The 144,179-nt window shown below is 34.6% G+C and overlaps 9 protein-coding genes across 11 annotated transcripts in view; 7 read left to right on the top strand and 2 right to left on the bottom strand.

The window, feature by feature from the left end:
- LOC132553182 (collagen alpha-1(IX) chain-like) overlaps positions 1–19,560 on the bottom strand; it is a 158,098-nt gene extending 138,538 nt beyond the window's left edge. For 2 of the 3 annotated variants that reach the window (XM_060217408.1, XM_060217411.1), the window contains exon 1: positions 3,986–4,250. The gene's annotated coding sequence lies outside the window, so the exon portion shown is untranslated. Of the gene's footprint in view, positions 1–3,985; positions 4,251–19,480 lie in introns of those variants that run through there. The other variant, XM_060217409.1, reaches the window with a different exon arrangement.
- A 34,108-nt stretch (positions 19,561–53,668) lies between these two features.
- Positions 53,669–59,138, top strand: LOC132553190 (glycoprotein 3-alpha-L-fucosyltransferase A-like). Its single transcript, XM_060217419.1, has 2 exons — positions 53,669–54,780; positions 58,817–59,138. Exons 1-2 carry the CDS (start codon positions 53,669–53,671, stop codon positions 59,136–59,138), a joined length of 1,434 nt encoding a protein of 477 aa, XP_060073402.1.
- Positions 59,139–59,559: 421 nt separating this feature from the next.
- On the top strand, positions 59,560–61,837 carry LOC132553189 (glycoprotein 3-alpha-L-fucosyltransferase A-like). The gene is made up of 2 exons (XM_060217418.1): positions 59,560–60,827; positions 61,489–61,837. Exons 1-2 carry the CDS (start codon positions 59,560–59,562, stop codon positions 61,835–61,837), a joined length of 1,617 nt encoding a protein of 538 aa, XP_060073401.1.
- A 6,957-nt stretch (positions 61,838–68,794) lies between these two features.
- On the top strand, positions 68,795–75,188 carry LOC132553186 (COP9 signalosome complex subunit 5). The gene is made up of 8 exons (XM_060217415.1): positions 68,795–68,937; positions 69,925–70,159; positions 70,641–70,769; positions 71,417–71,482; positions 71,838–71,923; positions 73,121–73,232; positions 74,015–74,163; positions 74,314–75,188. The coding sequence occupies exons 1-8, from the start codon at positions 68,795–68,797 to the stop codon at positions 74,399–74,401; spliced, it is 1,008 nt and encodes a 335-aa protein (XP_060073398.1). The 3' UTR covers positions 74,402–75,188.
- A 441-nt stretch (positions 75,189–75,629) lies between these two features.
- LOC132553188 (swi5-dependent recombination DNA repair protein 1 homolog) lies at positions 75,630–77,965 on the top strand. The gene is made up of 5 exons (XM_060217417.1): positions 75,630–75,720; positions 76,673–76,864; positions 76,914–77,297; positions 77,347–77,595; positions 77,790–77,965. The coding sequence occupies exons 1-5, from the start codon at positions 75,630–75,632 to the stop codon at positions 77,963–77,965; spliced, it is 1,092 nt and encodes a 363-aa protein (XP_060073400.1).
- A 5,100-nt stretch (positions 77,966–83,065) lies between these two features.
- Positions 83,066–93,397, top strand: LOC132553187 (brefeldin A-inhibited guanine nucleotide-exchange protein 1-like). Its single transcript, XM_060217416.1, has 9 exons — positions 83,066–83,189; positions 86,291–86,321; positions 86,748–86,886; positions 87,966–88,112; positions 88,609–88,788; positions 89,377–89,472; positions 89,743–89,803; positions 90,745–90,831; positions 93,186–93,397. Exons 1-9 carry the CDS (start codon positions 83,066–83,068, stop codon positions 93,395–93,397), a joined length of 1,077 nt encoding a protein of 358 aa, XP_060073399.1.
- Positions 91,769–123,046, top strand: LOC132553185 (brefeldin A-inhibited guanine nucleotide-exchange protein 1-like). Its single transcript, XM_060217414.1, has 30 exons — positions 91,769–91,785; positions 94,946–95,114; positions 96,088–96,322; positions 96,811–96,910; positions 97,283–97,405; positions 97,823–97,948; positions 98,242–98,428; positions 98,987–99,098; positions 99,342–99,376; positions 99,992–100,162; positions 100,668–100,752; positions 101,606–101,771; positions 102,233–102,387; positions 102,791–102,919; positions 103,409–103,567; positions 103,993–104,128; positions 104,907–105,044; positions 105,593–105,762; positions 106,171–106,322; positions 106,495–106,667; positions 107,114–107,274; positions 107,831–107,961; positions 108,397–108,526; positions 114,303–114,577; positions 114,962–115,073; positions 115,362–115,479; positions 115,740–115,882; positions 117,194–117,501; positions 117,901–118,018; positions 118,952–123,046. The coding sequence occupies exons 2-30, from the start codon at positions 95,005–95,007 to the stop codon at positions 119,084–119,086; spliced, it is 4,293 nt and encodes a 1,430-aa protein (XP_060073397.1). The 5' UTR covers positions 91,769–91,785; positions 94,946–95,004; the 3' UTR covers positions 119,087–123,046.
- Positions 123,047–124,197: 1,151 nt separating this feature from the next.
- Positions 124,198–127,142, bottom strand: LOC132553184 (uncharacterized). The gene is made up of 2 exons (XM_060217412.1): positions 127,071–127,142; positions 124,198–126,833 (listed from the first exon to the last, which is right to left on the bottom strand). The coding sequence occupies exon 2, from the start codon at positions 126,827–126,829 to the stop codon at positions 124,793–124,795; it is 2,037 nt and encodes a 678-aa protein (XP_060073395.1). The 5' UTR covers positions 126,830–126,833; positions 127,071–127,142; the 3' UTR covers positions 124,198–124,792.
- Positions 127,143–128,229: 1,087 nt separating this feature from the next.
- Positions 128,230–133,029, top strand: LOC132553194 (uncharacterized). The gene is made up of 6 exons (XM_060217422.1): positions 128,230–128,322; positions 130,158–130,253; positions 130,855–131,011; positions 131,454–131,536; positions 132,287–132,376; positions 132,823–133,029. Exons 1-6 carry the CDS (start codon positions 128,230–128,232, stop codon positions 133,027–133,029), a joined length of 726 nt encoding a protein of 241 aa, XP_060073405.1.
- Positions 133,030–144,179: the final 11,150 nt, after the last annotated feature.

Genomic DNA, 144,179 nt, shown 5'->3' with positions numbered 1-144,179 from the left:
ACGTACTACAGCGCGTACAAGATAACATATGTTACTATCAGATAATCAAGTATATAAAAAACAAACACGGGTTACGGGGCACAGATTTCTAAAAAAAAGTGAACAAAGTTATCAATCTCTTTCAGGTAAAACACCGGGGCGGCTTCCCGCACCGCGGATCGATAGGCTTTACCTATATCATAGTTTTCAACAAAGGAAACTGCTAGGAAACAGGACCCAGATATGATGACAATGACATAATGATAAATCCCTCTAATTATTAGTAGACCTTGATCGATGTGTCATGCCACCATGTGTTTTTTACATACGAGAAAAAAACGAAGAACGAGATAGTTCGCTTCATCATAAAAGTATTATAACCTAAAATACGATACAATTGTAACGTTCTGTCTAATGTCAGAACCACAACCCTCCTCCCTTCATGCATCGGAACGTTAACTAGTTTGTGTGACTTGTGACCTGGGTGATCGTGTTCGATCTTTCTGTGACCTTCTGTATTTCTGTGTGATCTTTCCCATTTTAGCTACTCTTAATGGACTTTCGTGTGATTTTATGGCCATATTTGACATTTGTGTGATCTTGATCGATGTTTGACCTTTGCATGACACTTGTGTCCTTGTTTGACCTTTGAATTAACATATTTGATTTCTGTTTGTCCATGTATAGTTCCTGCATGACTTTGGATGTTGTTGCTTCACCCAAGTACCCTCATGGATTGCAAGGTTCTGTTTGACATTTTGTATTCATACTTTAGAAAAAGTTGCTCTGTTAGAATATCCCAAGTACATAGAAATAGTGTTATCTTATTAAGCATCGTTACCAATATGGAAAATTGAATAATAGAACAACAAAAAAACATTCTCACGTAATCTGATATTCAGAGTGACATTTAACAATAACATGCCATTCCGTTCGACGCCTGCCGTTAGTAATTCTTGCGATGTGCCATTATACTTGTCACCTCCCTCTCATGACCCCATCCATCCTAATGCATGAGTCGCGCCTCCCGAACTATAGCATTAAGTTTGGGTGTCGGCTAACCTTTTTACTTATACAAACAATCAGGCAGATCTCTTCGGTAGCCAACCTATATCATTGGTAACCCCATGCAAGTGCTTACATACAAAAATAACGGAATGTGCTCGGATATACCAGATGTTACACGATGGTATCTTTATACTTTTGGATCAAACGAGTACCCAAAAAGAAACTATATGTCCGGTTAATCGGAATAGTCTTCAAGTTTTGCATTTATTTAGAAATCAGCAAAATAGCATCATATTCATTTCTAATCAATATTTTGAAACTTGAACACAAAAAAAAAAAATTTCAAATTATTTATAAGTGTTCTTAATTATAGGTTATATATGTCAAATTAGAGAAATAAGCAATTACGTTCCTTGTTTATAGAAATACTTGTTAGATGTTTGATGTTTTGACAATCATTCTAAACTACTTTCAAATATATATATATAACTTTTGTAAGTGATATATATGTATGTTAGAGTAGCTGTTAGGCGACTTTGGGAATGATTTTCTATACAACACAATATATGTACAGTGTACAAATGTCGTCATAGCGTTTCAGATTTTATATCCATGTATGGTATAACACATTCTCATAAGACACGTGTCTTTCAAATGTTTAGAGCCGGGTTTTAAGGTCAGAGGAAAGTCATGCCGGAGGTAGAGTGACGCTCACCCATAAAACGTAAAATTAGAAAAATCAACATATGTTTTCCTTTATCACTGTGTGTATGAATACGTCTGTAGGAGTTATTGGTAGTGTTCTGGTTCGCTGAGACAGAAGGAAAGCCTACAAAGATGTACTCTAGTGATCAGTTTCCAAAGCAAACGGGCTGTTCATCTCTATGAAATACGAAAATATAAATATTTTGACTGCCGAGACATGACTTACAACACAACTGTATATAAATCAAGCCTAGAAATCGTAACATCGGTCCCCTACTGCCAGTCCTTACCCCCAATAGTACACATGCGTATTTAGTTCAACATGTCTGGGCAAGAATTATGTCTTAAGTTCATAGAAAATGTCAATTTGGTACTTATTCTTTAATGTTGAATTTGTGAAGAGATGATATTCGGACAGCCCACCAGCAGCATGATAAACGAACCTTTGTCAGTAAGTTTCATTTTTTTGCATGCTATTCGCTCATTTACATCTAGTGACATTTTAAAGCGGAATTCTCCTGGTGTCTACTTCGCTGAACAACAGACGGGAGGTACACCACATCCTATCCACAGCAATCGGGGTAAAGTATCCTCTTAAAGGGTAAAACGTTCGGGACGGCGTGCTTCACAGCTTCCAAATAAACACAAGCAGCCCCTGGTAGGGATAGCATCACATACCTCGAGCCTTCACCACAGATTGCATCCACCGGTACACCACCGACGAAGCTTCCACTGTGTCTACTTACTGTACATGTACATCATACGGAGTAAAACGTGAGTTTAATTTGAAGAATTTTATCATCGCTGTAATGGTGACAATCTTTTGTCCATGTAGCACATTAAATATTTCAGCATAGAAAACATACATTATAGATCCACGTGAAGTGGATAAGTAAAGAAATAAAAAGAAACTAACATCTGATTTCAGCATAATTGTATCTATGTTAAATTTCAATTCAATGCTTTGTAGGGTTATATAAAGTACGGCAGTAGACATATGGTTAAGCAGAAAAAATCTTTTAAGACTGCCATAAATTACGATAACGATAAGCGATTTATAGATTGTTTTTGGTGGGGCTTTTTGTGACATATGAAAAAAATCACGCAGGGCATATTAGCGTGACCGGGGACAGACAGGGAGGCTCTGTCATAATCGCATGGTTTGTTAGTTGTGCAGCATGTCGCTGGAATGTGTGGCCTCCAGTCGCAACCACGGCGTGGAATAGGCAACATTTATTTTTCCAAGTTACAAAAAAAGTTCTATATTCCAAAATTGTTGATTTTTGCTTTTTCCTATTAAATATCGAACCAGCAAACAAAGAGGTTTAGTTTTTTTCAGAAAATAAAATGAAGACATAGTATTTAAAATGGGAAGTTGGTATATTCCATGTGTGAAAATCAGAAGAATTACAGTTTAATGGTACAAGTTTGAAATAAAGATCTACAAACTGAAGCTGTGCTTTAATACAAAACATTTTATACAGCGAAATGGTCATGATTTCAGTTTGATTGCAAAATAAAGTTTTATATTCCACTTCGATGTAATTGAATGTACGAGAATATCTCTTTATCTAAAGAATATATATGTATAAGAAAATCAGGAAATACACATCATGATATGAAATTTGAATTAAACAAAAATATTAAACCACAACTGAGAATATGAAATAGTTGTCCTATAACTAGCGGTTTCATTGTAGCGTGTGCAATAGACTTTGTAACGAACAACAGGCAAAACGAAATGTACAATACGTTAAAGTTGTGTTTTAATGACTAACAGTTGAGATGTTTATATCACGTTAACTAGATATTTATACAAACAAAAATATCACAATATTCTTGTTTGACGTCACAAGTTTAACAAACTGTTTACTTCTGATTATTCGTGTTTCCTGTTCTCTATAATCCAACTTGACATATACTTGATTGATATGGAAATGAAACCATGGAAGCATTGTTAATCTTATCGAGGTTGTGATCGATCACTTTGAAACTACCGCTTCATACAGACATATACTAGGAATGTTTTAATATTCAAACATGCTTAACTCATTCTGAGGAAAAAGATACATTTGTTCAACTCTGTTTCCATGAACACAATATTAAAAAATGTTGATAGTCAAGTATCTGGACAAATAAATGCAAATATTTTTCAAAATACATTTAGAAAAACCGAAATATTTTGGTGAAATTTACACAGATTTATAAATATTAGTATGACTCAAGAACTTTCTAACAGAAAGCAAAACTGACAAACACCAATCTCATTTCAGTAATGTGTAGTTTTACTTACCAGTTCCAAAGACAATCTAAGTGAATAGTAAAAACCATCCTACGTCCCAAAGAAAACAGAATCACAGACGAAAGTCGGAGAAATTTCAATAATCCACACACATAGATTTAACGGAAAGTTGTTTCGTACTTAATCCACGATGTGTATAAACTCCATGAGGACTATTACCGGGGAGAGTTGAGAGGAGGTGTAACAAAGGAGGAGTCTCAACTATTGGCCTACTTCACATGTTACCCTCCGTGATCGTATCTGATATTCTATAACTGTGTCGGTACCGTTAACTCTCGCGTATTTCATACATACACAACGAGATCATAAACAAACATACACACGGCTCTCAATGGGGCCGATACCTATTGCTCGTAGCATGTCGAGAGATTCTCCACTAGAACTCGGAAAACAGTATTAATTATTATATAATTAGGTGATAGATGCGGCTAGAGCTGTGGGATAATTCTTATGTAATTCTGGTGTCTACTTTTTATGTGCCATAGAACAAAGGTAACGAGAGAACATTAACTTTGGCTTCTAGTAACATCATTATCATCAGTAATTACTAATTGAGATATCTCTGTAATTATACCTACATTTTTTCCAAGTGATTATTAATTTGGAAAAAAAAAACATTATTGGCAAATATTTCATTTTATTCATTAAATATCCAGGTGTGTATACCATTATGATTTTACCGTTTCGCCTCTCATACAGTGTACTTATAAGGGTTACTTTTGCGGAGGAGTCAACAAAATCGTTCAATGATAAAATTACATGAGCCAATATCACCACACTCGTTTTGCGGTTAAAGTGTGAAAAATCAATGTGGTTGAGAAAACTACCAAACAAAAACCAACAAACCCAGGCTCACTGGAGCTTTCTGTATAAGAATGTGAAAAGGGGTTTAGATTTTAGTGTAACAATCGAATGTGATAATGAAAAAAATATTCTGTCATGTTTACTTGTTCGCGAAATTGTCTTCAGGAAGTAAAAATATACATTTTGTACATTGCACTGAATTCATTCAAGGTTATTGCAAGACACTAAACGAAGGGGAAACTGTCTTTGGTCTCTTGTAGTATGACAACACATTTTTCACCGTACATACACTGACTTCGATTGACCAGACGTAGATCTGTTGTCGTTAGAAAACCATAAACCTATGATAGGTAATTGACCTTGTTCATGTAAATCATTTCCTACACGGAAAATCAGCCGGCAGGTGGGGATTCCTAACATCTAGCCTCAATTCACTGCGTGTTGGACATTCTCAGCTCCCATCGGCTGGTATGCTTATCGCTATACCGAATGTAACTAAGGGCAGTAACTCTGGGAAATCAGAATTCGTGTTGGAATGCGGTCAAAACAGTATTTACGTGTTGACCATATCCACGCTTTCTGAACTAATATTTCAGCCGCGTTAAATACGATCCCGTTAGAAGCTCAATTGGTTAACTACAAGCGCGTAAATCATAAAGATAACGGGGTTCTTAAGTTAGAGACAAACAAGTTCCCTGCGAACGCGGTAAACAAGTAGAAAACAAATGCGTTAACGCGAATGAGTTATAGTGGCAGCTCAACGCGTTAATCTTCTTCTACAAAGGCATATCAGAATATATCTAATGGGGTAAACGTAATCGCGTTAAAGGCGTGCAATGCGCCTGTGCTGAGCATTGTTAATTAACAATTACAAGGTAAATTACAAACCTACAGCTGCAGGTAAAATGCGGGAAAACAATAGTCCGATCACAATGGGTTATCGTTAAAACGTTGGTTGCGTAAAACATAACATCATCTCACGACATAAATGATTTCCTAAGTAAACCCTGTAGGAAAGGTCATGTACATAGATAGATAGGGACACAAACGTCAGTAGGTTTTACTGTCACACCTGGTAATGGAGAGAATCACCTGTAATTTAGAGAGTTTAGTATCGTGTTGTTAGGTATAAAATAAATAGAAACACGTGCAGCATATTAACGTCGGCAGAACGTTCGTCGGGGAAACAACGCCTAGCGAAAGAAAACCCAATCAATTAGCCAACACATTACACCCATGGGGCGGGGAGGGGGGCGTGACGGAAGATATTGAACCGGAACTCATCCTGTTCCGGATACGGATTACAGAGATATCGGATTACTGCATGTAATACACATTAAAAAATCATCACACTCCGGAATATCCCTTTAGAGATAGGGATAGGAAACATATTATATCCCAGGCATTATCGTAAGGATGTTGACAGAATCAGAATTCAGTGTTAAATTTTCGTTTAATTGGTATTGATTGCTGTAAATAATTACCAGCCTATTCTAGAGCAGCAGAGATGGTATTATGAAATTACACCAGATTTGTTAGATAAGATGGATGATGTAAAAATCTAGTAGAATATTTAGAAGATGACAAAACGATACACACAATTAAGTCTCTAGGTAAACGATTTTACAGTATCGATAGTTTGGAGATATTAATTATCCAGACATATTACGAGGAGGTTGTTTAATTCAGGACGTCCAACTTGTTTTCATAACAAAAATCACAACTGTATAAGTTCACACTATCTAGAGGCGTGTAACTTTATCCTTGTATACTTACACTTTGGTGACTTCCGCCAGTCTCCTGAATAATGGACACAGACCTCTAGGAAACGATGAATGTATTCCCAAAGTTTAACAAACAACGTCACAATCGACAAAATTAGACGGACACAAGGAGCCAGCGTCAGCCCGTTGCCGATCAATGCATTATTGAAAATAAACAAACGAGTAAGCTTCAAATGTTTGTTTTGGTATCTATTATGTATTGTTACACAGAAATCCGTATCTTTTGATGAGGTGTATTTCGTCGCAACATCTTGTTCGGTTTCAGGTACTCTGCAATACCGTTAATAAATCTGACATAGCCAGACACATTTTAGTATTGACTGCCCAATCAAATTTGGCGAATCAAATAGAATCAAAATGTCGCCAAGTTTTGATTCAGTTTCCGATGGGTGGAGTTTCTGGCAATACCTAACCATAAATAAGCACGTGCATATGAATGACGTCACAAACGAGAGCCCGGCTAATATATCTCGGAATAATATCCTGAATAATTACTTCTACAAAAGTCATTTCTTATTCCTTATACTCCCTTTCCAATTTCTAAATGATCAAACATTGCAAAAATATTTTGTTTGAAATAAACACTCCCTGTAAATTAGTTCGAGGTGTTTATGGCTAGACACTGGCATCAATATACATATTTACATCAAAAACATCGGAAGAACTTCAGGTCTTAGCCAAATTATGATCATAATACTATGTAGCAAGAATTTTTCTCTTTGTGAAAAGGAACACCCAGCCAAATAAACAATAATTCTGTGCACATGCGTTGTACAGTAACAAAGGTACACCTTAAATGGCATGTTCATTTCTCCCCTTTATATGATAAGTTAAGAAATACGATATCTACAACAGAAATTTGTCCTCAAGGAAAAATTTCGAATTTTGATATTTTCCAAACGAGGCCATGCGTGTACAAGAAGCCCCAAGTCGTGTTCTTCTACCCCCCAGCAGGTTCCACTGACTGACTGTGTGGAGCATACCATGAGGCGCTCGCTTCAGACGTGAAAGGATGGTGTGACATTTTGTTATGTCTGGATTCTGATGTCACTGATATTGTGACGTTAGTAGCATTCAATGGAATCTATTTTCGCTAATTTCGTGTGTACATTTTATTGCACGCTTTCATGTCCAGTATTCAATTAACTCTTACAAATTGGTCATAGGGTCCGTGTTGGGTTTTCTTTTTCTAAAATACCACGAATTTTCAGCGCCCCACAAAAATATGTATGATGTTACATTATATTACTGAATACTGATATTATCAAACTGTTAATGGCACTCGAAACCTAACAAATTTCTAAGCATCACTTGTATCAACGCATTGCATAAATCATTCCATATTTCAGAATTCTTACATACTTTTTAATGCAAAACAAAGACAAATTTTACTCCTGTGTTGACCTGGCATTCAGCTCAAGGTTAACGGCACCATATATCGACTAGTTTGCAGGAAAAAAAATTAAGCCACGACTGTGGCTTCCTCAAATAAAGTTGTACTGACGTTAAAGTGTTGAACATTCTTATCGCCGTACTATCGTCAGGCGCGACGTGTTAACTTTGTCTACAGATCATTCACATTGGTGAAACTATCTTATTATGCTTTATACATTTGCACTTGCAGGAAATGTGTTGGTTGAACGAGACAGATTTGTTATAAAAGAAATACCATATTTCTTCCTGAGAATGAGTGGTAATCTGGCACATGTTTGTTAAATCAGCTATATCATCTTCTTAACCCTTCCGAGCCGATGTAAATCAGCAAAGAGCACGTCTCGCCAGACACATTTTTATTAACAAAAACGAAAATCTGGTGATACGACAAAAAGCAGGTTTAAAGTTTAAATCTGTACCGCTTTCGTTTTTGATAATGCCCCTGTATCACACTTTGTAGTACTCTTATCACACATAAACCTCCATACAGACATTTTTTATATATCGCGGAGTTATTTCAAAAGGTGAAGGCCGTTCAGTAGACATGCCTTAGAAAAGGATTTATATTCCATGTGCTCGTTTTAGTAACAAGACATGTTCACAAAAATGTGCATGTCTGTGCTGTATTTGGCCTGAAGTGGTATTTGCAATATGTGTACTCAAGCTTACTTCTCTATACCCCATTAACATCACATAACGTCACGTGCAGAATACATTTTGCTGTGCTTAATACCTTTCACACAAGTATGAGCAATTCACTTATCAACCTCCTCCTTCACGTCGTTGTTGTTTGTCTATCCCTCCTCCCTTCCTTTATCTCCTGATCTTCCTTATATTTGTTGCCGTCTTTTGTCGGTATCACCCCTCTTTCCCCTCCTCCTCGTCGTTGTCCTCATCCCTCCTCTTCATCTTCGTCGTATATGCAATCGGTATCCCCTTCCCAGCTTGTTAATCCTTATTGTTGAAGTCGTTGGTCTCCACATCCTTCCTCCTCCTCTTCCTCGTCGTCGTTTCCGTCAGTACCTCCCTCCCCTCCTCCCCCTCCTCACCCTCCTCCTCACAGTTGTCGTAGTCGTCGATCTCATCATCATCGTCGTCGCGTCGTCATTGTTGACGCCAACGTCGTCGGTATCCCCTCCCATCCTTCCTGTCCTCATCGTTATTGTTGTTGTCGTCGTTGGCTTTCCTCTCCTCCTTCTCTTCCTTGTCGTTATCGTCGTCGGCGGCGGCAGTCTTTTCACACACACACATATATATAACGTATACACTGTAGTTTGAAATATCTCTAAAGGCAAAAGAAATCAATAAGACATTAGATTATGTGTATACAAAATCAAATGGTTTTCGAGTTGTACACCAATAGTGAATTAAAAATGGACGCATGAGAGGAGTTAATTTTGATATTTTCCACAAACCGCGGAAGTTGTCGAGACGCCATGTTTTGATATGAAATAATGAAATGTAGGTTTAATCGTGTTTGCATGAGTGGCATGAGATAATTTACAGGTAAAGAAAACGGAATAATATGAATATCTTTAGTATTTAAAAACATGATGTGAAAACTGATTAAATCTCCTCACAAACACCTTTAAGTTGTCGAGACAAATGCTTTCCTTTTGATCATTCAACAAATACTTGAAAAGGTATACACCTGTATGCAGCTCCTTTTTGATACAAACCGACATTTTTATTGATGCAGAAAGTCGATCTTTTCATAAGATAATTGGTGACACACACTTTTCTAGTCAGCTATTTCAGACCACACTTGTGGTTAAATCGCTAGTATTATATATACCTATTGGTCTACAATTATTGTCATCAAAAGCCATTATTTGTAATCGTGAGACAAAAACCTCGGAATGAAGAGGGTATAAAGTATATACAATAGCCTGACATTATTGATTTGGCATGTCCTGTCCTTATTTCGGGAACATACTACCGTGAAATGATAATTACATACAAAGCATGATAATAGAGCATTATCTACATTTGATTTCAAAGTTTCTGTCACATTCTGAAGAAGATATCAATATTCGCAAGCTGACATTTTTTGAGTATGTGTGTTTCAAACACCAAAGTTTCAAAAATTATAAATGAAATACATAACATTTACGTCAATCAAAGTAAAATGCTTATCTTTTAAAATAAGTTAGTTCTATAAATAAGTTCATCAAACAAACAAAAAACAGAGTATAAGACTTGTGAGTTGTCAAACTTGTATTGGAAAAAATACTATATAGTATATACTTACAAATGTACATAACTAGATATCGAAATCGGTGTTAAGATATATATATGTACCACTGCCTCAACAAAATGTAAGCTTTACACTCAATAAAGGACGAAATTATAGCACAGCATCATCATAAAAATAGCAAATTAATCACTTACAAGTAACACATCTCAAAACGACATACGAACTATATATATATACATATATATATATATATATATAACAAGAATGTGTCAATACGAAGAAAACGCACTTATGAACGGTTGAGCGATCACGTGACTGGTGACAGATGCGACTTATTGAACGTCTTGTCAAATCTGTACAGGCAAAACCTAATCAAGAAAATATCCTGATGTCAACCACGATGTTACAGTTATAGGGATGTGTACGAAATGTGATCGGACTTATACAGGGGTAAGTACACGGTGATATACAGAGAAAGTCACGTGAGAGGCACAACTGAATCACTAGGTCCTGTCCTGTTAATATATTAGTCGATAGGTGACACGTAATGATAAATCTAGACATACATACGAATCATACATATATGTAGAGAAAGGTTTTCAAATAACGGGCAAGAGACGATGATAGGAGGGAGGATGGCGATGATAAGATGGAAAATGGTTGTGATAGGAGTTTAATTGACGATGATAGGAGAGGGAAAGATGGCGATGATAGGTAAATTGGCGATGATAGGAGGAAGATGGCGATGATGGGTGGGGGGAGGGGGGGGAGATGGTAATTATAGGAGGAAGATGGCGGTGATAGGTAAATTGGCGATGATAACAGGGGGAAGATTGGTGATGATGAGATGGAAAATGGTTGTGATAGGAGGTTAATTGACGATGATAGGAGAGGGGAAGATGGCTATGATAGGTAAATTGGCGATGATAGGAGGAAGATGGCGATGATGGGGGGGGGGGGAGATGGTAATTATAGGAGGAAGATGGCGATGATAGGAGGAAGATGGCGATGATAGGTGGAAGATGGCGATGATTTGAAGGTAATTGGCGATGAAAGGAGGGAAGATGGCGATGATAGGAGGAAAGTGGTGATGATAGAATGGAAGATGGTGATGATAGGAGGAAGATGGTGATGATAGGAGTGAAGATGGTATGATAGGAGGGAAGATGGAGATGATAGGAGGAAGATGGTGATAATAGGGGGTAAATTGACGATGATAGCAGGGGGAGGAGATGGCGATGATAGGAGGTAAATTGGCGATGATAGGATGGAAGATGGCGATGACAGGAGGTAAATTGACAATGATAGCAGGGGGGAAGATGGCGATGATAGGAGGTAAATTGAAGATGGTGATGATAGGAGGTAAACTGACAATGATAGCACGGGGAAGATAGCGATGATTGAAGGAAGATGATGATTATAGAAGGTAAATTGACGATGATAGGATGGAAGATGGTGATGATAGGAAGAAGATGGTGATGATAGGAGAGAAGATGGCATGATAGGAGGAAAGATGGAGATGATAGGAGGAAGATGACGATGATAGGAGGTAAATTGACGATGATAGCAGGGGGAGGAGATGGCGATGATAGGATGTAAATTGGCGATGATAGGATGGAAGATGGTGATGATAGGAGGTAAATTGACAATGATAGCACGAGGAAGATAGCGATGATTGAAGGAAGATGATGATTATAGAAGGTAAATTGACGATGATAGCAGGGGGAAAGATGATGATGACAAGAGGTAAATCGACGATGATAATAGGGGGGAAGATGGCGATGATAGCAGAGGGGAAGATTGTGATGATAGGAGGAAGAGGGCGATGATAGGAGGAAGAGGGCGATGATAGGAGGAAGAGGGCGATGATAGGAGGAAGATGGTCATGATAGGGGGAAGAGGGCGATGATAGGAGGAAGATGGTGATGATAGGAAGAAGATGGTGATGATAGGAAGAAGATGGCGATGATAGGAAGAAGATGGCGATTATAGAAAGAAGATGGTGATGATATGAGGAAAACTGACGATGAAAGGAAGGGGGAAGATGAAAGGAAGTGGAGAAATGGCGATGATAAGAAGGGATGTTTCTTTTTAAACCTCTCTATTGATTTTATGTACGACTTAAGATCCGATGTGGTTATTTCAAGGGAAAATTTTGATAACACATGTATTAGACGGCGAGTGAGAGGGGAGCTGTGTCTAGTGACTGATTTAAAGGATTAATTCATTTTGCCCAATTTTATGGGGTATTAAAACCGCAATAGTGTCGTTCATGATAGACTTGTCACAGGATCAACCTCATTCATCGTCGCATGAGATTAAAAATGATAAGATATAATCTGAATGTTTCAATTACGCCCACTTGTAATGCTTATAACAGATTGGATGTTTACAAGTCTATTATTCATCACTGTCGCACCTTGTGCAAGTCTATAAAAAAGCCAATGGTGAAATTACTTAACTGTAAGTTTGTCACTTCGCCTGACAGTCGCCATCTATCCACGTCTCATCACTTTTGAAATAAGATATTTTGTAAATGTTTTTGTGGGTCAGAGTAAATTAGTTTTTTCCTAACGGTTGGCACTTGTAAGTGAAATGACCTTGATTATTTAAGTGACAATCATCCTGAATTTACGCCATATAATCCCTATCGTGATGGACTGTACTCTCTGACCCATAATTGACCTGTCACAAAAGGGTCAGTCATCACTTTTATCTTCGGTAATGTGTTTTTTCAATATTCAACATTAAAGTCAAACATTGTTTACATTTTTTCAGCCTGTTCTAAATTTTCACACGACTATAATACGACAGTGTATGATTATGATATTAACAGCAAAGTCTTATATCTTTTCCCCTTCAATTAATCTTTTTTGTATTATAAATCCTTCTTTATGAGAAAATAGCTAATTTCAAAAAAATTGTAGAAATTTGTTGAACGCAGAAAAAGATAACCATATCATTCAGAACGTGACTCTACAATTTATTTAAAAATCTATTGTAATGATTTCAAGGAAATGTATCCTAATTGCTTTTAAAAGCTGGATGTATACGCTTAATTCATAGGCCCATATCGTTAAAAATCATCTGTTTTTACATATCATAAAAGCACTACTTTTTACAATACGAGCTCTTGTTTAAAATCTATCTCAGCTTCTAAAATAAAGGTTCAACGAGTGTATTCCCAGACTGATTCCACAATATCTACGTAGTTATTTGCGAAATTAGAATTCCCCCTTTAACTTTTTGCGGGAGATCAGAAAAACCGCAATATTGTTTTTAACGCACCTGTGTCTGTCGAACGCTAGATCGTGATCCGAAGAAATCTTGATTCGCTTTGCCCTTTGGCTTCCCTCCTAAACGCCTTCAGAACACTAAAGATGATCGGATTTTTTGTAATTACAGAAATCCCTTTATACTGTAAGGGTAGATAAATCGCTTTAGCTTTTGCCAATTTTATAGAAGAGTACTTCTCTTGATATTATGAAGTTTTTATACATTGGATGAAAGATAATTTTTTCAACGCCCATATTTTTGGAAATAGTTCTTTCATCATATCTTAATGTACCGATTTTGGAATGTCTTCAAAAATGGCGAAAATTCGTGTTCAGCTTTAAATCAGACACAGACTTTTCATCTCAACAGACAAAAAATATTATACGAGTAAAGTGCAAATGAAAAATGTGGTTTTATACGGGAATAGAATTAAAAAGTTACCTCCCTTCTTTCTGCTTGTTTCATGACTTATATATCGGAAAGGATTCTCTTTATTTCCAAGTATATTTTCATATCCCAAATCATGAACAGAACCGGTGTTACTAACAATTTTGTACACCAATGCGACAAAAAACACGTACTATAAAATTATATCCAAGCTACAAAAGTTAGACTTCCACATCAAGAAGCTCACAGCGAATTCTCCTTGAACTTTACAATTTGATTATACTATTAAGGTATGGCATGTATTTCACTGATCAATATCCAAAACCCTTGTATTACGTTTTAAACAACTGCACACTTAGTAAATACTAGTCAAAAATCAAATCAATTATAATATCTACATTTTTTTTTAAAATTTACAAATCGATTAATTCTTAATTTCTACTCATGAATTCGGATGTTGGACAGTGTATAAGATAAAACCTGGAAATTTATAATTTGGACACTATGATTGTGAAAGGACGGTAAGTTGTTCACATTTTATAGACAAATTTATGGGGGTGGCCTACTTTTAAAATCAGTTTAACTTGCACACTCCAAATAAACTTTTTTCATACGTTTTTGGGGATACGGCCTGTAGTCTGTTTACTGATATTGGTGTGGTCATCAATGGCCAGTGTCAGGGTCATGATAGGTTATCGGTCTACATAGCTCCAGACAGTGACCACTTGGTTTCACATACTGACTCTTTGACCCTGGATTAAATCAACATGAAGCAGTTAAAACTACATGTACAGCATATAACTACATGTACAACATGTGTCTATTTCAGTAGGATACAACATATAAAAAGATTTGTCAGCTTAACGGAAACATGACCGATCGAAATAAAATTAACTTTCCTGAAGGAATATCTGAAAATCATGTTTAGGAAATCAGAAATGTTCATCCAAAAATTTTCAAATCATGATTGAATTTACTAGTTGTTGTTCCAACGAACATTGCGTGAAACTACATAGTCTTACTAAGCCCTGAAAACAAGGATGTTACAATGTTATTGAGATGTCGAGAGGGTTAATGACAAGGAATAGAAAGACAGACTTAATTCAAATGGGACGAATAGTCTACAGGATAAAGAGATACGTTAACAGTTCTGTGACCGAATTTTAGTTTTGTACGGCAGCCGTGTAGTGTCATTTACGGTACGAAAACATTCTGAAAAAGGGTATGGTAGCTTCACTTTGTCGTCATTTCAACCTAGCAATGTCTTTATAAGTATTCTGGTTGGAAATGGTTAAAGATTATTGTTGTTTCTTTACCTTTATGTTCTCTTACACGGATCATATTAAAAACTGTGCGTGAGGTGGAACTCATGCTTCGCCGTCGAACAATTATCATTACTTCGTAACAACAGAATTATGTGTGTAAATCATAAACGTCTTACAACCCGAAGAAGGCCCCATAATCCGGAAGTCCATTACTCCGACATTGTCTAGTCAGGAAATCTTAATTTTCTATGAAAACGTTATCGTAACTGATTTCTTCCGCAACTATGCCAGGCCTATCAGTCTTAATTCTTTTGTGATGTGTGTTACCTTTGTCACCATGACTGCCATGAAAAAAGAAGCTTTCGAACAGCGATAATCGACAACGTAATATTCTCCAATCAAACATTTCTTAAGATAAAATTTTAACACTTTTTAGTTCGCTATTAGTATAAGGACCACAAAACAACAAAACTACATTCCTTCTGATGTAATATATTTATATATATGTAGCATTTTACATTTTCGTGTATTTTTACACACAGTATTTATATCAAAATTGATATTACAATATTAGTATAGAAATAAGTGTATCTGTGTGAACTTTTTATTGTTTAAGTGCGTTGTTATATAGATACAAAGATACATTTAAATCTATTACAAAGGTAATTTTTCTATGACACAATTGTTTAAAGAGTGTCAGTAGGGAAAAACAAAAACAGAAACTTATACCTGAATGAAAGTTGAAGATTTTAGATATTGTTGACACGAAGTAATTAATGATTTGAGTAATTACTCGTAAATTTAAAATATAAATGTGACATTTACCTGTGCAGGTGATACATGTGTAGGATAAGTTGTGTCAAATATCGACATACAAATATACGTATATTATGTCGAAAATCAATATGAAGTACACTACCGAGTACACTACCGAGTATCGCATACACGCTATCAGACATGAGCATATCGACTGCAAGATATCGTTGTTTTGTACTATAGATTAAATCAAACATCTGGTACGTGAATTATCGAATATCATATACAGGTTATATAACTGTTTACATATTGATTTTATATGTTAGAATTTCGGGCTTTGTGGAATATAGATCACCTAATACGGGTTATATTGAATATCAATTAAAGTGCTGACAAAGTATTTACTACCACAGAATTTCATTCTTAATCAAGTATAACATGGAACATTGCTATACTTGATCAAGTAATTGAATTAGCTTATAAAACAACTTGTATGAAAACATACAATTCTTAGTGGTGCCTTGTAGGTAAAAGGCGTTTGCCACACATGCAATTGACTCTGTTGTCCTTGGCGACGTGACCTGTGTGATAGGTCATCCGCGGATGTACAACCACGTGATGATTTGTGTGCTGTCCCATCACCATTTAGCAGGGGCGGTCCCGACAGATTCTAACCCTGGTCGACCTGCACTGGCAGTTATCCATTTATTAAGGTTTTAAACGATGTTGTATGTAACTTGTTTTGCCGACAGGTAGATCTGTGTTCACAATCTTCCGTCTTAATTTTACATTAGTTGAATTAAAATGAGATTTTTTCTTCCGTTTACAGTTAAGATTGCAAAATTAAATCAATGTTATTTTAAAGCACGGTCGTTTAGTATTTAAATGTTTTAAGTCTGGACATCGTCTTATTTCCTTGTCAGCACAATGGACATTTCTGATAATCAAACAAAGCTTAATTGTTTGAAGCATTCGGGTTTTCGACTTTTTAGCTGACATCTTCTACAATGTCATATATATGACGACACATTTCGTATACCGATATAAACAAACCATCAGGTGAAACCTTGTAAACAATGGCGAGAGTGGGCTGTTACGATTCTGCAGAATATAATTTATCACTTTTTTAAATACATAAAATAAATACATACTAAAAGAAATGAAAAAGTAAGTGAAAGAAAAAAAAAGAAGTAAAATTATGGTTCCAACTGAATGCGGTTCTAGTTTCTCTAACATTCACAAGGACTCAGAAGAAAAAACAGACTCAAATTAGTTGAAATACATAGTACAGTATAATTTGAAGATACTGGTTTATGACGTAGATCCAAACAAAGAAGACATGATACCATATATTTAATCTAGACTACCATAATGACTATATAAAACCTGAAAATAGATATAGACCGCAGACAGGTGTGTTTTTGGTCATAGCTATGTCTGCGGTTTAATTCTTCAATAGGTCTAGAATTGGACCATGTGTATACCCGTGACAGTCTCAGTGTGGACATGTTACATTGACAGGTAAAAATGCAGGTGGTTTAACAATGATTTAGTGAAATGTTACCTGTCAGCGTTGTCAACGACAACCGTAGGGACTTGTGAATTTTTCCTTGTCACTAGTAAAGTTACCAAGGTTAAGCAAGTACATGGTGAGAGTTTAGATAGAGAGCGGAGAAAACAGGGATGGGAGAGAGCGGACGAGAAGAGTGGCGAAGGGGGTGTACAGTAAATTATATTCAACTTTCACCAAGATCACTGAAATTGCATTCAAAGGACTGTAATTACTTAATTTTTTCCAAGCTGTCCCGCCACAATTTAGAAATGTAATACGTAAAACCCTCACAGTATTTTTCATATTAGTTTTCTGTTTAAGTATTCTAGTGGAGTCTTTCAGCTCTAAGCGGTCGTGGCAACTTAAACACCAGAAAAGCGGCGAAATTACACGTCTGGCATAACAAAACACACCCTTCTGACCTGTAATAGCGCGGAAAATTACACTGTGCATAATAACACATCAACTCCTTTCGAATGTATTTACCGACAATTGCATTTTCCCCTTTTTCAGGTCGAAAGCTTCAACCATGTCCAATGACTACAATAGTTCAACCGGAAGTAACGTGAAGTGTAGATGTTTCCAGTGTTTCACGGACCCCGGAGACCTCCTGACTTTCATTGCGTCTCTCTTTATGGTTTTAGGTCTCGCCTTTATGACAATCGGATATGTTATCCCACGAGATTACGATTTTGATCCATATGAACCTGCCAGAGATATGGAAGCGATAGAAATTTATTTCGCGAAGCTTTCACGCGAATTAGATGTCTTGATCACTGTCGGAATGGGGTTTGTTGCCTTCGGTGGAATCATTATGACGTCACTTGTGACATATAACATGTATCTCAAAATTACGGAGGATGATAACGATGATGACAATGTCAGCTATGTACGATTAAAATCGTTCAAAACGCCGGCGTCTTACGGAACAGCGGGGGTCACAAGACAAGGTTCAATAAACTCTCGTCCCCACGAAACGTCTCCGAGACAGAGTCAGTGAACTCTCGCGCCCCTTTGATCGAAGTTACAGCCAAACAGTACTATAGATTGAACGTTTTTCAGTTTTTATCGATTTACTTGTCGCTGTATGCTTTACAGGTTATATATATTATACTGTTATGCTTAATCAAAGGAATTTTTTTTTAAAAATGTGATATAGCATGTTGTATGCATTTTATATATTAAAAAATAACCGCGGAAAGTAACGAAAATCTGTAAGAGAATATTTTTAGTCAGATGCACATGTAGCGATTATTGTAATGTAAATCAATCGATTCTGGAACCATTGTTTGGGAATAAATGATGAGCACGTGAAACGCCCATGGAGATATGTATATATGTTATGAGATATGTGGGTTAAGGTTAAGGGGGGGTGGGGGACTAATTTATCTGACGGTGAAATGATCAGGACAGCGGTGTAACTATCAGTGGCATGACCACCACCTAGGTGTATGTACATTTATCTTGATTTGCTAATCAATAACAAGTTATATTTATCCACAATTCACAATATTGGTATTAGATTAACGAAAAAACTGAAAACTATATTTGCAGTATTAGTCTAAAAGAATATAAAGGGATGCAAACCTTCTAAAATGAAACCATAGATGTGTTATGTATTTGTGTCGTTTCTTCGAATGGTACTTGAGCGAAATGTAGAACAATCGTAAGTTATAAATATATTTCCCCCTTAAAGCTGAAGTCTTAAGCTACAATCCTACGATAAGTCTGTTACGAGAGTTACTATTACATAACAGCATCACACGTGTGTCCTTATACATTGTGTACACCACACGACCTCGAAATTTTTGAACATGGTAATGTCTAATTGTCCTTCCTCCGCAGATTAATGCGTATGAAACATCAACATTTGACATAAAACCATATATTAACTTAAATGTTAGTTGCTGACACTTAAACATCAACACCGTAACAACAGAGTATAGAATTACAAATCCTTTATCCTTTTGTGTAAAAGATAAACAGGTTCTATTAAAATCATCAAGTTGAATGAGAAGTTTTTAATCTTACCTCAATACATCAGAATCCTGTTTCATAAAGTTGTAGAATCATCCAGTTTATATAATCTATCCAAATTGTTTCTGTGGAAATGGTTCTTTTATAAACAGTTCCCAACCTGAGCAGACGACACAAACTCGCGCTCTTTCACACTGCAGTACACTTTACCTCTCACACTCCAGTGGCAGATTCTGTGGCTATATAATCAAATCGTGCATGAAACCTATTGTTGTCAACACAGCAATTAGTTCCTTTTTCAGGCTCCTAAGAGCAGACGTTCGTTACATTACACGATAAGGTTGTCACGACCCGTGCTTGTCTACAATAATGTGAACTCCATCATTACCTTACAGTATGAAGCCACTTTCCATAAAATTATTACATCAAATTGTGTTTTGTTTACATATCTACGGAAGCCGGTTAGTGCCACTTTTTTCATGAGTTAATTTTTTTTTAAGTCGTAATTACGACTTAGGTATCTCGTAATTACGACTTAGCATCTCGTAGTTACGACTAAACATCTCGTAATTACGACATAGCTATCTCGTAATTACAACTCAGTTATCTCGATATTACGACATAATTATCTAGTTTTGCGGCAATGTTTACTTCCGTCGACTTACACACGTGTTTTTGACAGATGGAATCGGGAGGTTCCCCAGCCCTGAAGGAAAAAGAAAAAGTATACATGTTTGCATAAACTTACCATTTGACGGAAGTAAACATTGCCGCAAAACAGTTCGGTCTTTGTCGTAATATCACAAGATGACTAAGTTGTAATAACGAGATAACAAAGTCGTAATTACGAGATAACGTAATCGGAATTACGAGAGAGTATGTCGTAAATACGAGATAACTAAGTCGTAATTACTAGATAATTATGTCGTAATATCGAGATAACTAAGTTGTAATTACGAGATAGCTATGTCGTAATTACGAGATGTTTAGTCGTAATTTAACTCATGAAAAAATTGGCACTAACCGGCTTCCGTACATATCGCTGCCTGTAGGGATTTGAGGCGACGCTTTTACATTTGAAAAAGTACAAGCGGACATGATGCGATTAGGGACAAGCAAACCACAGCTCTTAATCTAATGGTCACTGAAGTCCATGCATTGTGTAATAGTGTTGATGTAGTGGAAGAATTGAGAAATAGTTCAAACAACTACAGTAGACTAAGTGCACTGTTGTTTTTATTCAAAACTTTTCCTTTAACGGTATAAAAATAACAAAGGTGGCAAATAACCAAATCACTTTATTAACTTCCTTAACACGAGATTAATTTTAAAATGTGTTTAAAATAATACCTACACTGTCAGTATCATCGTAAGATTATTCACTGCAACTTAATGTCATGAATCTCAAAATGGTAATTTGAAAATTAACAGTTTTTTGACAGCTCAAGTCCTTGAACATTTCCTTTGAAAGTATTTCATTAAACTGCACACTGATATCTGAAAATTAAATTCGTGATTGTTTTTTCCAAGATGGAAGCCATCCTAGGTATCGGACAGGCTCAAGAAATAATGACACTTCGTTTCAAATATCTCAGTCTCATTTCTGGTAGTTTGTAAACGAATGCATTCGAATCACGATTTCGCAAACTTTTTACAAAATAGCTGCCGAAAATTAACAACTCATTATGATATTCCCTTCAAGATTCAGCTCAGAAAAAAACATATCTTTCAAGGGAGTGGCCAGCTTAGATTTCGAAAGGAAAAACCCTGAAAAATAAAAAAAAATTGACTTTGACTATCTAAAGATACTTTAGACAAGTAACAGCTAAAAATAACACCGAAGGAACAAACAAATTATTGCAACGTAACATGATTACATTAGGACATCCTGATGCAAAGAGTTAGAGAGGCTAACGAGGCAATATCAAAGACAACGACTGAGGCGCTCCCCAACATGAAATAAATTGGTGAATTTAAGGGATCGTTTCGTTCAACAAGTTTTACTTCGCTTCAGCTTTGTTTTTGCTGATCAGAGAAAACAAGCATTGAAATTGCCAAATTTTCCTCTATTATAACTCGTCCTGTTTACCGTGGTTATTCTGTTCACTGCTGATTAACGTCAAGTCGTCTGTATTTGTTTATAGAATGTGACTGTACACAATTAATCATGTAGATTTTGTAAATCAGAAACATTTATTTTCAAATAAATGTCCTAGTTACTTTCTGTTAGATGTTTCAGTGCTGCCAAAGACTTGAATCGTAAATATCACTTATGTTTGATAAGAATGTAAATTCTCAAAGTAATCATAACTTTACAGGGGTACAGTTTAAGGCGTGTACAATATCATTTCCTTTATTAATTATCTCGAGGGTTCGACATGCTATTTCGAGCGATCGACTTGTTATGTATTATTACATAACAACAAATACATTAAGCGATGCCCTTGCTGCTTCCTTGAAGAATTAACATGTTTGTTAATATGTCGAGGGCTCGAGACAATAAGTCGAGCGCTCGAGATAATATGCCGAGCCCTCAAAATAACATGTCGAGCGCTCGAGATAACATGTCGAGCGATCAATATAATTAATATATAGATAATATTGTGCTCAATATACCACCGTATGAATTATATTTAACACAAGTGTTTTATTTCCCGTGTCGATGTGACTATACTGAATGTTGGGACGGTAACAGGCAGGTTGATGGTAACAGGTATAACTGTGTATTTTCTACACCGTGGTGAGAAGCTTGTATCTTGTGCACCATTATAACACGTTAATGAAGATGCATTTCTTCATACGTCCATATATATCGAACTATAGAACCAACAACTCAAGCTGGCACTAAAACGAAAATTAAGATATCTTGCATTTACTTTTCTGAATTTCTCTTCCCTTCCCAGACAATGTCATTGTCCCATGCACAAGGTTGATGTAATTAATCTGGGTTACAATAGTGAATATCTACGTTGCGTTAAGCACTTCCAACAGTCTACTAGTATTGCCATACCCATGGGAACAAACTTTGTCCCTTTCTTGTCTTACCTGTTTCTATTTTATTCTGTTTTCCCAGCCTCTTCCTTGTTTAAATGTTAAAACAGTGTTGATATTCAAATATCTGTTTCCGTGACTATTTTTCGTGACTTTCTGCTTTCTAGAGAGCAGGTCCATTTTCCCGTTGGTTTCCCGAAAGCACCCCTATTGTCCCGGTGATTTCTCGATAGAAGATTTATTTTCACGGTGATTTCTTAAGGGCAAATCTATTTTTCTTTTGGTTTCCCAGGAACATATCAATTGTCCAGATGGTTTCTCCAGGCAGACTTATTTTTCCCGATGGTTCCTCGAGAGCCTATTTTTTACCTTTCGGTTTCTCGAAAGCAGATCTATTTTGGTTTCTCCAGGGCAGACGTATTTTCCCGGTGGTTTCAGATATACATTTGATTTCAAGTCCTTAAAACACCTGTGGTCGGGAGGACTTGGTATGCAATTAATTTAACCAATACTTTTATAATAAGTATATAAAAATGGAGGTATATCAAAAATTGTGATTATAAAAATTCAGCTGAATATACTTGCTTTGTGTATAGCTGGTTGCTGACGCAAGTATTTGAAATATGCCCCACAGCTTACAGAACATATTTGTTCGGCTAACGTAGCGGAGTTTTGATTATTACGCCGAAGATCTGATTATTGTAAGCGAATTGTACTTTGTTTCGAGCGATCGTTTCAATATATATATATGGTTAATATTTACGGAAACAGAGAGATTCTTAGCTATCAGCGATGTCGTTCTTGGATCATGCTTAAATGAAATTTTTGCTTCTCACTTGATATTCCCAAGTAATACGAGGATGGAGAGTTAAAATGATGTTGATTCAACGGCATTCACAGAGCTATTATTGAACTTCCTAAGACAGTATCCATTTGTTAGGTTAGCGTGCGTTTTGAAACGTACTGATCGTTTGGCTTAATTTGCAGATATTGTAAATTAAGAAGACATGAAACAAATTTATTGCGTATTATTGAAAGAAGAGATGTGAGCTGCACCCAACAAATGATCGACAGCAAGCGATAAACGGACAATTTACTCAGAGCAGTGCACGGACACATCCTCACGAAGTTTGGTTCGCACAGACATTACAAAGCGCGAACCTGTATCACTAAGTCAAATCCGATTACTAAACGTCAGTGTGTTTGGGACGAAGCATTTGATTACAAAAAAATAAAACTATTTGAAAACTCGATATTGTTACAAACGAAATACACATACTTTAGCTGTATCGGTTGTAGAAATATCCCGATTAAACAAAATTCTAGTTTGAAAATAAAAATGGAATATGCCTTAATTTGTTTCCAGAAACATCACTTAAAATGTTTACTATATTTGTTAAATTACCTGTATAATTATTTTTGCATTTCAACAGTACAGAAAACACGTCACGAAACGTTGGGTCTCGAATACTTCGCCGATTGTTCAAGCCTTATGTCATGATCTATGATCTTATAAAATTTAATTCCATCTGCTAATTGATGACATAACTCCAAATATGGATATATGTATTTATTTCGTTTTTGTTGATTTGTTTATTCTTCTCTTAGTCGTCCCTTGTCATGCTCGTTACTAAAATTCTTAGTTATATTAGCGATCACATACACGAAAACCTGAAAAATGTATAAAATTTCTGTTTACACGTACCAGAACATAGCAAATATGTAAACTATTTAGGTATTTGAATGGGACTACAATACATATGATAACGTCCCCCCTCCCCCTTACCTGCCGTCACCCTTTCCTAACCCCATATCCACGTCCAAACCTAGACCCTCCATTGTAGGTGGCCTGGGTTAGGACCCCTTGTCATGACAGCTGTCCTTGTCATGAATGTTGAAGACATAAAAAATTTAAAGGTTAGATGCACAAATTGTTTTAACAACACTGGTTTATAATACAGGTGGAAAATTCTTAAAAGAACATGTCTAAAATTCGAGTCGGATTCCGGATCCCCTCGATCGTATCGCTAACCTGACGGGAGTGTTATAGCCATGACTGTCAGTTTAGGAAGCGTCAGTTATGACAGTATAACAAAGAGGTGATCTCCCCACGACTCATTACATATCGTGTAATCAGTTCAACCGTCCATTCAGAAATTATTATTTACGACCAACGAACAGCTACAGGTGTCTTAATGACTTAAAATCAAATGTATATCTGAAAACGACCTCCATTCATTAACACGTTATGTGAGTCCGAAAACAATTGTCTCGTGAATCGACCCCATTGCATGTTGGGTCATCGACTACATCAAATGCTTGAATGCGCATGTCACTCAATATTTAAAATTATATTAATCTTCCTTCATGAGATGTTGAATATGTCCAAAATATCTTCACGTGTATGTAACCGTCACTAATAAGGATATAGTCAACTGTCATCGCATATTTATGTATGTGTAGGTAACATGTGATCTGTAACGTTTAGACCCTTCATTGTCATGGTATACTTATATCTATACAGGTGTATGTAGGTAATGGGTCACAATTTACCTGTATCCATCACAATCAAAATATAAATGGAAATAGCACACGGCATATCGAAGGCTTGTAATCCGGTTCAGCCAAAGAGCTCAAATACTGGATACGCCTAGTCAGACACACCCGCGATGGGCTTGTTTTAATCTTAAACCGACAGTTGAGGTGTTACCCGGCGAAAAGTTGTAGTCTCTGTTCAGTACTCTGCTGAGAATTTCAGCTTACTTCAGTGTTTACGGGGTCTGGGGGATTCTCTTTCTCTACATTTTCGAGGATAATACAATTCGCGAAAATAGATAATTTTGAAATAGAGCTTACGATGAAAACCGTTATCAGCAAAATAATACATCCTTTTCGACTTAATATTTTGATAAAACCAAGAAAGGCTTGAATCATTGGCGAAATCAGCTATTAGTATCCAGCTGTTGTGAAATGATGGCAGACAAATGCGCAAGGGTATATGTACTCGAAAAGTTCAATGTAACAACAGAAATATTTTGTTACATGATGGATGTATGAGTTATTGGCATATAATTGTGTACAAGTATAAACTTAAGTAGCATTAATTGAAGTTGTGTGTGAAACAGTATTGTTAACATAGCGTTACGGAACCCGTAGGGAATGTGCAATGCAGAATTAGATATAACGAAGTCACCGTGTCATTCTGGGTCTTAGAGACCGTTCTGTAAACTTTCCGTTTTAAAATCATATACAATTTCAAAACGGATATTCAATAAGCTTTTAAAACCGATTTCTATTTTAGGAAGAAAATCTTACAGCTAAATAAGTAAAGTCATTAAATTTACTTCATTAACGATACAACAAATTGGTCGATTAGATTTGAAATTCTTATCGGAAAGTCACAGCAGGAACGCGATATTAACGAAAAGAAGTTGTTCTTAATCTCACTTGTGCATCAATTTAACACCCCGGAGCTGATAACAAACAATCCGACATTATGTAATGGACGGTATGATTCAAAGTCTTATCGACGATACAACATTTATACACGTTTGAGTGCGAATGATAATGAACAGTGTTAATAGCTTTGACCCAAGCCGAATATACACGTAATTCTGTTTCCACCCTGGCAAGACAAACCACAATGACGTTCGAGCAATGTTGAAATGTATATCTAAAAATGTCAAAGCAGTTATTTATTTAAATTGTTGTCGATAGTTAAAGACCTACTTTAAAATTCGAACACTTCATTTGCCGTTGGTTAAAAAAAACCACTCGGTGTGGCATAGAGTCATATCATTACTTGGTAGTCATATAACCATGAATGTCATAACGCAGTAATACAGAAATAGGCCTAATTGTCTTTTTGTATTCATCCGGGGTTGAAAAAAAACATTGGCTGTTGTATTTATCATAAATATACATTTTTTGTGCTGTGCACGTCTTTACCTTATTGTTAGAACGTAACCAATCTAGTGTATGCGTCAGTAATGTCTGGTGGTGTGTGTTATTAAGTGGATGTTGACGTGGTGGACATTGGGGGTCTTGATGTCTGGCCGTCTTTATCTACCTCTGGGTTGCGGGTACGAGACCTTCATGGGGAAGTCGCCAGGTACTGGCCGTAGGTGGTTCTTCTCTCAGAACTCCAGCTTTCCTTCACCACCCTAACATGGCACGTCCTGCGATGCCCTGGCTGTTTATAGGTATACTCGGTTCTCATCTGAGAAACTTGACTCACGCGGATTTACCAAACATGACGGGTTTTCCCAGATGAAAAAGACGCTTACACTTTGTGAACACGACATTGTTACTTTTTCTTGGGCTTTTATATAAATCATTCATAATCTATTCACTTTGCATCGATTAAATTTGAATTAGGATATTGTAAACAAACTGATGTCTCTCTTATTGTTCTTGCCTCTAGTGGAACATTTCTTTTTTCAATTGTCATTTTCCACGATCTGCTTTAGAGATCAAATGTTGTACTTTCAGTGGAATGTCCAAAGATGTTGTGATACTTGGTTTCCAAAAGGTTTCAATCACTTTTATGTTACCTGTGGATCATTTACGAACTAGCTAAATCACTATAAATTGTGCAGGTCCGTTCTAATGATAATTTGTGTTGCTCTTCTGAGTACTACTTTCTTGGTTTCTAGTAATTGGTGTCCAATTGGTTCCATATGATCTTATTTGTATAAAAGACACGTATGTATTTACAAGGACTGTATATTATATTTCATAAAGCCATTCAAAATATAAAAAGGTAACATTCATAATTTAAAGTTAAAAACTGTGACATAGTGGTAATATTTGCTGAAATTGATTACAATTTTTTTATTATCTGGTTTTTATAATTGAGAAAGACACTTTACTCAAATTGCTAAGGGTGATATGAAATGAGCCTCCCGTATTGTGTTCAGTGATATAGCCACCAGATATCACAAGGAAGCCCCGCCATAAAATGGCCCTGCCTGTTGAATAGACGAGAAACTCATAACAAAGCAAACAAACCTCACTTCGTTACCGAAACAGCAGAGTCTTATCGTGTCTATATGTCATGCTTTTAACCAGTCGAGATGCTTTGTTTCCTTTTAAATACCATCGCTGTTTAAGCAGAATTTGCCACAATTTACATCAACGGCCTTGTGCATAAATACATCAAAACCTTGGAAACTGAAGATGATTATATCTCGTTTTAAACTTATCTAATTACATGTACAAGATTCTGATAAAAGTAAAAAGTTGATTGATTGTGTACTAGTATACAAACCGCTCGCCTCAGTCACATATCGCTAGTGATTCCCATTGCACAAAACTTAACGAAATTCTTTTATCTTAGTTTTTTTTTATCCGAAAAAAAATATTCAAAGGAAATTATATCTCGGCCCGAGGAAAATTCATTTCCCGCCATATTTTTTTATTTCTTTAATTCGTCGTGCAACCTGTTCGTTCTTGTGAGGTATGCTGACCCTGTCGATTAAGAGTTAACTAAATCTACTGCCCTCGTACAAATTAGTCACATCAAAAACATATTACAGAAACAGCACAAAGACACACATGGGAGGCCACGTTACGTAACAGAAGTAATATAGAGGATAGGAATTAAATTAGGTTTACTATAATAATGAAGATGTGGGCGTCACAAGAAAGAGGTGGTTTGTAGATGAATAAACATCGAGTTTTATGATATTTGTTTTCTACAAAACAAAAAGAATTCCTTTTGGAAAGAGCATACTCCAGTATACATTTTCCTGAACATGTACATATCTTTCTAGGTGTTTAAATGTTTCAAATAGTTGGTAGTGACTGGGTAATTCTCAAGGTGGGGGGTATTTGTGATCTGAAGTAAATGTTTTTAACACTTGTAGTGGTTACTTCATCATTTATCGTCAATCTCGAACATCAGAAAAAATTGTCTTTATCAAAATTAAACTCGATGAAGAAAGAGCTGTAAACAAAAAAGAATTCTGAAGTGGACCTTAAAATTTACACACGTTGTTAACGTACCTAAAGATATCTTAGTGTAAGCATGGCTCACTTTTTCTCAACGGCATTTCATTTTAAAAGATACAATTTCCTATAAAAACTGTCAATTGTTGAAGTTTGATAGTATTACAATGCTGTACATGTCACTACAGGAAACCGTAATTAAATGTATTCACCGAGAGGTCCTTAAACCACCATAATCGACAATTGGATATTAATACACTGAAGTCATTATCTAAAAAATCACAAGAAAAAATGACTTCATGTCAATTGAAGCACGGCATCTTACAAATGTCCAGTTACCTTGTCCTCTTCAACAACACTGGAATGTCCATGGAGACACAGTTAAACAATTACTGCACTGTCAGCAGACAGTACGTGGAAATGAATGCTGAGAACATATCTTGATGGTGCATTTAACTGTGAGGTTTAAAAGTCTCTGAAACTTCTGCACTGACTCTATTTAACTAGAAAATATTATGATAGAGTTTGTCGTGACGAACAGACAAATAACTGAAAGCGTTAAAAAGTGTGTTTTTACTCTTTTACTTTGTGATCGTTTTCACCACACTGAAATCCAGAGAATCTAGATTATTACAGAGGTCATAGACACTTCATCTGGTGGATGACGGAGAGTTGATTTGGTTCACAATCATTTGTGGATAGGTACGAACCTATTAAAAAGTCTTATATAAATCAATTTGGTTATGTTAGATCGATTCGATATGTCAACAAGTAAGATTGCAGTCATTTTGCAATATGATTGTAGTTTGATTGGTGAAAAAACTTGAGTTTAGGATATTGCTAAATACACAATCAAACGAAAAAAATCGCCAACTTTTTATGATTACACCTGTAGCTTTTACACGTGATCCCTTTGATATCTGCATGTGTTGATTAAAATTTTTTAAAGTTTTTAAGACAGTGTTAGCAGGCTTACATGTAACTCGTGAAAAGGAATGCAGACTCACGTTAGAAAGATATTCGGAAACATTATTTAATTACAATTATATCTTAACTTTGAAATGAACTTTTAAACTAATTTATTATTAGATACAAGAATTACACACAATATGTCTTGCGTGTCCTCACCTTATCCATATCATCAACCTGTTCCATTAATTATACGTATATGAATAATTAAGAAAGTGCAAATAACGATATAAACAGGAAACTTATTTAATTAACAGTTAAATATAATTGAAATCCAGAACCTGAAATGCGTGCTAGAACGGCAACGCATATTGAAAAATATATTGCAGGTTTGATTTTGACAGCACATGTATTCAACCAATTAACGGAAACAATGTCCTGATCTGATCTTGTTTTTGCGATAACAACAGTTAAAATTATTGTACAATTCCGAGTTTAGTACAAATGCTGACCATGTCACTGCCGCCGCTGCTAAGTAACCCCTTATTGTACAATTCTGAGTTTAGTACCAATGCTGACCATGTCACTGCCGCCGCTGATAAGTAACACCTAAGTCTCACTCCTTAACTCTGTTGCACGGGAGATATGATACGACGATTTGTAAACAGACCTTACTGAAATGGCATGTGATCGAACTTTTACTAATATTTTTGGCGTTTAAATCAGTGAGTAGAACAAATCTGCTGGAGTTGTCTCCCTTCTATTACACAATCCAACCAATGCTTTTGTCAATTACAGCCTTCGTTCAGTTTTATTGTCAATATTTTGCTTTACCAACAACATATATGTTTTGCAATTTGGTAAACGTTAAGTTTGGCGCATGGGAAGCTGGAGAATACTGTACAATTGCGGGATTAGTGTGAATCCGCTATTGCTTTTGTTCGCTGAATATTTTAATTCATTTTTATCTCCCTTTGTATATAAACTAGAAAACTCAATGCAATATATGAATGATATGTAAATATTTTAAATATCTCACAAAAATGTAATAAAAATATGACGTTATTGTGGAACTATTTTCCAGCTGAAAAACGTTCCCGCGTAATTGGATTAGCTGTTTTGCTGTTAAGTCAGTGCGTATAACTTACAATGAATGATTTTTTACAGGAGTGAACATAAAAGATGCTTTCAAACTGTATATATAAGAAACATTTTTTTTTAAATTTTACTGATGTTTAAACTGTTTTTAACAGATATTTTAACATGACGCGCATATGCCAGTCCTTTAAAAAGGACCCGCAAAAATTCAGTTTACAAGCCAGCAAATCACAAAAATGAAAAGTTGTTTCTTGATTTTGCTCTGTTTGGTGGGTTTATCATCCCGAGAACACCTTTTTTTTGTGTCCGGGTCCCCTATAGGTGGCTTTATCACAGAACATAATACGAGAGCTGTGACCAGAGCAATTAGGGTAAAGTGTTTTTGCCCCTGGACACAGCAATTTCAACACATACCGACCCGTTTCTGTGCTTCCCATCATGTCACGGGTAGGAAACATCGAGACTGTACCTCGGATTTTCACATGAGGTTTAATGTATGCTAACGTTCTATCACGGTAGCCGTGGCGCTTTGCTCCTGGTGTGCCAAACAATAACGAGATTTATTTACCCCTCGATTTGGAGGTATTTGATTTTGCCCCGATCATGGACAATCGAGGCAAATTAAGGTCATCCAACTTGAATACTGTGTAACTGTGCTGATGATATATGTTTGTGAGAAGCCGTTCTTCTACACAATAAAACCCAAGCATTTATCCGCAATATATTCGTTTTATCATCTAAAAATTGTCGAAATACATCTCCGTGTGTTTCACATGCAGGGAGAAATTGTACCTTTCCGATTCAAGGGAGGCTACTCGATATTCCCTGGCTTGCCTTAGAGCCATCTGAACAAAACAAGACAAAAAACAAAACAAAAACAAACGAAAAATGTTTATTTGAATGATCACAAACGATGAATAAAACGAATTTTAGACCTTTGTATTTTTGTATTTGGTGAGTTAATGACGAACTATTTTACAACAACTGTAAGTTCCATGGGTTTTTGAATTTTGAAATGCTACTCTTCACACATGTTAGTACGGATTGAAAAATACAAGGGGTCATATAATGTGGGAGGAACTCCCATTGTCGGACAGGAGATCCCTTACTCTTGCATAGGCGTGTGTGTTACCACTGCACCACCAACCATTAATCTCAAATGAAATGAAAATAAATGTTAGATTATGTTTTATTACTAAACTGGGATATTTTTTTTGTAAAACAAAACTATTTTAATTAAGAAAAACTGTAAGTATAGAGATTAATTCTCAATTTTGTTAGGTTATTTGGGGAAAACTAGATTTGGGAAAAAATTAATAACTGTTTTACCCTCGTTTGATAAGTTATCCCCGAAATCCTAAATAATATACGAAAATAACCTTTATACTTACAGTTTTCCTGCATTAAAATGCAGTTTCATGTTTATCCATTCCAAAGTTTACAGACAAAAAAATAACGAAAATGTTCAGTTTGCCGGATTGAAATAAACTGCCTACACGGATCACCCTATTGTTTCAGTCTTTCAGATACTACAGCGACAAAGCGACCAGATTTATAAAAAAAATTCACATATATTCATGTACCGTTTTTACCTATATAATTCCTATCTTTATTCTGTAGAGATTCTGAAAAACTAAATTTGTTGATTTGTCAAATGATCGTTTTCTATCATAATACTGAACTAACAACACAAAATTGTTAAAATTATCTTACGACGTTATAAGGAGTGTTACGAGACAAAATATCACTGACGCATCATAGAGTTACCTCCCGTTGGGGAAAAAATCTCATCATTTAGATAATTATTTTCTATACAAATGAGTGTACGTAATAATCGTGACACAAGATATGCCATCTATACCTGTTTTATCTTACAGTCTCTTGTCATTAATTAATGAATGAATCACTATTTGTAATAATGTTTACACATTTTGTGTACGGAAGTTACTGCTGTCTTATAAAAATCATCTCTATCAGATGGATCAAGTTCGAAAGAAATATCTCCACCCATAAGAATATGAAAAAGCTTGTAATCTGACATTGGATGTAAGTGTACACTAAACATTATATCTTTGATATTAATTATATCACACCATAATTTGTCTCTTAATTCCCCTGTATATTCACATTTTAAGATTATATGTATAGCGACATCGTTATACATTAAACCACACTTGTGACACAACTTCTTCTCGTCTTCACAATCTCTTATAGTAACAATTAATTTCATAACATAATATATTGGTTCTCTTATAGCGGGATATCTAATTGCCAGTTTCCAAAATACATGAGTTACTAAGTTACTGTGGACAAGAGAAAATCTCGAAAAATCACTATCGGCTGATATTCTTTCCCGCCACGTCGATTCTTCAACTGAACGGACAGCATTTCTAACAATGAGACTCCACATACATTTAGGCGGAAAAGTGCACCTATCTAAAGACTCGGTAAAAAGGTCATACAACATATATTTTCTCAATATTCTGATTATTTCAAAACCGAAGTTATGTTTTTCTACACTAAACTTATATTCCATATCAACATTAAAGGATATTGTAAAAAATATTCTAGATGATATTGTTTTCATTTCTAGTCTACATAGCCGTCCCAAAAATAATAGTTTTTTAGTGTCTATATACGCTTCAATGCTGGTCCATCCAAGAAGGCTTGTGCACATGTCTGTACGCTGGACTCGATAACTTTTTTTTCAAATTTATTTTGGGTTTATATAATGAATTTAAATATGACGTGACTTAGATGGCGATGGCACGATACTGTGTCACTGGGGAGCGTGTGAAATTTTCGAGGAATTATGTCATGATCATCTCAAATTAATAGAAGGGATGTAACTCGTGTTTATTCTATCTGTATATAGGGTCATGTCTGTTGGAATGCTGGAAATATTGAACATCGTGATAAAGGATTGGGTCAGATTTATCTACACGTAAAATAATTTACTGGGATTGTAAGTAAACTATCTAGATCTAATATGATATAACATGAGATTCCTCTGGGTCTATACCAGGCGTTAGATATTTTTGGAATAGTTGCCTAATGTTGCTATTACTACATATTCTGTCTGTCATTATGTCTAATGTCTGATGTCAAATGTAACGATCACAGGAGACTACCAATTTCTATACAAAGTGAACCTGATGTAAAGTGCAGCCGATTGTGTAATTAGTTTACTATACATTATATATCAGCACCGTAATTGACTTACCACCTTCCAGTAACAGGTATGGTTGTTTAACACAAAACTACACATAATCTTAAAGCCTTTGTAGCTATAGGTTTCCGAGTGTAATTAATACAAGATATATCATATCTACACAAGTAGGCATAGATGTATTCATCCTCACATAAATAAACAGTGACATTAGTAGTGAAAGTTAGTACAGACCATCGTTTACAGTACATCTCTTTTGTGTTTGATATACGGAGGGATGGTGATAGAGCTAATGAAGTGCACTCTACGATGTTTATCTCTAGTTTCAATATTCACCTATCGTTCATCCAACTCCCTTCCCGTTCAAAGTTTTGATATGCATCGTGTAGGTTTTGAAAAGCATTTGAATGTTGTTTTTTCCATTGGGATGCATTCATACATATTCAACTGGCGGGTCAAAATATGGATTAAGCATAGATAGGCTCTCCTCTTATTTCAGAAATTTTACAAAAAACTGTTTTGAAGCACCATATACACTTTCCTTGTTTAACAATCCTTTAAAGCGACCCGTTTCGTTTCACCAGCCTCCTGTCTTCTCATTCTCAGTAGATATATTTTCATTTTGTCACTTTATATGGTTCATGAGGTTGTTTTTTCTGTTAAAGGTATGGTCAGGTTCTGTGTCGCCGTAGAATGAATAAATTTTACTAGCAATATATCTGTTTCTTTATTCGGCTGAATAGTGAGAAGGGATATATGACGCAAAATTAACTCTCGTATCTGTGTTTGTGGAAAACCCGTTCGGCACCGCTCATTTGTGTAATTCGAGTACAGTTTTTATGGAATGCATACATTTGTATAATGTTTATGTGTCTCCTATTACTGAGACAGGTTGGCCAGGAAAGATAAACAGCGTTTATATACTAAATAATACATTATGTCATCTGCTATTTTTCACTAAAGACCAGATGCTCGACTGCTTTTCTCTATTTTCACAAATAATACAGTAATTATAAATCTCTGCAAACAGTAAAAAACACCATTTTGTTCTCAAACTAGAAACGATGCAGTCTGTTTAACTTGGTTCAAACATATTTTATTGATTAAAATACGAGCAAAGGGATTGGGCACAAGTTCTGACAACTTACTAGGTCCTCTCTTGACAACATAAGACATAAGTAAAGATATAATGGGATGGCAAAAAGATTCAAAACATATACAAACTACAATTTACCAAATAACATGAAAAAGTAAGAAGAGAAAGGAAAAGAGTGGATGGAGATGAAAGAAGGGGCCATGAGAATGTGGGTGGGAGTTCTGGTTGCGGTAGCAGTCCACTTGTTAGTATCACACCGCTTACTTGATTTTATAAATGATTGTACCACAAGTACTATGTTACTATTTGTTTCATAAGGAAGGTCAACATCTCCCCATATGAAAATATCAAGTTGGGGACTGGGTAGATACCAATGATTGACAGAACATCAAACAGTCTTATTCAAGGGTTAAAAAAATGAGCAAACAAAAAATAATGGTACGCATCTTCATAACCATCACCACACTGACATTCAGGTGAAACACAAATACCTACACGGAATAAATCGCTTTTTAAGACAAACACATTTTTATCTAATTCGTGCTAAAAGAACAGAGAGGTGTCCGTTACCAACATTAAGGTAAAACACGTGGTACTGCTGATATTTTGGTGTTGAATGTAGAAGTTGATGAGGTACTTTTCATAGAATCATCAAGACTATTCCATAAAATAATTGCAGAAGGGATAAATTAAGAATATCTAATCTACTGCGTGGTATCTGATAGTTATCGGGATTACAAAAATCACCATGAACATCACTTCTTATAAAAGGGAGCAAATTATAAAGATACTCTGGAACTAATCGATTATACATCTTGTAAAATTAGAAAGTTTACACTGTTCTCTTCTAGATGTTAAAGTAACCCAAACAAAGTAAAGTACCTAACAAGAGGCAACAGAGGATAGGCCAGGTACAATTCTGGCTGCAACAGAGCAACCATACCAAACACAAGATGCAACAGAGGATAGGCCAGGTACAACTCTGGCTGCAACAGAGCAACCATACCAAACACAAGATGCAACAGAGGATAGGCCAGGTACAACTCTGGCTGCAACAGTGCAACCATACCAAACACAGGAGGCAACAGAGGATAGGCCAGGTACAATTCTGGCTGCAACAGAGCAACCATACCAAACACAAGAGGCAACAGAGGTAGGCCTGGTACAACTCTGGCTGCAACAGTGCAACCATACCAAACACAAGAGGCAACAGAGGATAGGCCAGGTACAACTCTGGCTGCAAAAGAGCAACCATACCAAACACAAGAGGCAACAGAGGATAGGCCAGGTACAACTCTGGCTGCAACAGAGCAACCATACCAAACACAAGAGGCAACAGAGGATAGGCCAGGTACAACTCTGGCTGCAACAGAGCAACCATACCAAACACAAGATGCAACAGAGGATAGGCCAGGTACAACTCTGGCTGCAACAGAGCAACCATACCAAACACAAGAGGCAACAGAGGATAGGCCAGGTACAACTCTGGCTGCAACAGAGCAACCATACCAAACACAAGAGGCAACAGAGGATAGGCCAGGTACAACTCTGGCTGCAAAAGAGCAACCATACCAAACACAAGAGGCAACAGAGGATAGGCCAGGTACAACTCTGGCTGCAACAGAGCAACCATACCAAACACAAGAGGCAACAGAGGATAGGCCAGGTACAACTCTGGCTGCAACAGAGCAACCATACCAAACACAAGAGGCAACAGAGGATAGGCCAGGTACAACTCTGGCTGCAACAGAGCAACCATACCAAACACAAGATGCAACAGAGGATAGGCCAGGTACAACTCTGGCTGCAACAGAGCAACCATACCAAACACAAGATGCATATTCGAGAGTTGGTCTAATGAAACATGTAAATAAGGTATTTAGTGTGTCCTTACTTACTTTATATTTCAATTGTTAAACACAGATAGATCAGGGACGTATGATACAGCACCGCCTAATCAAGACCAGATGGCGATCTGCACGGCGTGGCCCTGATCGGCTCCGCCTTGAAAAAACTGTTTAATACAATTCTGTGTGTCATAGACGGTGCGTACAAGTGTCACTTTTAACCAACGTGATAGCTGTCAATAATATGTTATGTTAACTTCATTTAAGCCCACCCACGAAGAGATATTCACATTATTATCATCCGACTCACCACAGCCCTTTGTCTGACACCTTCGGCCATATTTGTTTGTACATGTATGTCTTCGCATAACTTGTGTTCATAGATTCTGTGTTTTTATTATTATGCTGTTTTTTTTCTTTGGTTCTTATCACATGACTGTACAATGTCGGATCTAAGTACCCCGTCAGGCCCTGCTGAAAGGAAGTCTCCGGACACTGTTTCCCCTAGTGTCTCAGACCACCCAACTCACAGAAGGAGAAATTCATTCTCCGCCTTAACGTCTATGGAGGAAAGTCAGACTCTCCAGCTGGATATAGGTAAAGGCAAGATAATTGACCTCCCCTGTATCATACATTCCATTTTATCAAGTCCTTCCGAATATTCCATCAGCTTTGGCTCAGGCATGTATACTGCATCTCCGTGAAACATTCCAGTCTATAATTCGTGATACAATGGTGGACATGCTTTTACCACTGCAACAGACGGTACATGACCATGCTGTGGAAATCACTCAAGTCAGTAAATAATCCTCTATCGTCCAAATGTTCCGTACTGGAGAAACAGGTCGATTCTCCAGCATCCCAAATTGAAGAGCTCGAATGGTAGGAGAAACACTCTCTGTTTTCATAATGTCCAGTTAGACAGTGAACAGAAAAACTTTACCGATCCGACCATTATTGGTATCTGTAAATCCAAGCTTAATGTTGGCCTCAGCTCTGGAGATATCTATAAATCTCATGTTATCGGGAAGCCTAACACTGAAAGGAAGCATCAGATCATTTGTCGGTTCAGTAGTTGGAACATCAAGAATTCCGCGTTCACAGACGAAAAACGTCTGAATATAATCCACCAAAACTCATCATTACTGAAGATTTGACCAGACAAGCTGTTGTAAAGGATTTAGGTCGAACTAAGTGGGCCAAGGCCATTGACTCTTATTGGACCAGCGATTGGCGTATTTTCTTAAAAAAAATCCAGAGACTCCGAAAAAGTCCTTACCAAAAACGTCCATCATCTCCATCACATCATTCTATCTCTTCGTACCGACTCATTCTTCACATCAGCAGTATTGCAATACATTCAGCACCTGCTCATCACGCTACAACATAAGCAACTTCCGTGACTTTTGAACTTTCTTCACTAAATCTTCACTCGACTAAACATTACCAATGCTCACTATCTTCAACCTACGTGTTGAAGGAGTATTATATATTTAGTCAACCTGGTGTTTATTGTTTAATACTTATTTAAAATTTACTGTATGTTGTTTAAAATCTGTCAATTCTGCATCATATCAATAACAGTAACAGTTATTGCTTGATGTCCGAAACAAAGTAATATTTGTAATGTTGTATACAAAAGATACAACATACAATGTTTGGTATACAAAACAAGTTATTATTTTTTAGTGATATCCAAAGTAAGTATCAACCATTGTTTTGACCTAGTAAGAGTAGCATTTTGTATTATCTCAAAACAAAACCAATGTGTTGTTTTTAAATTCAAATATCAATTGTATGGTATCCAAAATAAGAAACACTTAATGGCTAGTACCAACACAAGTAACATTTATTGTGTTATATCCAAACAAGTAACATTTATTATGTGGTATCTATAACAAGTATTTAATTCATTGAGCGATATTTAAAATCAGGTAACATTTATTGGATAGTATCAATAAAAATAACTTAAATTGGGTGATCTTCACAGCAAGTAACCTAAACAAGTAACATTGTGTTGCATCCACATCAAGTAACTTCTATTGTATAGTATCAAAATCAAGTAACATTTATGGTGTGGAATTTACAGTAACATTTATTGTGAATCATTTATTGGGTGATATCCAAACCAGTAATATCTACTATGTGATATACAAACCAGTAACATCTACTATATGATATACAAATAAGTAACATTTATGATGTGGCATTAGAGCAAGTAACATTATCTTATTGTGTGGTATCCTCAGCAAGTAACGTTAATTGTGTAGTATCCTCAGCAAGTAACGATAATTGTGTGGTATCCTCAGCAAGTAAAATTAATTGTGTAGTATCCTCAGCAAGTAACATTAATTGTGTAGTATCCTCAGCAAGTAACATTAATTGTGTGGTATCTAAAACAAGTAACATTAATTGTGTGGTATCCTCAGCAAGAAACATTAATTGTGTGGTATCTAAAACAAGTAACATTAATTGTTTGCTATCCTCAGCAAGAAACATTAATTGTGTAGTATCTAAAACAAGTAACATTAATTGTGTGGTATCTAAAACAAGTAACATTAATTGTGTAGTATCCTCAGCAAGAAACATTTTTTGTGTGGTATCTAAAACAAATAACATTTATTGCGTTATATCCAAACAAGTAACATTTTTGTGTGGTATCCATAGCAAGTAACATTTATTGTGTGGTATTCTCAGCAAGTAACATTAATTGTGTGGTATCCTCAGCAAATAACATTAAATGTGTGGCATCCTCAGCGAGTAACATCATTGGTAGGTATTGTTTATTATGTCCTAAACAAGAAATATGGACAGTTTGATTTTTAAAAAAATTGATGGTGAGATATCCAAAACTTGTGATACCCTTCTGAACTACAATTTTTCTTGACTTAAATTTCAAAAAAATAATCCTCAAGACCCAGATATAGTAGAATCAATTACTCCTCATGAATGAAAGCATCTTAAGGTACTTTAATTACCAAAATGAATCTCACATTTCTTCCTGGGGAGAAATATTTTTTAGACTTTACTGTAATTTTCATAGAAAAATTGTATAGCACTGCTACTGAAAAATAACTTTATAAGAATCATCAGTATGGGATGACAGTTTTGATGGAATGCATCTATTGACACGCTATATTCAGTGTCACAATTTCTGTTTCATGACACTTGATAATATCCTTTAACCTTTATATTCAATATTGCTTATCTCAGGTGATTATATAGAATTAGATACAATACACGATAGTTTAGTACACAATTTAAATAATGTGGTTAATTATAATGTTGAAACTGTCAGTATTGATCGGAAAAATATGGATAAAGAGGTAAACACATTTGGTCGTAAGCTTATTGACCTGTGCAAGTCATCAGGTTTGTGTATAGTCAATGGGCGGCACCCAGATGACGCTATTGGTACGTATACATTTTATAATAATAACGGTAAAAGTACGATTGATTGTTTGTTAGTAGAAAATGAGAAAATAGACAATATAATGAAGTTTGATTCTGGTAATTTTAATATTTTTTCTGATCACTGTCCAGTTGCGTTTAGTATATATATCGGCACAGTTTTAAATACCCAAAATGTAAATGAGTTGTTTGACGGCAATGCCATGTACTGCAGAGTAACTTGTAAGTCTGTTAAATGGAAAGGTGAGAATACTATGTTAATTTTAGATAAATTAAGTGAGAACTGTGAGCTAATTGATGCACAGTTGAATGTTGATTTAAATAATCAAGATGCAGTTAATGAATGTGTAAATAACATAAATCGAATACTAAATGAGTGTACATTACCTTATTGTGAGTGTAGAGATACCCCTTGGAGAAACTCCCGCGAATTTTACGCTAAAACCAGTTTTACTCAAAACAAACCGTGGATAACTCCACTATGCAAAGATCTGTATACCGAATATAGAAATTCGCTGGTTAATTTTAACCGGGATAAATCGAATCAAAATCACAAGATATTAAGAACCACCAAACGTAATCACAAAAATTTGGTGCATAAACTTAAAAGAGAATACAAACGACATGAAGGCGACATGCTGGTCCTTTTGAAAAGAACTGATCCTAGCCAATTTTATAGTATTTTTAATAATCGGCAATCGAACAGAGCTATCAATACACTCACAACAGATGATTTCTATAAACACTTTAAAGATCTTGCGCAAAATATTTGTGATAATGTTGCACAACATTTAACTGAGGTTGATATAGAGTCAATATATGAAGATCTTGATTCTAACATTACAACAGAAGAAATTGTTAAAGCCATTGAAATCAAACAAAAGTTGCAGTGAAGATTTGAAGTTTTTGTCCGAGGAAAGCATTTCTCAGTGCCATATTTTACATTGTGCCCGTATTTAAGAAAGGTTGTATTAACGACACTAATAATTATTGTGGTATATCTCTAGTAAGCTGTTTTGGTAAATTATTTACTTCAATCTTGAATAATAGAATCACGAAATGGGAAAAAGAAAACTGTATAATAACAGATGCTCAGTTTGGTTTCAGAAAAAGCAGTTCAACCATTGAAGACATATTTGTTTTGTAACCCTTAATTAACAAGAAATTGCGGAAAAGGGAAGACTTTACTCCTGCTTCATTGATTTTAAAAAGGCATTTGATTTTGTAAATAGAGGGAAATTGTGGAGTAAATTAACACAACAAGGTATTCGTGGAAGACTTTTTAAAAATTGTATTTTCTTTATATGAAAATGTCAAATCCTGTGTAAAATTTGAGAGCCAATTAAGTTATTGTTTCCCTAATTATACCGGTCTCTTACAAGGTGCTGTTTTCTTTGTACGTAAATGATCTTGAAATTAACTTCATTAATGACAATTGTCCAAGTATTGATATACAGATGCTGAACCTTTTTCTGCTAATGTATGCCGATGATATGGTTTTATTTGCTGATAGCCCAGAGGCATTACAAAACCTGTTAGATTCTTTTTAAAGTTATTCTAGAAAATGGGATTTGGAGGTCAATGTCGATAAAACAAAAATCAAGGTGTTTAGAAATGGCGGAAATATAAGAAATAATGAAGTGTGGAAATATAATAATGAGAACTTAGAAGTTGTTGACTATTTCAAATATTTGGGAATGTATTTTAATTACAATGGAAAATTCTATAAAACTTAAAAGCATTTAGCAGATCAAGGAAGAAAGACCTTATTTTCATTGTCATCGTCATCAAGGAATTATTGTTTGAATGTAGAAACTCAGTGCTCTGTTTTCGATATTTATGTAAACAGTGTTTTAAGTTATGGTGCAGAAATATGGGGATTTCATAAAGCCCCCAACGTAGAGAGAGTCCATCTAAATTTCTGCAAAAAAGTCCTTAAAGTCTGTAAATCTACGTCCAATGATTTAGTTTATTGTGAATTGGGTAGGTTACCATTAATTGTTACAAGAAAGCTAAGAGTATTCAAAATATTGGTTGAAGTTGAAGAAATCGGATAATTTGATATCAAAAACTTTTTTATGATGAGTGTGTTAACGAGAACGATCCGTGAATATGTAATATTAAGAATGAATTAATAGTCCTAGGCTTAGGTTATATTTTCGAAGCGAATCTACCAGTTTTAAACGCTTTTAGAATTATTGAACAGAGGCTGAGCGATATTACTAAGCAAAATATGATGGCAAAGATATCAATATCTTATAGATAGTCACTGTATTCAATTTTATCTCCTTAAATCTATCGAGTCTAAATACAAATGTATGCTAACTAAGTTTAGAATATCGTCTCATAAATTAAATATCGAAATAGGTAGACACAATGACATCATGCGAAGAAATTTTTGTATGTCCTTTTTATAATGATTTGAGGTCAAAATATATAAAGAAGTATTATTATAAGAGTCCATCTGTTTACAATCTTGTCCAACTATTATCTGTTAATAACGTTAAATAGTTGTCAAATTTAGGAAAATATTTATATCTAGCCACTAAGAGGCGTAATTGATTAGTTAGTTATTTATGATTTTGTGTATTCGTAATATGCTCAGTGTTTATAGTTTGCACTCGTATGCTTTAGACACTCTCCCATAACATATATACCTGTATATGAATAGCTTGTACCTATAAGTCGTAAGACATTTGGCGAAATAAAGAACTTGTTTACCTTTCCTGTTTTATATCCTCACTTTGTGCACTTTACCTTGAGACCGTCTGCACTGTTGATGTATCACGTGCGTGTAGTGTTTGCTGAAAGCTACCGAGCTGTGACCGACTTTGATAATGGGTAGTGATTATCTTTAACTTCTACATGCGTACACATTGTAACTATTTCAGTAGTTTCTCAAACGCTAGAATCAATTTGCATTTCATTTGAACTATTTGAACTCCTTCTCTCGATTAAGACCTCGAGTTACAGTCTTATCTTTTATGTTGTTCAAAGCTATTTCAGCAATACTAATTTTATCCTTATCATTTATCTGTTACTATTTATTTGCATTGACATACACGAAAATCCCGGGTCTGTTGTATCTTCCGATGACTTAACAATTTTGCATTTAAACATACGTAGTTTAAGAAATAATTGACTCACCATGAGAATATCGTAGTCGAATTTCCTGTAGTGTGCATTACCTAATCCCACTTAGACAACAGTATCCCTGATGTAGAAATTACAATTCCTTGTTACAGTAATACTCCCTTCCGCAAAGACCGCGAACATGCACGTGGTTGAGGTATCGTAGTCTATATTATTCATATTCTTTCTGCCAAACGTCGCTTTGATTTAGAATTTCAATCAGGTGAGGCCATCTGGATTGAATTTTTTTCAATAACTCCTGGTATATTCTATGTACAGTATATAAACCAAATGACTGTGTAAATCCATTCTGTGTCTTTTCCTTTATTTCTTAACTTCAGAAAGTCTCTTGATCAATGAATATATCCTAATTCCCGGAAAAAAGCACTGGTCTTGCCCACTTTCAAGAATGGCGATAAACGATGTCCCAGTAATTATATACCTATAGCCTTATTAAGCACGGAAGGAAAGGTATTTGAAAAGTTATCATAATATTTCTACATAATTATTTAATAGACACTTCATTAATATATAAATACCAATCTGGATTCCAGCAAGGTCATTCAACATTATATCAACTAATTAAAATTTATCATAATGTATGTAAAAAGTTTTTTAAAAAAAACGTAAACATACCTATCTTGTTTTTTGTGACATCTCAAAAGCTTTTGATCGTGTTTGGCATGCAGGACTTGTACGTAAATTAGAAAGCTATGGAATCACTGGAAATCTTTAAAACTGGCTATCGGATCACGTTCAAAATCGTTACCAACAAGTCTTTATTCAGAATGTTACTTCTCGTATTAAAACAACAAATGCTGTTGTACCCCAGGGTTCTGTCTTAGGTCCACTTCTTTTCCTTTTGTATATACATTTTAAATGATATTACGAATAATCTTGACTGCCCTTCCTGTCTTTTCTCACTCCCCAATCGAACTGGAAACTACTACTTTCTTAGATCTTGAAATAATTTCAAACTAGACATATGCATATGTATTTGTGAGAATGTTTACCTGGTATGTTTACAACTTTAATTAAGTATTATTTTTTAGTCATATAACCTGTTCCAAGTTACATTGTTGGACTGTTTAAAACTTTTTATCCTGTTCCAGGGTTTTAGTCTCATAACCTGTTCCAGGTTACAATGTTTAATTATTTTGTACCCTGTTTCAGGGTTTAGTCACTTACATTTGATCCAGGTCACATTATTGTTTGAAATTTTATCCTGTTCCAGGGTTTTAGTCACATAACTTATTCCAGGTTAAATTGTAGATTAAGTTTTTACCCTGTTCTTGGGTTTTTTAGTCCGATAACCTGCTCCAGGTTACATTGTTAAGTTTTACCCTGTTCCTGGGTTTTTTAGTCCGATAACCTGTTCCAGGTTACATTGTAAATTAAGATTTTACCCTGGTCCAGGGTCTTGTACCATAACCTGTTCCAGGTTACATTGTAAATTAAGATTTTACCCTGTTCCAGGGTTTAGTCCCATAACCTGTTCCAGGTTAAATTGTTGATTAAGATTTTACCCTGTTCCAGGGTTTAGTCCCATAACCTGTCCCAGGTTACACTGTTGATTAAGATTTTACCCTGTTCCAGGGTCTTGTACCATAACCTGTTCCAGGTTATATTGTTCAGGCTAGTAGAATTCCAGGAAATTCTTTTCCCCATTCCGATAGTAACTATCTTTTACATGTTCATTCCGATAATAACTATTTTTGCATGTTATCATTTAAGTATCGGATCAGGTAAAGTTAATAAGAAGTTAAGGATATATTTGAATGTTTTTATAAGGTATACAGATGGTGAGTAGCCCACAAGAAGAGCCAAATGTATTTCTTTTATAATGAATCTTGTTGTGTAGTGTTTTAAATAATAAATAGTATGTAAACCTTATCTATGGCGTTTCTTAAGTTGTGTATAAACTAGAAAAACTACAGCTTGAAGCGGCGCGTATTGTCACTGGTTTGCCTTCATCTGCTAGCAGAACATCTCCTTTTTCGCAACTGGTTGGGAAGTCATATCTAAACGACGCATTCGCTGCAAACTTTTCTATAAAATTCACAACAATATGACTCCCCCATACTTGACATACCTTCTTCCCCTATTACTATCTTTCTCAACTCAATACAACTTGAAAAATTCTGAAAATTATTCCATTTCTAATTTTCGTTTACAATCTACACTTAATTCTTGTATACCTTCTACGTTAAGGTTGTGGAATGACCTAGATGATAATACTAAAACTGCGCCCTCTTTTAAGATCTTCAAAGACCTGCTTTTCTCAACAAAATGAAACATTTAATGTACCTGATTTCTACTTAGTTGGAGATCTTAAGCTAAATATGTTATTAACCAAACTCCGCCATAGATGCAGATCTTTTCAACTTTCAACGTTAACCTAATCGACTCTCCTTCTTGTGCATTTGGATATCCTTATGAAAATGCTCATCATTTCTTCTTTGCATGGGGTAGCTATAACAACCAACGTCTTGCCATGTTCAGAAACTTTCATAGACATTTGCCGTTAAGTTTAGATAAATTATTATTTGGCCATGAAGACTACTCAAGTGATGATAATAAGGATTTATTTATATATGTCCAACAGTACATATTGAGTACTCGCCGGTTTAGACAGGTCACGTTCCATTTCCTTGTGCCTTTCTATGAAATCGCACAATTATTTATTTCCAATTAGTTTAATTTGGTGTCTGAATTTTCATGGCTTGCGAGCATGCTTTTGTTGTGTGATAGCATGATTCGGTTGATGCGGTTAAATGTATAATATATTGTAAGATATATTTAAGATGTATTTTGAAATAACGTTTTTATTTAGCCATAAATTCTAGTAAATCTCTCTCTCTCTCTCTCTCTCTCTCTCTCTCTCTCTCTCTCTCTCTCTCTCTCTCTCTCTCTCTCTCTCTCTCTCTCTCTCTGAACTAAAAATATATATATATGTAATTATTTTAAGCTATAAATGCAGTCCTTTAAATGAAGATCTTTTCAACATTAATCTAATCGACTCTCCTTCTTGTGCATGTGGATATCCTTATGAAAATGCTCATCATTTCTTCTTTGCATGTGGTAGATTTAACTACCAACGTCTGGCCTGTTCAGAACCTTCATAAATATAATTTGGTGTCTGAATTTTCATGGCTTGCGAGCATGATTGTGTTGTGTGAGAACATGATTCGGTTGGTGCGGTTAAATGTAAAATATAGTGTAAGATATATTTCAGATGTATTTTGTAAGAATATATTTATTTAGCCATGAATTTGAGTAAATAAATCTCTCTCTCTCTCTCTCTCTCTCTCTCTCTCTCTCTCTCTCTCTCTCTCTCTCTCTCTCTCTCTCTCTCTCTCTCTCTCTCTCTCTCTCTCTCTCTCTCTCTCTCTCTCTCTGAAATGAAAATAATATGCTTATATTGATTTTGAGCCATCTTGAAATGTGTATATGTAATTGTTTTTCTTCTTAAGGAACGGGCGTTAAAATGTTATTGCAACTTGTGTCCAATCCTTTTGCTTAACGGCAATAAATTATGTTTAAACCAAACTAAACTGAGTCAGTATTGTGCTATCATATACAAATCAATGTGTTAACTCTCGAGCTGATACATTACGGGTTGATAACTGCTAATTCTTCTGTCGCATTTTCATGTGGCTCGAGTGTACAGAAAAATCAGCTCATATTTCAGACCCCTGAGATATATAACACGGTCATATCAGTTTGTTTTGATATTCAAATTTTATTGAAAAAATATTGCAGGTATTGGAAAACTGTAAATGTGAAATAAATATTAATATTTGATATCTTATGATATTCAATATCGTAATCTAAATGTAACATATGGTTATTAACATCGGAATATTTATGAACATGTATCGTAATCTGTATAATTTGTTATTGATAAGCGACATGGAATATTACGTTTATGTCCATTCTAACAACCAAACAAGGCGAGTGTTTTGTGAAGAAAGAACCGAGGGGAGGTATGAAATTCGACAGGCTCCCTCATAAAATTCATCATATGATTAATGAAGTAATAACGACAGTACGGACAAGTGAATTGTCAAATTTTCGAGCTTTCATCAAGACACAAAATAGGACACAAATACCACATAAATATCATTTATGTAATATTGCAACTTAATAATTGATAGTATGTTTGAATGTTTTTCACTCTTTTTTAATCGCGCGTGTTATGCTTATTTCTTGCTTCGCTCGCCGCTCCTGCCGGGTCGCTAGAGCTACGCTGGTTAATATCTATCACGATTATATCCTTCATATCGTCTGTTTGCTTGAAAAACAACAGCCTTTAACTCAACTATTGCTTAGATTGAATTGAAACTTGGTGTGAATTTATTTGGAGCATTTTTTAAAACCCAAGACAGCCGACGAAGGAAGTGAAATTCAAATGTCAGATTTTGATGAATAATAACACATAGGTGTGGTCTAATATAAGGAACACAACGAGACAGGTTTTTTTTATTGAATAATAAATATGGCCACTAAAACTATCATAATGTTGAAATATTGTCAAATATTTGTCCAGTGTCGTCTGCAAGAGTCTGTCGGCTGGCCACAAGTTTACCGGACTCATCCACAACTGCCTTTGTGATATATACACCGGAGGTCAGGTATACTGTTGGGTAGAATAATTTTCTACTTCAATTATGATTACTTAGCGATAGCAGGGGTAGTTTGATAAATTTATGTAACGGTCTCCGCTTCGGTAATGAATAGGCATATTATAAGCATTTCATATTGCGTAATAAACATAATGTTTATATAGTTTATCTCATTAAAAAATTCTTTGTGTTGGCTTTTAGGCATTCTCTTGTGGAGGTCATGTTATACAGAAAATAGTTATTTGAGTATTATATATTTATATATAATTTTAGGCCCAGGTGTACTTTATATAGAGTTTCAAGTATATAATATCCCTGGGTGTCCTTGAGGCTTCCCGTCCTAGGTACGTGTCCATTAACAGCAAAGTAGGCAATATGTAATTAACACTCAACCCCTCAAAGTCATATATCTTCCAGATATCAGATATTGGCATAAGGCTTTCTTAATGTCGATTTGTATTCTACTCGTATCACTACCTATGGAATGATTAACAATTGAACAATTCACGATTTAAGTCGGGTGTAGACGAACATCAAAGTTCTATACACTTAATTAACTATAACTATGTACTACAAACAACTGCTATGACCATAACCTACCTGTATAGATAAATATTGTTCTACTAGATTACGAGAATAAAGTGAAATGAATTTCGACAAGTAGTAAATACCAGCCATTTTTCTAGACGCATTGAGCGTTGATCTTCTTACTTAAACAATGGTTGGTATATGTTAGCAGAGAAGTAGCTGTATTGTCCCTGAACAAAGAATGGATAATACCATTGATGTTGGTAATTATAAAGGCATTACTCTTGTCAGATGTATAGGCAAACTTTTTATTGCAGTTTTAAACAGAAGACTTGTCCAGTGGGATGAGGACAATTCTATTATTACTGATGTCCAGTTTGGTTTTAAAGCTGATCACTCAATCGAAGATGATATTTTTGTACGTCGTCCCAGTAATGTAAACAATTTGTGTAATCTTGATAAGTACATAAAAATTTAAGAAGCGCTCCCATTCACTTTAGAAATATCGCTTTCTTGTGTTTGTTTGTGAACGATATGATTACATATACCAACTATAGTCACTCTCCTGTACATCATTAATCTGTTTAACATGTTAATGTGTATCAATAATGTGTATTGTATCTTATAGGTCATATGACTTAAAGAATAAACTAATTGAATTGAACTAAAGTACCAATAATTATCAGAAAACGTAAGACAATGATACCCGTTTCAGTTTTTTAGACACTACTTCGCACACCAGATGACGATATTTTGAAAGGGAAATGAACTATTAAAGATGGTTAGTACAACATCCTCAGCTTTACATACAATGCACTGGTATTATGGCATATTACTTGTCTAACCTTGTTGTAGTACTTGACAGTATTAAACACCTAAAGCACACTATAGATTCGTTTACCTATATATTTACTCTTTTATTGTTTACATGGGTTTTTTAAATTCTAATTTTGTCCATTTTGGATCATTGGTTTTGAAATATTCATTTTCCGGGTTTCAGTTCCGATGTATTTTTAATTTTTTTTTCGTTTATGTTTATACGTTCGATATTTACAATATGACCTGTATGATAGAATTGCAGAATATAAGAGTACAAGAAGATAGAGTCAAACCTTATTTAAGTGTACATTCTTGTAGTCCAAATGTTAGCTCACTTTTTTATTCATCATCCTTGTATCTATTTACGATGTTCTTTCGCTAACAACCACTGAAATCACATGGTCAATATATACCAAAATGTATGTTGGGTCTCTCAAAGATTTCAAGCTACACCTCTTATTACTCTCTCGAAATTTAAGGTTGAAATATAGGAAAATTTGGGATATTATCTCGAAAATTCATATTAATATGTCGAAACTTTGTGATTCTCTCTCGAAATTTCGGATGGCTATGTAGAAATTCGGGTTATTTCGTGTTGCCATTTGAATTTTCAACATATCTCGAAATTTTGCATAACTATCTCAAAATTTAGACGAACTATTTCGAAATTTTGTAATATTAATTTGAAATCTCGACATATATGTAATGTCTCGAAATTTTGACTTAAAAACGGAATCCGCTTCCGTTCATCCGTATATTATAATTCAGTTAAAACATATATTATTGGTGTATCAGATATATATTGTATTTACAATCAAACTCGGGTACGCGTGGTTGTGTCCTTGGGCAAGTCACTTTTTTCAAATTGCTTTCGATGGACTACGAAGGACTGTTTTCCAGTAATGTAGCAACCGGCACCATAAATAGATGCAAGAAGACTTTGCCTCGTCTTTACTGTGCGATAAAACCCCAAAACAAGCAAATCTCTGTCCTAGAATAAAGACAGGGAATTATCCCTTTATTGAAACATATACGTACAATTGCGGATGTTTCTGTAGCTGCATAGCAATAAACAATCGCCTGGTATATAATTATGTAATTAAAATGAACAGTAAAAGTATATTCACAGTAAAGATGAACTCAAGTACGTAATGTGGGCCTTCAGTACTTGAAAATGCGCAACACTTGTTCGATTTATCCCGATAGGACAAGATTACACTTGCTTCTTCAGTTATTATGGCACCAATTAGACTATTATTAACTACTTAATATATATCACCCAATCAACATGTCTTAATAGAATTTAATTGGAAATTACTAGAAATGTATATTCTGATCTGGAAACAAACATTGAAATGCACCAAAAGAGGGATTTTTTGCCTTCTTCACCTGGTATTGCATCATTCCAATAAGCAGCTATTTATTTGTGAATACCCGCACAATTGTATTGTCTTATTCATCAATAGAAATACCGTGAACTTTAGAAAAGAAATTCAAGAATCGGGATTTCGTTTTAATTTAAGGAAGATCGTATAAAAGAATTATAGATGAATAACACCTTTTAATACAAATTTAGCATTGGATACTGTAGACACAATTATTATTTATTGTATCATACAGTTGTTTCGTCCTTATAGGACCAGTCGGTGATGCTAAGGGCCTAAACTTTTATTTGAAATTCATTATTTAGATGGAGGAGATGCACTGACCCAATGATTAGATAAATTTCGAAATATTCATGTATCCGATATTTTCAAAACAATGTCAGAAACATATTCTCCTCTCAGTACATATTCTTTAGTGCGAAAAATGTCAGGTCTTTATTTAACAAAGGAAGACTGAAGACCGGGATATTTTCACACAGGTTATTTTCGCTTTTGTCTTGTACCATTATACAAGTGTTTGCCTTACGTTCATTTCGTCTCTGTCGTTTATATAAAATGGTTAGCAAATTTTCGCCTCCATCTTGAATTCTTGAATTTTTGTTAATTTCCTAGGTACTCGTTTTCAACGAATTTACGAACTGTTGAAATTAGCGTAAACAGATTGAGTAATATTAATCTACAAAACCAAGTGTTCACAGAAAAGTTGTTTAAAGAAACGAACAAATAACCCCACGAAAACTGAGCCTCAAAACATAGCTGATTTTACAGTAGGTAAGATTGGTTGGTTAGACAAGGACCTGTGCACTTGTAAATGATAGTGCGTGTCTACATGCAAATCGTACATTATAAAGGAAATAATCCTTCTACAAATGTGATAAGTTACATATCCACTACAGTGTATCAATAATTCATAGTCAAATCTTCTAGGTCTAGGTATACCAGCCATGTCCGCAGACACGAAGGAAACGCACTGATCGAACACGATGTAGAGGTTAAATTTACAACATATTGACCTATATAACAAGTATATATTATCTATACAGGTAAAACAATATTTAAGTCATCAGTATTACCTTTACTAACTTTGGGAAGGGAAAACAAGCTTGAATTGAATGTTATATCAATTTCAATCCTAAAACATCCGCTGAGCGTTGTATGTCAATATTCGTGCTTCCAAGGTCTGGAAAGAACACGAGTTAAACACGGACTTTAAGCTTCTATCTTTTTCTCTGCCACAACAAATATATAATTTCCTTGTCTGTTGTTTTCCTCTGGCTAATAGACCAATCAGATCCAAGTAATATTTAAACTTGCAAGCCATTTAATATCATAATCCTTTTAATGTTATGGTCTACATGGTCTGGATATCAGCCTTGGTTTTATGCCTACGTGTCCAGACAGCACTTGTAAATTATAGAGCCTCGTTTTAGTTCATTTCTCTTCAATCTAATTTAATCCATTTAAAAGATTTCTATCCATTAAAAGATAATGCTATCGAATTAAAAGTATTTCCTGTTACATTTTAATATATCTTTCTTTTTATTTCACTGATTTCATTTGAAAGTAATTTTCTGTTTTCTGCTGATTTGTAAATGAAATGTCTAGTTGATTTATTGCATATTTATTCCTGTGGGCAACTTTTCGAAGTCACTGACAACACTCATATAAGAGTTGGTTTCAAAAAGCCCTAAAGACACTGAGTCACTATGATCCTAGATTCTTATCTCTGTCATTTACAAGAAAGTATGACTAGATTTGCGAATTTTCAAACAGGCTCATATTTCATATTCTGCAATTGCAATTGCAATTTCAAAAGTTTTTTCCTTGTTCGCCTCCAACTAGATTGGTAGTGATGAGAATTTTTAGGAAGTTAATTAGAAATGGATTAACATAACAACAATCAGTTGTTTCCCCTTTATTTTCAAATAACACGTACAATCAAATTGTAAATTATGTCGTTGATAAGGACACATTTTATATACTTAAAAAATCGACAATTTGATTATAGAGACGGATTGATACTTTAAAATAAACACTGGATAAATAAAGGCTCGTCGATTGCGGAAATTATTCTCAGGCGTATAGGTTATCAAAATCGCGAAATTAACACCCGCTGAAATAACCACGTTAACAGTAAGTGCTAAGCATAAAGTTCCGTATACGGTATGTGATCACTTTGTATCACTGCAACATTCCGAAAAAATGAAGTCATAAATAAAATTAAATGCCCTGTTGTAATGTATCTTTGTCTTTTCTCTTACTGTTTAACAGTTCTCTGTCATGGGCACGAATATGCTTTATGAATGCTATGTATTTCATTGACAATTCAAGAAAATACACTTACTAAACACATACAGGAGGGTTCATCTCATACACATGGACATTTGTCTAAAATCTTACTTATGTTACTATATTTAGAGTGCAATGTAATTATTAGCCAACACATTACGAATAGTTTCTCGAAAAGCAAAATAGAATTGTCCGAGAAAAGTAATAAACTTATGGTTCAAATATAGACCTTAACATAGTGTCTCAACCAATGAGGTTCCATTGCTCACTGAAATCAATAGTCACGCCTTAACGTTGCACTTACATACAAAGTGTGATAAAGACTTCTACTGCACTAGCAACCAGAGTAACCGACCTTTGTAAGACAAACATATCACAGTGTACACAGTTCCCTATGACTAAGGCTCATAGTAAATGCACTCTGATTACATAATCTTTTTTCTTTCTTCAGACATATTTTATCACTTACCCGTGTATTTGTTAAAGCTGAACGTAAAATATTGACATTGTCAGAAAGTCTGTGTCTCCGATTCTGCTTGTGTAAATGTAAATGTATACACAGCGCCTGATTAAGTTAAACTTGTCTTTGTTTAAAACCGTTGCTAAAGTGTCCACCCCCACCCCCACCCCCCCCCCCCCCCCACCCCACCCCCCAAAAAAAATTTAAGTATGGAATAATGTGTGAAGTTCCAAACACACCTCATACTGATCAGCAATATCACAGAGGTAATTTCTCTCTGGGAATGTGTAGCTTACGTTACTCTGTATATGTGCAAACCCTGCGGGGTAGTCGGGTAGCGAGACTTTATCGCTGGTCCACAACCACCGCTTCACACTTTGAGGAAGTGAGGCATAACGAGCAGGATGGCTGTGGTTTTGTGATGTGTATATTGTGTAAAACTTAAGCGTGGCTGGACTTATACTATTTTTTGTTCAATTTGGTATAAAAACCAACTTGAAACTGAACAATATATATAGCTGTGATCATCTTACAATGGGATTATTGAGGAGAGTATTCTGGATACGAAATACAAAGTGGCAGGAAAAAATATTTATTCTAACACTCCTAATGGTAGTTTTCGTAACATGCCTTATCAATCTTCTACCTCAATATTTTGTGCAACAGCTGGAACCAAGTGTGAAGATTAATAATTTCATTATAAGGAAGAAATTTGCACCCATTAATGATAATACGGATTATGTCACTCAAATTCATTCGAAACAAACAAACGAAACAAGTTATTGTTTAGATTATTCGAAACCAATGACAAGAACTAATTTCAAAGTTGGATTTGACAGAACAGAAAATCCACTTCACCCTATTATGTACTTTCCTGAAGACAACATCAGTGAAGAGGAGAAACGTCGGATATTGCGGCTACTTCCGGAAGGTTTCCTCCACCCCGATTCTGAATCGGATCGAGTTTACGAACAGCTTGAACATGTACCAAGAACTTATTCAAATAATTCTGATATCAAAGTAGTATATATATGGCACCTGGAACAATGGAGAAATGTTCCAACGGGCACGGAATTCTTTAAACACTGTAAGGTCAACCGGTGTAGTTTAACACACAAGAGAAGTGCGGAGGCTACTGCCGATGCTGTGGTATTTGCGAATTCCGGACATTTACCGAAATCACCACCATTCAAAAAATCGTCACCCAAACAAATTGCCATTCTAAATATCAACGAGAGTCCTGATAGATCATGGTCAATGGAAAATTATAGAAACTTTTTTAACTGGACCAATACGTATCGAGTAGACTCAACTATTTATGACCCGTATTTCAAAATCGGGCGAGATTGTTGGAAGCCTCCTGTTATTCCGAATGCCGAACGGAATTTCGCCAAAGGCCGGACGAAAAAGGTTGCTTGGATGGTTTCTAACTGTCATATCGTAAAGAGTGGGCGTATGGCGTATGCAAAAGAATTAAGCAAGTATATTGAAGTGGATATTTACGGGGCATGTGGTACAATGTCATGTCCGGCATCTAAACATCGAGAATGTGTCGAAATGACGAGGCAGAATTACAAGTTCTACCTTTCGTTCGAGAATCACAAATGTCATGATTATTTAACGGAGAAGGTGAAGAATGCATACGAGTAAGTTACCATTAATTTTGATAAGTGAAAACTATCTCATTAAATAGAGGTCAAACTTTACACAATGAGGAAATATTATTTGATAAAGCAATATCTCTTTCAATTGTCATAATCTATTTCGGTAGTTATACAGTATTTGTCAAACTAACATGGTATTTTTATGTTGAAAAAACACGTTGGAAATAGACAAGATACTTTAAGAATCACCCGCGCAAAAAGACATGTTGTATAGAAATATACCTACCACGTGTTAAAAGAAATACAGTTTGAACATTGAAATGATAATATCTTATAAGCGACTGGCTGAAAATTCTTTAGAATTATTGACCTATATTTTTTGTTACATGGTTGGTTGGTTTTGTCGTCTCCGTGACTCCTCCGGTGTGCCGGGTATCTCCTCACCAACGAAATCAGTCTTGCGTGGGTGATAAACGGGGTTCAAAGAGGGGGGAGATTTATAGTAAGTTTCATGAAATACGAATAATTCCCCACCCAAGGTTACAAAGATTTTTGTTTAATATTCCATTAATTATCTTAGATTTAAGAAAGAAATATTTCATTTACGTTTAAGCAGATGTAAAAACCGCATTACAATGTACGAAGACTCTGGCCATTATTTACAATCCCTTGCAAACATAAAATCACCTTCCAGTATACCATTAGAGACAATTCACGCTATCTGGTGTGGTACTATAATTTATATATTAAACGCCGGAAGATAACGTGGCCAGTTTGATAGGTTAAAGACGTTAGATAGAAATACATAAATACCAAAAGTAACGGTCTATTTCAGTGTCTCACTATCTAATGTGTTTGTTTAAGGGTTAATAAGACCATTTTCGTGGGGATCTATCTTTATTGAATTCGTGGGTACTCATAATCCGTGAATTTATGAGTCCATGAACTGCTAAAGTAAGTGTAGGTAGACTTACAGAGCTATCTCTAACCACAACAACGCAAATATAACGAATTCACTGAAAATCCTTTTAAAACCTCTTGTTAACTTATGAATTGACTGGTACATAAACCCTTTCCACGTTTTGCTACTGGAGCGATATATTTAGAAAAAAAAACAGTGCGTAAAAGGAAAGGGAGAACGGTGTGGTTTACCTGTAGTAAGGCTTACCTTTAGTAATGTTTACCTTCAGTAGGATTTACCTTCAGTGAGGTTTACCTGTATAAGGGTTTACCTGTTGTCTAGATCGGAATGGTTCTTTATCGAGAGCGTTCAGACATTAGGTATTACGGGAGATCCATATCTTGTAACACGTTTTAACATATCACCATTACAGTATAATATATGTAACTGAAGGCTTGGTGGTTAGAAATATCAAAGAACAGTCAATATCGATAATAATTGCCCAAAGCTACGTATCTCATCGCCCATGTTTACTCAATACTGCTATTCAAGCCAGTCTTATAGTATATGTCTTCGAATGTTCATATCGTGACTGTTAATGTTTGTTACCGTATATTAATATCTATGTATCGTCATACATCTTGAAAAAAAACAAAGTTGATGACATATAGAAAAGAAACAAAGTTGATGAATCGAAAACCTGTTCCAGATCGCGAAGTCAACGGTTTACTGGTCAAGCATTTTATGTGATTTCTGAAGTGGATTATCAACCTATCACTGGGCTTACTGTTTAGTAAGGAGAAGAGGGAGAGGGGAACAATGATATTCTCTCCTGTACTTACCAGTGTAGTGTTTGCTATTAATGTTACAAGAAAAAATGTCGAGTTTTAAAGTTAAGGTTATTTAAAGAACACAGAAGATCATATTAAATGCAGTTTCATTGCGTTGTGTCAATCCTACAGGAATGTGAGTTTGGGGTCCAAACCTTAAGCTCACTTGAAAAAGGAATGGGAAGAGAAAATGAACTTAAAGTATGCACATTAAATTGCATATTTCCCATTAGAACGCTAATTCGTCAATAAATTATCTCATTTACGATAAAATTATTTATGTTCTTATTCGAAATGAAGGTTGAATGTAACTTAGAAATACAGCTGTTTGTAGATCTTAATAAAGATATATTTGATTACGTTCATACCTCTTTAAAACACTCAAAAAAAGGGTTTCTGAAATTGTGCGTTTACACATTATAAACGCATGTAGTCACACAGTAATATAATCTCTTTGTATTGTACAGTGCATGTTTGGAGATAGCGAAGAAAAAAATGGAATGTATTGTGTCAAACACCTTGTCTGGAGTTTTACAATTAAAAACATATTTAAAAAAAAATGAAAAGCAGAAGTCTTGGTAACTTGACTACTAGACTGTATTGCTGAGGCCACGTGTACACATATACCTGTCACATGATTTTTTATTAAGCCATGTACATCCGTCTGAGGTGTATAAGATAACGTAAGAAAGTCATACCTGGGTATATTAAGAACATGAGTAGTAATAACTATGAAATCGTTAGTTTTCGTGAGAGGTTTAATTTCGATAATTTCACAGATACCCTTGACCCATGTATTCATATGTCCCAGAACTGTTGAAAATAGTCAAACTAGGTACATTGAGCTATATTTAACCGAAGTCAACTGTCCGCGAAAAGTGACTTATGAAAAACCACGAAAATTTAGCCCACGCAAATATATGATTTTACTGTATTGAGTGAATGTTGGACATACAGCGATAGGAAGGGTAGGTAACTATATCATATTGGTTGGTGCTGTGTTGATCAGTTCACGTTGATATGGTGATAGCATTTGATCAACATTTTGACAAATTGGTAAAAAAAAAAACCAGGAATAATCAGATGTTATTATCGTCAAACTCAAAGTTTGTTTGATACAGCAATGTTATATTTTGTTGGGCATGGCGATATTGAAACCTTGTTGGATACAGCAACATTGAAAGTTTGTTTGGTACAGCAACAATGAAAATTTGTTTGGTACAGCAACATTGAAAGTTTGTTTGGTACAGCAACAATGAAAATTTGTTTAGTACAGCAACAATGAAAATTTGTTTGGTACAGCAACAATGAAAATTTGTTTGGTACAGCAACAATGAAAATTTGTTGGTACAGCAATAGCAAAGAGGAATTGTAATGCCAGGTGAAGCTCTAAGAAAAAGCAAAACAGATAACGATTCCAAATATAGTCATCTGTGTTCGATTCTTGTAATGTAATTGATTGAGTAAAGAGAAAAAAGAGGCGTTCTATATGAACCGGCATGTTAAAAGAGGAGTGAACCCAGGGCTTCCGATCCTGGCATTTCCTTGATATTGGGGCACTAAAAAATAACATAACAAAAAGATTCATGTGATAGTAACAACAAAACAAAAAGTTGCCACCATTGAGAAGATTCATTTTGAACCTTGATCATAGTCACTGTATATAATTAGCTATAGACTTTGAAATAACCGAAGGTGCTGGAATACAAACAATATTGAAACGAAACCGTTACGTTTGGTTGCAAAGAAAAAAAATGAACACTTTCTTTTGATTCGGCGTCAAACTATTTTAAACAACTGCTGTCGATTAAAGTATGTGTTTTTAATTTGCTATATGATCAGTTTATTCGTAATTCGGAAATTGTATGATTTCGATCCAGATTTAAATTCAAATTGTACATTGGTAATAAATGTCTCCGATTAAAACCTTACTTAAGTATCTAACAACAATATATATGTTATTAAAGAAATTACAAGTCCTTTGTTTAAAAACATACACACGTACTTGACGTTCACTAAGAATTATCATATTTAGGAAAATGACGGAATTTATTGATGTAGCTAGTGCACCTCCTCATCTAGGTTTTGACATGTCATTCGATCAATTTGGATTTCACACTGTCGCCTCTTAGGTTTCAAAATTTTGGTCCTTGACATTCTTAACGAGTCCTAGTATAAAGAAACAGCTGTATGGTGCAGCATAATTCATCATTCTGCTCTTTCACATCTAATTCTAAATTGCTATCGAAAGGTCCTGTTATTCAGCCTTTGATTGTAACACTTCAAGTCGTAATCATCTACAACTTAATGTATCGTTATAATTCATACGTCAACGTTTATTTTTCAGTGCGGAGCTGATACCCATAGTCTTAGGAGCCAGGAGGGAGGATTATGCCCAAGTATTACCAAAGAATTCCTACATCCACGTGGAAGATTTCGAATCCCCGAAAAAGCTAGGCGAATATCTCAACCTCTTAGACAAAAATGACACGCTTTATAATGAATACTTCAAATGGAAAGTGACAGGAGATAAAATTATGGATGATTTAAATTGGTGCCGGGTTTGTACACTTTTACATGAAACGTCACTTCCGGTTATGTGGTATGAGGACATCCAACACTGGTGGAAGCCAAAGGGAGTCTGCAATGGCGCTGAAGTTTGGCAATAATTTTATTTTGCTGAATAAATTTTGGCTACATGACTGTATGGTTCTACAATTTCACAGGGAGTAAAACGGGGGGAATTGGGTTTTGTTTATATACATAAGTCAATATAATTCTATGAATTTAATTTCGTCTTTAATTTCTGCAATTGTAAAATACCGTATGTATGTGGAAATAGCGAGAGATGTGAATTTGCTGTCAAATATGTGTCAATGCTTTGACTGATACTCATACCCGGATGTGTTCGGACAACCAGGGTCAATGTGGCCCAAGGCATTACTCACCGAAGCAGAAGAAATTTCGAACAGGACGTGCATTGCTGTTGGCTACTTTTCCTGGAGGCTAAATGATGTAAAACATCAGGAAGTAAAGTCTGTACTAACTTAAGCCGATGACGGTTAGTTCATGTTCCAGATACAGCTGAACATGAAACGGATGTATATTCCATGGCTTCGGCGGTGTTCTACTGTCTTGCCGGTATTTATTTTTGTTTGGTTTTTCATTCTACTATCCATTATCTATAGGGCAAATTTTTCAAGTCGACACATATCTTTACAAAAAAGAATTTCGGAGACATACACTTTTGATATTGAGTACGATTCAACGAAACATTCTACAAATACTATTTTTCACGTGGAACCGTGGAATTATGATTATGATTCGGAAGACGAAACATATACAATTCAAACAACGCGGAAACCAATATCAGTTTCAGCATATTCATTGACATCGGCTCACACGACCGTGCCGAAAACTTCATTATCTACATCAGCAACGACTAAAATGGCCGTGCAGTCTTCTTCAGAACTGCCTGGTGCGACGCATGTTAGTGAACCTATGGCAGCAACTAACTCTATAGGAGGGGCGTTTCAGAAAACAGTGACTGGCGATTTTTATTCAAAGTTTATAGACGAAGTCGATCACGCAAGGTCTCAAGATATACTGGACCTACTACCGAAGCGGACCAACATCTCCGACAAGTCATTTCAAGGAAAAAATGGTGGGAAGTACAACGCCGAACGAATCGTTCATCAGCTAAATCACGTGCCAAGCACTTATAATTCCACGAATGTTAAAGTTGTATATCTCTCGGGTAACCAAGGCTATTGGCATCATCTGCCAGGAATGACCGCGTTTGAGCAGTGTCGTATTAACGCTTGTAAAATTACATACGATACAAAATATGGACCAGACGCTGACGCGCTGGTTTTCAGCAATCCAGGGCAACTACCACGTAAACCTCCATTCCCTAGGAAGTCTACGAAACAAGTTTGGGTGATTTCTATGATAGAAAACCCTATAAATACGAGGGTCTTGAAGAATTACAATGGGATTTTTAATTGGACCATGACCTACAGAACGACATCTGTGATAGAAACGCCCTATTTCAAATACCAAATATACAAAAACACTCAACCAAACCAGGAGACAAATTATGCCACTGGGAAGACAAAAATGGTAGCTTGGTTGGTATCAAATTGTATAAGAACCAAAAGTGGGAGGATGACTTATGCCAAAAAACTTGCTAAATATATTGACGTCGATATCTATGGCGCGTGTGGGACAAAACGTTGTCCGAGAAAAGAGGACAAGAAGTGTCTGCGCATGCTGGAGACTGATTACAAGTTTTACCTGGCGTTTGAAAACACCAAGTGTTTGGAATACGTTACAGAAAAAGTCGTCAGGGCTTTAGAGTAAGTAATATTATCTATACATGTATATGTAACAACCTAAAAATACATTTTTCTTCAAAATTGTCACATTTTGAGGTAGAACTAATGTCGTTCATTTCATGTTCTCGATACAATCTAATGATTGCTTTGATTCAGAATTACATTTGATGTGACTAACTTACTCTTTCGACTGTACATATGTAGTACATTACTGGTTAATATAGAAACCCGGGTATTTTTATTGAATCTGTTTGACTTGATTTGGACATGAACGTATCATGTATATCGGTAAGATATATATTGCTAGTGCCCGTTAAGATGGAATGTACCGAAGCATAATAATTAAGCTTAACAGAGTTCACAATTAGATTAAAAAATTATATCAGACAAATTAGAGTATGAAAAATATCAGAACGTATGTATGTAGCGACGTACATTTTTGATAGTAATGAAACTTGAACAACGATTAAAATTGTAGTTTTCAGGGTCTGAAATCTGATTTGGTAAAGCTAGAGTCATTTCATTTTTACTTCACAAGACAGAAATCGTACATGATTTGCTTTGTTTCCTTAGCTCTCCAAGATGATATGCAGATTTTTTCAGGAGGTCTGATAAAATTCTAGATTAATGATTGCAAATCATTTTATTGGTTATTTAATAAAATTGTTCTGTCTCTTTTCAGAAATAAAGTAATACCTATAGTGTTAGGCGCTCCGAAGGCCACGTACAATGCGATACTTCCGAATGGATCTTTCATTCATGTAGAGGACTTCCGGTCTCCAGAGGAACTTGCTCAATATTTACACAAATTGAATAAAAATGATACACTATACAGTGAGTACTTCCGGTGGCGTGAACAGGGTGAGTTTATAGAGACGAAACCATGGTGTCGTTTATGTGGACTTCTCCATGAACCTCTCCTACCGCCAATGTGGTTTGATGACATTGAACACTGGTGGCGACCAAAGGACGTTTGTATAGGTGCATCGGATTGGACAGATGAGAAATCGCCTTTAACACTTTCAGACTGAAGCACGACTGAGATAAACCTTTACCTCAATTTTAACTAGGGACTTTTAGAACCCATCAGAATTTACCCAAGGAAATAATCAACTAGTCAAAATCATTTAGTTTTTAAAGGTTAGAAGTTGGTTTTTTTTTTTTTTTTTTTGCCAAATTTACTTACTGCAATATAGAAACGTTTTTCGTTAATGTATCTATGTTGTTTTCTCTGAAATAATTTCTCCCGGTGGCAGACGATAATGTTGTCGATAAATTCATACGCAATAATATATATCTTCTCTACAAACCATCGGTCTGTCTCATATTACATCAGAGATCTAACTGTTTCTAGAACTCAATCAGCTGGACTAAAAAGTTCTTTCTATACATTGAAAATTCAATTTCAATATTCGCATTAATTCCACTTGTTTTTTTTAAATATTTACATTTTGACTGATGTTGCTCATTTTAGAAATTCGCATTATCAGTAAAAATGTTCATATCAACAACAGCATAACAAATGTGATCACTGACATTAAATTTTCAAGATGAGTTTTGTTTATGTAAGATAACCATACTTATGGACGTATCAGAATGAGGACGGTTGTTTGTGGGAGGAGTTTTCTCCCGATTTATCGCCATGCACACTATTATCCGAGCCAGCAAAAGCCTTTATTTAGATCGATATCATTTGTTTCATTATTGTTAAAAAAAACGAGAAAAAACTTCTTCTAAACGTAAATTGTATTACGATGTAACAATTACGAAAAAAAAAATAAAACAAGCATGATTTTTTAATTATATCAAAATTCGAGAACGTATTTCAAGGATCAAAATATCTATATGGGGAAAGTAAATTATGATTGTTGCAAGGTCAGCAATTATGCTCTGTAGTCGAACTCTATAATAAACTACTGTAAAATTACATATTTTCGTGGGCTCAATTTCCGAGGGCGTTTGTTCGAAAAAATGCAGTTTCGTGGACACTTGATTTGATTTCGTAAATAATTGTATCTCAATACACCCATCTATAATCATTTTCATTTTGATTTCGTGGATATTCATAATTTACGAATTTACATGTCCATGAACTGTTAGATTAGGTTTTAATGGACCCGTTGTTTATCCACGAAATCAAGTGTCCACTATATGTGTATACTGTATATATTTTTTAAACACAAAAATTGAGCAGCACGAAGATAAATTATTTTACATTATTCTAAATATTTAAGAAATAACGGGAAAACGTTTTATGATGACACTTCTCTTCCACAGATCACTATTTGTAACCTCAATGTCTGCAATTGTAGTTGTGAATTTTAAGTTAACTAGGTTTGAGGAACAACATTGCTCATTTCGTTGTTTTATTTTACGTTAATGTTGTTGAAAAAACTATTATCTTATATTATTTTTTGTATGAATTATTGAATATGTTGAAGATTACTAGTCAATTGTTGTGCTTATAAATAAACAATATAACAAAACGCTCCAAGTGTGTTGAGAAGTGTGTGATGAGAAGGCGAGTTTGGACTAGAGTCCAAAGGGAAGTAACTCGTAACAGCTACAACACCACAACTAACGCGGATGTGTAAATTTATACACGTACATAAACATGTGTATGAAGTTTAAGAAACACTTTACATATGTTCTGGAAGTATTCGGCATGTCAAATATGTATGCTGTAAACATGTTTAATATGACGCTATCAAATTTTGGCGCATTATCTTCTATTCGACAATTAGTGCAATGACAAAGCGCATCCATAAAAAATGTTATAAAGAACATACAAAGTTTGTAATTCACGCAATTATATTTTAATGCAATACTTTCAGCGCAAAAATTGCTAAAATGAAATAACCGCAAAATCATGTACGTTTACAGAAACATACATATTTCGGGGGATTAAAATTACTTTCTTTTTTTAAGTAGAAAACTGCTTTAATTGCATATGTATATAGAATGAGAGAGGAATTGGCCTTCAAGTTGTCTGTATAATTCCTCCTAAAAGATTGACATGTCATGACGGCCATTTACATTTTGAGAATCTGTAAAATTTCCTATGAATCAGAGGTAACATTCTAACGAAATATCTAAATGTCCCAGAGTATCAGAGTGGAACAATCTGATGAAGACATTTTTTTTATTTAAACATATCTTATTGAACATAGGTAGCAATAGGATTGGCACAACGTTTGATTAATATTTTATATAAAGCCCTTTCCAAACATATTAATACACACACATTATATTTACAAGGTGGTAGTATGACATAATAACAACCAATAATAAACAAGTTTAGAGAGAGAGAGAGATAGAGAGAGGAGGGGGGGGGGGGGGGGGGGGCTTCAGGTGATACACTGTCCGCATGTCTAAACTCACAACTTGTCAATGTCTATCACTTCCTGTGCTTTGTTTACTTCCTCCTTGTCACTCGTTGCTTCCTTGAATATCCGTTTACTTTTCGCTTGCACATACATATGTTTTTCAATTATAAAAATTATATTAATTTTAGACGTTATATCGCATTTCATTCAGTGATATCAGTGATATCATTCACAATATCAATAAAAAAAAACCAAGTGATTTCAGAAGAGTGAGGAAGAACGGGATAGAGAAATTCAGAAATATGCTTGCTAGAATCTGTTTTTTCATGGATTTATCGCTGAGTATTTAAAAATATGGTTTGGTTTTCTTGTTCAGAAAGAGAAGTGTTACCGAACTTTTTGAGTTTAATGGTATGTATTCATTTAGTTGACGTTGGTCAATATAATTATCAGAGATAAAAAAGAAATGATAGGTATCTTCAACAGGAGAGCCACATGTACAACGTTCGTTAGCAGATAGATTTACTCGCAAAAGATTACTTTTAAAAGCACTAGCATTGTTTCTGAACTTGGTTTGCAAGATGTTATTTTTCCTATCACCGAGTAAAAAAGAATTTGGAACATGTGACCGATCTTTGTCTAGAACATAGTTTTTGAACGATGAAAGTGTTTCGCTATGCCTAGGACTGATAGAGAATTGATTCCATAACCTAATCGTAGACGACAAAAGAAGCATTAGACAGATGGAGTATATTGTTACGTAGGATATAATTTTCAATGTGTTTAATGTATATTTCAGTGTACGGGGGACACGTAGTTGATTTTACTATTTTTTGACAAACACTCTCAATGTGGCAAGTCCACTTACAGTTAGCATCTATGAACATTCCCAGATGTCTATGAGAGTCGACGAAATCAATACTAATATTATTAAAAACTAAATCAATGAAACAATCCAAGTCTTTATTAGAAATAAGCAACGCCTCTGTTTCAAATTTAACAAGTTTCTGCCCATAGTTAAATTTTTACAAGATCATTATTAATATTCTGTTCAATTACTTGAGGGCAGTGGTCCGAACAAAGAAGTGAAGTGTCATCTGCGAAGAGTTTAGATAAACATAATTGACAGTTAACTTGTATACAGAGGGGTGCCGGTAAAAGTACAGTTAATATATAATAATCTTAATTCTGAGTAAGCGGGACATAATGATATGAAGTTAGTTTCGTCTTCAACGTCTCCATGTTATATATACAAAGTCCTTGGTTTCTAGGTATACCTTGGTATCTACCAGATTCAACACTTGTGTGCTTGCGTCCTAAACTTAGAGAGAACTTTTTTTAGGTAAGAGTTCATTTTGAACCCCCCACCCAAAGTGGCTACCAATGGGTTATTATACTTGGTAAATATCATACAAGTGTCTGAAAGGGTTTATTTTAAGACCATGCCCCAATTTTTCTTGGTACCCCTTAAAATAAACCCTTTTAGATATTTATGATAGCCTACTGGTAGTCATTTTGGGTGGGGGGGGGGGGGTGTGTTGTGTTCAAAAGGAACTCTTTCCCTTTTTTAACTGCAGTTCAAATTTATCAACAATGTATTTATGTAACATAAACTTAGACGAGTTTTCAAAACTGTTTTAACTCTTGGATAAAAACATCATGTACCCGTTGAGTATATAAAGACAAAAATAGTTTTCATTGGGGATATACTTAGATAACCACGTTGTTTTACATAATTACAACAGACGGCGACTAAACGTATTAACTTGAGAGTCCTCAGACCTACGGCTACCATTACTTACTTCACTGTCACAGAAAACAACATTGTCAAAAACACTATGTATACTTTGATGAAGAACGCCATGGGCAATATAGTCAGGTGTGTTTCCAGATCTACTGTTTAGATCACCCGTTACAATGACATGACCTAATGCACTGAACATCCCAATACCACTTTCTAACAGATAAAAAAACATCCTCATTATACAGTTCATAAAAAGTGGACCTTTCTGTAGGTAAGTAAGTTAGTGCGACAAAGCCATCATTGCCATCTTAGTGTAAATCTTGATCCAGACAATGCTATCAGCTTTTACAACCTCTTGGGTAGTATAACACTTAAGCCACGATATACACAATCTGCACCACATTTACACTTAACTCTCTGAAACGGCAGGAAACATTCAAACCCACTCACAGTAAAAGTATCGATATTATCAAATCAATATCTCAGGTTAGACACATAATGTCATGCGCATTGAAGATATCACAAAATCCCTCAATACCGAGAACGTAGTCTAACACTTACTTTGATAATAATTAATATTATAGTAATGGCCAATAATTCGTATTACGGTAATTGCCGTAATGTTCTATATCAGATAAATACAACAGCATACAATAGCTTGTTTACTTTTACGGTCAAAAACATTATAACACATCACAAGTTATTATCATACAACATAACCGTAAAGTTGTAATGTAATATGATATAGTGTCATACAGTGTAATTACTGACTATTATATAATGGCTTGCATGATAATGTTTTAGCATTGAAATTGATATAAATATATATATTGTTGACAAGTTGCGAGTTCAGACATGTAGACAGTGTATCACCTGTTGCGCCTGCATGGAGAAGGAGCAGTTGGATGATCTACATATATAGAACGTAATTTAATCATGCAAAGCTCGTGTTGTACACCTCCTCCCTCTCTCTCTAAACATGTTTATAATTGTTTGCTATCGTGTAAATTTAATGCGTGTGTATTAATATTTTGAAATGGCTTTATATAAGTTGTAAAACTTGTGCCCAATCTTATTGCTACTTGTATAATCATGTGCAATAAAATATGTTTAAATCAAATGTTGATATCGTTGTGTTTTCTGCACATCAATGCTTTTGCTGAAAGCAACCGGTGACAAGACTACGACAACCATTGTGTTTATTAACATTAAGTTTAACGACAGGCTATATCTCTGCATGGTTGCTTGAACATCTTCTTCACCACCCATGCAAACTTTCAATATATTTTTTTATTTAAAATTGAAGTAGTGAACACCCAGTGCTGTCGGTCTTCCTCGTTCTCCTCATCATGTAATAGCACAGACAGATTGCTTCGAAAAACCTGTCAAAAATGTAGTTAGTAATATCTGGTATCTGTTTGTTTTGATGCTATACCCATATTGGAGTGGACCATCTTTATACTTGCATGGACAGTATTTTGATCATGGACTATTGGTCCTATTTCATTCATACTTAGACAAAATACTAAATACTGATATATATGAAAGGAAATAATTTTGTTGTAAAACAAATAAATATTTTTCACTTTCCTATTATATATTCTGTTCACTTTCCTATTATATATTCTGAAATTTGTGGTTGGCAACAACTATGAATCAGAAAATTTCTGGTATATACATATCCTTTTCCTTCATACTGTTCACAATATACAAAACTTTTCTTATTTTTTTAGTAATGTTTAAATTTGGTTATTTTTATCAAAAGATTTGGAAAGTTTGTATTTCCACAAATTAAATTTGCTATTTTATAAAATATCAAATATCCTAAAAACGAGCTGGTAACCATGGCAACAACTATGAATCAGAAAATTTCTTTTAACTAAAATACGGTATATACAGTTATCTAGACGATTATTCTGTAATATATGCACTACGTTTCTTTTCTTTTAAATTCTTGAGTTAATACGTATAAAATCTAAGGAAAAATACGTATAAATTACTATTGGAAAAAAATCTTTGTGAAGACGGTGTCAGATTCTGGGGAAGTATAAACCTGGAGGTAATCAATTAAATAATTATTAACCAATTGTATAATATAATGTGGATCTCATTCGCTATGTTTTTTTTAATACGCCGTGATGTAAATTCTGATCACACTGTATTATCCTACCTTATCTCCTCATACAGCGGTCACTGATAATTGGTCAGTTATCAGACGACCGCGCGACTCCGACTGATTCTTCAGTCATACTGAACTTTTTAACTGTTGTTTGACATTTTCTTTTAATCTACACTGAGTGTTATTCATATTTGAACTTCTTCTATACGAAAACAAAGATAACAAATCATCCCTTCCTATTTATATGCCACCTTATATAACACGAGAAATGTGATAAAGTAGTTGATAGATATTGGATTTGAGTAGGTAACTTTCCGATCCATTAGACGTATGAGATATGAGATATTCGGGCATCGAAAAAAAAACCCACAGGTAACCGTAGACACTGTCCATTTCTTATATCAAGGGAGATAATGACATCAGGTTTAGTGCACAAATAGCTGAACTGTAGTATAAACTTAGTCTAAACCTAGTCAGAATCTCGTGCACTACAAGTGCACTAGCTGTAAACATTCAATAATATTTGTAAAACACATGACATGACGTATAGTGAAGTAAGGGGAGGTAACTACGGTGAGAAATTCAGACAATTAATCAAGCTGTACTTGATTATCAAACACAGAAAAACAAACTCGGTGGTAATTTAAATATAAGTGGAATAACACTAACCTCATATTCGCAATGTTACCGTTTCTGTTATTCGTTCTGGTTTTTTTTCTTTTAAGATCAGACTCCGTTTTCCGTATCCGTAAAATTCGCCAATCCGTAATCCGTTTCAGAAACTTACATCACTGGCAATATGGCCGCAATGGATTCTAAGAACGCATTGAAGACATGGGAGTTTAGCAATAACATGGAAAGTGTCAACTCACATGATGAAATATATAGATACGACAAGCAACAACAACAGGACATTTTAACAGCAAAGCCATGGGAAAAAGAGTGAGTTGGTTTATAATGGCATACAATACAGCGGAACAGCACTTGCATATAAGCACTTTTAATCTAGGTAAAATACTTGCTGCAAAATAACGTTCGGTAAGATAGGTCTTCTCAGACTAGTCTACTTGTAGTAAATCAGAGGCCGGATTAGGATACTAGCGGAGACAGTAAAACGGATAATGACCTCTGTTATATTGGCGCCGATATAAGGACTCTGAGATAATACTTCGCGTTACTTTCACAAGCATCCATGTTACGTTCCAGGAGGGGGAAGTTTGTAACCCTGGTAAAATACTAGTTGCAAAGTGCTACGCAGCTAGACAGATTTTTTCTTTAGTTCGATTGGTTGATTATAAGTAAAGTAAATCAGAGGTCCAGGGTTTGAATCCTAGTGGAGGCAGTGAATTCGAAATGAATAATGACCTCTGTTTCATACTACTGCATTTTCCACCAATGCACCATTTTCAAGTTATTATTGTAATGGCAGATCTACACAAGTCTCTAGTATACATGTACTTGGTCAGTTCAGAGTTTTTAGTTTCATGTAGACTTAAACCGTCTCTTTTGGTACATATATTCAAATTTACAGTATTTGCGGAAGATCAGGATCAGGAGATAATCAGACAGGTATTAAACAAATTGTTTTCATATGTACAATCTGGGGATCATGCCACAGGAGGGATTGCAGTAACAAAATAAAACCAGGATCCCTTATGTGAAAATCTACTGTTCTATCGACAGAGCAAAAGTAGCTCAGGGCATGCATGCTTCGTCAGCTAAGTGACAGACACTGAAACAGTATGTACACTGAGTAGCCCACTCGCTAATGCCTTCCCTCAGCAGAGATGTTTTTGGCAGTTATTACACAGGGATGGCATGCAACAGTAAATTTCAAAGTATCACATGGTTCAGCAATGAATGTACTCAAATTTTATAAAATTTTGTACATTTGTAACATCTAAAAAAATAAATTCCTTTTTTTTGCAGTCCTCATTACTTCAAACATATAAAGATCTCTGCTCTTGCCCTTCTGAAGATGGTGATGCATGCAAGGTCAGGTGGTAACCTTGAAGTCATGGGTCTATTGCTAGGGAAGGTTGATGGTAACACCATGATAGTAATGGACAGCTTCGCTCTTCCAGTCGAAGGAACAGAGACACGAGTGAATGCCCAGGCCCAGGCTTATGAATATATGGCTGCCTATACAGAGTCAGCTAAACAGGTAAGTATTTGTGAAGATATAGCAAGTTGTCTTTATTTCTTTCAATTTTATTTGTTTAATCTTTTTTATCAAGATAAGGAGAATAATGCTTGAGTCAGTAGTATTGACAAGCTAAATTTGGTCATAAAACCTTCATCCAAACAGAAGAAGAAGGATTTGGAAAATGTTCCTCTATTTTCCCTACTTTGCCCATCCATCTGACCCCTGAAGGGGTGTTAAACCCTCCATTTATACAAAATACAGTCCACTTTCGCACAAGGGTGTTGCTGACTACGTCAGGACAAAGTTTTGTGATACGTCAATGAAGAAAGATTTTGAGGAATTCGGAGTGGGTGGAAATAATTGTCAACATTTAGAAATTAAAATGAAATAGATTGTTAATGAAAACATTTCCGATACTGTAATCCTAAATCAGTACATGATGATGATGACACAGGCTTGTCACTAACACCATGTAGAATATGTATCTTTGTATCAATAGGTTGGAAGATTGGAGAATGCTATTGGGTGGTACCATAGTCACCCTGGTTACGGATGCTGGCTTTCTGGGATAGACGTCAGTACACAAATGCTGAATCAGCAGTTCCAGGAACCATTTGTAGCCATTGTGGTAAGTATGTTCAAACATTGGTCATACTTCTTGTATAGGAGGTTGCACCCAGGCTATGTTTTGTTTGAAATACTAGGGACTTTGACCTCAATTCCTACACAAAAAAGAGATCAAAACAACGAAATCAGTTGCTACAAAGTTGGTTGTCATTAAAAACCAAATTTAATATTTGCAATTGGACTGTTTTGTGGGTAGAGACTTGTCCTGATGTTTTAAAACCGAAATCAGTATACATGGATATGATTCCAAATTTGGTTCAGATACTGAACTTAACATGGGATTTTACACAAAAGTAATACATGTTAGGTTTGTAATGATGTAGCTAGTCGCTATGTTCTCCATCTGTATTTCTTACTAAATAAAAAATGGAAATTTTCCATAAGATATGTCATAAATTTTCTGATAAATAATTACTTGCAATGTTTTGGAAGTTTGCATGTAAAATTGAAATTGCAATGCAATGGTTTGAATTTCAGTAATACGTTTAATTTTCTTTTTTAAGGTAAATGCAATGAATTTATTTTAAAGTTTCAGCAAATTGATAAGTATTTACTTTTTCACTATTATGAAAATTTCACTGATATCAGTCTGAATTGCTTAACTGGAGATTTGACTCAAACACTGAATGTATTTTCTGTTACAAAAAGGTGGACCCAGTGAGAACCATATCAGCTGGCAAAGTCAATATAGGAGCTTTCAGAACATATCCTAAAGTAAGTATATAAACTACTGCCCATTTTTCATAGATATACAACTAGTGAGACTTTTTACATATCTATATAAATTTATCTGGAGTATACAAAGAAAAGATATACAGCTAAGATAGGTATTCAGTCACATAGTACCACATTTTGTTTCTACCTACAAACAAACAAAAGTGAGAAAAGAAATAAAAAAATTGATATCAAATGAATTTCAAAGGACAAATTGCATGTTGAAATTTTATTGTAAGCTATAATTTATATTTAAATCCTATTCTATATAATTCATTAATTTGTAAACATATGTAATGATATGAGAAGATTAACATTTTAATGAAGAGACTTAATTACATGTAATGTTTTTCAGGGATATAAGCCACCCGATGAAAGTCCCTCAGAGTATCAGTCGATTCCACTCAACAAGATTGAGGATTTTGGTGTACATTGTAAACAGTGAGTAACTTATAGACAGGTGTTGTTCTAAAAATCAGAACTTAACTTATGATTTTCTGATTAAGGATTTACCAGAGTTTATGCTGTGCGTTGTATAAGTTGGGTCTCTACAAATCCTGCCGATAAGTTGGGTCCCTTTTATTTTCTAAGCTTCTAAAAACAGGGACTTGACACAAATTCCCAATCCATGGACCATATATGTATTTAATTGACAAAGGTTGTAACTCCTTTGGGAGAAAAACTGAACATATTTTTAAAAATTATGCTTTATATATTCTATAGGTCTAGCCATTTCTACATATGTTTCCAAATTTTCAGGCCATAACTTGGTCAATACTTGTCTAATCTTTTTCATAAAACACTCATTGGAAAGATAAAACATTTCTCTTCCAGAGAGTGTTACTTAGATCTGCTGCCCCTAGAATATAAAAAAAACATAAAAAAATAGGTATAGTTTTCTCTTCTCAAGAGTTACAATCACTATGATACATATATATGGTTCCTGGATTGATTCGAGCAAAGTCCTGGTGCTTCAAAGGCTATTGAGACAGCATCAATGCATTCTCTGATTTACAGGAGGGAGGGATATTTATTCCTACTTCTGCAAGTCTTCAGCCTTACCCTTGTCATTGTTGTTCATTTGGTACCTTGCCAGAATCGGACTAATTAAGTCTCTTGGAAGGTACTGGAGCACTGCACAACTTCAAAAAATCCCTTGGAGCCTGTCAAGCAGTCTCCATCTGTTAAATCCAAGGGCTCTCAGAGTGAGCTGCATGTATTCCCAATACAAAAAGGAAAACCTGCCACCTTCGCTCTGAATTTTATCCTCAGCAAATTTCTAATTGATACAATATCGTGCTCCATTTGTCTTCACATACAGCAAAATGTGTTTTGTTTCCACTGAGATTGGGAGGTGTTCATTGTGTATGACAATAGTTTCAAAACAATTCACACCTTAATTGTGTTCTACCTTGGTGTGAAAAACAATTCAATAGACACAAAAAAGGGCCATTTTGTTGTAAAGATGAAAGACTGGTTGGTTTGTCAGCGTTACAAGACATTGACTTTCAGTGCAAGACAGGAAATTTTCCAGAAGGGAGATATCTGTGATACAACTTATTTGCAACAAACACAAATGTCAGGTTCATGACATGATTTGTCCTGTGATCTCTTTATATGATATCTTTCTTTTTACAGGTACTATGCTTTAGACGTTTCTTATTTCAAGTCTGCCCTTGATAGAAAACTCCTGGAATCTCTCTGGAATAAGTACTGGGTCAATACTCTAAGCTCGTCCAGTCTGCTTACTGTAAGTAGATATACAGATGAGGTATCCTAAGGATTTGAAGCTTATCCAGAAATAAAAGTGATTTCCTTCATTTCCTAACTACATAATATTCAATATATAAGATTTGAGTATATTGTTTGCAAGATATTTGATTTATTTTTATCTGATTCATATCAGCAATTGTTTTAGGTTTTAGGTCAAAATTTTAATGTAAAAATGTATTATTTTTCTGACAATTAAACCTTTGACATAATTGAAAAACAACAGTCCGATTTTTTGTACTCGTAGAAACAGGAAAATGTTGTTTTCTTTTTTGGCTTTTGAAAAACTTATGTAGAGGGAAAAAAATCAGTTTAAGAAACATTCTGAGACAAATGTATGTAGATGTAATGCTTCAAGCTGGAGTTGCATGTGTGTTCCTTTTTGATAAACAAATAATGGTTCTAATTAGGAAAACTTGTTAAGGTATGGGTAGTGTGAACAAGTTTTGTTTTACTTATTTATAAAACAAATCTATTGACAATACTCTTTTCAGTCTATGAGTATATTTTTACAAAGAAAAAAATATATCTGAAAGTTTTTGTCAGACTTAAATTTCTTTTGTTTTTGTGTTTTGTTTGTTTCTTTCTTTTCCTCTTTTTTTTAACATTTTTTTTTATTTGAATAAGAATTTTACTCCAGGATATTTTCAAAAAACAATTTATTATCTTTCTCCTTTGGTTGGTATTGCATCCCTTGTGCCACTTTATTGTGGTAGACACACCTCTTTGTAGATGTTAATTGATATACAACCTACATTTCAGAATGCTGACTACACAACTGGTCAGATATTTGATCTAGCAGACAAGCTAGAGCAGTCAGAGGTCCAGTTAGGCCGTGGAGGATTCATGCTTGGTATGGATTCCCATGAAAAGAAATCTGAAGACAAATTGATGAAGGCAACAAAGGATGGGTAGGTATTGATTTATGGGAGGGGTTCTGTGGCCACGACATGTATAGATTTGTCTCTATTTGTAAAGTGTTTGTTGTATTATCATTGTTTGTTATGGAATTTTTTACTTGCACTTTTTGTTGGTGGTAATTTTACTTTATTATTTTACAGGTGTAAACCCACAATGGAATCAATCCATGGTCTGATGTCGCAGGTTATTAAAGACAGACTTTTCAACAGGGTCCACTTGGCTAAATGATAATTTCATTGTTTACTGAAGTACATACCTGGTCAAGTGGTCATGTGATTGTTGACTGGAAAACACCCAAGAAGCCATGTGATATTTTACTTGAGAACACCTGGCCATGTAGTCATGTGACTTTACTGAAGAACACCTGTTCAAATGATCTTGTGAATGTTTACTTGAGAACATGTACACTTTGCCAAGTGGTCATATGACTTTCCTAGACATTTCACAAAGTGATCATGTGACTGTATACCTGAGAACACCTGGCCAAGTTGAGTGATCATGAGAATGTTTCATGGAAAACACCAGGTCAAGTGGTGACTGTTATGTGATCGACTGTCTACTGGAGACCACCTGACAAAGTTTTCATATGACTTTAATGAAGGAACACTTGGCCAAGTGGTCATGTGACTGTACACCTGAGAACACTATCATGTGACTTTGTAAAATAGAAATTGTTCTGTGGAAATGTTTCAAAGAGCTTAAATCATGCTTGACTTTTAAACTAATCAGGAATCCAGAAAAATGTGCATATGTGTATGTGTTGCAATGGAGCAGATCAAGCTGACTAGAGTTTTACATTAAAGTATGAGAGACAGAGGGAATCAATATGTTAAGTGCTACTCTATTTATAAATTTTTGTGTGGTGGTGTATGTGTATGGTCTTTATGTTCTACTGCAAAACGTCACTAGCCATTTACTTGTTCTGCCAGTCTTTAAAGATCAGTATGAAATGTCAAAACATTTTATATGTGCTAATTATATGATAAACTTGCAAAAATAAATTGTATTTGCATAAAATAAATCTTTCATTCTTCTATGAAGAGATACATAGTGACTGCTTCAGATCAAACAAACCTGTTTTTACTGTTAACATGTAAAACAAACATATCAACACATGAGATGCAGAGGTAGAGAAGATACAAAATTAACCAAATATTTAGACACACCAAAAAAAAATATAACACAACAAAGTCATGAAATCCTGTTCAATCGGCCAATAACCAAATGTTCTCTTGAAACAGGAAACACCATGCTTTTACCATATATTGGTAGCATCCACCTGGAGTCATCTACAATTTTTAAATAAGAGGCCATACCAACAAATAATTCGACAAAATTACGCATTTCCAAGATAGTTGAGAAACAGAATTAGTCTGTTTAATATCCTGACATCTAGGAATCAGGTTGCATCGGTTCTGTCAAAAATTATTTTTCATTATTACTTGTAATTATTAGTATGGTTACAATAAAAGCAGAGAAATGTATGAACAAGTCAGACTCAAAAACAAGTGGAGAGATAGTGCTTGTGATTGACAAAAGGGACTGGGGTTTGATTCTTTAATTGAACATGACCAGGAATGGGCAGGACTACTTGGCTGATCATACTGGGGGTTTTTCATTGACGATATTGTTTCCTGTTGCTTTTACCTTAAAGCAGGACTTGGACATAGATATATCAGTAGACATTGAAAATGGTTGATATGTCTTGTTTCACAAAAGTTAGAAAATGGAAAATAGCGAGAGATCCCCAAAAGCCTGATCACTACGGATGTGAGGACAATACAACGGATCAAAATGTAGTGACCAAGTAATGACTAAGGAAAGAGAACTCTGGAGGAAAACCACATTGAAGTCAGTTGACAACCTGTAGTATTGAGAGATTCAAAAAGCATAGATGACAAAAAGTAAAAGTGTGATGAGCTTATACAATGAGTCACAAAAGTCTAATGAATGATTTATTAGAAAAAGGTAGATAAAATTATGCCATACATTGTGTAGAGTACATGCAAGGAATGATTTGGAATAGCAACTCCTTGTCCCTAATCAAAAGCGGAAACTTTTGGAACAAAATAAGTTAAAGACAGATAACAAACTGAATGAGAAGGAAAAGAGGTGGAAAAGGGAAAATGTGAATTAATATGTTCCGATAAATTCACTGTTCACTAAAATATGATAAAGCCTTTTGGAGGGGGCAGAAGGGAAAAGGAAGATCTGCAAACTCTTTTGGTCTATTTCTGTTCTCAAAGAACCTGTTGTGAATTAAACAATGAGGCCCTCCTGCAGGTTTTAAGAAAGAAGTTGAGGTACATCAGGGAGTAATGCTCCAAGACTGCATGAGAGTAACCAAAACCCAGGTATACTAGAGGTGTCTCCAAGACTGCATGAGAGTAACCAAAACCCAGGTACACTAGAGGTGTCTCCAAGACTGCATGAGAGTAACCAAAACCCAGGTTCACTAGAGGTGTCTCCAAGACTGCAATGAGAGTAACCAAAACCCAGGTACACTAGAGGTGTCTCCAAGACTGCATGAGAGTAACCAAAACCCAGGTACACTAGAGGTGTCTCCAAGACTGCATGAGAGTAACCAAAACCCAGGTACACTAGAGGTGTCTCCAGGACTGCATGAGAGTAACCAAAACCCAGGTTCACTAGAGGTGTCTCCAAGACTGCACGAGAGTAACCAAAACCCAGGTACACTAGAAGTGTCTCCAAGACTGCAATGAGAGTAACCAAAACCCAGGTACACTAGAGGTGTCTCCAAGACTGCATGAGAGTAACCAAAACCCAGGTACCCTAGAAGTGTCTCCAAGACTGCATGAGAGTAACCAAAACCCAGGTTCACTAGAGGTGTCTCCAAGACTGCATGAGAGTAACCAAAACCCAGGTTCACTAGAGGTGTCTCCAAGACTGCATGAGAGTAACCAAAACCCAGGTTCACTAGAGGTGTCTCCAAGACTGCATGAGAGTAACCAAAACCCAGGTACACTAGAGGTGTCTCCAAGACTGCATGAGAGTAACCAAAACCCAGGTACACTAGAGGTGTCTCCAGGACTGCATGAGAGTAACCAAAACCCAGGTTCACTAGAGGTGTCTCCAAGACTGCACGAGAGTAACCAAAACCCAGGTACACTAGAAGTGTCTCCAAGACTGCAATGAGAGTAACCAAAACCCAGGTACACTAGAGGTGTCTCCAAGACTGCATGAGAGTAACCAAAACCCAGGCATACTAGAGGTGTCTCCAAGACTGCATGAGAGTAACCAAAACCCAGGCATACTAGAGGTGTCTCCAAGACTGCATGAGAGTAACCAAAACCCAGGTACACTAGAGGTGTCTCCAAGACTGCATGAGAGTAACCAAAACCCAGGTACACTAGAGGTGTCTCCAAGACTGCACCAAAACCCAGAGAGTAACCAAAACCCAGGTACACTAGAAGTGTCTCCAAGACTGCAATGAGAGTAACCAAAACCCAGGTACACTAGAGGTGTCTCCAAGACTGCATGAGAGTAACCAAAACCCAGGTTCCCTAGAAGTGTCTCCAAGACTGCACGAGAGTAACCAAAACCCAGGTACACTAGAAGTGACTCCAAGACTGCAATGAGAGTAACCAAAACCCAGGTACACTAGAGGTGTCTCCAAGACTGCATGAGAGTAACCAAAACCCAGGTTCACTAGAGGTGTCTCCAAGACTGCATGAGAGTAACCAAAACCCAGGTTCACTAGAGGTGTCTCCAAGACTGCATGAGAGTAACCAAAACCCAGGTTCACTAGAGGTGTCTCCAAGACTGCAATGAGAATAACCAAAACCCAGGTACACTAGAGGTGTCTCCAAGACTGCAATGAGAGTAACCAAAACCCAGGTACACTAGAGGTGTCTCCAAGACTGCAATGAGAGTAACCAAAACCCAGGTACACTAGAAGTGTCTCCAAGACTGCAATGAGAGTAACCAAAACCCAGGTTCACTAGAGGTGTCTCCAAGACTGCATGAGAGTAACCAAAACCCAGGTACACTAGAAGTGTCTCCAAGACTGCAATGAGAGTAACCAAAACCCAGGTACACTAGAAGTGTAAGCCCAGCATTACAGGTGAATACAGAATAAATTCTGATTGAATGGTAAGAAGGCCAGTGTAATACACATTCAATCAAACATCCATGAGGTCCTGAACTGAAAATCTGAAAGAAAGAAATGTCTTTATGGAAAAGAAAAGGCAGCAGTGGAAAACAGCATACCTATGTCAACCTTCAAGTTGGGTACACAAAGAATGCAAGATAAATTGTAGTAACTGAGGGTGATAGGCTGAACTTAACCAATATCATTTATTATGATTCAAAACACCTTGCTTAGGATTCTTTCAATCTCATATTCATGTGCAAATTTTGAACATTCACAGGGATGCAGCAGATATTCATAGTCAGAAACAGCACAGCAGATTGGTTCAACTTAAATTGTGCGGGTCTTGGATCTTTTTGCCAATGCAGCTCGGCAGCAGACTATGGAATGAAAACTTGATCAGACTTGTATCAACCAACATACAGAAGGTTTATGAATGGATGGGGATGTAGATAAAGTTCAAACCTAAAACACCATGGTGAATGATCATGAAGAAGGGTTAGATACATCTGAATGTAAATAAACCTTCAAATTTCCCTACAGGTTCCATTAATTGTTTTATACTGAAAAAAAACCACAAATAACAAGTCCCCAGGAGTCGAATCAAATTTCTGAATTTAAGAAATGATTCCCCACCTGCATTGATGATTCAGACAAATTTAAATGAGATCCGTTTAAGAATTAGGGAAGATGACCGTTTTGAAGCAAAGTTTTGTCTAACTTTCCATTTGGGGCCCCGTCCCAAGGTCCCTTGGGGCCAAATCAACTGTCTGAATGTTATATATGATTCCCCACCCCCTATGATGATTTAGGCAAAATTTGGTTGAAATCCGCTGAGACGTTAAACAGTAGGCCTATTAGAGTTTTAAAGGAAAAATTTAGGACTGCTTACGATGACTGGCGACGATAGCAATAGGTCATCTTGACACGTCTTGTGACCTAAAACGAGTTCCATTTGGTCACAATAATTAATCGCGGGTGTGCAAAGATACATATCTGTCATATAGTTTCTAGATTTACTTTTTTGTACAATGTCTGAAGGAACAAGATAAGGATACATCAGATGAACAGATGTGTGTGACTGCACGAGATGGTACATACAACTAAAATGAAGCATAAAAATCCTATTTTAGCACACGAATTTCCATCTTGGTAGCGAGTTCAATTAGTATACATGTTAGTGAAATGGTTTGGAAGTTATGTTTTCGACAATTTTTCACTATCAACAATGAATACAACATTCTAATTCAGTAGTTTGTGGATAAAAAATCCTGTTTTTCCAGATTGATTGATTGATTGATTGGGACGACGAAGTAAAGACAGACAGACAGACAGACAGACAGACAGACAGACAGACAGGTCCAGATGGCAGAGATGTCATCATACTCCAGACATTACAAAAATAAACACAAGGCTATAACTCTTGACGTGCAGTAAAGCTCAGAACCTATTTCACATGATTTGACCAAATATATTCGCGTAATATATTGTAGAAACACTTATACAAAGTGTTATAGTACCTGTTCAGGAATCATAATTAAATGGAAAAGAGAGTTTTTATGATATGCTAGGCTTTAAACACCAATAAAATAGAAGTTAAGCTGTAGGTCAACAATTGGTTGGTTGTGTGTGTGTGTGTGTGTGTTGTGTGTGTGTGTGTGTGTTATTTTTTTAAAAGTCACACTTCCTTGAAGTCGCCTCCTCGTCGCTATCTCTGAATCCAGGGAGTTAACTCGTGCAAATTACAATCATTTGCCTATCCCTCCCATGACATCTCCATAAATGAATTATTCTATTACTATAATATATTTCATTAAGCTAACTTGATTTGCTGAGATACCTTATGTAACAAGAATTGCTTACATATCCAGCCGCTAACATAGAAGACTTTCTCAGTTCGCGAAGTCATTTAATGCAAACTTGAAAGTCTATTCTCCAAGCATGCTTCTACATCAATATGACTCATGACCTATTGCCTGTTGAAATTTTAGGTTCTTAACATATTTGAACCGTATAACTTTCAACGTGGGTCAAGGTCATTCATCCCAGCATGCTGCAAGCCATATATCAGCACGCCATTTTCTGAACAATCAACAGGCCCGAAATCGACACTCTGTTTTAACATTTTACCAAATTTGACTTGTGCGACGTTGCAAGAATCGTTTATTTGACAGCTTGTCTAGCTCTTCATCCCAGCACCCCAACCAAGTGGGGAACTGGGGTGTTTGCTTGATGTCTCAGATCAGGATATAACCTTTGTAGAGGTTCTCTGTACTACCAGTAAGATTACCCAATGGCCACGCAAGAAAGCAAATTGGAAACATCCAATTAGATCTATCCGACATGATAACATCAAAGGGAGCGATGAATTCACGCAAGAATCTGACTAACTTTGATCCCGAGGCAGTTTTCCCTTGATCACTCCTGACTAAATCCACAGGAGTGATCGATTATATTACTTTTTGAATAAAACAAATCTGGGCACCAAGAACTTAAAACTAAATCCAAAACACTTCCGTACTGAATGAATGGGGAATTAAGGCAGTCAAACTGGAAATATATTGAAAACATAGCCTCACCACAAAAAGTTGACAAGTTCAGTTCAATGAAAATTATACCTGTATCAAACACCAGAAGACCGGCCACAGTGATGTAGCTCCCTTAAAATCAGATGGTAAACTGACTCTCATAAAAAACTGATGTATTAAAATCCAACCCCACTACACCAGATGTATTTAATCAAGATTTAAACACGCCCAATAATATCTCTATTCTTGGTGATCTAAACTTCTTAAGTGTCGACGAGGTAAGGAAATCAATACAAAACCTAAACCCCACAAAAACAACAAGTCCTGCTGGTATTAAACCTCAATTCTGAAAGGAAATGGTAAGCAGGATATCTCAAATACCCTGTCTTTATCAACACCATCAAATCATGTATTGTCCCATCAGATTGGAAGGTCACAAGTTTCTCCATTTACAAACTACAACCCAGGAAATTACAGACCAATTTCTTCAACAAGCATATGTGATAAGTTACTCGCACAGTGTCGTTAGCAGTATCGTGTCACATACGGAAAGAACATCATATATTTTACTCTTCTACATCGGTGTTAGATAATCCTGGTCTCGCGAAACTCATTTTCGATAATGTATCAAACTATCTTGAAAACACAAACGGATGAACTCATTCCTGATTCTTCAATAGCCTTTGATAAAGTCCGTTACAACCTATACTGTTCCACAAACAAATCGTTTACAGCAGAATGGGTAACCTAAACACCTGGCCCCACTTGTATAAAACATCTCAACTTGAGATTTCCTCAAGCCCAGATTTTCCTCAGCTAATATCTCCTTGAAAATATTTTGTATGAAAATTCCTCAAGGAATTTCAGGACATCCTATGATTTCCTCCTGTTCCTTGAGAAAATTTTATACAAGCCGTTTTTGAGGAGATATCAGCTGAGGAAAATCTCGACTTGAGGAAATCTCAAGTTGAGATGTTTTATACAAGTGGGGTCTGGGTCAATAACTTTCTATAAAATATACAGGGTTTGATGGCGAGCTATCTTCCCAATGTACCAGTCGAATCCGGGCACACGCAGGGATCAGTCTTCGAACCACACTTCTTTTTATATTAATTACATCTTACAAGTTTGACTGTACGCTGCTGACGTCAAAGTTATTATCACTTCTAATCAAGATGCTGCTGTCTTTTAGAATGATGCTACTGTTTTAGAATGAACTTGTTGACCAAAAATATGGCGGAAAATGGAATTCCACACCATAAAATATAGCGTCCTTTCAATTGCTAAAAACAATATCCCATTTTATTATAACTCTGCTGACAGAACCATATCAACAAGACCTCGAATATGATTCCCACATATCAGCTAAAATAGTTAGTAAGGTACTGGGCTTCATTCGGCGTTACCAGAAAACGAATTCTAAATTTCCGACCGTTAACAGCAAGCGTTGATCCAGGATTTCGGGTAAAAAGCCGATTAAACTAGTTTTTGCGTCTTATCACAAGGTGTCACACACGAGAACTTCAATTTTGCCACGGCATGCTCTAGGGGAACAAAAAGCGACAGTGAAAACATCACTTCATATTATATTGACATATTCAATACTCAGTATGTTTAAATAGGTCAATTATTTGGCAGTAAACCATGACGACGCGCCACAGCGTAAACTCGGTCGCGCGCGTTGCCCTATGGATCTAATGCGCAATGCTTAAAATAATAATTATGATATGAAATAATTCTCCAGAAGAACCAAGAGATTAAGGGAAAGTCTGTGGTATTGGTTATCAACATTCAAGATAAATGTGCGATTACAAAGATTAGTTCGTATTTACTATGAAAACGAAACGTTGGTCAAATACAATCGCTATACTGATCCGATCGTTTGCATATTTCGTATGTCAATCTGTGATCCGCGGTGATATTTTTTCGTAACTGCTGACAGCGCCACCTATCTGTCAGCTTAAAGCCTCGGACAAAATGCAGGTGCGCACTTAATTTATAAAACTTTTTTAATCTTTGACAAATAAAACTAATCACAAATTTTGCAGTTATGATAAGTTACAGTTATGTTTTAGAATATCGTCATTGGAATAATATTAACACGTTGTTTTCGATTTATTTACAGTGGTGATGCAGGAGGTCACGTGACTGATTGGAAATAATATGGCGGACGACAAGGTGGTGTTACCGGACAATATTTGCTAGAAACGACAATTTGCTTTTTATTGGTGTAATGCTGGATATTTAATGATAATGCAACAAGGCACACGGCCACAAGATATGTTTCTAACACGTGCGCTTGAGAAAATCTTGAGCGATAAAGAAATTAAGAAGGCACATCATTCCCAGCTGAAGCGAGCCTGTGAGGTGGCACTCGGTGAGACAATATTTGACATGATGATACCTTATATCGTATTACACTGTCTGTATGTTTACCATGTATACATTCTAGTATACTAAATCATATCGTCAATTGACAAACAACTGGCGATCCTGTTGAATGGTGAAGCGTTACAGATGCATGTGCCGGGCGCCGGCTGTCTATTTTGACAACCAACCCTGTACAAGCCCCTCCCACTAAAATGCTCCCCCCCCCCCCAATAAACCCCTCTCCAATCTCTACAGTTCCAGAACAGATAAAATTCATTACATATATCAGTTTATTGTTCTAATATCATATATTGATATGTTATTTCCATGATTATTATTACGTTTTGATTATATGACTTGCAGTTATTTTTTAATCGCTACAATTTTTTCACTATCTGTAAATGATTAAACCCATGTTCTGTATTTATTACTTCTCAGAACATTTCCAAAATGGTTGTATGAAGGATTGAGGAGATTAAACTGGAAAAAAGTATTGATATTGCTAATATATTTGTCAGATCATTAAATGACAGGTGAGAATGGTTATACAAACTTATAAAACCTTTAACAACGACCAAAAAAGACTAGCAATGTCATGACCACAATGAGTCATATTTTTGCAGAAAAAAAATCACTTAAATATTTGTAGTGTATTAAGCATACACTTCAAACTGTTAACTCTGAATATCATAAAACGTTTGTGCAATGTATTGAATATGTTACACTCTATTTAGTTAAAGCCCCAATAAAAATATCATTTGGCAAATTTACAAGATTGAAAAAAATTATTGACAAAACTTCCACTTGATGATTATGCAGAGAAGAAATTTTAAAATACTGAAAAAGGCGATGTAGTGTCTGTTAAGAAATACTACTACTGGGGATATTAAAATAAGTGAAAATTGATAAAAATGGGTTGCACTCAAAATACAAACTGATGTTGTACAAAGATCTGAAGGCTGTCATGGAAAAAGGATGTGACCAATTTGGCGTGTATTGTGAAAACCTATCACAGGAAGAATAAAGGTGTAAAAGCATTTGTTGGCTCGCTGTATACTGTGAGTAGGATGTACACAAAGTTTACAGTAAATACTTTCCTCCCATGGAAATGTCTAAAAAAATTTCCAACTTCGGTTCGGCAAACATTGTAAATGGTGGCATGTTCACGAAAACTAGATATCAGCATTTATATCAAAATCAACTCACCACATCATCTTGAGTATTTATACGCTATTGATATATATATATTGTAATTTCTCTTTGCTCTTTTAGTAAAAGTTGCATATATTTGGGGTTTAAAGGTTTGAGGAATTTATGATTATTGTATTTTTACCATATATACTTACAACTATATGAAAATTCATGCATCAGAAACAGTTGAAATATGATAGCAAAATTTAAATAATTGTAATTATGGCATTGCACGGTAAAACTTTGCTGGAATCAGGTAAAATTCAAAATTTGTCCATATTTCAATGAGAGATTTAAACATTTTGATAATTTTTATATTTCTTTTCCACAAAACAAAGCAATAAATGTGCAAGACCAATTTAAATTCCAGTTACAGTGCATAAGATGAAAAACTGCATTTTTAACCAATTTGTTGAAATAGGCATTTCCATAAACAAATAAAAACTCATGATATGTTAACTTCAGGGAATCAAGAAGTCACCAATGTACCATGTAAAGTACTTCTTGGAAATAGTGCATGAAATAAAGTTAAGAATCAGTTATTTATATTTAATCATCATAAAATTAACAGTTCATGTAGAGTATAGTAGTTTTGAAATCAATATACAAATAAAATCTTGTGAGATATGGTCATTTTTTTTTATTGTAAATAAATTTTTTAAATTGTCAATAATCTAATTGGACTGTAAATAAGAATGTTTATTTTGACTTTATTTTAATCCTGCTGATTTTAAGAAGACACTACATGTTCATGTTTGTATCATAAGGCTAAACTTACATATATTTCTATCGATCACTGTGTTTATGGATTTATTGAAAACACAATTAAAATTAAACAAACCTCAAATTTATATGTATCATATTATACATGTGTAAAGATACTATTGATCAAAATTTTTGTAATGGCCAGATGTGTAATAACAACAATAGTAACATTCTGATTGGCTGAAGGTGAGAAAAAAATGAAGAAAATTACAATTTTCAAGCTTAAAAAAATCTCATGTAAATGGAAACTGATGTAATATAAGATCAAGATATTCTGTAGTTGATTCCTGTATATTTTGATAATGTATTTTTATTTTAAAAGTTTACTGATATTGTTTTGATTTTGAATTTTTTTTTATATTGGCATCAATCCATGTGTGAGTGATGGAGGATAAGTCCTGATGTTGTAGTATTGTTATAATTTTATTCATGTGGTTTATATCCTGTTGTCATGGCTAGAGCATGATATCTAGAATTTTACTGTCATATGTGTCACACTAATGAATAAATTGCTATTAATTACAACTAGAAGGATAGTGTAATTAAGTTTGGTAGCTCATGAAGAAATGGAAAGCTTTTTGCATGCAAAAATACAGAATAACATTTTTAACAGTTATCGTAAAAAAAATAAAACCATGGTACATACCTGGTACATACTCATTTGTTTTAAGTAAACATTTATAATATACTGTCTTGAAATCAGAGAAAAAGTTTACATAGAATGTTTGTTTGGAGCTACAAAAAAGTAATGACACATATGTAGTGTCTTAACTATGTACAAGGGAAATGCATTAACTTTGAATAAAAACAAACCTTTAAGGAAAGGTTTAAAGTTAATGAAGCAAAACATCAATTTATAATGTTCAGTAGTTACGGTACTTATACACAACAAGTCTGCCCATAAATACAAAATGTACTACAGTTCAGTAAATTATCAGTGCTACTTGTACAGTGTACTAAGTCCACAATCTGACAATGGGTAATGGCAATATGATATTATCGACCGGTTGCATGTTGCTCTTTGAGAATATTCATATCAGATAGTTATAGATGTAGGGGTTGTTTTTTAGGACTTTATGTGTTGAATTACATCTTAACAAAAATGTTAATATTCTGACTTTTTTAAAAATATATTTGTGCTTTGAATTTCAGAAGAACTGAAGAAAGACAGTGATATTCGCAAGTAAGCCATGTTTACCTAGTATTAATGCTGCAATATAGAACTTTTTCATAACAAACAAACAAATCATGAGAAGAAAATGAAGTAATTGATAATTATCATGATTTGATGGTTTCATTGACCAGCTGTTGTGATTTGGTACAAGAACTTTAATGTAACCTTTTATGTTTGCATCTAATTCACAAACTTTACAAATTATTTAATTACTATCAAGACAATTAAACATGACCAGTTTTGGTAAATATATGTTGTGTTGTGAAGTTTATTTTGTGACAAAATCATCATTTGGATTAACTTATTATTGATTATACTATGAGTGAACTATATAGACTCATGGTGCTTATGTTGGTACATCAAAATCAAGTATCAGATTATGTTGTCATAATTAATGAGTATTGAGTTATAATTAATGTATTTGACATGTTTCAGAGATGACAAGCTGTCCTCTGCCCTCCCCATGCCTATACAGGCTGGCTTTGTGGAGGCAGACAAATACTTCATGCCATTTGAATTGGCATGTCAGTCAAAGAGTTCTCGCATCGTAAACACTGCACTTGACTGTCTCCAGGTAAATTTTTTAGCAAACCTATTGCTGTAAAGACATTTTCTACCTTTTAATTGTGGTTGTTTATATATCAAATGTGTCATTCTTTTCTCTTTGAACAATGGGAAGGGAATCATTTGTATGCAGATTGGAGTATTATCAGCAGCAGTAAAATATTTTATGTTAACTAACATTTATGTAACAGTTGTCTCGTTGTATATCACTGACCAGAGAAACAAACTGATGACTCACAACCTTAAATCAATCATTAACAGTTAGTAAATCACAAAAACACTTCCCTCCATTCAGTCACATAAAAATCACCACCTCCAAAACACCTCCTTCTATCCCGCCTCCTGAAAAAATTCCTATTGCCAAGATGGCTTACCATCATTTTGGTATTTACTTTGTGTATATATCCAATTTTAGTATTTGGAGCACAATGTATTGGACACACTCCACAATAAATTTGTGTAATTAATCAGGGATGACAACAGAGCCAAGGATTGTTTGATGCTGAATATATCCGTCCACCCATTTAGATGTATACCATATAGTTGAATATTTTTACAGTCTAAATCTTTAAAATTTTCATTGAAAATGGATTTTTAGTAATTAAATTTTTGCTATATTAGGATATGAGAAGACATAATTTTGTTACATGAAGCAGTAAAAAAACTACATAAGTATGGATCCATCATTCAAGTAGAACTCAGTGAGATTTACTAGGATTTTATACTTAAAATGGAATGTGTTATGTGCCACAAACAATATTATGCTGGTATATATTATCTGCTAGCTTGACATTGATCAACTGTGTGCCCTTCTGGTGACAATGTCTATATGACAGTGGTCTTGAGTTTTAGTTGATATTTTAGAAGATTATATTTATGCCTGTCAATTAAGATTTTAAAGATCAGATTTATGTGATCACATTAAATGAATTTTGGGAAATATTATCCCAGTGAAAATAACCAGTGATAAATACCCTGTGTGTATACATCCAATTTAACTGCTGACCACTAGGGTCTGTGTGATGACATGCTTGGCTAAGTAATGATATGCTTGGCTAATTTGTGTCTCTGTGTATTTGTTCCTTGCAGAAATTAATTGCATATGGCCACCTGACAGGAAACACCCCGGATAGTACAACTCCAGGAAAGCGTCTCATTGATCGTATTGTTGAGACAATATGTGGCTGCTTCCATGGACCCCAAACAGATGAAGGTGTCCAGCTTCAAATTATAAAGGTAAAGAGTCCCATTGATGTTAAATGACAAGATGGAAGTCATTAACTTATGATACAGTTGATGAAGCAATGTGGTTCCCATTTTGTTGGTATTATCTTCTGGATTTGTGGAATACAAATTATGGATATTGTAACTTTTTGTAAACACATGCATGCAACACATACTCACCTTAGTTAGCTTTCTCAGGAAGGTCATACTTAAAGGAACATAGCTGTTGATAGGGATTTAAAGAGGATAAAACCAAACTAAAACAAATTATCAATTATAGGTGTTGAATTTGCTACATATTAGAATTAATACTGTATCATAAACATCCTGCAATAAACCTAGGTGTGATTACACAAAGATTTTGGCTCAGATTTAGGGGTGGGCTTGTCGAAGGAATTCTTATGGTTGTATTAGTTGTTTCCAGATATATGCAGTTACACAAAACTTTATCAAAGATGATAAATTTCTTAAAAATATTGTAATATGAGATAAATTATATTCCTTACAGGCGCTTTTGACTGTGGAGACGTCCAATACATGCGAGATACATGAGGGGACAGTACTCCAGACTGTACGCACCTGTTATAATATTTATCTGGCCAGTAAAAACCTGGTTAATCAGACGACAGCCAAGGCAACACTAACACAGATGCTCAATGTCATTTTCATGCGAATGGAGAATCAGGCGGTATGTTTGATGTTTGATTTTTTCTATACAACATCGTATTTCCACTGACTTAAATTTATTGACAGATGCAGTGTAAGATGCAAAATAATAAAGTCAGTTTTCACTTGTTGATATTAGATAATTCTGCCTGTTAAAGAAAATTCTTTGATAAATTTCTTTTCAGTTGTAGATTTATCATAAATATTTGAAAAATGAATCATTGATGATTTAGATTTAGAATTCCTTCTCATTTTGTGAAATTTTAATGACCAAAGTAAAAGATATGGTTGTATCATTATTTTATCGCCTTGCATCAACAATAAAGAATTGTTGATATAATGGTGCATTAGATTTTATATCAAAGCTGTAGATATTTCTCATTATCTAATGTGAGAATATGTGTTATTGGTATCAAATTTTCCTAATTGTTCTGTTGACAGGTAACTCCAAAACAGATTTGAATTACCATAAGAATATTTATTGTATGATTTACTGTGTTTCAACAATGGTGATTTTCATAAGTTTCCCAGTTTGTTACTGTATTCCTTCTGACCTGAAACTGTTCTTAATGTTTCAACGATTGTGTAAGTTATCGTTTTTCTTTGAAAGATACAGGAGACCAAACAGAGAGAACGAACAGCTAGTAAATTGTCAACAAAAAGAGATGAAGACAGAGACTCTCCGAAATCAGAAACACAACCAGAGGTAGTGACTTTGTCCATATGTGTATGCTAAATTATATAAAATCCATAGACCCAGACAGATATATAATATCAGACTGCAGCAAAATGATCACATTTTGATATGTAGAATAAATATAGAGATTCTAAATACTGGTGCAAATGGTAATTAATTTTTTACAATGGCATTAATCCCTAAAATATTCCTGATGGGCTTGGAACCGATACTTGTCATGGAATAGAAATTATTATGACAGTTGATGTTATAATTTTTCTTAAAATCTTTCAATTGTAGAATGATGCAGGTGTCGGTGATATGGAGACGCCCAGGGAACAGGTGAATGGCCCTGACTCAGGTGAGGATGTTTTTCTAGTCTTTCATCTTTAAGTTGACAGGATTTTAAAGAAATCACTATTTTATTTATCCTTAACTGAGCCCTATCCCCTAGTGTAAAAGCTTACATGTGGAGGAAAACAATTGGCAGAATTAAAAAAAAAAAACAAAAAACAAAGTATACCAGTACACCAGTACAAGGCAGTATAAAGTCTTTCATGAGTACCTATCTATCATGTGTTTATGACTGAAACAGACTATCTAGAACTGTCATTTGCAATCATATGCAGGATAATTTGTAAGATTGAAATATAAATAACATTCTTGCAGATTCAATTAATCATAACTTTTAATATGAATCACAACAATATGCTCTGAACATTCCTGGAAGCCATAGCAGAAGTGTACAATGGCCTAGGATCGATAGGTCATCAGGTTAAAGGTCAAATTCTAGAACGACCACCATGTTTGCTTACAATAAGAATGGCTTCATGTAACTCACAAGAAATAATCTGGGACGATGAGAATTTTGTCAGCATGCAAGGGCCTTGCTGATATTTGATAGTACAGACACAAATGTAGATATTGTTATATAAAGCATACATATCTGCAGTAGTTTTAGCTTAAGTTTTTTAATTTATGATTCTGGGACCATGAAGAAGGGACTTACTTGCCAAAAAGTATGGTAGTATAAGCAATTTTATGATTTAGGGCGATGATGACAGATGTGAGTTAATTCCATATTTTTTTTATGTCAACATAATACATATAATTAATTAGCTTTCAAAGGTCTACAAACACTTACCAGTAAATAATAATTACCGTCTTAGTAGAGAAAACATTTCTGAATTGCTGGAATAGGATATCAAATATTTAAAAAAATCTTTTTGCATTTTGTACATTAGTAACTCTTCAACCATTTGATAAATCAAGTAATAAAGTGACTTGATTAATTTAAAACAGGAGAGGAAAAAAAAGATGATGAAGAAATGACAACAGAGCAAGTTGTTAGCAATGTATTGGAAGACATACTGGACAAGGTCACTCAAGGTCAGTACCAACAAGCTCAAGGGTCATAGAGGTTAAATTTACGAGAAGGTTACAGTCAAGGAAAAATAACATGGGCTATAGTCAATAGAATCACGATACTGACATAATGTTAAGTTTTAAGTTGGTCTTGATATGAAACAGACAAAAGAAAGAAGACAAATTCTTCAGACACATTTTGTTTCTTAGAATGATTAAATGTTCATGTTTGATTCTTAAAAATGTCATTTCTTGATTCATCATTGATAAAAAATTAATGAATGATTAAGGGATAATTAAGATGACTTAAAAGTCATGAAGCAGAAAAGGTTTCTGTTTTAGAAAACCAAGAACATCTTTTGTGAAGAGAAAACATTTCCTAGATTTAGTTTTCGTGACTTTTATGAAAAATGTAAGTGGTAATCTCACTCTGAAAGTACCAATCATTACACGTGTGTAAATTCATCATTGTGCTAATTTGCCAAAAAGTCATTATGGGCTAAAATTGATGTTTACAGTATATATTTTAAAAAAACACTGTTGTTTCAGTGTTTTGAGTAACAAATGGTACTCAAAAAAATGCCATAATTGTTCATTCAGAAAATGGTAGACTATGTTTGATAATTAGCTTCAGATTGCAACCTTTATATAATGAAATATATTGCATTGTTGCATGTTTCTTTTTGTTTCTTTTTTGCAAAACATTTTCAATGATTCTTGCATTTTGTTACATACTTTAAATTATCTTAAAGTATGCATGTTTAGTAATTATCAAAAACTACCTTTATTAAAATTTAAACTGTCATACTGGAATCAGAATCTCTTTCTTCCTAAATGATGTCAGCATTATAATGAATACATAAGAAATCTTCGGGGGGAAAAATTGGAAAACATCTGGAATTCTTCCCAAGCAACAAGTACTTTCTTAATAAATCCCTGCTTTCATTTTATTTTCAGATTATTTAATTACATTTTCAAGTATGTAAACAATCCAATGTTAGAATTAATTATGCAGCCACATGTTGACTACTTTCCCTTGTATGCTTCTGTACCTCTATATCATATTTGAAGACAACTTGTGTTGATTCAATTTGAATTTTTTGTAGTGCTTCTGTTATGACCTTAACCCCTCCATTTGATTAGATATGGTTTAAAGTGCTGCCTATGTCCAGCCTGTCCCATCCTATCTTATTGCATCCATTCCTAATGGGAATTGCTCACTGAATTACTCAGAAACGTTTTTTTAAATATCAAAACATGTGAATGAGGTCACAATGTTTGCTGTGAATTGCACATAAGATAACCGACCTAACACTTAATGGTACCTTGTAAATTGTGTTTTTGTAATGCAGAGTTATCTGCTCCTTGTGAGCAGGTATTGATTCAATTGAGTCAAATCATTTTCCAGAGTAATGTTCATGTACAGCTTATTATATAACAATTAATTCCTGGTCACAAAACCAGATAATTCTGTATTGCAATAAGACAAAAGAATTTGATGATTTTATAATTTTGTTGAATCATATACTTTCATTCTGGAAAAAATGCCTCAAAGAAATTTCTAGCGGAAAATATTAGCTAACTGTTGAAGTGTATTAGTTGTGAAACTTGTAATGCTGTACACTAATTCTCCAAAGTTATCATCCATTAAAATATTAGAGGTGGTACTCTTTAGGAAAGGAGTTACATTTCTTAAGAAGGCAGTAGGCATCTTTAAATTGACCAGAGCAGGAATTCCAAAACCACAGAAAATATGTGCAGATGTTTGTGCAGAGTGATTTAATTTTTGCAGAACAGTATGAATCCCAAATATTTCATATCATATTTACATTCAAATCTAATCTCGGATAAATACTTCCCTCATTATTTCAAAATGGCAAAGGAAGAAATGTTTTCCTGTAAAATGAGATATATGAGAATCATGATCAAAATAAATATACTAGAAACAAAAGCACTGATTTGTTTCATGAGAAAGAGTTTTTTTCTAATTTTGATTTTCAAAGTAAAGGAATAGGGATGAAGAGTTGTTTGTTATAGATAGTGTGAAGCTTAATAAGACACAGCTTTGATGATCCTAAATGTAGAAATGCTTGCTTAATGCATTCAATTCACAGGAACATGTGCTCAAAGTCTGGTTAGCTTAGTAGAAATAAGTGTATGGGAAGAAACATTTTTATTGATTTCATAATTAAAAAAAACCATGAAGATCTGTTGATGAAACTTAAATAAAACAAGAATATTTTTATACAAAGTGAAAAAAAGGAGTTACCAGATTTTGAGCAACTGGACAGTGATAACAAATATAAAATTCAGTAATGTATTTAGTGAATGATTGCCTTTTTTCCCTTTTTTCTCCTTTACTCATTGGAACTTCATAGTTCAAGTTTCACCTCCTCCAGAAAATGCTGAGCCGAACCCTGATGCTCCAGAATTACAAGGGAGTGCTAACAATTCAGTTTCCTCCCAGTCTTCCCAGAATGCAACAGAACCTTCCCAGAATGCAACAGAGACTGCTCCATCACTCTCGGGGAGTAGCAAATCAGGCAGTTCTTTTGGTAATTGTGTTGTTCATACAAAGTTTTGTTACTAGGAAGTTTTAGGGAAAGAAGAGAATGTTATATAACATTTTGAACAAGTTGTCCTTGGGTTATTTACTTATTTTTTTCCAAAAGATATCTGTAACGGAACTTTTGATTGTTATTATTTTAAATGTATTAGCTCATTTATTGCTAAAACATATATACCAGTAAATATCTATACAGTGTTTAAGTTTGCGTCATTGACTGTATATTACATTTGAAATTAATTACGTGCTGGAAGTTTCTGAACATCATATCATAATCAAAAAAATAATAGACCATGCAAGTCAAATATTGCAAGTCTGAACATGTGTTGTGAATACTGATACCTTTTGTGAAGTATTTATGAGATTCATTCTTAGTCATCCAATTTGCAATGAAAATTTGTTTCTTTTTAATGAGAATCTGTTAAGGACTTGCACAGTAAATCAGTAAATCTAGAGTTATATATACATTTAAAACGTTATGGAAGGTTGACTGCATTAAATATTCCCCAAGATGTGTAGCAGACTAAATTGTATTAATTAAAATGGCTTATTGTCAGCCTTCACTGATCATGACTAACTGTATGTGTATATTAACTACACTAGAACCTGACTTGTTTAATCACATGGAATGATTAACTTCTAACATTTTACAACGTCACACGATAATAGATAATACAATTACTGATGGTAGGGAGTAGATTGAATTTAGATATTAGGTAGAGAGATTGAATCATATTTATTTCATTAGTTTTAGTGTTATTATTTTAGATCATTTAGCAGTCTAACCATAGATTTAGAATAAATGGATAATTACTTTGAAAATGCAGAGTATTTGTTTAGGTTACCTGTCCCAAAGGGTCAGGTGACCTTATGCTGTGGTGCTCGTCTGTCCATCAGTCAGTATGACATCAACCTTTCATTTAAACAACCTTTTCCCAATAACCAACAGACCAAATGTCATGCTATTTTGCTTGAGTGTTAATATTTTGTGGAAAAGGTGTATCTAGGTAAAAGCCAGACAAATTTCAAGAAAAAGGAAGTGACATTTACCTATAATTAAGGTCATAACTGCTACTGTTTGGAGTTGAGTATTAGAAGCTGTTTGTTATGGAAATTGGTTAAAATTGATTAGATATGCCCAATTTGATTGCCAGTGGTTTACTTGTTAATGCATTTGTGATGAACACCGATTCTATTTTTGATGAATGTGAATTCCAGGTGAGCAATGCAGGCCCATTGGATTTTGGTTATTTGTTTTCTATGATAGCAAAAAATGAAATAAAAACAGGCATGTTACTGTATGTCATTAATATTTATCTAACATTAACATTAATCTGATGCTTAGTTTTAGTTTAGTTACAATACTTTAATACTGAAGCATGTTAGACGTTTCTTGTCATGGTTTGCTGGGATTTTTTTTCTCTGCTTTCTGGTGTTAGTATATAATGCCCTTCTTACCCCCTTGATGACCTGTCCAGGTATTCATTGTTTAGGACAAAATGACATGGCCTTGATATTTATTGTTTTCATCATGTTGACAATTTCTCTCTTATAAAAATTTCACAATACCAGGTCTAAACAAACTGGATGGAGATGATGCAGATGTCCTCGAAAGCCAGGAGGGACAAGAAATGGCTCAGGGAGTTTTCTCTCACATTCTACAGAAGGATGCATTTCTTGTCTTTAGAAGTCTGTGTAAACTCAGCATGAAACCCCTTGCTGACGGTCCCCCAGACCCAAAGTAAGTGCTGTATAATGAAACCTCCCTCTGATGGTCCCACTCACTCCCAGGTAAATAGTGTACAGTGAAACCTTCCTATGATGGTCCCACTGCCTCCCAGGTAACTACTGTATATTGAAACCTCCCTCTGATGGTCCCACTGACTCCCAGGTAAATACTATACATTGAAACCTCCCTCTGATGGTCTGACTGACACCCAAGTGAATAGTATACATTGAAACCTCCCTCTGATGGTCTGACTGACTCCCATGTCAATAGTGTACATTGAAACCTCCCTCTGATGGTCTGACTGACTCCCAGGTAAATAGTGTACATTGAAACCTCCCTGTGATGGTCTGACTCCCAGGTAAATAGTGTACATTGAAACCTCCCTTAGAGGGGCATAATAGCTTCCTTAATTACATCACAGTTTCTAAAGTAATTTCTATTGATAGCTCCACAATACCATATGAATTATATTAAAGAGGGAAAAAGAACCAATAAAGATATTCAGTGGTAAGCCCTCTTGGATCTCTTGTTTAGAATTTTTCAGTACTTGTGTATAATTGATCCCTTGTTTAGAATTTTTCAGTACTTGTGTATAATTGATCCCTTGTTTAGAATTGTTCAGTACTTGTGTATAATTGATCCCTTGTTTAGAATTGTTCAGTACTTGTGTATAATTGATCCCTTGTTTAGAATTGTTCAGTACTTGTGTATAATTGATCCCTTGTTTAGAATTGTTCAGTACTTGTGTATAATTGATCCCTTGTTTAGAATTTTTCAGTACTTGTGTATAATTGATCCCTTGTTTAGAATTTTTCAGTACTTGTGTATAATTGATCCCTTGTTTAGAATTGTTCAGTACTTGTGTAAAATTGATCCCTTGTGTTCTCATTTGAAACAAAATATTATTGTATTACAGATTGTGTTTTTTCACATGGAGTCAAAGGGCAGATCTGTTGAGTTTTCAATCTCCATTGATTTATTGTAGGTCCCATGAGCTGCGGTCCAAAATCCTGTCACTTCGCCTTCTGTTATCCATCCTTCAGAATGCCGGTCCAGTGTTTCAGACAAATGAAATGTTTATAAATGCTATTAAACAGTATTTGTGTGTGGCGCTGTCCAAAAATGGGGTGAGCTCAGTACCAGAGGTATTTGAGCTTTCTTTGGCTATATTTCTTACACTCCTGTCCAACTTCAAACAGTACCTGAAAATGCAGATAGAGGTAGGTACACAGAGTAGGTCTTACTGACAGTTATTTATTTATTTGTTAAAAAAAAAAAAAAATTTAAGCAAAAAACCATTATCGGGTAAATTTGTAATGGTTCTACACAGGTTGTTATTTTCATTGGTTTTTGATTTTCGATTTAGGTAAATCTACACAAATGTGAACCATTAGAAAAATCTAGACTTTCCTATAATCAGGATTTCAATGACTGAATTATTTCTACTGAATTTAATTCTTGTTACCAGCTCAGTTTTTGATATCATGTATGAAATCTTTATGTATATATGGGGTATTGACTATATCCACAGTACACTTTACTCAAAAGTTAACTCAAAACTTTTTTTATTAGATACAATATATATATATGGATGTTATAAACCTTTATCACTTTTGTTTAAGTATTAAGTTTTTATGCGTGTAATTACTTTTTGTGTTGCTCTATTTTTCCTTTGTGTCTGAAAATTCTCTACTGTTTTTTGTGTTAGGTGTTCTTCAAAGAAATTTTCCTGTCTATCTTGGAGACCCCCAGCAGTTCCTTCGACCACAAATGGATGGTTATACAGGCTCTGACTAGGATATGTGCAGGTATGCTTGACATAGAAATATGTTTCATGTTTAGAAATGGAAAGTATTAGAATGAATCCTGCTAAAAGTACACCTTACCTGTGAAAGAGATAAAGAAGAGAAAACAATTACTGAAAAGACAAGCAATTAAGTTTGTCCATTCTGATAATGAAAATGGATTTTACCAAGTTAAAAAAATTGAGAAATAAAATCCAGTTTCTAAGGTGTGTTCATTTATTTAAAAATAAATTTCTATCATCCATTTGTTGTGATGGAAGTCATTTTAAGAGTTTCAATGCCTGATTAGATATGATAATGTTGGGTGTGTGTTTATTGTCCTTTTTCAGAACTCTTGTATCAATTAAAAGTTAATTTGTGAATTTGTTTCGACAGATGCCCAGTGTGTTGTAGATATATATCTTAACTATGACTGTGACTTGACACTGGCCAATATTTTTGAACGACTGGTGAACGATTTATCAAAGATTGCTCAAGGACGACATGCTCTGGCTTTAGGTAAGTATTGTATGAAAATTATTCCTTGTTTCGGTATTTAAGTTTAGAATGATAATGAGACCAGGGTGTATCAAAGATTATAGATTCAAAGTTGAAACTTTGTTATACAAGTATTGGTAGTAACACATTTACACATGATCCCTTAAATTGATTATAAAAACAACAAGTTTTACACTTTATGAAGAACAGGGGATTTATTTACTGTGATTTCTTTTGTAAAGCTGACAGCTGAAAATTTACAAAACCTGTTACATTTTTTTTAACTCCTTACTGTTATGATTAAAATTTTTAAAGCTCTCTTTGTGTTTTTTTTTTAATTTTCAAGGATTGAATTGTGTCTTGAAAATTATAGCTTGAAAATGAATCTAATCTAGTTTCTTTACTTCTGTAAATGTAGATAATTTTGTCATTACACAGGTGCAACACCAAACCAGGAGAAGAGTATCCGTATCAAGGGTTTAGAATGTCTAGTGTCTATACTGAAATGTATGGTAGAATGGAGTAAGGATTTATATATCAACCCTCACTCTCAGTCAAACCTAGGTATGTCCACTTCTGTTCATCACAAATGTATGAAGGGATTTCAAGGTTCTTCTCTATCTTAAATCAAGCTTTTATAAGTTTATGAAACATCAGATTGTTGACAATTCAGAAAAAAACATCTTTGTAAGAATATGTATTACCTTCAGAGTAAATTTATGCTAATAACATTTTATGCCAATTTCTGTTGTTTACAAACATATTGATGACACGGATTTAATTGCCATCACAAGAAGCTTCAGATTGATACAGAATTACAATCTTTACTACAACATAGTCATGCTACATTTTTACAGGTCAGGAAAGTAAACCTTTTAATGACACAGACAATGATTCCGGAAACAGCACAATGAAAAGTTATGGCAGTGTAAATTCTATCAATTCGACCAGCAGCTCACAGGCACCTAGTCTGTCTCTTGACAACCCAGAGGAATTTGAGAGTATCAAACAACAGAAGGAGATCATGGAGGCTGGCATAGAAATGTGAGTAATGGAGGGATGATAATTTCACTATTTCTCAGTACATTAAAATCGATGGGCACAAGATGTACTTTCACAACCAAATTGTGAATTTTTGATTTGTTAAATTATAATTCTATGGATATAAAAGAAAACAGCAAAAATTTTGACGTTTGAAAATGATGTCTTCCTGATACATTTTTATTAAGAGATGGAAATCATTTGTTAAAATACTGAAGCATTGGGAAGTCTAAATTCTGAAATAAAGATATTTTGATTTGCATAATAATCAGTTCAAGTATCAGATAAATATTTGTCAGAAAAGGGGATTTCCATACTGTGCAATATTAGAACTGTAGCAATATGTAATTTCCACTGTCATATGTATCCTTAATAAGCTGTGATGGCCAACACATAACTTCCTATTCAAAGCCAAGAGGTTGGCTTATTACAGAAGAAGGGGAAAACATTGTTTAACGATTTTACCACGCAGAAGTGTTATTGGTGGGCATATTACCTATCATTTACTTATTACTGGAATGAATTAAGTATTTTAAATGAATTTATTTAATCATTGTACAGGTTTAACAAGAAACCTTATAAAGGTTTACATTACCTACAAGAGCAAGGCATGCTGGGTACAGCTCCTGATGATGTCGCAGAATTCTTTCATTCTGATGAACGTCTTGATAAGGTTTGTCATTATGTATATATAGATCTTACACTGTTTGTTGTCATTGTTTCAAATACTTATAAGAACAATAAGAAAAATAAACTGGTACTTGTTATTTAATGATAGATTTATTCAGTAAAATGTTTTTAATGTCTCTATGAAAAATAATAATTCAGATTGTTTTTCAAGCGTTAAAAACAGTTAATTTTTTTCTATTATTCTTACATTAATTCCTGACAGTAATGCCATCCCTTTTCATTTCAGACTGTTCTTGGTGATTTCTTAAGTGAAAATGAAAAGTAAGTGAAAATTTGTGTATGTAACAAAGAACCAGTCTTTATGATATCATAACGCTCACAAATGTTTAAAAGGATTAAGCCTTATATTTATACTGGAGGAGGATGTCAACTTATATCTGTTGATTTACATGTCGATAAATGATAAATAGAAGTTTATGTGGTTTTTGCCTGTTGCTGACCTGTAAGCCAAACTCTTACACTTGGGTGAGATATCTCGGCCCATGGAACAGGCCCATGTTTGTTTATTTTTCTCACATAAAAAGAAAAGGGTAAGAAATAATAGACTGTTGTGCTACCTATTCATTTCACCATCATCAATGGCTCACAAATTCCTCGAAATTGATGTTATCAATTTGCAATATAGTTTCGATACATAGAATAATGACTCTAACTTATTGTCTCAGCACCTGCCAGCTGTCTTGCCTTACCCTGTATGAGGTTTAGTAACCCCATCCCAAGTAATCACGGGATCACTCTGCAAAATACCTTGTGAGAAATGAAGGGTGCAGATGAGAATGGGAGGGTGTGTGAATGTCTTCATTTCTGTATTATAAAGAAAATGTTTTTTAAAGTAAAACACTCTGAAATTTTTTTTTATTTCATTCCATTTTTTAGACACAACAAGGAAGTGATGTATGCGTACATTGATCAGATGGATTTCACAGAGATGAATTTTGTTCCTGCCCTTCGACGGTTCCTGGAAGGATTCCGATTACCAGGCGAAGCTCAGAAAATTGATAGACTTATGGAGAAATTTGCATCACGGTATTATGAGTGTAACTCCAAGTAAGTATTGGTATTGTGGATATATCAGACTCTTATATCTCTCCTTAGTCCTTTTTTCCAATTGGATGCCTATTTATCCCGAAACACCTGAAGGTTAGGGATATTTTGATTTCTGCTTTGGACAAGATTGAATAATTTCATCATAATTGCTACCATGCCGGTGTCTCTCTTTCAAGATTATAAATATTTGTATTATAAATTTTTTTGCCATGTTCACAGGAGCTATTAGATTTTTTTTTTGATCTACATTACTTCAAAAATTAAAGCAATAACACTATCATAGAACCTTGAATTTATATATACATGCATATTCTTAATACAGTGAAGCCTGGGTTCAGGTTTTTGGAGATCAGGATTAGGTACTGTGTCCAAAAGGAACTTTACAAGTTGTATCTCTGCAATATTTCATTTGGTTTACTGTTTTAGTTTTGAAGTATTGAATAAAATATATACTGCTTAGTAAGTGTAATGTTATTTTTCTATTATGTTTCTTTTGTTATTACAGTACAGAAATCTTCGCCACAGCAGATGCTGCCTATGTGTTAGCATATTCAGTCATAATGTTGACAACAGACCTCCACAGTCCCCAGGTATGTACACCTTGTCCCATCCCTTGTTTTCTTCATTATACCCTCTCCTAACCTGCAACCATTCCCACCCTTAACCTATCCTATATTAAGTAAAGACCTCCCCCCACCACCACCACCCACCACCCCCTTCCCCAGATAAGCCCTCTTCCCTATGGTGTAAATGTTACATATTTGATATTGAGGATGGCTTATCTGTAAACTTACTTTAGCTTGCTATTATCAAATTGATGATTCTGCAAAAATGAAGAAGGGGTCTTATTTGTACATAAATAAAATAACGATCACTGCCTTAAAGGTGCTGTAAAGGTTCTTATTTCCAAGGGTTCAGTTTTAAGCTATTTTCAAGGATAGAATAAAATAACAGAAAAAGAATGCTTTGAAAGTAGAATTTAAAGAGGAAATGATATCCTATCTGTGAAAAAGTACTGTAGAACCAGATTTTATTAGAGGGTTCAAATTTCATGGTTTTCCAAAAATGTACTTGGCACTTGATGTTGTGGATAAATCAGGCTTGCAAAATCCACTAGTACTATAATTCATGTCGATTTTCATTTGCTTATTATTTTGTGGACATATATATTCATGGATTCTAGTAACAACAAATTCAATGAACAGAAATCCAATATGTAAATGTAAATGTTTTGCTAGATATTTTCATGACTGGTTGAAGATCATTTTATGACTCTGAAAAATACATCATTTTTGCTTGAAGGTTTTGATAAAGCCACAAAAAATATTACCATCGGACAACACAACCTTTAGAGTGACACAGTGACATCCTGTAAATCATTTTAATTTCGTCTAGAATGCTTTATTTGTCATATTTATGAATCTTGCTTGTTTTATTTATCAGGTTAAAATTAAAATGAAGAAGGAACAGTATATAAAGATGAACCGAGGTATTAACGATAGTAAGGATCTCCCAGAGGAATATCTTTCTGCCATCTATGACGAGATCGCCGGAAATGAGATCAAAATGAAAGTGTCTGGTTCGACAAAAGCTCCAACATCAGTTGCTAGTATGTAATGTTGTTTCTTTACTGTGTGTGAATTCTTAAGAAGGATTTTCCAGAAAATATCAAAACAATATCTCGTTTTGTTGCATTATGGGTACAATCATACTTAATTGTGTATTTTGATAATTGGCTAATTTCTTCATGATCACAAATACTTTCATGAAAGTTACTAATAGTGAAGTGAAAATATGAATTCCCTGGAGCATTTATGCATTATGATTAGTATTTTATTGAAAAATTATCTTGAAATCTTACATTAAATGCCATCATGTGAAAATTAAATTATTGTAATTCTTATACACTGAAATAAAACAAGGTCTTCAAAATATTAGATATTTGAATATTGTGAAATGTAGCTTAAAATTCATGTGAATTCAGACATTTGTCCAATTATATTGAATATACACCTTGAGTATACCATAACTGAGATGGACTATTAACATAAATATGTTGACACTTTACAGAGGACATAACTAGTGACAAGCAGCGCCGTTTGTTATATAACCTGGAGATGGAACAGATGGCCCACACGGCCAAGGCTCTTATGGAGAGTGTAAGCCATGTGTCATCAAACTTCACCAGTGCTACACACCTGGAGCATGTGCGACCCATGTTTAAGGTAATACTAGAGATTAGTTATAGTTCAAATATAGCCCACAGATCATCTTTATTTTATGATAACTGGACATTTTATGGCTTAGAACTGAATCTAAGTTATGTCATTAATGAAAAAAATCCTTTCTATAGTGGTTGGGCCAGTTTGATCAGGATTGTTCCAAGTGAGGGCAGACCTTTTGATCTTATTTTGCTTTCAAACCAGGCTTGGCAAAGTCTTTTTAGGCTAGTATTAATACTTTCAAGTCCATCCTGATTTATCCCTGAAATATTGCATTTGAAATAGATTTGGAATTAATTTTTTTTCTGATATCTGCTTTTATGTGTCCAGAGTTACTAAAAAGTAATGATGTATGAAAGATAATTCTCAGTAGATTTTAATATGTAATTTTCCTGCTCCTGTATAGATGGCCTGGACACCCTACTTGGCAGCATTCAGTGTTGGACTACAGGACTGTGATGACATTACGATAGCCAGTCTGTGTTTGGATGGACTGCGATGTGCAATTCGTATAGCTTGTATATTTCATATGGAGGTAGGGACAGAAGTGATTCAAAACTTATATGCCTGTTCAAAGAAATGAAAAAAATTATTTCGCTTCCATCTGTACACATGATACATCATTTGTCATGTTTGATTTTGAACTAAAACTTTCTTTGTTTTCATAAACTTTGTAATGAAATCCACTCATTATCTACAACATAAGGAAAACAACACAGCAAAGTTTAACGTTTATACCTGATTAATCCATATACATGATTAATCATTATGCTCTTGTTTGAAAAATCTACATTTGAGACGATTTAATCCTAGATATCACATCCTGTTTTTCCCGAACAAAAATGTGTTTAATGGTCATTTCTTTATAGTTAATTAAGGAAGTCTAGGAAATGTTTCTTCAAAGCACTATATATGAGATATAACAAATGCTCTTTGAATGAAGTATTAGGTTAGATTAGTGGTTCAGTGCATACAGTATAAAGTATGAAATGAGAAAATAATAAAACATGTGCCATCTTTACAGATTGAGAGAGATGCCTATGTACAAGCACTGGCAAGGTTTACACTCCTGACTGCAGCATCACCCCTGACAGAAATGAAAACCAAGAATATTGATACTATCAAAACCCTCATATCTGTGGCTCACACAGATGGAAACTACCTTGGCAGGTCATGGCTGGAGGTAGGGCAACAGAAACTTTTAAATCCTATCAGGACTTCCCAACAAATGTTCCACAATACAATCTTCATATCATATAGGAATTTGTCCGAGACGTGAAGGGACCATGTCAGCTGAACTCACTGGATTAATGTAACATCAGATGAAGATTTGAGATATGTGGTTCAACACCTACCATAGCTGTTTGTTGTTTTTTATGAAGCAGAAATCATAGACTATCTGCTTCTGTTTTTCTTGATTGTGTCCTGAAGGAAGACACCTCTTACAATTTGTTCCTGACAGCTTATGACATGCCTTCCACTTGATATGTCTCAAAATCAAAAGTATGGAAATTATAGTGATGTCAAATTGTGACTTTTTAATGTTAATGCGACAGAAGAAAAAAATGACTTTCTGAAAAGTTGGTGAATTTTTTGTTGATATTTCAGATTCTGCGATGTATATCACAACTAGAACTAGCCCAATTGATTGGAACTGGGGTCAAACCAAGGTCAACACACAACTATCATAACCGTGGGAATGTGGACAGTGCAGGACACCCGATTGAGGCCTTCGACCCCGAAGGTATTACACTTATCTTGTTGTCACAGTAAGAGAGGCAGACTGTTTATATTGGGTAATGTCTGAGAATGAACTGAGACATTGTCATTCTCCCTACAACAAAGTTAGAGAGAGACCAGGAAAGTTTGTATCTATGAATCAGTGCCTGATTTGGATTTGTTTATCCTTTAGGTGACATTCTCAGGGAACTATGCCCCTTTTTAAAGATCTGAGTTTTTATTTTTTCCAAATAACAAGACCAAACAAGTGGCAAGAAACTATTCCATAAGAAACAGAATCATCTTTACCTGATGTTGGTCAGATAATAAGCAAAGCTTGAGATAATGATATCTTAGCCTCAATTCTGACTTAAATAATGATTTACTTTGCCAAGAACAAATAACATCACCTGATATATTATATGCTGGTATGCAGACCTTGTTTCTTGTTAAAATTCTGAAAATTAGTGGTAATTAGCAACATGCTTTTAAACAAACACAACTCAGTCTGCATGTAAGGAGGAAGACAGTATGAACCCATGTGGTCATGAAGGTGACTCCTTTACCTTTTCACATTGACGAGGGGAAATCAAACCCCAGACATTTAGGTGATAGGCAGATCGAATATCTGTGCTATAGTGCTTGTGTCCAAGGATAAGTCATACATTGTTTAGAAGAAATTGCACTACAACAAGAAGGTCCTGCCTCTATAAACCCAAAAAAATGGCTTGTGCTGTTGATGGAGTAAATTAATCCAAAGTTCAATCACAACGTTTATCCGTATTGTTTGTCTTTGATTACAGTGATAGCAAGGGGAGGTCTGGATTCTAAGAGACTAGCTAACCTACAGGAACAGATGGGTGAGACAAGCTCTCAGAGTGTGGTGGTTGCAGTGGACCGCATCTTTACAGGATCTGTCAGGTTGGACGGGGTTGCTGTGGGTGAGTTTATTGATCCAATACAATTCTAAAGGACATATTTAAGCTGTTTCTCTTAAAGATTGAAAATTGATGTTTTTGTAGGAAGAATTTATTTCATTGATGAGTATGTCTGCATTCAGACCAAATATTTTGTGGGGAAATTGTCTTTAAATGAAAATCTTCTGTCTAGGATTATCAGAATCAGATTCTTATACATAATTATTATAAACATCAAAAACCCTTTACCCATTTTCATTTATATATCTTTTTTTCATTTATGCATATATATATATATATTTTTAATAGCAAAAGATTGTAATTGGAGACAAAATGTGTTCTATGTGAAAAGTTTTTGTAACTTCAATTGGCCCTAATGAACTTTGATGTGTTGACAGGCTGTTAAGAATGTAATAATAATAATAATTCTAACTTTAATATCACGACCTATAATGTTGCAAAAAAACCTTGTTCCTGAAATTGTAATCTAATCTTTACATTAATAGTTGAGCATATGCAACAGACATAATATTGCAAAGTTCCCTTGTGATGGTGTTTGGTATGATTTGTAGTTGAGTTTACGCGGGCTCTGTGTCATGTGTCACTTGACGAATTAGCCAATGTCAATCATCCACGCATGTTTAGCCTGACTAAGATTGTGGAGATCTCCTACTATAACATGGGACGTATCAGGTTGCAGTGGTCTCGCATCTGGCAGGTCCTTGGTGACCACTTTAATAAGGTGAGGCATTCTTTAAGCTAAATTCATTATTTTCTTTTTTTACGAGGAAATGTGAGAAATTTGACTTCTCTGAAATCAGTGGGTAGGACATTTTGTATATTTGTGTATATTTCATCCAGCATTTTCAGTAAGTAATTTCAATAACTTGAAAATTGTAAGAGATGACATATATAATTCCTATGTAGTTATGTTGACTTTGTTAAGAGTTGCTGCAAACCAGACAACTCTGTTATAAAGTTATTTTTATGTTAATAGAGAAATAAAATCAGAAATATAAGAAAAGATTTTCAGACGTATTATTGTCACCTGCAATTTGTTTATAGATTTATGATGAGATACAAATGTGAAAGATAATTCAGTTACTTGTTTATAAAATAATTTCTCTGATGTATGTACCCTGCTTTGTAGGTTGGCTGCAACCCAAATGAAGACATAGTGTTTTTCGCAGTCGATTCCCTGCGACAACTCTCTATGAAGTTTATAGAGAAAGGAGAGTTTGCCAACTTTAGATTCCAGAAAGACTTTCTCAGGCCTTTTGAACATATCATGAAAAGAAACAGGTAAATTTGAAAATGAAAAATCAGCATCTTAATCCCATTGTGGGTTATGGTGCTTTTCCTTATCGAAGTTTGTATTTATCAAAGGACTAGCTTTTTAATATACTAAGCAGCATTAGAAATGGTTTGGTGTTTATGAAATTGTAGAACTCTCCAATTTTATCTTTTACAATAGGTCTCCCACAATAAGAGACATGGTTGTGAGATGTGTAGCCCAGATGGTGAATTCCCAGGCAGGAAATATTCGCTCTGGCTGGAAAAACATCTTCAGTGTGTTTCACTTGGCAGCTTCTGACCATGATGAGGGCATTGTAGAGTTAGCTTTCCAAACAACAGGCAAAATTATCTGTAAGTCATGAACTCTTAAATTATAATAATGTTATTTCTTCATTCTAAATTTAAATACTGTGAAATCATTATTTTTGTGGGGGATTTATTTTTCATCGATTTTGTGGGTACTCAGAATACGCAAATTCATATGTCAACGAAATAATAAATAGTTAAAAGTTGACATAGATAGTACTAATAGTATTAGAGGGGGAAAAAATTCAGTCATCTTTGACAGTAGGTATAATAGAAATCTATGGTAAAATACTTGAAAATACTGGCAATTAATCTTTCCAATGTTTGAGATAAAGGAATATCGTCTAATGAAACAGATAATGAAAACTTTCTGTTTATCAAAATGAATGTTTTGTCATGAAGATATTTAATCATTTTTTTACTTGCAGTCAACATTTATGAAGCTGCTATGTCTGAAAATAAACCTGATTCACATTTTTTGTGTTTTACAGCTAGTATATTTGAGAAACACTTTGCCGCTGTGATAGACTCCTTCCAAGACGCTGTGAAATGTCTGTCGGAGTTTGCTTGTAATGCAGCATTCCCTGACACCAGTATGGAGGCAATCCGTCTCATTAGGAATTGTGCCAAATATGTCGCTGAAAAACCACATGTAAGTAGAATGTTTTAGACAGTGGAAATAGAGACATAAGACTGATATGTAGGTGATGTCCTAAATAAATTAGGTTGGCTTTCATGTAAGTGGTTGAAACGGTTGGACCAGCTGAACCTGCGAGAGAAACACCAGGCACAGATCGCAGCCAAGGCTGGACTGCATTATATTCTGCACCTGTCTGAAATTATTTGACTGATTATCACTTGAGTTCAGAATTTCTGCAAAAAGCCGGGTCACTCTTTAAAAGGATGGATCATATTTTGTTAATAATTTCTTTCAGTCGAGTTGCCTCTTGACTATTTCATACAATATTTCAACAACAATAGAGAAAAAAAAAACTCTGGTTATTTTTATGTTTGTGCATATACGTGTACATATATCAGAAAGATTCACAGACCGAAGATAATTAGCCCAATCTGGTACTAAGTTGATTACTCAAATCTTCATGAATCCAAAAAAAAATCAGCACAGATAGTAAACCTGGAATAAAGAAATTTTATACAAAACGGGGATTTACTTGATGAGTATAAATGATGAATTTGTTTTGATTTAGATGTTCCGGGATCATGCTGGTGATGAAATCAATGTTCCTGAAGAGGATCGAGTTTGGGTGAAAGGATGGTTTCCAGTCTTGTTCGAGCTCTCCTGTGTTATAAATCGTTGTAAATTAGATGTCCGAACCAGGTAACATATTAATGAAACAGTTCACAGGAGCTGTGATGATTATAACAGAAATTTTATATGTATGATGTAGGTGTTTAAGATCATGGGTATAAAACTTTACAAATCTCTGTTCGGGAATTTTCCACATGGGTTTAAATCCACAAATCATATGTTTTTAGGCATATCAGAAAACTTTTTTCGAAGATCTAGAAAAATTCATGAATATCAGCAGCTATAGAGTTTGTGTACCTAAATGGTTATCATTAGAAATGAAAAGATTTATATTCAGACCAAGTGACTGACATATAAAAAAATTAAGAAATTTTGTAAAAATTGTAGTATTATGGTAACAGGTTTTTCTCTGATCAGAAATGATGCTTTTTTGTGTTTCAGAAAACACATCAAGAGATTCTGGGAAAGCTTTTGTTTAAGCAATTTTTTTTTTTTTTTTTGCAGAGGTCTGACAGTAATGTTTGAGATAATGAAGACCTATGGTGAGACATTCCAGAGCCACTGGTGGCGTGATCTGTTCCAAGTTGTGTTCCGTATCTTTGACAATATGAAGCTGCCTGAGCAGCAGAATGAGGTTTGTGCTAGTGTAAGTGACGGTTAGTCCATTAGAGGTGCTTGCGTCAATAACTAACCGTCACTAATGAATTCATGTCTGCCCTGCTGTGCTGGAATCTCATTAACTTAATGCTTATGGAAATAAGTTATTATAGTAGAACCGTTGCAATCAAGACACGAACAAACCAGGAAATATCACTTCAGATACCAATATATTATTATATTATAATATATTAAGTACATGAAATGATTTATTGGTATGTTATTTCAGAGAAGTTCTTACTTTTGGTATTTTCCAGGGTAGAATAAAGTTTTTAAAAAAATAGAGACCTTGAAAATATAATAGATGAAAAGTACTATTATTATAATCATGGCATCTGTGAAAAAATACAGGCTTTACTCCAAAATTTTCATAAAACAGTGAAATTCAGAAAAAGAAAAAAAATTCAAGTAGAACCGATTCTTACAAAATTGAGAAATAGATGTAGTGGTACTGAAGTGAGAATGTTTGGTATAATTTGTTGTATTGAAATACACTCTTGTTTAAAAACAGCAAGCAGTTTCAGATTTTTTGACTCTTTGTTTTGAAAGTATTAAAAAAATAAGAATAGGGGAAGATACATTATTTTTAGTTTTGAAATTATGGTATGAAAAGGAAAAACAACTTTTTTGTTTAAGTATAAATCTTGGTTTAAGATATTCATAAGAAAACGTAATGTTAATGATTTTTATTGAAAAATATTAGTTTTTTCTTACATTTCAAAAATTTTCTTAAGTTAAAATATATCTTTTACAAAGAAATTTTGTTTAGAATTTGCATTTTGCTGACTTCCCATTCTGTCTCTTCTTAATTCAACGACATGATTTTCTCGTGCTTAGTAATGATGCACAGTCAATACATACTCATCAGTGCATTATGAAAAGATTGACTTGAAGCAGAAGGTTATGGTTTACAAATTTAACGTTCACCAGTTTATAGACTGGTGTCTATAAAAATAGGGTTCCATTGTATCTGAACTATTAGCCAATATTTTGTTAAAATTCATATTAAAAGCAATACATGGGAAATTTCTTTATAAAAGGGAAAATAAATTTTAAAAACATGTTGAGTTAATGACTTTCATCAGCACAATGGCCAAGCAATAAGTCTTTTAAAAGCAAACTTTTTCTTTGAATTATTCTTATTACAAATTCAGTTGGTTTTTGAAGGTTTGACATAATTGATTTAATTGTTGATCTTCATAATTAATTTCTGATTTGTTACCATGGTTTTGTTGTGTATGTGTATAATGTGTAAGTTTATTATTGTTGTTTACTTAATACAATCTGTATGCTTTCTTTTATTTAATATGATCAATATTTCAGACATAATTGTGCTTCCTTATGACTAACTTATATGCCTTTGAATATGCTTGAATTTTATTCTGATATAAATTGATCAGAAGTAAGGATATGGGAAACTAAAATTCATATTGAGGCATTTATTCAGAGGAAAAAATATTTGTATTATAATTGCATTCCCTGGTAACTAACCAATTTGCTTTTTGACAATAATGCTTGAATGTTGTGCTTGTTTCTTTAATTCAAAGACAATCAGAAAATTAGGGATAAGAAAATATCAGTCGTCAGTTTATTGAGGTTTTGGATTTTGGAAGATTCACAAGATTTTGTCTTATGTATGAAATCAGCTTTGACCCCAGTGTGACCTCTGAGGGGTATCAACTGATGTTTGACCTCTGAGGAGTATCAACTGTCATTTGACCTCTGAGGGGTATCAACTGTTGTTTGACCTCTGAGGGGTATCAACTGTCATTTGACCTCTGACTGGTGTCAACTGTTGTTTGACCTCTGTAAGTGCCCTATCAGAAAAAAACATCGCAACTTAATAGTTTGGGAGGTGAATTTTTTGACAATGTAAATGTTTCATCATTATAATTTTGATTGGAGATTTAGTTAAAAATTTTGTTTTCCTCTTTAACAGGGTTGCCAGGTAATGATATGGGTAGATGTTTATCAATGTATGCAATCTTGGCCATTTTGGTGTTATAATTTTTTGCAATGGTTTTTACAACATTTGGTCCTGGCTGCAGTAATGATTAAATTTATGGCTTGTCCTTTTGTTTGAAATTATTATTTCTTTCATAGAATGGTGTATGAAACTTATCCTGAAAAAGAGAAATACATGTATAAGTAATTTCCTTCCTTTCCAGAAAATTCAATAGACCCTGTATTTGAACTCACAGTTCACCATTCCCAGCTAGATGAACACAAACCAAATTGCCTTTTGAAATATTCTCATCCATATAGTCACATCTGGATTAAGGAGCTTGTATTTTGCCTCTATTTTTGAAAAAGGTTTTTAGCTTGAAAAGTAACAGATGAAATCGAAATTGTATTGACCAACAGAAATATACTGGTTAGTTTAATACCGAAGAAAGTCACAGTCACATTCATACACTTTTCATAGTAAGAACATTTGGGAGTAAAACAGACTTTATGAATTATTACCAACAGTTTTTGTCTTTGTCATTTCCACTTTATGGATGGGACTGGGAGTGCATAAAGTGTTACCCATGTCCTTTCTATAGTGTTGTGTCCTGTTGTACCCCGTCATACATCAGGTCACATTGTACTCCATAATCAGTCTTATATCGTGAGATCCTCTTAACAGATTTGTAGTCCCTTCATACCCTGTCACATGTCATATCACATTGAGCCCTAACATGTTGCAAATCAATCTCATATCTTGAGATCCTCCCAACAGATTTGGTTCATATCTACCTAGTGCTGTCCTAACATCATGCGCTATATCTTATAATTATAATATCACTGTGGTCATCGATCAAGGTTAAAGGATCAAAGGTCACATTTGACAACTTCATATTTGATGATACATACAAATGGTATATGGATGGAAGCTAGCGGATTCACATCCATGACATTTTGAATCCCTGATCCTGCTTATGCTGAGTGAACTTTCAGCAGCGCTGTATAATGATGAAATTCCTTATTATTATCCTCTGAAATTACGAATTGGAAAAATTGACTGCTGAGTTTCCATTCTTTTAAGGATTCTAAAACCTCAAAATTTGGTAAATTTGCCCATATTCTTGCACAAAATAAAATAGTTATTGAAAAATTAATTTGAAACAGCATTGTTATATTGAAGTAAAACAATGACTGACTGTTATTAGCATTACAAAGATTACGAAGTCTTCAATTTTGTTTAGATATTACACAATTATGGAAAGGAGCTTTTCATTTGAAAGACTGAACATCAAAAGTAAATCACACACCAGTTTTTATTTTTCTCTCTCCCAAAACTGATTGCATTTACCAGTATATCTGATTCAAGGTTAACTGCTGTCATGTGTAATTTGATAAAATATGAAAAAACACCTGCTCAGAATAAGTTGTAGGAACTTCTCTAGAATTAACATCAACAAACGAATGAGTTTTAATAGATGTTGATGTGTTGCATGATGACCTAGTAGTGACCTCAGTTTGAATGTGGATATTGACACAACTCCTTATTCCTGTTCATATACTTATATATACATATATTTATAAAACATATATGACATGCTATTTGACAGCATATAACCCAGCTAATAAGATGTAGAAGTGTTTTCGTGCACTGGTCACTGGTATATATTGTAAAGAACATAAGATGCTGTGACAGTGAATGTATTTTGCATGAATCAGGCTTTTGTTTTAATGTAATAGGAATGTTTTAGCATGTGAGAAATAAATTGGAAATACTGTTTGTGAAAATTGTTTAAATTTTCGGACTCTTTTACAATGAACTTAAAATTAGTTCTATTTTGTAATTATGATTTAAATTACATATTACAACATAGTACAAAAGTTAGAATCATCACATGTACAGGTTAGGTTTACTATGCATTAAAGGTTTAAAAGAAGTTTCAGAATTCATAACAAACCAACTGGCACTCATATCAGTTGTGAATGCCAAAGCTTTAGTTATGTGTTTCCTGAATAGGTAATATACAGGAATAATACTGTTGGTAGTTTTCACCCATTATCATCTATCCAAAAAAAGGTTTCCTAGTGATAACTTGTTGAGTTTGTATAGGGCTTAAAGCTGCATACAGTGATTCCTTAAATGGAAATTAACTTTTGAAGGTCAGATTTATAAGTAAAGGTCATTGTTACAACAAAAAGAAAACAAACAAGATGTGCTTATGAAACACTAAGCCCCCCAGTTGCATCAAAATTCTGAAGTGGAACATTAAAACTGTACTGTGTAAGCCATGTGCTAATTGCATGCATACTTTGTGAAACATTTATGTCTGTATTGTTAACCTGCAAGTTTTTCAAATGTTGGTCAATGGTCGAAGTCGCTATGAATATTAACTTCGTCATTTCTAATGGGTAATACTAAGAAACCAAGGTGCCATATTAGGTCCACTGTCTATTAATGTCTTGGCCATCAAAAGTGATTTTATTGGTCTGGATTATTAACTCTTCTTAGGTAAAGTTTGGGGGAAAAGGAACAATCAAACGCAAAGTAGATAAAAACTTTAAAATAGTGAACATCACTAAGCAAAAGATTAAGCATGTTGTTAACGAGATGTTACTGGATGGATGTTTCTGAGGCTCTCAGTGTGCATGTTTTTAGAAGAGAAACTTCTTGTTCCTGCCTGAAACCCCAAAGTTCTTATGGCAATATACATGTATAGACACAAGTAAAATATACTTTCCTGTGGTTGCTGGAGTTACCTGTGGTTGCTGGAGTTACCTGTGGTGTGATGGAAGTCAGAGATGCATGAAAGTGTAACATTGTATTTATCTTGTCTTTCACTGTTGCTATTAGAGACTGCCAGCATTCGTGTCTATTCTTTGCTGCTGTGGGGTTTGGATGTGGTTATTGATGAAAAAATATCAATCTTGTATGGAAATTTTCAAGTCCTGATATTGACACCTTTGTATAATGTATACAATATGTACATAGCCTATAATCTTGAATATAAGCTACAACTTTTATTTCCTATAGTTTTCTTTCGATATCAACTTATTTTCAAGACTTTTTTTTCCCAAGGTATTTTTTCACAATTTTTGAAAGCAATCATTACCACATTGATTATAACATTGATTCCGTAATAAGAACAGTGCTTATAGGTAAAGCAAGGTTCTCTCTGACAAATATGACATTTTTGATGTAATTTTCTCTGCAGTAAAAACCATGTGGCTTAGTGTAGAGACCAGTTTATGGGTGATCAGATGGTGCAATGGTAATACACTTGCCTTTGACCTCGGTGTTCTGGGTTCGATTTTCAGAACTGACATGAAAATTGATATAGGGTCACCTTCCCAACTATGTAGTTATTACCTGGAAACTCCAGCTTCCTCCCACAGTAATACTCTCAGCACTCTTGGCCAGCAAAATGTTTAGGCATTGTTTGAACTGATAAATGTTGAATTATTTAAAAGAAAAAAAAATGGAAATCCAGCTTATTGTTAGATTGACTGATTTTCTGGGTTGCCTTGTTGTCAAGTTGTTTGGGTACAAGAATAAATGTGTGCAGGTTTTTTTTTTCTTTAAGATTGAAGAGGTTCAGATATTGAAGTCAAACCTTTACGTTTGTTTCATATGATTTATATTTATTTATTAAAACAAAAATTTCACGACAATTAAAATATATGTCAATTTTTAAGAAGTGTTTTTACATTGTATATAATAGAGTGAGAAAATGCAGTAAATATGATGGGTTTAATTTCTGTCCAATAAGGATGTAACACATATAATGTTGCTAGCTATTGTGTCTTTACAGAAGGCAGAATGGATGACTACGACGTGTAACCATGCATTGTATGCCATTGTGGATGTGTTTACACAGTACTATGAGGTCCTACACGATGTTCTCTTGATAGAATTATATCAGCAGCTCCAGTGGTGTGTACGTCAGGACAATGAGCAGCTTGCTCGCTCGGGTACCAACTGTCTGGAAAACCTGGTTATCTCAAACGGTGAAAAGTTCTCATCTGATATCTGGCACAGTACTTGTACTTGTATGTTAGATATATTTAGGAGCACTATACCACTCAGGTGAGTCACTTGTAATCCTTTCTCTGATCCCAATGGTTTTCATCCTGTCATCATGTTTATTGTAAATTAACAGGCTTAGCTTTAAAAATTTCTACTGATATTCAAGATGGTGATGGTAAAGAAAAGATGAACACTGGTTAGGTTTTTTATCTGGAACTTGTGCAGAGTGCCTTCATATTCTAAGAATCGAGGTCAAGGATGGGCTTATTATAGGGCACTGATATCATATTTGTCAACAATGCAAAAGGTATGGTTGGGCTTAACATTAGGCTTTCATTCATTGGCTGAAAGTTGTGACAGTGAAATATGTTTAGCAAGCAAAGGTTTTTGACTTGCCAAAAGTTGCTGACTGCAGTACTGAATGAAGGAATTTACTGTTTCTAGTTTGTTGACATGGCGACCAGAGACACCAGACACACCCGAGTCACCTTCATCTTTAGTAAAGCAGAACACGATTGGGGAACATGATGTGGCTTATGTAGGCGATGATACACAGGTATTACAAATTCAAATTTGATTAGTTTTATCTGCACTTTTAAAACAAGACATTTTTGTGATGTTTTGCATAACAAACACTCTTATGAATATCACATTCTTGAACAAATTTGGTGACAGTAAACAAATTTCTTATTGATGTAGACAGAGACTTAATATCAGTTTCTTTACTTACTCAAGTAACAATTTAAAAAACATTTTATAGAAAATTTGGATATTTGTAAATGGGAAGATATATATTGATCAACAATACAAGTCATTCTTTATCAGTCACTATGTTCTATTTCAGGACAATATCTCTGTAGAAAGTAGCCATGACAACCGTTCACTGAAGCGTGCAGACAGTAACCATAGTGTCAACAGTTCAGTATCACAGGAGTCACGAGAACATAAGATCCCACGTTCTAGTGAGTACACAGCTAGATAGAAATGATAAAATGAGCGATGCAACAAAGTTGACAATTTCAACAGTCCCTCAGAAAGATGATCTGTCATATAAGATAGGATGGTTATTAGAATACAAAGATATTATATGAAATTGAGGTAGTCTTGGCAGTTAGAGTTCCGAACCTGTTGAAATGTAACAATTTTTACTTCCAGATAAAAATGGTATGTATTGAATTGGCTGTTGAATGGATTCCATTGTGAATACTTGTTGATATTTCAGAAGTGAGCTCTGACCAGAAGTTGTTTCAGGGACTACTCATTAAATGTGTTGTCCAGCTTGAACTGATTCAAACCATAGATAACATAGTCTTCTTCCCCACCACCAGCAAGAAGGAGGATGCTGAGAATTTGGCTGCAGCTCAGGTACTAATATTGTTTAAAATGACTCCTTACTCACATTTTTTATTTTTACCAGAGACATGCCAGTTTTCGGTGCAAGTTTTAGACAAAGTATAGATATATCTTCTAAATTGTTTAAAATTTCAAAATGTAAATGCACTTTTCTGAGACTTTAAGTTTTGAATACATGTAGCCTCCCTTAAGGAAATTCCAAAAAGTAAGCAAGTTTGACATCTGTTTAATTGAATGTATTAAATCTCTTTAAATCTTTTTTGTTTATGGGAAGTGGTGAAAATTTTGTTAGCATTGATGTCAGAACAGTATTTCTCTTTCGCTGATAAAGGACAAAACATTTAAAGGATGTTAATATACTGTAAAATCGTACATTTTGGTGGGAATCAATTTTCATGTTCTTCAAAATTGCTGATTTCATGGATTTCATAGATTACTGTACCTTGCTGAGTCTAATTATACTTGCTGGAACAGTTCATGGACAGATAAATAAATGAATAATAAACGCCCACAAATATTACTGTACCTTGCTGAGTCTAATTATACTTGCTTGAACAGTTCATGGACTGATAAATAAATCAATGAATAATAAACCCCCACAAATATTAATGTACCTTGCTGAGTCTAATTATACTTGCTTGAACAGTTCATGGACTGATGAATAAATCAATGAATAATAAACGCCCACAAATATTAATGTACCTTGCTGAGTCTAATTATACTTGCTTGAACAGTTCATGGACTGATGAATAAATCAATGAATAATAAACGCCCACAAATATTAATGTACCTTGCTGAGTCTAATTATACTTGCTTGAACAGTTCATGGACTGATAAATAAATTAATGCATAATAAACCCCCACAAATATTAATGTACCTTGCTGAGTCTAATTATACTTGCTTGAACAGTTCATGGACAGATAAATAAATCAATGAACAATAAACGCCCACAAATATTAATGTACCTTGCTGAGTCTAATTATACTTGCTTGAACAGTTCATGGACAGATAAATAAATCAATGAATAATAAACGCCCACAAATATTAATGATTTTACAGAGGTTTATTGTTTCTGCTTATCCTACATTATAATGACATCAATTATAAATACTGCAAACATAATTTCCAAGAGGTCAAAATTTTTCCTGTTTTCTAGAATGGAATAGGAATGCAAAAATGGATACCTTGAAAATATAATTTCAAGAGAATACCATTGTTTTTTTCTTGACTTCCATGACAAAGACATTCAGTGTGTTTCTGGCATTTTGTAATGTTTCTTGTATCTGAACCATCAAAAATAATAAATTTTTTAAATGTTGTAGGGGGGTGTGTCAGTGGGCGGGACCCCAGCACAAGAGGAGGACCAGGGGATGTACCAATACCTGAAGTCAGACCAGCTCTTCCTCCTGGCTGACTGTCTAAAAGAATCGCACAGCTTCGCCAAGGACTTCAATGCTAATCACGAACAGCGTAACACTTTGTGGAAAGCTGGTTTCCGTGGCAAGGCCAAGCCCAATCTCCTCAAACAGGAGACTCAGAGTCTGGCCTGTCTTTTCCGTATTCTGTTCCGTATGTATGATGATGAAGCTCGCCAGAATGATTGGGATGACATTGAGAAACGACTCATTCAGTAAGAATCTTACAATGTCTTTTGTGATTAACAACCAGTTTTCTTGTTTCTACAATGGTTGTGTATAAATTCCTCATCAATTTGATAATTCCCCGCTTGTACTACCAGAAGTAGCAATCCAAATGTACATGTGCGTGTACACCTTCTGCCATTCAAAGTTTTCTTCCCAGAAGTAGGAGCATAACCTATTGCTGTACAAACAGAATATTTTTACAACATGCTGTGCATAATCTGTTCAAATGTTCGTATATTATTTTCTTATTTTGTGAAGATAGAAAAATGCTGAAAGATTATTCACTCTTTATTCAAATAAGTGACATGTTTCACAAACTTTTCCAATCTTAAGGTATTTTATAACTTTCTTGTTTACTTTAACACTGTTTCCATGCTCACTTACAGGACATGCCAGGAGGCACTAGAATACTTCTTGTCACTCCAGTCAGACAGCCATCGTGAGGCATGGAGCAGTTTGCTTATTCTCATCCTAACCCGCCTCCTCAAGATGTCAGATAAAAGGGTGAGATATCTTTATCTGTATTGGGACAAATAATATTACAGATTTTTTCATTTCTGTGACAAGTAGGCCCGTAGGAAAATATATGACTTTTCTTATGAGCAAAGGATGATGGCTCGATGATATGCACAAATTAAGTCTGCCTAATGCCCAGGGGCTAATGGCCAGGGCAAAAAAGGGGTCAAATTTACTAAAATTTCAAAAGTTTTCTTCTCAACACCCAGGTGCGTTAGAACCAAATGCTCTTCGAGGATTGAAGCATCTTAAGGTGCTTTACCCATTGGTGAATTTTATAACCCCAGGGTCTTACATTTCCTATTGGGGAGTAGGTAAAGTTTACTACAGTTTATATATGTGAAAAGTACATTTTTGAGCATAATTTGTTTCATTTCCATTGAAAATATTTCAAACTTGGTTAGCATATAGAATGTAGGATGATGGTTTGATGATATACACATGTTGATCCCGGCTGACTTCAAGGGGCAGATCGGTCAGCCAAAATTGATTAAATTGACTCAAATTTCATAAAATCTTCTTCTCAACACACAGATATGGTAAAATCAAATGCTTTCATGGTCTTAAGGTTCTTCACCAAAATTGTGATTAGTGTATAGAGACATTTATTGTGACTTAAAAGCAAGTTCAGAGTGGACAGGTGGTACAATGACACCTTTTACTCCGACATCCTGGGTTTGATTCCCTGAACAAAGGAGCTTTTCTCCATACTCAGGTTCTCCAACACAAGACCCCTCGCACACTTCCATCTAGACAAGAGTGGTTACCAGATAACAAGAGATGAGATTTACTTGTATCACGTTGATTGTAAACTAAACATATCTATAATCAAACATGTCTTTTGATAAAATCTGTTTTAGCAGGACTAGTTGTTGGCTGTGATGTTATGTATTTAAACCTCACATCCATTTTCTTTTTCAGTTCACGGTTCATGCCAGAGCTTACTACCCGTCCATCTGTGAAGTGCTAATGTTTGATCTGAAGCTAGAAATGAGATCCATCTTACGTAAATTCCTTCAGCGAATGGGCCCTGTGTTCAGCATAACTTCCAGTTAGTGGCATCCATTCAGTTCTACCATACTGTGGCATTGTATTGTAGAACTTCATTCTGTTCAAGCAGTCTTTGATGGAATAGGTGTTTTGTACTGGGCATTTATGATGTCCAGCTTTTCAGTTGTAATGTAAATTTAATTTATGAACTCAAACTTTGAAACTGTTCTATATACTGAAAGCCCTGGAAATATTTTAAAAATCATAGAAACCATGAAATGGTTACAAAATGCCTGGAGTGTCATATCTTCAATAGTGATGTATCCTCCATTATTTGATAGATGTATGTGTTTTATCAGGATGGTGTGGTGAATGGCATTTTATTTCTGTAGATATACAGTAGAGGCTTTTCTGTTCAAAATCACATAATATGTAGGGACTGACCAATGATTTCACACACATTTCAGGAGAAATTTAGACAAAAGTTTGCCAGTCAGTAGCAGTTGCTTTGATCTGATCAGATTTCTTTACAGACTATGAAAAAGGGCTGTTCCAGTAAAACAACTGTCCCACCCCAGTGTTTCTTTATGGGACACTGCCCCTTAGAAATAGACAGGAAATTGAACCATGGATGGAAGTGATTTATTTCAAAGTCCTCTGGTCAAGTAGATGTTTTACTGGAAGAGCCTAAAAATAGATATACAAAAAGTACAAACTAGGAGCATGAACATTAACACATGAAATATGATATTTTGAGAATGGGATTCACATACTTGAAAAATCGTTTTTAATCAATCAATGTTGTATTGCTTAGATATATCGGATTATTTAAAGAATTCTGTACATCCTGATAAAGTGTGATTTGTTCCAAACCTTTCAGGAGAACTCAATACTTGTTTATTGTAGTTGTATATAGTATGAATGGTAGAATTGTAATGGATGTGAAAATTAAAGAAAACTTAATTAAAATTGCTTTATTGAAGATTATTAAAACCATTTAGCAAAGTTTGGAAATTCTTTTCATATCTTAGGACTATTACACCATGTACTGGAGTTTGAAAGAAGGTTGATATTTCTTAAGTTGATATACTGTGGATAACTATTTAGAAAAAACATTTTGCTATGTAAAAACTGCTAACTGGAATTAAACTCCAATGACCATCAAGTTTGATATTTATGGTATACATTTTTATATCGCATGATGTATTGAAGCAAAACCTGGATTCACATGTTTTATAACATTCCCCTAGCAGCAAAATATCCAGTCGTTGCTTTCACTTGTGTCACATCAGTGAAAGAGTTAGGAAATTGAAATCTGATTGGTTTTTAAATTGTGAGGAGGATTTCAAAGACAAGTTTTCATATGCAGAAAGTGAAAATTTCTTATTCAGATCACATTCAATGAAAGTCAAGTTCATGTGTCAGGTTTTAAATAATTTCATACATCAACAATAGGGCTTTTTCACACTATACACTCTACTTAAACCTTTGTCAAATATATATTTTGTCGGTTGTGTAAGTAGGTTTAAGCCAGTTAAACTCTTAATTCTTCTGTTACAGGTGAAGATTTTTTTTTTATATTTTTATATATACAGAGTAAAAGTTCTGTATAACATGATGAACAAAGTTCAGAGGTGACTTTGGATTTTGATTGTTTTTTTTTCTGAAATGTTTATATTTTAGAAAGATTAATTTTTTTTACAGTGGAATTCCATTTTTTTCTGTAAATTATTTTTTTTGAGTTTAGACTCTAGAATGCCTAGTATCATTGTCATGGCTATTTCCCAGATATGTAAAATTTAAATTTCATTTAATCGTATGTACTTATTTTTACGGTCTAGTCTAGTGATTTGGTTTTACAAACACTGTCTCTTTTGTGATACTGGTTTTATATGATTAAAACGTTTGAACAGGTGAAAATAGGACCAAAATAAATATTCCTCTATCTATCAGAAATTATTGTGCCAAGGTGAAAAAAAATGTGACTTTTTTTCCTTTTCTCCTAAAGAAAGTGTTTTTCAGTTAAGATTGTATTGTCATTAACTTTTATATCCTGATCGTGTTGGTTTTAGTTTTAGTGTTTAAGTCTGTATATAACTACTCTGTGATCATACATTCCTCCTCTATATAAATTGTTTCATTACTACATGTTATACATCATAACAGCATATGGATATTAACTAGTATTATGGCACACACTTACAATTTGGAAAACAAACAACAAGGAAAAAATGCAGCTTTGCAGTATCTTGAAACACTATATAAGGTATTTCTTACAATGGTGTTTTAGACAAAACATAATTTTGAGATTTATTACAAAATTCAACAAAAAGTGTTTATTAAGTTTCCAACAGTTGTGATTCCACACGGTAGATATCATTTGGTAGTATCTCAAATTAATTGTAATGTGTGCATAATTATGAAAACCAAAAGTGCAATATATTCTGGTGAAATGTTGAGGTATTGGTTATTTATAGATAGCAAATGCAATTCAGATTTTATAAGTTGTGTATTAGAATTCATTTCCATGGTTCTTTTGTCTTCTAAAGTTTTGCTGTATCGACATATGCATAGAACAAATAGTTGTTTCCCTATCATGAAACTGAATTGTCAATCAGTCTCATTCTATACTGTAAAATGATATATTTTGGTGTGGCTTGTTTTCTTGGGCTTTTCAAAAACTTGCTCTTTAGTAGACACTTGATTTAGTGGATGAAGGTGGCTCAGAAAATTTACTGATACTGATTTCAACAGTTTGTTCACAAGAATCCATGGATTAAGAGTATCCACAAACTGTCTGAAAATAAAACGCCCTCAAAAATTTATGATTTTACAGTTGCTTTTGATACTGTTTATATTTTTATTTTTGTTTGTAGCAATCTTTTTTTAATATTTGGCATACCTGTCTGTTTAGGCTTTGTTTTAAGTTCTTAACTTATGTATACTGTATGTTATATAAATTTATGAGTTATCATAAATTGTGAAAATCTGTAATATAGTTGTAAATCCTATTTAATCCTTTATAAAATGTAAATGATATTTATCTTGAAATAACCTGTACATATTGTACATTTTAGATGTGTCCCTTTCTGTCCCTTGTTCTGTTGGTGTAGCTCAGATCCTATCCTGTTTCCAGTTGGAATCACTTAAATGGATCACTATGCTTCAGAGTTGCTTATCACATAACATTCCAGACACAAGTGCTGGAGGTGTGTGTGTGTGGTGGTGAACGTGTGTGTGTGTATATATATATATATTAGAATTCTACATGTGGGAAGACATTTTTTATGTTTTATAATGAAACAATTTGTTGAAATGTTGCATTCAATTTCTGGTGACTTCAGCCAAAACCTATGACCGAAATATTTTGAAATTGTCACCACTCAATATGCAAAGTGCCAACTTTATTAAAGTCAGCACTTCAGCATTGAAAATAGGATACAAATACATATGTACCCTGATTAACAAAATAAAAAAACTCAAAAAAGTTGAAGCAGTTTTTCATAAACTGTACATGTTGAATGGGAAAATTTAGCACCATGAAATTTTATCACAGAACATATTGTCAGTATGGCTTGGTTTAAAAAGAGTTAAGGTTTATTTTATGTATGATATGAAGTATGTATCAGAGCAAAGGGATGCTACCAGGTAAGACAGCAAAACTTGTGATAAACAATGATGAGATGTATACAATGTGTGTAATGTATCTGTTTGTTGTATGTATGCAGTGTATGAAAATGTGTACAGTGTATGTAACTTGTATGGTAATGTTACAATACATTTTATGATGTTTACATTGTATGAAAAATTACAAAATGTACATAACATGGTAATTTTACAATGTACATGTATGTATGTCATATATAAACATTGTATGGTGATTTATACAATGCAGGAAGATGTACTGAGGGTGTAATACCATGTAATGGTGTTCTATAACACTGTGACATCTGTACAGCTAACATGTGATATTAAGCTATAATCTGTGAAAATGAGGGACTATTTTAATAAACAGTTTAAACCACATACATTTCAGTGAAATTCTCTTTTATAAAGTACCACAGATATATCAGGAAACATTGCAGTAAGGTTTTCAGAACTGGCGGTAATTTCAATAATTAATGGCCATTACCAAGCATTTATACTGTGTATTGCCAGATTAGCCCAGAAATGAGACATATGTCTTCCTAATGATGTTCACCTGAATTTGCTCTCTTTCTCATGTTTGGCGCCATCTCTTCTGCCCCAGGGGGCTAATACTTACCATCTACACAAATTGATTCCTTTTCACCCACAAATGCTTCAGACTGAATTTGGGAAATTCCCAACAATTCCTACAGAAGTAGGATTTCAAAGAATTTGCTCATATTCCCCCATTTGGCCTCACCCCAGGGAGGCCGAGACCTAAACTTTATACGAGATTGATTTCCCTCCACTAAAGAATGCTTCAAACCAAATTTTGACAATATCCATTCACTTCTACTAAAGAAGTAGGATTTTAAAAAAAAAAACTTTGAAGAAGAAATTTTCCCCTTTTGGGCTCCTCCCCTCAGGCCCCTTGGGGCAGAGAACCAATACTTTTATAAACTTGGTTCCCCTGCCCCAATAATACTTAAGACCAAATTTGGTAAAAATTTGTTCAGTTGTTCATGACTAATAGCGATTTTTATCAAAACGTTGACAGACAACGGACGCCGCTCAATGACACAAGCTCACCTTTCCTTCAGACTAGGTGAGCTAAAAATTATCAAATGTGGCTGACTGCAACGCTTCCAGACTTTCTTCCAGGAATCAGCCGGATAATGTATTCTAAAGAAATTCCAATCCTCGTTTCCAACACATATTCATGACATACTCGTGTATGCCTTTCTTTAAAGCCTGAGATGGCAAAATGAAGAATATTTCAACTAGATTTAAGAACTGTTTAGTCTTTTTACATTTTCATTGCTAGACTTCTAGATTCCAACCCATCAGGTCCCTAGCATCACGGCTGGGCATTATAACAACTGCATTACTGGATCTAAATTTGTGTTGAGAGGTGTTATATATTTACTTTTATAATGGCCTATGAGACCCATTTTTTTCACTTTTTGCTACATCAGACCAACGATTTCAATACTTCGTATTGATTAAAATTCTATCAATAATCCTTAATAGTATGTCATAATTAACTATGATTTGATCAACAACTTTAATAGCATTTTATATTAACAAGCATCTCAGTGGCTACACCATTCTCAATACTCCAGGGGTTTCGATCACTTTCGCTCTGTGCATTCCTGGAATATGTCTTGGCAAAATTAAAGGCACGAGCAAAGTAATTTGATTGGTTCCAGGAGAAAAAACTTAACCAATCACCGGCTGATATGCTCCTTTTGAACACTACAAAGGAGCGACACCCACCTTCAAAGCTATTACAATATACCGTTATGTGACCTCGAGATTCGTTTGATGCACCTCAAAGAATCAAACTAGTCTTTTGGTCTTGTCCACAAGATGTCCAACATGGAACTTTCAATTTTGCCGTGACATATTTCAGGGGTGAACAGAGCAAAAGTGTCACCCCTGTAGTATCGAGGATGTGACTAAACATGTACAGTGTTATCTCCAACATCACAGTCTGCTTCTCCCTCCGTGGCGTCATTACATTGATAATACAAAGTGATATTAATCATTTGTATTAATACAGCACAACAAAGCTGATGCAGGTCAAAGTAGATCTCAGTCTAAAGTACAATCTGGGTCATAGCAGAAGTTATTATAATGCTATCCTCAGTCAGATCGTAATGATTCAATTCGCTCCAAGGCAGGATTCAATTCATGAAAAAATGTTCTCGTTTGATGAGATTCCAAATAAGCCCTTTTTGCTCTTTGAGTGTCACCTAGTGTTTGGTAACAGATTCCTAGAAGTGTGTGGACTATCCAGTGTCTGTGTCCTCCTTGTTGGTCATCATACTTGACCATTATCAGGTTATGTAATGCCGCGTCACATCCGGTCCTGTCTTCCAGTTCGTGGAAGCACAAAAAAGACAGAAACACAGCGTAGGGCAGTGAAGGGATGTACAAGCCACGACTGCATTTCGACAGTTCTGGTTCGAAGTGATGGAGGCAAAAATGTCTATCCTTAAAAAAGAGGTTGCATGTAAATATTTTCCTTATCCTGTCCACTAAAGTGTATCCTTGACCACAGAATGCGTGCGCATGCATTTCCTGTTTCTCCGGAGGTATTCGTGTTTCGTCATCAATATCAAACGTCTTTAATAACAATATCCCATTGCAGATCTCTAAAGCTTTTTTGTAATTTCCCGTTTTAAAATGAAAAGTTGCTAAATATAATAACTCTGTGCCAAATGAGGACGCTGGTATCAGCCACTGCCGACACTTCTTCAGACTCTTGTATCTAGTCTTGTTTCCAGTAGATGTTTCAGGGTTTGGATATGATTCTACAGCTACTGTTAAAAGTGTACAAACCGTACTATAGTAAGTGATAAGGTCATCTACTTCTGTTTGTGATTTCAACATTGAAGACATCGGACTAACCAATGAATTTCTGTATAGGAACATCCTCCGGCACCACTTGAGACCATCTAGTATTTCTATGTCCTTGTCATGTTCAATTTTTGCTAGAGTTTGGGGTCTTCCTAGTTCAGCTTGAACTCTGGCATACCTTAGGTATTCCATTATTGATGGATCAAAATATGTTCCAACTGCTAAACTCATCCATTTCAGTTTTTGACAATGATCTAGAATTTGGAGCAACTTTTGTTGATTCTGCCCGTGAACTTTTTTCTCAAACATGTTGTTAGCCTTGAAAAAGTAGTTCGGGCAATGACCCAATCTAACCCAAGATATCAACATATTGAAACAAAACCAGAAACAGTAAAATAGGTTTTTTTCCTGCCAAAACATTGGATGGGTGTTTTCCACAGCGAAAAATGTCAAAGTTTTCATGAAATAGGAACACAGAATGTCCCGGTCACTTGTCATTTTCTCTATCGAATCTTGAATTTGTTTCAGGAAATATTTCAACAAACAGTATACTTGAAATTGTGTGTGATTAAGGGAGTGGACTAATTGTCTCTCTGCTGTTATAAGTGATACCCTCCATTGTAATAAGGTGTCTCCAGAGCAGGTGTCTCCAACTGGAACAAGATGGCAGCCACCGTTAACGATTTTGTCTGTCAGTGATTGTGATGGCCAACCATACAGTCTTGTACGATTTATCCATTCGTTGGCCCCTTCAGGAAAGCTGTTACATCTAAAGCTATATACGTGGTCTGTTGGAAATGGCATTTCGCTCAATATACTACTTGGTCCATGGGATTCTGCTTTCATTCCTGTAGTTTCAGTGAATATCTTGACATTTTGTTCTCTGTAAATGTCACTTGAAACATAGAGTTCACCATCAAAAGAAACAAGAGACTTTGATAACTTTTCAGTGACCATTTCACCGAAATTGCCAAGCTGTAAAGTTGCATAGCCAGATCGACAACCAGCTTCCTTCATATACAGTATTGTTTTGTGTTCACAGTCCCGGGGGATCTCTTGTCCTCGATACAGCACCACAACATTTTTGTCTGTTCGCAATATGTCCAGATCCGTGCCTTGCATGACGATACCTTCGGGTTGACTTCCGCCATATGTTAAATCCTCAAATTCATTGCTAGAATTTCCGATATATTCCTGTATTGGCCATATCCTTCTTTTGATGTCCACCACTTCCGGTGTACCAATAACTTTTCTGTCCAGTAGCCTGGACAACAGGACAGACATCCTTTCATTTTCATCCGTATTGCCCTTAGCTGCCATGGAACTGTAATGAAGTAAAGTTTTTCTTAATGAAAGGGCCAGTCATTCAAACAGAGCATTGCCGATGGGATATGGGTACTAAACGTACTTGGCATAAGCAGGGACGTATAATACTTTACGTCCCTGACATACATTTTTGTAAGTTATTGTGTAATTTACACACTGTTTAGTTCATCGCAACGAATGTAACCAATGTAGAAATATGGTACTATGTTATAAGAAAATAAATAGGTTGGATTACCTTATATCTCTTTTGCATAAATCTGTCTCAATATGTTTGTCAGTTACATCAAAGTTTGTGGCCTCGCCTATCGATGCAACTTGCGTTGTTGCTTCTAAATTTAGATGTGACGTACGTATTATCACTCGACTTCTGGCCTAGTGCGTACATCAGTATGTGCCCCTATTTATATCCACTTTTGTTTGTGAGTGTATATGTTTGTGAGCTTTGTTTTTGTTTTACTTTTTCATTAACGTCATTCTGTCTCACTTAAACATCTAATAGCGTCATCTACTGATTAAGATATTACATACTTCTTTATCTGCACGTTTTCATATTCATTTCAACTCGGTTTTCCTCCCACTAAATCTGACGCCAGAACTATGTAATGCATAGTTATATACACGTATATCCTCAACTATACATGAGGGGTACGGGTGCCGATCGGGATATTGTGAACATAGATTTATATAAGATTTCTGATATAAACCATTATATAGATACACGATTTATATTCTTTACGAATAAATAAAATCTTGTTAATTTGAGAAAGTTCAGACTTTTATTTTAATCTGTACTTTGTGTATATCATTCTTTTCCTTTTTGAACTAAGGCAATCTTTTTACAACAATATACAACACATAAAACAACAATATCTGCGAAGGGAGTGATTTCAATTACAACACCGTCAATACTGCTAGAATTCTATATTGTAATGGACAATGGCTGGCATATATGCTCAATATAATCAGAGACGTATATATTGTGTTATATATGTCTCTGATATAATTATTTTTTTTACCTACATTGTATATAATCATAAAATATTTTAAATTTCAGTTGCCTTCCTTATTTGTTGTTGCCATCAAATTATACAAAGATAGGAGATAAAGCACGGTGGAGACTTCTCGGTCACTGAGCTGTTCAGTCATCAAAGTCCAGGAAAACGTAACGTCCCTGTGTAAACAAATTACATAAATGCAACAGTTTAACATTGGTTGGTCGACAAATCCCTGCACCAAAACAATTTCTAATCAACGCGTCAAATAAATTTAACGCGTCTTTTATTTTAAATTGCGTATCTTTTTTTGAGAGAATTCGTGGCGTCTTTCGTTTTCCATTTTAAGCAGACCTCTGTCCCAGTCACGTGACCTACAGAGTGCGGGAACTTCAAGATAAAATGGCATCCACTGCAGGACGAAAACATCAAGAAAATATCCGAATGGCATCATTTAAAGGGAAAAACTCGACTGAAGATGGCCTGAACAGACTTGTAATACTTTAATTCCTTATATACTGTTTAAATAAGTATCAACAGTCTCGGTAATTTATCATAATCTCCATCTAGTAACATTGTTGACAATGCCACCGATGTCCTGAGTAACTTCTGTCAATGAAATTGCTATAAAATAGCCCATAGACTATAATGATATTTTGACAGAATGTCAAGTTTCTGTGGATTTAGTTCTAATCCTGGATAGGGTCAAATTTCATTTTATCTTGTCGCCTATTTAAAGAGTGTTTTATTTCCTCAAATAAAGGGAAAACAGGTTTATCTTCCCAATTTTGAGAAAATACCCCACATATTCTTCGATGAATATATCTACATATGAACAGGCAGTTATAAAATTCAGGGAGACAAAAATGGCATGTAGAAGATGAGAGTACAGGTTGCCTTACTAGCAAAGCTTATGAGAATTTCCCGTGAGTGGAGCAGTAGAGGGCCTAGCTAGAGGCTGAAGTGTGGCTAGTTTAAACCTCGGCGAGGATGGTATTTTTCATAACTCCTTGAAAATAATACAGATTGATAGCATTGATCACTCCAAAGAGAAGAAACTAGAGAAGAATAAGATGCTTCTTAAGAGATATCGAATCTGGGTTGTAGTTGTCTATGATGCCAAAAATTGTGACAGATAGTAGTGTATATGTTAAGATTACAGGTTATCTTATTAGCTTCTGTTATTAGGAGTTTTGCTTTAGCCAACCGGTAAAGTGTCTGGCTAGAGACTACAGAGTTGCTAGTACGAATCCCAGCTTGGGTAAGGCTTCTTCCACTACTATGTTTTTGTCAAAGATCAAATACAAGCACAGAGTAGGATTTTATTTCTAATGTAACCCAGGTAAATGTTAGCTGCAAATATCCCATTCTGAACTAGAGGAACTTCTCTTTAGTATGATTGCATTTGGTTGATTATAGGATTAGAAAGCTAGAGATAATTTGTTCAATTCTTAGCGGAGACATTGAAATAAAAAATAAAAGACGCAATTCTCTTTTATGGTACTAAAACCAACAGTACTAGTACCTAAAGGACTCGCACAAGTAAATCACTACATGTTACTACTGAGCATTTATGCCAATAGCATTGAATTCAACACTAGTAACAACTCTCTAAATTCATAGAAATTTTTGTAGGATTTCTTTCTGGCAAGTCCTGAGCACCATTTCCAAAATTGTGATGTGTCCAGTTACAAAAAGAATAGTGAGTTCTCAAAATATCAGTGGATCTCAAAGGAAAAGCATTTCAATATTTGGCTTTAAAAAGTTACTGATAGAAACATATCTGTCAAAGGCAACAACTGGCATTACTATAGGTTTAATGGCACCTCAGACTCGTTGCCTTCAGAATTTAGCAACTGCAAGGTTCCTGACATTTTACACCTGTCTAAATTTGACCCACAGATATTGAAACGTGTTAAAACTATACATTTTTAGAAGGCCAACTAAATGCAGATAATTTATATCCCCCAATCTGGAGGGCATAATTTTTTAACAAATTTCAATTAAAGAAGAAATTTGCTCTAACTAGATAAACATAATCCCAGTCATTCATTGGCTGATTAGTGACGTTAGTCCTAAAGTATACATAAACTAGGGAACCAAGAGAGTGATTTTTTTTTATTATTGTCCCATTTCTGCTGAAACTGCAATATTTTTAGGAGGGGTTTATTAAGAACTGTTTACAGGAAGTTTTGGTAATGAAAAGACCCAGATCTAGACTCTTAAGGTATTAAATGGGCAGTCTGTTTGTGGGTTCTTTAGTACTTTTAATCATCCTTTTGACTAGTTAATATATATTTTGTAATGTGGTTGAAAATATCTTTTTGCAGGCACCATTGGATGGTAGAAAAACCTTGCAGACACTACAGTATTCAGCTGTGAAAGACCGAAAAAATTTAGGAAAAGATGCTCTCTTGAATGCACAGGTTTGTGAAAAAGAAAGAAAGAAAAAAATTACAGAGAAGTTTAGATTGCTTACTTTTAGTAATAGATTTAGTTTTTGGATTGAATATTAAAAACCCTTAAGGCAGTTAAAGTTGTACTTGAAAAAATTGTATTGGGTTTGGCCCACTTGATGAGGGTGCTCATCCTATCTTTGTTATTTTTCAAGGAGAAATGAGATTTCCTCTCAGATTGTAAGTCTCAAATGTCTGACATGCTAAGTGCTCTCAGTCAAAGATTACATGTATTAATCAAAGTTTCCACATCAGTTGTTACTGCCACACACCATGGATGACACATGGGCAACCACATAAAATTGATAAACAGAATGTTGACATTTTCGCGGAAAAAAAAAAGTAAGCTGAAAATATTTCGACACCATGTAGTGATTCATTGATAATCTGTTAAGGGATCATAGCAGTAAGACTAAAGTTGTTGGTCACAACACATGGTTCTCTTCAACCCTTTACTCCACCACAAAAAATCTTCGAAAGTAAACAATTGAAATTACACACACATGTGTTGTCCAGAAAAATTAGTAAAATGTTTTTGTCTGTCATAAAGCTAAGATTTTTTTCATTTCAGAAAGAGAAATGTGGAAAGGACACCATCCAGATTTACGTTGATCCTGAAACTCCAGCAACCAAGGACAAGACTTATGATGACAAAGGAGTTCAGACTGAAAAGAAATCCAAATTGGTCGATGATATTGACCAGGAGGCTTATGATTTAATGGTTAATGGTAGGAAGTCCCTCGTTTTGTTGAGAAAATACATATTTAAGTGTTTATGTGTATTATCAAATGTGGTTGCCTAGAAGTAAGTCATAATCTTATTTTCAAATTGTCTAGGACTCTTGACATGTCTGTGAAAAAGTAGCAATTTTTCAAGACCACACATTGATATCAGTGATATCTAAAGTCATACAGACTGTGTTCCATTAATGATACCAGATATCAATGTGAACACTTGCTGTCCACTAAGGATGTCACTACAGAAAATGAAAGACTGCACATATTCTTGTCAAGTTTAATCCTGAGGACTTGGATCTTGTAAACTTTCATATAATCAACATAGATAAAATTGAAGCATCCAATGTATCAAGGGAATACATATACGATAATTATAACACAAAACATTTTGATGAATCACCATTATCAGGGATAGCATACTTTCTTTTTTCAGAGGAAATTCCAGAGAATTACTGGCGAGATTTAGCTGAACGTAGGAGAGAAGCATTGGATGAATCATTGAATGAAAATGAACAGGTATTTTTTTGCTATTTATTTGGTTTATAGACTTTCATTTTAATGTATTTTCTTGGGATTTAAATCTTGGAAATTCTGACAGTCAAATTTATCACTTAGTAGATGTTTTCTTGAAGGCAGTTTCATTCAAATTTGTAGTTAGAAGAGTTACTTTATAACTATGAAGCTGCTTTCCAGAATGACATTTGACAATATTCAACAATATTTCTGGAGTTTTTTTTCTTTTTAGCAGTTTAGTATTGTCCAGAGCTTTCCTCTCTCAATTCTCAACATTCTCTTTAAACAGACAAAACAGTTACGTTTTGTGCACTTAACCAAACCATAAGTCAAAGGTTTTGGTTCAAAAAAGTTTGTAAAGTTTGTGATGCATTCCTTGATGGTGATAAGTTGGTAATATTTCAAGTAAAATTTCTGTAAAAAAGAGACATTAGTGACACATTTTTAACTTTACAGTTCCAGGTTGAAGGTTTTGGTTTAAAGAATAATTTTGACATGTTTTGAACTAAAGCTAAATATTCCACCAAAGTTTCACACAAGATATTTTTAGTTTTGGTAATGAGTTATTTAGCTGCTCAGTTTGTCAATAGTTTTTATATTATTATGACCTGTTATTTTTCCCCAATGTTAGAATACTTATATTTAAGATTATGAGAAGTGTTTTTCTTGTTTTACTGTGACAAACTTGTTCCACAAGTTATTACACAACATGTTCTTGTCACTTAAAAATGTGTTTATCCTTTAATTTATCAGCTACACAGCGAGATTGAGGAACTTAGGAATGAAAATGAAAAATTGACAAAGATGGCAAGCCAAGCAGAATATTTTGCTGATGTAATACAAGTAAGTGATTGGATTTTATGTTTCGTGTTTTGAAATTGATGAAAGGTATTGTGATCATATTAAGTGAAAGAGAAAGTGCTTTCTCATAGACTTATAAATAATGAGATTTTTTACTTTTACGTATCAAAAATGGAGGCATGGGTTGGGGGAGAAATTTGTCAATAAAGCATAAGATTTCACGCCCTCAGAAGATCTGAGGTGTGTGGTTCAATGAACCTACCAAGGACATTTGCATTATGTAGCATGTGGCAGACCTCCAACATGTTATTCAGTAAAGAAGCCATCAGCTTCTACACAAGGGTCAAATATGGAAGAGCTTTATTAAAACTTTTTGAAACAATCTTATGAAGATGTTTTCTATTAATTGCATTGCTTTGCATCTTCTTGCTTTCACTTGTCATGGACATTTTATGACAAATAAATGAAACACATTCTTTCATTAACAGGAATTGGTTGGTGTTAGTGAAGAAAAGGAGACAAAAGAGAGTGAAGAAAAATCTGAAGACCATGAAGAGGAGCCAGTTACCTGTGATAGAGTGTGTGATGATAGTGAAGATAGTATCTCAAAATCAGAGTGTGACAAGGAGGAAGATGAATGTTCAGAAAACAGCAAAGGTGAATGCCAGTCAAACAAAGAGGAGGAATCATCCTGATTAATGCTCTACCTCTGCAATGTCGTGAAATTTTTACAAATCTGAGAATTGGTTACTTGAGATCTAGACTGATGTTATAATTGTTGTCAAAAATCTAGATTTTAAACAGTTTTATTAAACATTATTGTTAAATCAGGTAGCTGTGAATTTGAATTTTAAAAAAAAATTGTCAGAAGTATTCAGATATTGCTTTTGAATTTCAAGATTTTTTTTGTTCAAAAATATATAATGTATTTCTTTGTATTTAAAGTGTATCTCATGTTTGGATCTCACTGCAATCAAGTTGTTCTTTTGTCATCGTCAATCCATGAACAATTTTTGTTTTGCTGTTTCTGGAGAAGCCCTGTATAGATCATTCTTAAATTTCTTATGTAGGTTCCACATGGTCTCTGTTTTTTGTTTAATTTGATGGTTTGTTTTAGCTATTTGAAGGGAGTTTCAAAATTACATATAATGAAGAGGAGAAAAAAAATCCGAAAAGAAGGCAAAAATCAATCTTTTTAGAGCAAATAAATCAATCAAAGATGTACTGGATTTTTTAGTTTCACATGGTTCAATCAATATTATAGTTGCTTATTAGTGTTTTTGTGGATATATCCAACAATAGAGACAAGTATGATTTTATAGTAAACATTTTAGTTGAGAAATTCTCTTCTTTCAAAGTTGGTTTTCAGAAAGTAGTATGCCTATTCACAATTAGTACCGGATTGCAGGAAAAGTTCCTTCATCTATGACTTGAACAAGGTGATAATTGTGTAATTGCATTTCATCAGATATACAAACAAATGTAGTTTTTCTTGTTTCATCATCCAAAGACCATTGTTTGACATCAGTTGTGCCAGTACAAATTTATATTCTTTTTGTGAATATACTTGTCTGATGTGTTAATCTACCTTGTACATTTTGATATTTCTTAGTTGGAACTTTTTTCTGAAAACTTTGTTCTTTACCATCAATATTCACTTTCTTCAGGGTTTTTTTCAAACTTTTATTAATCTTTTCAATTTTACTTTCTTTATTTTCTTATTTACTGAAATTAGACATTTTGTGTTCAACTTATTGGAAAAATGTTGCATTACAAAATTTGGCTTCTGATTACTTAATTAGCCATACAAAATGTACTTTATCATTTGTATCAAGGTGTATCTTTTTCTGTATATTTTTAATATAAAAGCTTTGGTAAAAAATACACTAACAAATAATAGATGGTTGTTACAGAAGATATTGTGTCCTTGTAAATGTGTAAAATATTTTGTGAATTCTTACTGTACATATGAAATGGGCCCTAGTATAGGAGTGATGAAACTGATAAAATTCCGTACTTAATCCAAGTTCTATGTTTGTTTGCATGATTTCACAAAGTTGAGATCTTGAATAACTTTCAGGGAAACTGTCTTTCTGTTTTTTATTTAAACAGTATTGTAGATAACTGCAATTGTGTATTGTATTCTGTGATTTTCAGTTTATAAAATAGGATGTTTATATTGGAGTGTGGAAAGTGTGAATACAGCAAGTTTTTGGAGAATTTTTCAGAGACCTTTAGATAAGTAATCTTTATGTCCTGCAATAAAAGTAAAACCTTGGGATGCTACATTGTTCAACATTGTTGGTGTGATAAATGAATATTTGTTCACAACAAACATGTTCTTTGACGTGATAGGCAAACATGGGACAGATGTTTATTTCTAAGGTAAAAGCAACAAATACTCAAATGTTTTTTTAATAATGAAATCAAAGTAAGTATTTTTTGTAAGGATTCAACATCACAGGAAGCAATAGTTATACAGGTATATCAAATCAGGTTTTTGGGGTATATGGTGATCATCAGTATGTGAAATGAACTCAAAACTTTCAAATGTTGTCTTTATTTCATCTTTGAAAATAATAAAATTAAGCCAATTTCAAATATGATTATAAGGCAATGTGAAAGAAGTGAACCATCAAAACAATAGATATATGAAATATTGTGTATTTTAATCCTCCCAGAGGTTGGAGTTTAGGCAGAAGAGATTATTCAGTAGGAAGTACCAGACTTGTATCCATGTCTACTGATGATGCAAGGTGTAAGTGGATTGTGCAAGAGTCATTTTTATTCTGTTTTTAATCCTTGTCAGTCTTTGATAATTTTGTAAAACTATTTAGATAATGTTGATATTTTTTAAAGAAAAATAAATAAAATTTGTTGATTTTTTCATGCAATGTTTTCTTTTTGCTTTTTTGGCTGGTTCTAATAAACTAGCTGATGTCTTGTTTATGAAATTCTGACTTGGATGGTATATGAGGTGGGCATATTGTTCCACCCTGTGAGGAGGATTTATCAACGCAAATATTGACAAGACAAGTTGTCATTGATTCATGGAGCTTGGTTAATTCAGTATTTCAAATTAAATAGATATCCTATTTCTTAATAAGTTATCTTACTAAAGTTCACGAGATTCACAAAAACTTATATTTCATTTACTAAATAAGATAGAAAGGAAATTTAGATAAGATTTAAAGAATTGGATTTAGTAACTAAGAAACATTAAGTAAACAAGACTAAAAAGATTTCAGAAGTTATTAAATAACAAGTAGATCTAGATTAATTTTATTTAACAAATAGCACGTAATTTAGTTAAACTTCATACTACTTACTAAATAGGGTATCTTATATAGAAAATCTGATATCTAGTTTATTAAATTATATATGTTTGATTAATCTTATATCTTGTATATTTTATTAAGTACAATATCAACATTGCTCCATGAATAAATTACGACTTGGCTTGCCATACACAAGTTGTTACAGTTTTAAAAGATCTATGTGCAATGGTATGCTTATACGTGTAAATTTGAATTTCTGTTCATGTGCCTGAGTAACTTGTAATTAATGAAATAGCGTTACCACAAGCATGGCAATATCACAAAAACTAGAAGGAAATACCAATATGTTTATAAAATCTTAATTCAAACACCAAATTGACGAACCAAGGGCAATAAAAAACAAATTACTGTGACCCTTTGGAAAGTTCCGGAATAGTAAGCATCGTCTGCTTCAGGAAGATGCCGTCGTGTAAATCTTGGCCCATTGATTAAGTAATGTCGCGCTCTCAAATGAGAAAGTCACTGTAGCGTACTTGGTTCGGAGGGACATTTCAAGAAGGTATCTTGTAAATAATCGAGCGTCCTTACACTGAATTTTCAATGCACGTACCTGGTGTTTTTGAGATAAATTTTGCCGAAGCGTTGCACACTTGAAGCAAAAGCTTTGATTGACATCAGCACGTAATCATACAAGTCATGATGAAGTTGCATACTAAGCCCAGTGTATGCTGAATGTTGTAGCATTCATTTGTGATACAGTGTACCATTCACGTTACACCAATATCTATAAGAATATTTGTAAATATTATGTTTTTTTACAGAGAGGGGACAATAACAGTTTCAATACGTGTATTTTCAAATTTCCCTTTCAGTTTTAAACCAATATTTCGATGATATAAATAAGATACAGAATGCACTTGAATATTTCACACTGTCAACGTAATAAGTGTAATATAGGACAAGAACACTAGTTCAAACAAGAAAAATCTTTTCATACCAATGGCTTCAATTTCTCAACAATAATAATTAATTTCAAAGCTCGTTTTACATTTCGCATAGATGATCGTTTATCAACATTTCCTTTGTGAGATCGCCACTACAGTAAATTGCGTTATGACTGAGAGGGAATTAATGGGCTATTAATGGACTCGTGCCCACGTACACGACAATGGAGACTATAACAATAAAACCACCAGATATACTTCCGAGCCAAGAACAAAATTTCTCATTGAGATAATAGAATCGTCTCTGTAGTCTTCATCAACCTGCCGCTCTTTCAGCTAAGGACCTCTCACACAGAGATCGTGATAATGAGATTATAAACCGTCCTTGAACTTGAGTCAATTACTACATGCAGCCACCATATGTTGGGCAAGTAGTAAAGTACTACCTAGAAATGGAAAATTCGCGCTTGGGAAATCAAAACATAAAACTCGTCAACGTTTCAATCTTTAAAGAAAAGGGCTTCGATTATAAAAAAAATCGACATTACGAAATGTTTCTTGATTGTTTGCAGCAAATCTTGGTTATGTAGAGAAAAAACCTGTCACCAATGAAGCTCTCATTTGATATTAATAAAATTCATATTTTGTGTATTTCATTTTACTGAACTTGCAAGAGATCCACCATATTGGAAATTACATAGTTCGCAATGTCTAGTTGTTTGTCATTTTTATCACAAGATCTCTCTTGAATAAACAAATGATTGACGCACTTTACAGTCCTTATTTCAATAATACAACGAGACATGTGGCCGTGGAAAACCAATATCCCATTTACGTCAGATGATATTTGCAATTTTGAATAATTTCCTTTCAAGTGTTCAATTCGTAGCCAGATATTTACAAGATAATAAAACTCTTTAAATACTTAGTCTAAGGTAAATTTGAGCAATATACGTCATGCATTCCTTCCTTTTAATTTGCCGATACCTAGCTATAGGCCATGCTATCGTAAGCAAATATTGATCGTGATTTCTGACCGAGCACAATTCTGCAATCGTTTTCCCTAAATACCGTAAATACTTTGATAAACGTCTTCCAGATATGGCTTTTTTGTTAACCCTCGTGACTACGGACCATGATTTTTCATAAATATTTTAAATCATCCGAAACTCTGCTAAAATAGAGAAGTCTTTCCTAAACTTAAATTCAAATCATGGGAAAAATTAGCGATATCTTTTGCTCTTGTGATTTACTTGGTTCTGGAAGAGAAGCAATTGAGAGAAATGCATACTTTTCTAGAAATAGGATATAAGCATACTTATTAAATTGGACTTAATACCAATTTTAAACTTTATCTAAAGCAAGTGAAAGATTTGGAGGAATACAAAGCATCCAGCAGTGATCACAATGAGTGGTATTGATTGTGATATGTTTACTGTGAAACCTGACTTAACCGACGTCATTACCCGTACCTAACAAAACCATTTAACGTCTTTATGTCCGACACGATTTCCACTCAACGTCAATTATGATACTGTGCAGCGAAGCCTGACTCGAGCTTCACCTAGCTAGATCAAAATGTTATTGATTGCGCAGTTTTTTCTTCGTTTTAATTTCGTTCATTTATTCTAGGTGTAACAATATGCTTTTGATCCCGGATCGATTTATCGATATGCTTTTGATCCGATCAATTTACGAGCATCCAATTTGATGAAAGTAAATCAAAGTTAAATCAAGTAAAAAAAATTACCGCATTGATAAGACCATAAGTATTTTACATTTATGTCATTTTAGTGTCACAAAATGGTATATACATAGATCTAGATCTAGATGTGTGTGTATCTTCAATTCATGAATTTATTTATTTATTTATTTAGTTTTTTACTTATATAGTTATTTTAGCAATAAATGCCTTTGACGTTATCCGCATCACATACGCTCTTTGTTATAATTCCCCTTCAACGAAACAAACAGGAAAAAACTTTCCATCAATCTGTATGGAAAGCGCCGTGGTTGCGATCTCTCAATTGTGACTTTTCCATTTCTACATAGAAACATCCTGCCTGCTTCCCCAACCTATGGTGTTAAAATGTCATAGACGATTCGACATTCAATGCATTGCTCCAAATATCACTATCTTTGTGCAAGATGTTGTCAGAAGATGTAAACTCACAACGTATGGTTTCAAGAACTTGATGAAGATTATGCGGGGAAGTTTTGTAGCCAACTATTAATGATCTCATTGGCATTGGGAAAACTCCATTTCATATTTCAATACAAAGTTGGATGACTTCGATGCACGTTAGTATTCTCATACTGATCCTTGCGGTTCACAGTTGGGAGCGTGGCATTATAATATGGTAAAGATGAAGGAGAAGACGCTTTACTCTTCAGGAACACCATGTGAAGTAAATCTCTTCTTGGTTTTATTGTGACCATTGAACTTGTATAAGTGAATATTATTCAAACTTTATCTTATTTTTTTATAAATGCCCTTGAAAATTGTGGCTATGTGAGAATGTTATAAATCAATATTCAGTATTTGTCTTTGTCATTTTCTTTGGAATCTTTTTTTCTCTCATAATTATAGTCTCGATCTCGATGTTTTCTCTCATTACCAAGTTCCATATACCACTTTTGTACCAGGTTTAGTTTGCTAGAATAAAAACTTACATTCTGTTGCTGGCGCTCGTTATCTGTTTCAATTTGACCCCGCGACCCGGGACTAGGGGAAATCCTCACCACGTCACAATGACGTCAGCAGATCAGCACAATGTGTGTACATGGCGAGCATGCCTCGATAAATCACTCCTAGCTTCAAACTAACCACAAGCTTTCTGGAAATGGAACTGTTGCTCAAATAGCATATCGATTAGCAGGTAAATTATATGTGTTGAATGTATAAATATGGCAGAATTGTTGCCAAAATTGCTACAACTATTACCAAAATGGTGTCAATATGGTGTTTTACAGTAGCCTATTATTTTGTGACGAGCCTTTTCGACTGATGGTCATCTGTTACAATACCGGCCATTCGATCCAGTGGAAACCAAGGATGCAATTGTATGTGTGTGAGAAATGGTACATGTATTTATGTGTGCTTATTTATGTTCAAAGATTGCCTTGTGCCTCAGAAAAAGGCGTGTCATTTAGACTAGATGTAAACCTGCTGAACGTTTTTTTTGTACACACATGCAAACTAAACACTTGCACACACGTACCGTGGATATAAGCGTATTGTATACAGCTGATATATCGATACAAGTATCTAAGCTATCGTTGAATAACGGCTCTCTAAGTTTACGTATATTTAGTTTGAATATTAAATCCACGGGGAGAAATATTTGTCTTCGATGACTCGCTAAGGAAAGAGCAAGGGGATTAATTGTAACAGTCTTGCACTGCACAGCAGGTAACATAGTGTCATTCAAAATCACCGGAACGATTTCTAAAACATATGTCTAAAGTACAATGTGGTCAGTATAATGATGTCCACAGTGCCATTCATATTCTTGACATGCTTTGCCTTACTAGTTAACTGTGCTAACCCTTCTCAACAGACTACTGAATAATGATTTGAAAAGAAGTAGGAGCCTAGTGTATCCCAGAAGATGAGGTTGATATAAATTAGTTTTATTGTTTCTTCTTTTGATTTGAATCTCACATCATTCATATTAAAAGAAGAAGTAAGATTTAGTAATGTGAATTAAATCAGGGATCCCTTTACATATAGCATGTATGGAAACTATTTTTTGTATTTTAAAACTAACTCCAGCTGATGCAGTATACTCACTAAAGTTTAAGAACAGGTGGTTGATTTTAGAGAATAGCAAGTTGACATATACTCTGCAATATAAAGCTAACTTCTGTATAGTGTACATATGTATTTATGTATTGGCTGAAAAACTGGTTTAAAGCTGATGAATATTGTCAAAGTTAGGGTATATGTTTATACAGTATTATAAAGCTTGCAGAATTGTAAGTTTCTTATCGATTGCAAAGATGAAATCTGCTTTAGAGGGATTGAATGGCAATGTCTGGTTTATTTAAGATTTTGATACATGTAACCTTTCTATTGTGTGTTGGACCACAGACATTGCAAAAAAAAACAGATGCCTTTTTTCTCCTTTTTCTTTTCTTTCAGCTTTCCCCTAAGAATCTTTTCTAGAGGTTGCTAATTTTACCCCTAATATGAAAAGAACATCTTTATGACCCAACATGAGAATTATACAAGTTGTTATGTTACATATGTTCAAAAAGTAAAGTTTATTTTTCTCCCAAACTTTTCATTACTGGTAAGTCTTGAAACTTGACATGTTTGTTCATCTTGGGTACTGCTGTGTTACTAGTAGGTACATGTAACTTGGTTTGTCATATCATTTACTTCAGTTTGACTAAGCATTTGGGTTAGACTTGATTTTTGTTTGTTTCTGAGGAACTGTACAGTAGCCATTCTTGACACTTCACATGTGTATTTGTATTGAATTAGCAGTACAAATAAACTTCTGTATAATTTGTAGGAACTGTGACCTATATTTCATCTCAGTTTGATACAACATTCACTTTGGTTAAATTAAGGATTAGACTTTTATTGGTAATTGCCAGAGTTTTTAGATTGCTCCAATACTTTTTAAATTCATTATCCTGAACATGTGTGCACTGTGCTGGCGTGATATTGTGAAAACAATACCATGATCTCAAATGATGTGTTTAGATATTATGAGAGTATTTCACATTAAGATTTGTACCAAGTATTGTGTGGGGGCATGTTGCATTGTTCACAAATATTTTCCAGATCTTTATTTAGTGTCGTTGCCCACACCAAATGTGTGCTGTAGAAAATCAGGATGCCTTGCTTGAGGTAAGGAACCTGGTTTGTGGTTGTCATATGGGCACTTGCATGCTACCAGACATGACTAGCTTTAGCTAGTGAGAATTTTCCTTTTGATTGCTTTATAGTGGTGGAGGTCCACAGAGAGAGCTAGAGGCCACTTGTTTGAAGTTTCAATGTATCTGCTGGGTAAGAAAGTGTTTATTACTCCTATTTATTACAAAAGAATTACATTCTGGTTTGTTAAATGTTGTTGAACAATGTAAATACATTAATTTTGGTCTGTTCAACTTGCAGCCTCAACAAGACATAATTTGCCAAATGAAAAATTAATGTAATTTTCTGTTTTTCTGCCTGCACTTCACTATGACTAGCATCTTTTCATTTTTAAGTAGATCTTGACCTTTTCCCATACTTTCTTTAAGATTGTCTGAATTATGTGTCAGCTTTTAACTTTCAACTGGATGTTGTTGCTGTCATGTTTGCTTTCCCTTCATGAATGTATTTAAAAAAGTCTTGTTTATTTACTTCTAGATATTCTGATTTTAACAAACAAGAAACTAATTTTCTGTTAGAATTTATCAGTAAAAACTCATTGCAAACATCTGATAATAAAAATCACTGTTCTCAGATATAAAGGTTGAACTATGAAATTGGTGAATCATATCAATATATTTGGCAAAGATAACCAAAGATAGCAGTGGAGGTTTAATACCATACCAAGTCATTCTCAAAACTCTTATTGATCAGTGAACTATTGATTATTATGGGTTGGGCAAGTCTCTATTGCTTATTATACACTTAAATGCAGCTTGTCTCTTGAGAATAAAAATTCAAATTTGAAAACTACTTTAATGGAATTATGGTTTTGGATTGATCATTGATTGTTTCTTGATTGTTAATGAAAGACAGTGCATGTTTTAGCTCTGTCATTCCAATATGAGCAAAAAGGAGACAGCCAGCTTATTCTTAAAACTACTCTACCAGTATATTCTAGCTGTTGTATATACAGTCACCAAATGTTCCATTTGTCTTTAAGCCCATTCAATCCTGGAACCATGGGGCATTGGCTTCAGCCTTTTTCCCAGGTTGAGAATGACAGTTACAATTTCGTAAGTTAAATGTAGGTTTGCTGGTGGTCAGACATTTTATTATTAGGTCATCTGACTGGAAGGGTCAGGATTGCCTATAGCCGTTTTGTTTTGCCCGTTGTCATACGCTGTATGCTGCCTGCAATCCGTAAACTTTTCCTTCAAATGACTCCTCAGTAACCAGATGGCTCAGGGTACTGATGTTTGGCCATTAGCATGATGGGATAAAGGGCTACAAAGTTTGTTAATATGAATGACCTGACCTGCTTTCAAGGTCAGAGTGGTCAAATATGTTTAAAATCTTTAAACAACTTCTTCTCATTAGTCAAAAAGCCCAGGGTGCTGATATGGGGCCTGTAGCATGCTAAGATGTAGGGCTACTAAGTTTGCCAATATGAATGACTTTGACCCACTTTCAAGGTCTTTTGGTAAAATGTGTTGAAATATTTAAACAACTTTTTCTTAATTACCAAAAGGTCCATGGTATTGAGATTGGGCATGCTGGGATGAAGGGCTTCCAAGTTTGTTAAAATGAATTACCTTGACCCACTCTTAAGGTCACAGGGGTCAAATGTGTTGAAATAAGTAAGAAACTTCATAATAATATTATATATTTGGCATATAGCCTGATTTTTTTAAACAAGTAACATGACTAGAGCAATGGCATTTGTGTAGTGCATGTATGAAGACTATATTTCAAGTTTGCAGAAAATGTCTTTATGATCCAACCAAGGTCTTCTATGTAAGCTGCAGTGTAGTTGAACAATTTATTCAAGGTCTATTTGGTCTCCTTCATATATAGGTCTTTATAGGCAGATGTCCCTTATGGCCCATGAGCTTCTTGTTAAACCTTATCACTTTACCAAGTATGTCATTGACTAAAAAGGCATTTCATGAATTATAAAGTATTGCGCCTTGGAATTTGTGGCTCATGTGAAGTGACATTTTCTGACATGAGTTTTTACAAGCATCCAAACACATTTCAACTTTCTTTTAGGCTCCTCAACAATTTTTGGGGGAACATATAGTTGTTGCTTTGTCTGACCTCTTTACCATCTGTCTTTTCATCCATTTTTTTCATTTCCGGAGCATAACTTTGCTCACAGTTAAGCAAAGATGATGAAACTTGTTGTATATATTGGTCATACTAAGATGATGGGCAGTGTACCAAATTCAGGGCCAGAAATTCCTCAGTTACAGTAGTACTGCCTTTTGTTAAAATTTGTGAGGGGCTGGAACATAACTTTGCTTATGTTCAAACTAGGATAATGAGACTTGGTCTACATATTTATAAGTCATACACAATGTGCCATGTTAACATTGGTCATACCAAGAAAATTGCAGTGTAGGGATGTCAGGGCCCACAACCTCTTAATTACAGAATATTGCCCCTTGTTGAAATTACTTGTCAGGAGCATTACTTGGATTGTATTTACAATTGGATAATGAAACTCGGTGTATATATTGGTCCAGCAGGGTATCAGATTTAGGGACTGCAACCCCATTATTACAGAGTTATTTCCCTTTGTTAAAAATTTCATGTCCAGAGCATAATTTTGCTTACATTTTCACCAGGGTAATGATATTTGGTACAAGTATATATATGTTAATTATACTAAGAAGATGTGTGATGCACAAATTAAGTGTCTGTAACCCCATAATTACAGAATGATTGGCCTTTGTTAAATTTTGTTTTCAGGG

This window comes from Ylistrum balloti, unplaced genomic scaffold (assembly GCF_031769215.1).
Source record: "Ylistrum balloti isolate Yb309-2 unplaced genomic scaffold, AGI_CSIRO_Ybal_v1 Utg370306, whole genome shotgun sequence".
Lineage (NCBI taxonomy): Eukaryota > Metazoa > Mollusca > Bivalvia > Pectinida > Pectinidae > Ylistrum > Ylistrum balloti.
This window is presented reverse-complemented; position numbering and strand designations above follow the sequence as displayed.

What these genes read in the sequence shown, in the direction of transcription:
- LOC132553190 (XM_060217419.1), top strand. Translation starts at nt 53,669, where the DNA reads ATGGGATTATTGAGGAGAGTATTCTGGATACGAAATACAAAGTGGCAG. An exon ending in AAGGTGAAGAATGCATACGA is followed by an intron (nt 54,781 to 58,816) that starts GTAAGTTACCAT and finishes TTTATTTTTCAG; the next exon opens with TGCGGAGCTGATACCCATAG.
- LOC132553189 (XM_060217418.1), top strand. Translation starts at nt 59,560, where the DNA reads ATGAAACGGATGTATATTCCATGGCTTCGGCGGTGTTCTACTGTCTTG. An exon ending in AAAGTCGTCAGGGCTTTAGA is followed by an intron (nt 60,828 to 61,488) that starts GTAAGTAATATT and finishes GTCTCTTTTCAG; the next exon opens with AAATAAAGTAATACCTATAG.
- LOC132553186 (XM_060217415.1), top strand. Translation starts at nt 68,795, where the DNA reads ATGGCCGCAATGGATTCTAAGAACGCATTGAAGACATGGGAGTTTAGC. An exon ending in GCAAAGCCATGGGAAAAAGA is followed by an intron (nt 68,938 to 69,924) that starts GTGAGTTGGTTT and finishes TTTTTTTTGCAG; the next exon opens with TCCTCATTACTTCAAACATA. An exon ending in AACCATTTGTAGCCATTGTG is followed by an intron (nt 70,770 to 71,416) that starts GTAAGTATGTTC and finishes TGTTACAAAAAG; the next exon opens with GTGGACCCAGTGAGAACCAT.
- LOC132553188 (XM_060217417.1), top strand. Translation starts at nt 75,630, where the DNA reads ATGGTTACAATAAAAGCAGAGAAATGTATGAACAAGTCAGACTCAAAA. An exon ending in GATTGACAAAAGGGACTGGG is followed by an intron (nt 75,721 to 76,672) that starts GTTTGATTCTTT and finishes ACCAAAACCCAG; the next exon opens with GTACACTAGAGGTGTCTCCA. An exon ending in AGAGAGTAACCAAAACCCAG is followed by an intron (nt 77,596 to 77,789) that starts GTACACTAGAAG and finishes ACCAAAACCCAG; the next exon opens with GTACACTAGAGGTGTCTCCA.
- LOC132553187 (XM_060217416.1), top strand. Translation starts at nt 83,066, where the DNA reads ATGCAACAAGGCACACGGCCACAAGATATGTTTCTAACACGTGCGCTT. An exon ending in GGTGAATGGCCCTGACTCAG is followed by an intron (nt 89,804 to 90,744) that starts GTGAGGATGTTT and finishes AATTTAAAACAG; the next exon opens with GAGAGGAAAAAAAAGATGAT. An exon ending in ACTGGACAAGGTCACTCAAG is followed by an intron (nt 90,832 to 93,185) that starts GTCAGTACCAAC and finishes GGAACTTCATAG; the next exon opens with TTCAAGTTTCACCTCCTCCA.
- LOC132553185 (XM_060217414.1), top strand. Translation starts at nt 95,005, where the DNA reads ATGGCTCAGGGAGTTTTCTCTCACATTCTACAGAAGGATGCATTTCTT. An exon ending in CTGATGAACGTCTTGATAAG is followed by an intron (nt 99,099 to 99,341) that starts GTTTGTCATTAT and finishes TTTTCATTTCAG; the next exon opens with ACTGTTCTTGGTGATTTCTT. An exon ending in TGCCTGAGCAGCAGAATGAG is followed by an intron (nt 108,527 to 114,302) that starts GTTTGTGCTAGT and finishes GTGTCTTTACAG; the next exon opens with AAGGCAGAATGGATGACTAC.
- LOC132553184 (XM_060217412.1), bottom strand. Translation starts at nt 126,829, where the DNA reads ATGGCAGCTAAGGGCAATACGGATGAAAATGAAAGGATGTCTGTCCTG.
- LOC132553194 (XM_060217422.1), top strand. Translation starts at nt 128,230, where the DNA reads ATGGCATCCACTGCAGGACGAAAACATCAAGAAAATATCCGAATGGCA. An exon ending in TTATGATTTAATGGTTAATG is followed by an intron (nt 131,012 to 131,453) that starts GTAGGAAGTCCC and finishes TTCTTTTTTCAG; the next exon opens with AGGAAATTCCAGAGAATTAC. An exon ending in ATTTTGCTGATGTAATACAA is followed by an intron (nt 132,377 to 132,822) that starts GTAAGTGATTGG and finishes TTTCATTAACAG; the next exon opens with GAATTGGTTGGTGTTAGTGA.